At 38.3% G+C, this 144,179-nt stretch overlaps 3 protein-coding genes across 5 annotated transcripts; 2 read left to right on the top strand and 1 right to left on the bottom strand.

Annotated features, from left to right (window-relative positions):
- Positions 1-28,083: 28,083 nt before the first annotated feature.
- TOM1L1 (target of myb1 like 1 membrane trafficking protein) lies at positions 28,084-51,270 on the top strand. The gene is made up of 15 exons (XM_032199703.1): positions 28,084-28,141; positions 28,264-28,348; positions 30,535-30,613; positions 36,229-36,378; positions 36,826-36,945; positions 38,762-38,869; positions 39,473-39,589; positions 42,713-42,846; positions 46,046-46,106; positions 47,402-47,522; positions 48,382-48,478; positions 48,976-49,036; positions 49,852-49,939; positions 50,213-50,285; positions 51,077-51,270. The coding sequence occupies exons 1-15, from the start codon at positions 28,084-28,086 to the stop codon at positions 51,141-51,143; spliced, it is 1,419 nt and encodes a 472-aa protein (XP_032055594.1). The 3' UTR covers positions 51,144-51,270.
- A 1,890-nt stretch (positions 51,271-53,160) lies between these two features.
- On the bottom strand, positions 53,161-56,553 carry LOC116496679 (cytochrome c oxidase assembly protein COX11, mitochondrial). Its single transcript, XM_032199919.1, has 4 exons — positions 56,245-56,553; positions 55,998-56,153; positions 55,242-55,367; positions 53,161-54,791 (listed from the first exon to the last, which is right to left on the bottom strand). The coding sequence occupies exons 1-4, from the start codon at positions 56,551-56,553 to the stop codon at positions 54,609-54,611; spliced, it is 774 nt and encodes a 257-aa protein (XP_032055810.1). The 3' UTR covers positions 53,161-54,608.
- Positions 56,554-56,795: 242 nt separating this feature from the next.
- Positions 56,796-129,675, top strand: STXBP4 (syntaxin binding protein 4). Of its 3 annotated transcripts, none has more exons than XM_032199869.1 (23): positions 56,796-56,851; positions 58,031-58,143; positions 65,253-65,326; positions 65,515-65,610; positions 66,157-66,226; positions 67,098-67,172; positions 70,654-70,739; positions 71,417-71,546; positions 72,092-72,224; positions 74,908-75,014; positions 75,414-75,597; positions 76,043-76,121; positions 78,919-79,013; positions 79,508-79,604; positions 81,257-81,369; positions 82,058-82,144; positions 83,256-83,321; positions 89,487-89,663; positions 91,913-92,029; positions 93,164-93,213; positions 94,384-94,511; positions 113,090-113,147; positions 126,647-129,675. In XM_032199869.1, the coding sequence occupies exons 2-23, from the start codon at positions 58,106-58,108 to the stop codon at positions 126,756-126,758; spliced, it is 2,172 nt and encodes a 723-aa protein (XP_032055760.1). In that variant the 5' UTR covers positions 56,796-56,851; positions 58,031-58,105; the 3' UTR covers positions 126,759-129,675. The 3 variants fall into 3 exon arrangements, with proteins under 3 accessions (XP_032055760.1, XP_032055761.1, XP_032055759.1); XM_032199870.1 differs by lacking the exon at positions 56,796-56,851 and adding an exon at positions 62,074-62,122 and having other exon boundaries at positions 58,113-58,143; XM_032199868.1 differs by lacking the exons at positions 56,796-56,851; positions 58,031-58,143 and adding an exon at positions 62,055-62,122.
- The last annotated feature ends 14,504 nt before the right edge of the window (positions 129,676-144,179 follow it).

Here is a 144,179-nt window from a genome sequence, read left to right as displayed (position 1 = left end):
AGAGAAAAATTATACAGGCAGTGACTCTTATCATCATTATTTTTAAGTATTTTAACTAGGAGCAGTCCACACCCTGCCCTTTATCTGCTTATACAGCAAGTGTATTGGGGAGGTGAAGGAATTGCTCGGGTTGTGCAGTGAAACAGCCTGATGTGTACTCAGTGGCGGTGGCTGCAGGGAGCAGACTGCCTGCCCAGCTGGGTTGCAGGGAGATGGATAAACTCCCTTCTCTCTGAGCAAATAGCCAATTTGCTGTGTGTGTGTGCTGAGAAGCGTGCAAGTATAAAGCTGCTGTTGTCAGCTTTATGTCGCATCACATAAAGTTCTTTGTTCTTGAAATGTTACACTAAAAAGGCCAGGGTGTACATTTATGATGCCCAACAGCCACACCCTAGTTAGTTTTTATGGATACTTATTTCTTTGAATGAACAGAAGAATGAAACTACTTACCATAGCAACCTTGGCATCAGTGATAGCTTTCAGGTATGGAATGTTTCTTCAGGAAGAAACAGGCTTTAAAATAATTACTTTTATGTGCCCGTGGGTCAGCCCGAGTCCTACATGCAGACCTTTCAAGTCTGTGAGCATGAGACTTGTCTGTTGGCCTCCACCTCGTACTTTCAGGTGACAGAGCTGTGGGCATGCATTTCAGTCTGTCTCCCTTTTTAGCACCCTGTATAAATGAGGTGACCTTGTGCTGGAAATAAATTCCGGAATGGCTTCAGGAAAAGCTTTATATGTACAAGTAACCCAGATGATACCACATGTGGTTTCATAGGTGGAAAGCTCCAGGTTTAAGGAGTTTCAAAGTAAGGGACTCAGCTAATAATAACTGAGGAAGCACCAATGGGTATTTAGACTGGTATCCAGGACATCACTGTAGACTTTTCTTTGCTCTCCAAAAGTATTGAATTACTTCCTAGCATAATATATTCAGGTATGGTAATGAAGAAATACATCATCCAGACTTTTGCCCTTATTCCTTCTTACAGAGTTTTAAGCATTCTGTTCTTGCTGCTTCAAGGACGATATTAACATGCAGCTTATTTCACTACAGAGCTGTCTGCAAGTGTTTTCAGATGTGCACAGTTATAAAGAGCTTCAGCTCAAAACCACAGTTTTTGGGTCTCATTATTTGTTTGTTTTATTTTTTTGTTCTGTGTTGTTGTTGTTGTTTTTTTGTGTGTTTTTTTGTTTGTTTGTTTGTTTTTTTCTGAAATGAACTGAGAATGTTTCATGTTTGAATTTCTTCCATTCTTTTCTTTGAAGATATTAACTGGGGAAAAAAGGGGGCATGAATCCAAGACAGGTCCCTTATGACATAAGAATTCATTCCTCCTCCTGTTAGTCTTCCAGACAGCTGCTGTCTAAAATGCTCAAAGAAGTCTCTTCAAAATAGGTAACAAGAGCAGCCCGCTGTGGTGGGATGCCACCGGGGACATGCTGGGGAAAGGGAAAAGGAGGTAAAACTGGTGTTCTGCCATCCCCAGTGATGTTGGCATCAACGTCCTGCACACACATGGCACCAGCAAAAGCAATACCAGGAAATCCCTGACATTACAGAAATGGGAAGGGGCTGCTGGGAGCTTCCTGAGAGAGATGAAGTCGTAGAGACTGGGGGTTCTGGCGTCTGACTCCTCTTGGTCGTGCTCCTTCAACCTCTGTGCATCCCTGAGGATCCGCTGCATCCCTGCGCCTCCCTCAAGGGGCTAGTGGGGCCTGCTTCCCTCCTAAAGCCCTTTGGGATCTCCTTTTGAAGGAACTGAGTGTTACTAAGTTACTAAGTAACTTGTAACTAAGCTACAATTACTAAGGTTGGTTATGTTTCTAATTACTTGTCTGTGTCAGCTCCTGTCTCCTTCATCGACCACTCGGAGGCGAATGTGCCGAGCCGCGTGTACCTGGCAGAGCACAGCAGGGACCTGCACCCGTCTGCAGGGCGAGCACCCTGGTCTGAGCCCTGCGAGCACCCAGAGGCCAGAGCTCTTGTGCTGCTGGCATGGAAAGAGGAGGGTGGAGGCACCCAGGGCAGCTACTGGCAATGCTGGGGTCTTCTCTGCTGTGCTAGAAGGGGTGAGACTGAGCAGGAGCAACCTGGGCTGAAGCACGGACTGGCCCCGGGTGGCAGGAAGGCTCCCGCTTTCCTTAGGAGTGGCAAAGAAATAAGAAGGGAAGCATGGATGGCTTTTAATGCAGGAGGGAGTTAGGATTGTGGTGCCTTGACTCTTGCTGTGCCACCCTGGACAGAAATTGCCACAAAAAGTGTCAGCTCTTATTTCAGTATTCCTCCCTGCAGTGTGCAGCCTTCTTCCTTACTCCTAGGTGTTGCAAACCATGATTAATATTTATAAAAGTCTCTTTTGGTCTCTGAGGGAAAGACCAAATTCCAGTGCAACACTAACCCACCGCGGCCTTCCAGTTGTGCTTTCTGTAATTGGTGTTCCCCCGCTAATCCCCAGACCTCCCCGATGCCATGGCAACATTATTTAATTGCAGAGACAACCGGCCCACTCCTAGAGATAACTCCGGTGTGCTGTGGTTTGACTGCTGTGTTGATGCTGGTCTCAGTGCTCTCAGGGCTAATTTCATGTTTTATTCTAAATATGTAATAATTATAATTTCAGATTATCAAGCAGAAAGTACTGAAAAAGGAAAATAAGTATAATTAACTTCTCATCGGTGTCAGGGTTAAAAACCAGTCTTTCAAACAGTAAATACCATAAGTGGGTAGTAATTTGTGGTGCCTTAAGAGATGTCACAGAGGGACACGATTCTAAAGCAACATACAAACAAGAGGGTTGGGGACCCCATTAACTTAATGGAAAAGTCCCCGTTAGTTTCAACAGGGGAGAAGGAAAATGCTTGTGTGTCAGAATATTACTAAATTAAAATGAATTGGGGTTTGAACATCACCGGTGTGTGGTGCTGACACTGGCTGGAGGTAAGCAGTACTGCATAAGCAGCAGATAATTTTCTCAGTAGCAGCCACCTTTCACGTAGTGAGTTTTCTCCTTTTGGCAGGAGAGATGCCACGATGAATATTTTAATGTTATTTTTTACTTTCCGGGGCTATAAAGTTGTTGAAGCCATTATTTTAAGGGTTGCTTTTTCTTCCTCCAGAACAGAATCAGCCATCCCGGTCAGGTATAAACGTGCACACATGGAAACACAGCAGGCAAACTCAGGCTAAGACAGAGTCAGCAAGGGGCATTTCAGCCCAAATGGTTTATGGCTGGCAAAGTCATTAACAGCAACAAACAAGGTCTGGTAATGGAAAATGTTGGGCAGCCTCACTCATAGGTATTGCTACCTGAGCTGCCTGAAGTGGGAGTTTCACGTAACCAGGTAAGAAGATAGCCATTATTTTTCTTTTTACTCCCATTAATCAGCGTGCTGCTGCAGATCCGTAGTGCGAGTTGGCAGGAAGTTTTGTCCTCGCCCTGTTTCAAACCTTCTGAAATATCATTGACTCTGAAGGGGAGAAAAAGAGAAAGCTTTTCCCCCAGAATCTGTGGTACATTTAAAGGGCTATTTTCCTTTCTTCAGGCCTATCTCAGGACTCTTGTATTCAGACGCTGCCAGCTCTTCTGCCTCTTCAGCTCTGTGATTCTCCTGATCTTCTGCCCAGAACATGCTGTTATTTCAGACAGACTGGGAGCTCTCCTAATTAAAGTAGCTGTTTTATTGGAGCCCACATCCAATTGGATCCCAAATAATTTGGTCAGGGAAACCAGAGTTGCAGGAAAACACCCACTCTTCATTTTTGACTGCCCCTCCCTTCATTTCCGTAATGTTTTAATCTGACCCTAATTTGACCCGGTGTAATTCAGCAGGAACATATGCAGCACCTTGCTCTGCAGTTCCCCATATGGCACAGTGAGGGAAGGAAAGCCTGTGCCAATTGCAGATCCAATTACAGCCAAGCAAGGTTGCTCCATTATTGCATTTGAAGCCATAATTAAATTTGCTAACCGTGAAGAGGTGCCAAACCTGCCATTTCTTCGGAATATGGGACATCTGTTTAGTGCTAATGCTAACATGGGATTTGAGAGGAAACATCAAAACTTCCATCAGATTCCGCCATTTCATTTCTTCATTTAAAAAAAAAAAAAAAAATCTCCCAGTTAGTAGCTCTTTGGTTTCAGTTTTACATTTCTTAAGGCATTTCTAAATTGATGGTTGCAAGAGCTGTGGCTTCTATGCGAGCCAGATCCCTTCTGCAAATGTGCAAAGATGAATAAAGCAGTGCTGTTCCGGAGCTAATATACCCCATAGTGTTTTGTGTGAGCTGCTGGAGCTGAAGCAGCTAAATGCCTTCCATTCTGCCAACTCTGTGCACAGGAGCTCTGCCTGTACCCATCCTCCCGGGCCTTCCTAATTGGGGGTCCTTACCAGATTTTTAAAGAAATGCTTTTCTTCTAGGTAACTGCATCTTTAACTGTGACCAGAGTTTGTGTTCAGAGCAGCCTCGTGCTCCACAGCATCCATGGCCTTGCGTTCCTCTGTCTGCTTGCTTTCTGCCTGCTTCTGCCTGGAGCTGCCCGGTGCCTTTCCCTGAAGGCGAAGCCGTCCTCGCAGGCTGCTGGTTACAGCTACGTGCATGCTGCACGAACACCAGAGCTCCTTGCTCTCCTTGCTGCCTGATCCTAGAACCACCTCACTGAAGGTCAGCAGGGTACAGGGCTTCTGATGGGAATCAGAATGATAGAAATCCTTGCACTTTGTAGACCTGTCACACCTTTCGTTGCAGACGTGCACTCCACCAAACTGCTGTGCAAAATAAGAGAACTGTGTTTTTCGTGCATTTGGCAGCATGAGGCGAATGTTTTCTTCTGTGCATTAATATAGCCGAAGTGGTGATTTTGCTGCCATGTGACCTGTTGATTTCAGCGCAGTGCGAGGCAGATTTTGTGCCCACTGGCCCTTTGCAGCCTCGAGTCTGTGATGACCATGTAAATGGAGGGCTGGAAACCTCTGTATAGCTCAGCAAAGTGGAGGAGCCATGGCCCTGGCCTGCTCTGGGCAGAATAAGGAGGATGAGCAGCAGCAGGTGCAGGGCAAAGCCACCATGTGAAAGCTTTAAATTTATTTCAGTGAGTGGGAGAAACCTGAGCAGCAGGTACTGCTGTTACCACCCAGGCACAGCGATGGCTTACCCACTGCAAGAGCAACTCTTCGAGGGAAATGAAAAGCAGAGCTGTGCCAGGGTTCAGGCAGTGACAGGTACGTGCACAGGTGCCGGGAGCATTGCACCCCTGGCAGTGCCAGGGCTTTGTGCTGCTCCCCCTCGCTCTGGCAATGCGGTGGCTGCTCCTGCATGTTGTTGGATCGGGGGGAGCAAAGCAGCAGGTGCAAGTTGCCCCTCAGCATTTCAGCCTCCGGGTCTTTTGTGTGCAAGATAAAGCTCTGTGCTTTGACACTCGGTTCTGACATCATTTTAAACAGTTAGACTTGAATGTCTATTTTTACGTTTTTCTTCTTCACATGCCGTCTACTTCCCTGCAGTTGCTCGGAGCATGGGTACTCACTCTTAAAATGATAATACAATTTACTGAATGCAACGTCAGAATATGTGAGGGAGTTAGATATACTCTCTCCATCTGTTTTTCCACCAATGAGTTAACAGTTTTTATGAGCTAATGTCCTTATAGTTAATATGCAGCCTGGTAGTAGAAAATGAAAATACAGCAGTTCCATGTAGGAGCAGGAAAAAAGCAGCAAGGTTTAGGTAAAATGCCTCTAGAGATTCGGTTGTAGACAGGATGATGGATTCAGCCATATATAATGGCTGTGAGAACAGGCACTGAAAATATTGGAAATTAAAACATGGATTTCCATTATTGCCTTCAAATGGCAGTTGAGAAATGTGTGAGGTTTGGGGTTGAGAGTGCATACGTTACGAGCTGGCCTATGAGAATGCTATTTGCTGCCGACATGTCAAAACACAATGTAATTACGCTTCTAATCAGACATGCGTGTTTCATAATCATATAACGCTTTCAAATGCATTTTTCCTCAGAGTTTTGTAGAAAGCAATACAACTTAAGACCCAGAAGACTGCAGTATAGGTATATTTGTAAGGACTTCTAAGCGTGCATTTGGCTGGCAGCCTCAAATGTTGAAAACCAATGCGGTTTGCAGCATCTGCCTGAAAAGCAAGATTTTGTGATTCTCTTCTCCTCTTTTCACTGAACAACTGGGTCTACAAAGATGCCAGGTAATGCCTTGGCTCTTTTTCCTGGCCAGCCAGAAATTCTAGTTACCCACCAAAGCCTGAGTGGTTAAACAGCATCCTCCAAAATCACAGTCCGTGATGAATTTTGGCTCTGAATCACTCACAAACACATCTACTCTTTATTTTAATTGTGTTAGCCTTTATGTACACTTCTCTGAAAGCTGACTATAAATGGTATATAATATATATGATATAATTCTTCCCTTTACATTTTATTAGACATCTGCATACAAAGGGCCTTTGGAGCTGGATACATAATTCAGTTAAATTATCAGTGGGACAGTAGACCAATGTCAGTGCTTCCCTCTGTTCATTTCACAAATTTTGTTATTTTTAATTCACTTGCTAAAGCGTTAGAATAACACCATTAAGGAAAAAGACTTGTACAAGTACAGTTGGGAATGGGCTTTAGTACAAGGACATCTCCTATACTGGTGAAGTGCAAACTTGAACAGTATTTCCAACCAAAGAACATAAAGGTATGATACTGCTCCTCCTTCTTTGTGTTTTGCGATGTATTTTCCTTCTGTTTTTCTCTTCTCCATCTTCATATTAATTATTCTGGAAAAAAAAAAAAAGAGGTAAATTTGCAAAGTCACTGACTTGTTGGTACTTTCTGAAACGTTTTATGTACCAGATTCTTTCCTGATCCCAAATGGTTTTATAACCTCTCATTTCTTAAGATTCCTCGGGGCATTTTCCAGTTCAGTTATGCCCCTGTGGTGACCCAGGAGTTGATGAGCCTTGTGGGTCCCTTCCAACTTGGAATATTCTGGGGTTCTGTGATGCTGGGAATACAAACATGCTTCTCTTTGGCTCTTTGCATAGCCTTAAAGCAGTTTGATTTTGTACTGTCTAGCTCTTGCCTTTAGATATTCCATACCCACTCTGAGTGACATTATGGTTCTTCCATGTGGGTTAATAAGACACTAATCAACCACAGTAAAATGTCTACGGCCAATTCATTTACAGAATATCAAAGGAATAAAAATAATGGTTCAATAGTGCTATTTATATTATAAACCCTCACAACTCACTAACTTACAGTTATTTCTCCCAGCCTGCTGTGAGAATAGGAACTAATGTCGCCATCTGTTACTTTTAGGGAGCTCCTTTCGCTCCCATGTGCTTCAGATGACATGCACACAGCCCTGAGTGTCACTCTTGGACACTTGAAGCCACATTTTCAAGTTCACAATGCATTATACAACAGCAGGGAGGGCACTGGAGCTTGGATGAAAAAGGCTGCCAGGGATGTTTATTTTTTAAATGACCCTGCAGACAAGACAGTGCATGTGTACACTAATGTCTTGTCCATACGTACAAGCTTTGAGCTCATCAGGCATTTGTGATCTGAATATTTGTTGTGTGAATCCACACCAAGTCTGCACTGGTGGCATGGCACTAGCGCACTGTCAACGCTTTTCGGCTGTTTATGGCATAGATTTACAGCATAGATTAGCTTTTGAAGCTTTTCTTTAGCTCTGACAGCTTTTAGTTTATTATGGGATGGTCAGGGGTTTGTAACGCCAAGGGTACACAGCTGAAGTCAAGCTTCTGTGGATATTTCTGTTTTCAGTGCATTTTATGCTATTTCCTACGTTTGCAGGGAAGTGGCTCAGTGACCTAAAGGATCCTTTCCTGTCACCAAGATGAATGTTTCTGTATTGAATCTATAATGTTCCAATTTCATACAATGAATCACTGCGACTGGCTTGGCATAAAACAAAGTGAAAATCTGCAAGATGACAAAAATATAAAATGATAAACCAAATATCAGTTTTTCATATCCAATTTCTTTTATTTCCAGGACGTTTTAGGGTTTTTGTCATGTTTTTGTTTCAACCTATGTTCATACTTGTTTAGAATAGTTTACAAAACAAAAGTTCCAAGATTTGACAAGCTCTACGGAGTAAATAAAAGAGGTTTGAAACACGCATAACTTTTAATGGCAAGATACAACCCAAACACAATTTCGTGTGTGGCTCTAGCTAGAGAGATGAGCTATTTCATGTCTGATATTGTACCCCTCAGATCATTCATTCTAGCATATCTGTTCCTCTGATGTCAACTAAGTGAAAGCAGCAAATGATTATGCAACCTCTTAGCAGGTCTAAGCACCCTGTCACTAAGAATAAATCTGTTTTCTATTGGTGTTAACTTATGAAATATCCTGTATCACCTTTTCAAAGGATCTTTTGGAAAACCCATTCCTCTTGTAATTCGTCTGTAAGCTCAGGGCTGCTGTCATCCTTCAGCATTGCAAGTGATGGAGGTGCCATGTGCAAGTACTCGGGTCAGCCTTCATGTTTTAGCCATTGCTTCTTCTCTGAAGCTGCACAAGGTCAGTCCAGGCAGTAACACGTCTCATCGCAGGGAATTTATTACGTGGAAGGGGATGTTGCAAATATGCCAGCTTCTTGGACTCACTTGCTGATGGCATTAGTTTTTGAACGTCGTATGTAATGGATTTGCAGGGTGCTAAGGCATTAACCTGCAGAACTGATGGACATCTTGCTCCATCGAGGAGCTTGGGGAGCCCTTCACAGAGGAGCAGGGCAGTCACTGGAGCTGGGTTTACGCATGGCCACTGGGGGCGGAGGCCTATGGAGCATTGATGGCATTTGAGGTCCCAAATCAGTCTTCTAAAAATTGGTATGTGGGTCCATTCATATAGCAAATTTGAGCTGTGAGCAAGTGAACTTTAAGTGCTAAAATTTCCAGAAAATAGCTGCCTTCTCATCATCTTCTTGTTCTTTTTTTCTTCTTCTTACAAAGAGACTGGCCTTAAAGAAGTATCCAAGTCAGCAGATTAAAAGGGATTGCTCACAACAGAGTCTAGTGGGAGGAACTTCCCTGAAATAAGCTGTTCAGGGAGAAAGCCAAGTTAACAGCTTTTTATCAACGTTATAAGAAGGCGGCAGTGGTATCCTAATTGCCCATGGTTATCAAGCATCCAAACACTATACCAACGAGGACAACCATTCTGGGTCGTGTGGCCATTAAAGATGTGATTTTTTTATTTATTTATTTTTTTAAATAATTTTAGGGTTTCGGTCTTTGGGTTCTTGATGCCACTTGTTCCCTACTAAGATAGCCCTGCAATGCAGACACCACCTTACATCATTGCAGGGCCTAATCAAGAATCTGAAGGCACAAATTCCTGGAAGTTAAACTTCAGCATTTCAGCTATTCACAATATTAGGGATTTTTCCGTTATTAAAAAAAAAAAAAAAAAAAAAAAAAAAAAAAAACGGCCTAAATGGTGGACCAAGAAACATGATTTGATTAGATCTTAATCTGGTATGAAAAGATAGACTGTGTGTTGTTGAAAAAATCATATGAAGCTGCAACCAGAAAATTTTCAAGTAAGTACATAAGCATTAAAGAGTGGAAAACGATAATTATTTCCAAAATGCTAAACATATTTCTCCTAGGGAGAATCTTCAATTTACTGCTGACGTTATATTAGGTTTTTAGACAACTGCTGAGGGTGATGCCAATATTTGCTAATGAAGAAGCTTTCAGTGAAAGTAGTGAGAGGTCTGCAGAGCTCATCAGCTTCATTTCTGCATGCTTCAACTAGAGAGCCATATCTCTGGCATGTTGGTTCTTGAAGGGTGCGAGTGGATGTATGGCCACACTTCACCAGGGACAGCTGCATCACATTTTTTTTGTTTTCCCTTGGAAGGCAGGGAATAGAAATACATTGATTTAGTAGAGAGAGCTGCATGAGAAACAGAGAAATGTGGTTTTGTAAGCTTATATATTCTGGACTGTGATAGGTATTGGATAATATTATTGTTTCATCTATGAAACTTTGCAAAATGGATTATCCAAGCTTTTGCTCAATTGCCTGACTTTGGGGAAAAAAAAAGAAAAAAGTCCTGAGAACAAATAATATCTCATTATACCGGGTCAGATTACATTAGAATAAAATTGATGTGATGAATAAAATCAAGAATCAATTTCTATGTTTGAAATTAATTTTCTGAAAAGGGAACCACAGAATGTTGCAATAATTAGTGCATTTGTCATAAACTTATTAACGCATCTTTTTCAGGTCTGAATTTACCAGATAGTTACAGCTTCTGATAGTTAAGTGCTTGCCATCATCAGCCAGAATTTGAGGAGCACAGTTTGTAACGTTGGCACCAAGAATATGGCCAGTGCATTTCTAGGTCTAAGGAGCTCACTGTAGTTTTATTTTCAACTAGCCCTGCTTCATTAAACAAAAATGAGGTTATCTTTGGTTCATTTTCTGGGCTCATTGGTGTTCCCAGGACAGTAAACAGGTCTGAGGCTAATGGGAAATGGGAAAACCATACATTTTCTCATGCAAGTTTTCAGTGAGCAGTTCGGGATGGACCATTGATTGCCCATTCTGCCCCCATGCTGTCTTTGTCTACAGGAGAGTTAGCATTTGTGGTGTCACTCAAAGTGAACTTTTACTGCCCACAACAACCTATTTCTGTAGCAAAGGTCAGATTTGTTATTTATCAGGATGTAGCAGCACAGTGGAATAATGAGTTGCCTCAATGAACTGGCCTTTTTACCTTCTGAATGGGCTTCTAAATCAACCAGAGGGAACATTGACTGAAAATCATTGGGTCTGTCTACTTAAAAGGTCATAGCCTGAAATACTGCGAGATAATTTCACCCTGGTTTATACAGCGAAGCAGTCTCTAGTACAAAACCCACCACCTCCACCAGTTGTTCATTTCTCTAGCTTTCTTGGGATTTGAGGTGATGATTAGGAAAAAAAGATTACCCAGACCTGTCACAGACCTAAATTAGTCAATGAAAGATAGATAACAATAATGGCTTGGCATTTCCTTTTCTTTCTCTCTCCCTCTCTTTTTGGTATCACAAAAGTTACCATAGCTTGCTACAACTTTCCTTAGGAGGTACATAGCTTCCTTAAAGTCAACGTAGGGCTGTCTTGCTGACTTCCCTGGCCAACACTGGAGCATACTGCAGCTTGTGTGCAGGTTGTACATCTTTCCAGGCCTTGCTTTTTTTTATTTAGTCTTGCTCAATACTCAGTTAATTATACTCATTTCCTTCCATCCTTATTTCCCATTTCTAAGGCCCTTTGCTTTACAGCTGTTGGTCAAGATGTGGTGTTCCTTAAACTCAGGGTTACAATTTCCAGTGTAGCCAATGCAGTTGCAGCCTCTTCATTTAACGAGGATGCAATTCACACATTCTCTTGGCCTGTGACAGCAATCTTTGGCTTTTGATTGCAGTCAAACATTCGTCAGCTTTGTCAAGTGGCAGTGCTACATCCATAGGTGCATAAAAGCAATGCTCAGAATTAGGCAAGTCAAAAATGAACTTCGGAAAGTGGCAAATTAAGCTCTTAAGAAATAAAACTGCTGCTTGACCTGTTTTGGAAGGGTGCTCACATCTTGGCATGTGGATGAGCATCAGATACAGGGCAGAACTTTCTCTGTCTTACCTCGAACTCCCGTTTCTTTTACAGGCAAGCCAAACAAAGCTCATTGTCAATAACATTTGAAATAACAAACAGAATCCCACTATTTAAGCAAAGAATATCACTCTAGACAGGGTCCAGTTCTCTACATGAAACTAGTGTCATACTGCTGTGTTATTTAACTTCATGATGTTGGGTCTGTACACACAGCTTTTTCCAGCAAGCTTAAGGCTATCTAGTTTTACTGCTGCAAGACAAGATTATGACTTGCAGAATATCTTTAGCTCCTTGACCTGAGAATTTCACCTGAATGAATTTGTCTCATTGACACAAATCCTTCTCTGTTGCAGGGCAATTTTAACTCTTTGCTGCAGAAAGCAGAGTTTTTTTGACTACAGGTCTGAGGCTGTAAAACAAAGTACCACGTGTAAAATACCACATGTCACATAGCCCAGAGCTTTCCACCTTCCATGTGAAAACCCACCAGGCCTCTGTGACTTACTCTTTCCCTCACTGAATACAGAGCTGCGGGTAAAAAAAAGAAGAAACAAAACCATATGCACACTATGAAAATAAAACAGAACACTTCATGTCTCACACAGCTCTCTCTAGAGGAAGGATGAAAGAAAAAGGAATAAACTGTGTCTGACAGATTTTAATGAAATGCAGAGACTCGTTTTAATGAAGCACTGGAAAGCAGCCAGTCTATTGTAGTTAGGACATTGTAAACCAAACGGGAAAAGTAAAGGACAGAAAGAATTTCATCCCTTTTTAGAAAAGTATCCTTTCAGGATATTTGGGAGAATTTTGTATGGTTGTCACAGGGTATCTCTGTGGATGCATGAGCAGAAACCCCTAATTCCTGAGAGGCAAAAGGAATGCTCTGATGACAGTACAGTTCTTTGGCACCAGAACCGTTCCAGCCAGATCTGCTTGTTAAATCCTCCTGGAGATGCTTGGAGAACAGTTTCAAAAGGTCAGTAAGCGCCACAAATTCCAAATGACAGTTCATGAATTTGCTGCAAAAAAAAAGTGGCTGGATTTTTCTCCCTTCTCCCACTGCAGATGCTACTCAAGCAGTTCCTTAGTTAAAATGATGCTGCAGAACAGCTCTTGCTGAGGATACCCAAAAAAACCTCCTACCTTTCTCTGCAAATTTGTCAGCTGGTGACATTGGCTGCTGTTGCTTGCAGCAGTTCAAGACTCTGCCTGGCTGCTGTGAGCTGGGTTTTGTGCTGCATGCAGCCTGCTTTTGTTTTATCTCCCATCACCTGGGGTGATTATGATATTTAAATGTAATACACTTGAAACAATATTAGGAGGAATAATATATTAAACTAAATGTAGTAAAGAGATAAAGAAATGAGCACCAGTCAGAATGCTAACTTTAAATATTAAAAGAAGGAGTTGAGGGAACTTGTGGTCCACCAGTCTCAAGATTTATTCCACATTATTATATTAACTTCAGGATTTAAATTTGACTTTTGTTCCAGGTAGACTCCTTAAGGGGATGTGGCTAATTTTCAACATATTTAAGAGTGTACACTGAGCTCTCCCAAATGAGTAATTTCATTAATTGCTTGGTACTGCTGCTGCTTGGACTTATAATCCTTTTTTTTTTTTTTAATCACAAAGCATACTGAAGCCAAGATATCTTCCCTACTTGCAGTACCGTAAAAGATTACCCTGCCTGATTCTGCTGCTGTTGACACAGTGGTCCTCTGCAAATTTCATGTATTTCTGGAAAGGGATCTGTTTATAATAATATTAATGCGCACATGATTTCTACAAGCCTTTACTTTAATCTTGGCTAAATAGCCAGGTTATTAAGTAGTAATTGCTGGTGGTGGAAAAACATCATCGTCCCATGAGACAAAACAGGAACAGGAAATATTTAAGCCATGGGCATTGAAAAGCTAATTTAAGGAGGATTTACCACAATTAGAAAAAGAGATAATGAGGGATTTATGCAAATTGTCTGGCTAATAGCAATCCACATTCTACCCCACGCACACATGCTGAAGTGTAGGTGAGAAGGGCAAAGTCCTGCTCCATGTGCAAACGCTGCTGTGGCTGCCACAGTGCCAGCAAAGCACCTCCAGCATCACTTCTCAAAGAATCAGTGTGAGAGCAGCTGTGAGTAGTATTTAATAGACCAACAAGACTGAAATCTTATTGAACAGAATGAGAAAACGTCTATTTCTTAAAGCAAAATAATTAACCCTGCCTTCAACTTCGGCTTTTCTACAGGAGAAATACTTTGGATAACTTTCACACTTGTGGTTTCTGCCAAGTAGGGTTTGTTCGAGAGGGGAACGCTAGCTTAAGTCATCATGTTTAAGAATCTGTTTAACTAGAGAGGAGTATTGGTACCGAGTCAATGCCATCAGTACTCCACACATTAAAAAAAGGGCTAGCACTTGTGGTTCCTAGTCCCCTCCCAGTGGTTATATAGACATTATTCCTGTCCACTCCAAGACTGGGTTTTCCCTGTAAAGCTACAAGTGTGTGTGTGTGTGTGTATGTCAGTGTGTGTGTGTGAATGGATCAAAAGGGGAATGGAAGGAAGAAAGGAAAGCAAGCAAACAAGGCAGAAAGGCAAAATAGTAGGGTTTCTGAGCTCCTTCCAGAAGTGGCATTAGTAGACAGGGATGTGAGAATGGCAACTGGGCTTGGCAAGAGCTGAGCTAAAAGCGGATCATAGAAAAAAAAAAAAAAAAAAGAGGATTGAGCCATGGAAAGCAAGCCATCTGATGGATGTGAGAGAGGTGGATATTTGAGAAGGTTAATCCCAAATAGAGAAGACAACAAAACATACAAAAGAAGCCTAATGCGTGCCAGTTCCCATGAAAAAGCATTTCTAACAGCCGTTCTGCTACAGTGGCAAACTCTAAATAATGGGCGAGCACTGTCAAAACTATGACTGATCAGGTTTTCTCTGCAGCAATACAAAGCACCCTGCTTACAGAAAAGAATTTAGTAAAAGAATCTGATGTTCCCAATTTTAGTACTTCTGGCTAACTGCAGCTGACAGACCTTGCAGAAGAGCTCTGCAGGATTTGGGGATCCGAATACACTTACGATCCCAAATACATTGGCTCATCTATGTGAGGTGGTTTTAAGGTCTAATGAAAACCCCAGGAAGATTCCCTAAATAGGTGTAAAACCCATCAGTAGCATTGGTGTCAGTATGAGCAGATGCAGAGTTTTTTGTTGCAGTGTTGTTACATTTCACTGTTTGTTTTTCCTGGGAGAGGAAATACCAGGATCTTTGCAACACATTAGTCCAAATTTGGAGTGCTTACTTTATTCATTGCCTCCATGTGGCAAATTAAGTTACAGGGCAATCTGAATTAGATTTTGGAGCAAGTAAAAGGATCAGCCTGAGGGTTTTCAGCCCCATCAGTAATGGAGCTTGTGTTCTAATATAATATTAATTCAGCACATCCTGTTTTACGTGGATAATTTAACACAGCAGCTTTCAAATGCTCTGAGACTGAAGGCTGAAGTCTCAATAAGTCATTCAAAACATTTTCAAAAAATTGAGATGTAGTAATTTTTCAGCTTACCTGTCTCACCAGTAGCTTTTTTGCCAAACAGACTCTTTGCTCCTTTTTAAGCCTGCACTGTTTTGAGTCCCTACTGATTTAATTAAATAAAAAAAAAAAAAAGCATGCAACTATAAATCGTTTGTTGTGACTGATAAGCAGTTCAGCAAGAGACATGCTGTGTCTCTGTAGCTTCCAAGTGTGCTTACTACTATAAAAACAAGCCTGATGCAAACTTAAACCCAAGCTGTTGATGCAGCCTCCTAGCAGGAAAGCCCCTGGAGGAAGGGATGTGTGTGGAAGAAAAGTGGAGCTGATTGAAACAAGGAGGCCTGAAATGAAATGTGATGTTTCTGGTCTTTGTTACGAAATCAGGAGATGATTCCTTTACATCTTGAGTTCTCCAGATGTGTCTGGCGACCTTATTATTCTCCTGCTGGTCTACTTGGCTATATTTTGTTCCCTGAAATCATCTAGAATTTTTTCAGGAGGTTTTGGTAGTGTTTGTAGCTTATTTTAGGTAAGATTAATTTCCCTATGTGTTTCTAACATGCTTCAAATGTATTTAAAACTTAAAAGTTTGATCCTTTATTCCCTTTCTGTGTTAACTCTGTTTGCTGAAGTCTTACTGCTGCTCTAGGGGAGCTGAATTTGCCCTTTCTGTACTTCTGTAGAACTAAAACCAGGGGAAAAGCAATAGCGATATTAATCTTCTTATGCCAAGGGAAAAACAAATGTGTGCCCTTGTGGTCCGTCTCCAGGCTAGAATTGGAAGAGCTCCCACTTTGTTCAGTGCAATTTAAACGTGTCACTGCAAATGGATTTCAGCCAGCCTGGTCGCAGCCTGTCCCTGCTGCCCCTGCAACCTCCTGCAACTTCAGCTCCTGCTCTGGTCTGTTACGGATCCTCATGCTATTCTCCTCACCTTGGAAATTGTCAGTACTGCGTGCCTGACATCTCACAGGCATGGCTTGTTCCCTCAGTCAGGAGATGGCAGTCAGAAATAGATCACTCGCTGTGCTACGGGGGGAATGTGCTAACATAAATACAATCTTGGGCTCCTTTTAAGCTTGGACAGTTTTTCCCTCCTCCATCCTACAGGTCCCACAGCTCTTAAACTGGGTAGGGAATATTATGCAAAATAAGTAACCAGTACATTGCAAACGTTCACATAGAAACACACAGTTACTGAGGTCTGAAATAACATGGTCTTGACATAAAATGCCCACCAGGTGAGTAAATTTGACTGCCCTTAGCAAAGAAGGGTTAATACACTGCAAATCGTGCTTGGAGCAACAGTGACTACTATAACAAGACCAAAAACCATCTCCAATCCTACAAATGTTTTTGGCTCTTGGGCTGTTTCGGTTGTTTGTTCATCAGATTGGCTCTCTAGAGTCAAGATAGAGATGTAGATGTCTTGGGCATGTTTACGCGGTGCAGCAGAGATCTCTGACCTGCTGTTTTTAATGGACACAGGCGTGCACAGCTCTGCAGGAAGGTGCCAGCCCAGGCCCTTGAAAGCAAGACGTAAGCTACATCTGTGCACACCTTGGCAGATGCCTCAGGCTTACTTCTCAGCTCAGGCTGTAATTGCAGTGAGGCTCCCCACTTCCAAAGCCAGGCTGGCCCCGGACACGTACAGATCTCCGTGTTGTCTGATTTTTGTACTGCATGTTTTCCAACAGTCATTTTTGATTTCTGAATAGGAGAGTTTTCATGTCTCTTATGGAATAGGGCCAATTTGAAATTTTGATTCTAGTGTTTTTGTTTGCTTATAAATACATGGTTTTCCAAATGGAAAGAGCCTTGCCCGAGCCCTTCTGAGTGCTACGCTGGTGCTGCGCCGTGCTGCCTGGGGCAGGAGCTGTATGGGGCCATCAGAGCCTGACCTACAGGAAGGTGAGAAAAGGGACAGGGCAGCCAAAAGGTCTCGCTGTGAATCTGAGAAAGAGTAAGGCTGTCTTCACAGCTATCATGGTTCATGCAGCTAAATCACATGGAGTTGCTTGCTTTTCCCAAGTGTGTTTTAATCCAAAGAATTCAGCATGAAATATATTCTAAACATGCAAGAAATATCCATAATTTCTGTTGCTGCATGCTGGCCTGCTGTGCCCAGGAGGTAAATCTTCCACTAGGTCTGAGTTGTGGCAGGAGCCCATGGACAGACACATCCTTAGTGCGCTTGGTTCTGCAGAGCACATCTGGGCCTGCCTGGAGCAGGTCTGCTAGTCAGCAGCAGCGTCTGAGAGCATCAGAAAGTTCTGAGCAAATACAGGATTAAATCAATCTGTTCATCTTAGTAGTATTGTAGTACTTTTGCTGTTTCTATTTATGGGGCAGTTGTTCTTTTACCACATGTAGCTTGTGTAGAGAAACAGATAAAGAAGCAGAATAAATAAGTTCTTAATTTTTTTTTCATTTACGAATCTAAGTCATTTAAGCATACAGCTGCCTAAACTCACTGGCTTTAATAAGATTTAGCCACATGCTTAAGGTAAGTAGGTACTTAATACCTTTTGAAAAAAGCGATATTTAAGGAAAGCACCTAATGATATAACAGTACCTTTTTGTGTATGTAAGAGGCTTAAGTTCAATGCAGAAGCATGGTATTTAACTGCGAAGATCAAGCTAGTTCTCCTGCATGCTGCAGAGAGGGAAAGAGAGAGAGAAGGTGGTTGTGGTTATCAGTATTTTTATGACTTTTATAACAATAGTGATCCAAGCCTGATGGCCAACCCACCAGCTCCTGCAGCCAGGGCCATGTCTAGATAACCCTAACTCTTCCAGCTCCCCGCTGAGTTGCTTTGAAAGAGGGTTCTTCCCTCAGTGTACGATACCACAGTTATTTGGGTACTCACATTTCATGACTGGTAGTTACCTTCATGAACAAAATTTCTGCTTGCAGTGGCCTGGCCTCTCTTTGCCCAGCGAAGCGTGCTGGAACCTGGCTGGGCTCTGCGACACCGGGACACGTGCAGGACAGACGGATAATAATGAGCGAGGGAAACTGCTACTGCTTTCCCAGCAGAAGGTTTTCAGCTGTGACAGCGTTGGCTGATGTCCAGTGAACCTTACGCCGTATCCTAAGAGCACTTAGCACTTCACTCTCTTACCTGCCAGGGCAATTCATGAGCCGTTCATGAGGAAAAAACTGGAGAGCAGGGCTGAGGAGGACACGTGAGATTTTAGAGAGAAAAAAGTATGAGGCAATGCTTAACTCATCAAAATAGGCCATGAAATAGGCTATAGAAGAGATGAAACAATACGAGAGGCATCATAGTGGAAATAACTACAGCATCATCCACGTCAATCTGAGGCATACTTCTCACTGGCTCCCAAAACTGCCTGATTTGAAAACAATCTTTGACATTTGGGCTCCATTATAGTACTTCTTGCCAGGAGATCACTGAGTAGTTTCACAAATATTATTGAAGGCTCGCATAGTGCCTGTGAAGTAGATCAGTGAAGTTATCTCAGTTTTCCAGATGAGTAAATTACAGCTTAAGGTAGTGAGGATTTTGTTGTTCCTCAAGACCACAGTGCCAGCTTTAAAGCTAGAAGCAAGATCCCAAGGGTCCTGGCTCCTCCAGCCTGCTTTTGTAGCCCACACTGCGCCATCTCGGATTTAACAGTCTTGATAAGTAACATTAAATACTTCTGCTGATTTCTGAGTTGTGATTCAGCGATCAGCACTACGTTCTTAACCAAAAAGAAACCCCTAATAAGTTTATTTTTAAAAAGCAAAGGACAAAGCACTAATATTCCTGTCTAAAAGCATTTAATCAATCATTAGAAATAAAGAGAGAAATGAAATATAAAAAATATAGATGAATAAAGATTGATTGAAGTGGTAGCTAGATATTAAATATTAATGGTGTTCATAAGAATGAGGCCGATTACCAAGGGCTTGCCAAACTGAATTGTCCAAAATGACTGAATCCAAAGTTAAACACCCTCATGCAAAGCAAACTATGTGCAGCAAAGGTTGTTGCTGTTTCCCCGTAGGGTTTAGCTATTTCAGTTTGAAGTTGAGTTTGTGTTGGTGGGGTCTTTTGGTGGTTTGTTTTCTTTTTTTTCTTTTTTTTTTTTTTCCCAGAAATAGCTTTAGTATGCAGACTTAAAGTCTTGGTCTGTGCTAAGTAGATAGGCTTTGAAACCAATTCCCTCTGCCCACTATTAATAAATACTTCTACCCACTGTTAACCAATACTAACAGGTTATCAGGATGTTTCTTGTAGCAGCATTGCAATGTGGTACTGGATGTGAAGGCTACAGCAGCCACACGGTGGTTAAAGATCAGAGGTTTAATTACCTGCATTTTTCTGTGCCTGCCTTTAGGCCTCAGAAATGAAAAGATGGAAAGAAAAGTGAAAGAATGATACTTTTTGTCTTCTGTAGGAGCAGCCTCGGGAGTGCAGCCTGCCGGAGTGCTCTGCACTTCGTCTGGGCTGTTGCACCTATTACCAGTGTGTTACCCTTCCAGGATGAGGCAGTAGAATTAATTTCTTTTATTATATCTAAATTCCATTTGCATATAATTTATTAAAAAAAAATAAAACTGATGTGAAACAGTGAGAAAGTAGCGATCACTTCCCTGGTGTGTAAGTAAACATGCATCTGTATTCAGGAGCCTGCTGATGATATTGCACAATATTGCCTGTTTTCTGCAACAGATTGGAGCAACAGGGACAGCAAGAGTAACTGCAGCTCAAGCAGCCTGCTCACACAATGATGGCACACTGTTAACTGAATGAAAGCTAAGACTAAGCACTCCTTGAAACTTATTACCATTCAAGTGAGACCAGTTAAAAAGCAAGCACTAATTTAGAGCTGGCGACCTTGAGCTGTAAGTGTTGTTTTATTAGATGCAGATGAATATGGATTTGGCTCAGCTGAGTTAAATTAGGAGTAGGCATGAACTCCGTAAAGAAATTATAAGTAACCCACCACTGCACAAGAGGCTCTGTCTGCATTGCTTTCAGTCCTCATTCCCTGCAAAATCAGAAAATTGATGGTAAGTGCACAACATCTTATAGTCTATGGGTGGTTAGAGAGCTCCAGATTGAAAGAGGCTGAGGTTGTTCTTGCCTAGGTGGTGAAACGCTAACTATATTTCAGAACATTTGTGTATAGCAACGAATAACATAATTTATCTCGGATGTCAGGAATGACATTCCTTTTCATTAACCTTAAATAATGATGAGGCCTGGTTCTATTACTATGTAGGTAGGTATGTGTACGGTTGGTTTCTGTGCATATATGTAGATACAGAATTAAGATACCGTTGGAAATTTCCGAAAAACCTTGTTAGGGTTAAGAGCTTATAGCAGGTATTTATTTTATGTTTTAAAAATTCAATATACTCCAGTTAATCTACCCTCTGGTAATCCGTAGAATAGTGATTGAGACAGACACTTAGCTGGTGTAATGCAGTGAAACTCTTCTGAAAGCAACAGTTAGGCTGCTTCTCTAAGATATAAGAGGCTTAGGCTCAATTCCCTGATTTACCACAGATCTCTTGTGTAACCTTGGGCAAATTTCTTATTTCGAGATCCAATAAAAGGTTTACAGGCATCGAACAAAGTTCGAATCCTGCCAATGCTCAAGTTTCCTCCACAATGCATAAGGAGAATGAGGCCGATTAAATGGAACGCAAAGTTAAAAATGCAGCAGCCAGCCCCTAAGGAGGCACCCTCAGCATCCTCACATAATTTCTATATGGCTTCAGGCAGCCACTTTTATGATAGATAGGTATAATCCTGTGTATTTCCATTGAGAGCCCTCGCGTACTGCTTACACCCACAGAGCAGCACTCCTACTGCTTACTCTTACTGCTCTTCTCAATAGTGGGCCTAGCTACTTGTGTCAGTCGTGACAAAAACATTTGTGGACAGGCACAGAAGCCAAATTTTCCAGCCTTTAGTCAAGCCACAGCTGAGAGCATGTATCAAGCATCAGATGATGATGCTTGGTGCTAGCTGGATGATGCTAGCTGGAATGAGGCCTCGGAGGAGGGACGTTTGGGAAATTAATGACTAACTTTTAATCTCTCTATTGTTGCTTTATGACTTCAGTGTGGAAGTGGAAGGGAAATTAACTAAGGAGCATAGAGCACTCACATTCTATAGCGATGGGGACCACATAAGGAGCTAAAATTAATAGATGCTGTCATGCATAATTGCTGAGAGTTTGAGCACCAGAGTGCATTACAAGCGAGTACAGTGGGAAGGTTTGAGCTCTTGGAAGTTTCAAGTCTTGTCTCTGATCCGTGCAGGTGGAGCTAGGGGCGTTGTGTGGAGATGTGCCAGGCTATAAAGGTCTACCCTGCACACAAGACTGCAGAATTGGCACCTTCAGAGCAATGAAGAATGTTGTAGATGCTCCTCAAGCAAGTGGTCAAGTGAGCAGAGATGTCAGCACTCATTTTGAGGCTGTGTTTAAGTTAATGGTGGAAGAAATCTTTATTGTGAACACAGTTCTGGGAATAAGTGGATAGAAAACATTTTAGGGAACAATTTTGTCTTAAAGAATGGAGGAGTGGGCCTGGTAACACTTCTAATGGCCAAAAAAAAAAAAAAAAAAAAAAAATTAAGAAAAGAAAACGAGCAGCAGAAAACATTAAATCAAATAAGAAGTATATGGCAGTGTATGGCCTTCCACGAAAATAAAGGAATATTTTGGGGAGAATTGTGCAAAAATACCATGGGACACATAACTACGGAAGGTAAGGGTGTGAGTGAACGTGCATTCAGTACCTCATGTAACAAGTGTCATGCTTCTCACCTGTGGGACACTGTTTTGTCAAACGTTGTCTCATTATGAACTGAAAATTCCTTGCTCTGTGCTACTTGCTCCATAGCTGACATGTTTTCCTTATTCATTTTAAGTGCTGTTAAACTGCATGAAGTTCCTACCAAATCAGTGTGAACAGCATTCGTTGTCTCCATAGCAGGGACTTTTCAGGCAGGGAATTCCTGCCCAAACTGGTAGTCCAGAGCAGGCTTTTGCCTTCCTTTAAGAAAGAGTCCTTCCTTGGTGGCTTTTTAGGCCATGCCTGTCCTTCCTCTAATGCATGTTTGATTTGCACTAACGTTTTTATAAGCCTCTTTGTCAAGCTCTTCCAGTTATTATTAGAATTACAAAAAAGTTGTTGTCCCTTAAAAGAGATAAAAATTAGTCTTCTACTCCATGCTATATACATGTATATGCTCAGTTTGAGTAACAGTAACTGTAAACAGCTAGTTCCTTCACTTACCCTGGCATCCCACAAACTTTTTTCTAACTAACAATCTAAGAAAATAGTGGAATTTATTTGTAGAGAATAGGGGAGTACAATGAACCTAGCAAAAATTGTAAACCAAATTAAGAACACGTATTTATAAGCTTCTTTACATTTAAAAATGAGACAGAGCAAAATCTGTTGCTATTGTTATTATCTTGAGAAGTGACCTGCCCTACAATACACTGAAAGGTACTATGTACCCTGTTCACTGTAAAACAGCTAAACGTCCCTGAGTCATTTGTTTAATCATTTCTGAGTTTTTGTGCCAGGCACCTGCCTTTTAATTTGCTACGACCAACCTGAAACATCTGTCAATTTTTTCCCCATGAATTAATAACTCTGTAATTAAAATCCAGCAGAGAGCTCAGCTGAGACTCCTGGTTAATTAGGACAGCAGATAGCCATGTGAGCAGCTTGGCATTACATTAGCTGGAGATGGCTTGGATTTGAACCAGGGCTCTGGGGGTTGACACCAAGCTACCCGTTCATTGTTCAACTACCAAGCTTTTGGATATTTGTTCCAGTTGCCAGTACTTCTGCTGTGGGCAATCAGATCTTGCTGCAGTTATTTAAACCAGACTCAGTGCTGGAAAACTATTTGCTTTAAATGCGTATTTTTTCAAAGGATCTGGTTTTAGCTATTGCCATTCTCCAAATATTAAGAAAATGAGAGGACACAGTGCAGAACTAAGCTCTTGCCCAGAGCTGTTTTGCAAAGCGACAGCAGGAGTGTCACTAACAGCAACGTAACTTTCATGGTAAAGGTCATACCTTTTGCTAATGTGCAAAGGTATTTTAGTTAGAGGATTTTAGTTTCTTCCAGGATTGCTTTCTACACTGATAAGTACAGTGATGTCCAAATAATCGAGGTTGTTGCTGGTACTGAAAGTATCAGTTCGATTCAGGTTGATTCCTACAGGTTCTGAGAGGATTCTTATACCACATACTTGATACGTAAGGATCTGGGAGTTGTTTCATTGATTTTTATTCTGTTCTAAAACAGTAGACAAAAATATGTTATATCATGTTTCAGTACAGCTGTGGATGTAGTTGTCCTTCTGTCTGTGCACCTCATCTGTCAAATAATTTTTAATTTTTTAAGTGCACCAATTAATAACAGAATTTTTCAAGTTTTTTCATTGGAGGCAAAGAAATCTGTATTATAGCTGAGCGAGATGTGAACAACTTTTATTATGAACTTAAATAGCTTTGAAAACAAAACCAAACTAATGTTGCAGCACACAGCGATGTACACAATGCTCTGTAGCACAGAGACACAAATTATCATAACTCAGAAAATGTCCCTGTTCCAATTGGACAATTGTGTTTTATTACTGAGCGAATTCACAAAGGAATCCCTATGAAAGAAACCTCTTTAAGTAGCCTCTAATATAAATAAATGTGTGGTGAGTTCATACATTGCTTATCAACAGCTTAAAAGTGGACCAGTTATCTGCCATTTTCCTTTGCAGACAAGATGACAGAGAAGTTCCTCACTTCTCATATGCTAGTTTGCTGTGAAGCTGAATTACCAAGTTCATTTTATTCATTTCAAATTTATTTTCAAATTAGTTTGTGACTCTTACAACATGCTATTGAAGCAGGATGTTTTCCACTTGGACGTATCAGTATTGGGGGAGAATACAGATTTGCCCAACATTGCATCAAAGCTGCAGGACAGTGAGGGTGTGCTGAGGCTGCAGGGTCCAGGAAAAGCAGCCCTGAACTGAGAGTGAGAACCTGACTTGGGCAGTCCTGCGATACCACATCCCTTCCCTCTCTTACAGTCAGAGAGCTTTGCGTTGCATGCACAGGTGTTATTGTTTTGTTTGTTTGTTTATTTTTTCCAAATGACAAGACAGCTTTATAACATTAAAAAGCTGCATCCGACCCCCACTACGTGTGCAAGAAAACTCAATGTGACCGATGGGTATTGCCTTCCCCATGCACCAGCCCTCTCTGTGAGCAGCTGCAGCACAGCAGTGGGAGCTGGGTTGGACAAGCGTGCCCCTGCAGGCCACGGCCACCTCCCTGCAGCACTGCTTCCCCTTCCTCCACGGGCAAATTAAACATGCTAACGCATCTGAGGTTGGATTTCTCTTTTTTTTTTTTTTTTTTAATAAAATAGTAATTACTTCAACAGATATTTAGGGATGGTTCTGTATTCCTAGCGAGGCTGGGTCTCAAATAAGACAAGCATTAATTTAATTTGCCCAAATGGCTCTTGATTAGGTTTGCTGTTATCTGAAGGCAATAAGCTAATGGAGATTATGCAGAAGGGATTTGATCTAGCCCTCTAGCTGTTTGTTCAAGCTCGGCTACCAGCACAGGACATAACCAGCATCTGGTCTAATGAGCTACAGCGAGAATCCCGCTGATCGTATCTTTGTTGTATGAGATAACAAGGAAGAATCGGACTAAAGCAGACTTCTGGTGAATGCTGGGGGTGTAAATATAACTCTTGGGAGACAGAGGAAGGAAAATCGCTGCAGAAATAAGGATTTCTTTAAAATCTCTACAGTTTTTAAACTGTACCAAAAATCGTCACCATGGTTTATAATTTACAAACAGCAAATCACAGCAGTTACAAGTCAGTATCATAAATCAGTCTACAAATGTAACAGCTATTCAAGTGAAATACTTCATCTTTTGTGTATGTACATAAATCCTTGAGAATAAGACCGAAGACTAAATAAGGTAAAGGTGTGATTTTTCTTAAAACTAAATGATATATAAATTTTTTAAAAAAAAACATCAAAGCTAGATCAATTTTTTAAAAATAAATCTCTGCGTAGCTATGGCATTTAGGGATGTTATTTTTATTTGTAATTGACATGGCAATATCAACAAAATCTCTAGCACAAATAAAGTTACATTGACAAGCCTGCTTATGATGGTATAAAATGTTCAAGAGGCAGGCATAAACTCAAGAAGCAGACATAAACTATGTCACTAGGCACTTTTTTTCCAAAATATTTTCCAAAGATAAATTATTTAGCCTTACAAAAACCTTAAAGGTTAATCTCAGATTGCTAAGGATGGAGGAATTCAAGTGTACAGGTAAACTTTGTTATTGCCTGTGAGTTTACTGCAAGCATTACAAGAATTTCCAAAGCCTGTAGGTATCTGCTACCTCAGAACTGACCAGAGTAAGGCCTTTGAAACCTTAAGTGTCTTGTCAGTATTTTTAGTTGTTTTTTTGTTTTTTAATGACATTAAGTTTAGAACTGAAATCCCACTTTGGTTCTTAATTTCAAATGTGAGATATTTGATAAATCTGCTATAGTAGAACAGAGCCCGAGGAAACCTAAACTTCACAGGGACTTTGAAGAAGCTGAAAGCTATTTTTCTGTACGTTCTTGAAAAGACTGAATATTCTTGTGCATGTTTGAGATTCTTTCCTGTTTTTGTTTTAGGCTCTTCCTCCTTTCTTGCTCTTTTTTTTTTTTTTTTTTTTGTAATGCTGTTATATATTCTATGTGTGCTTACAAAAGACTGAAAATGTCCCTTAATAATAATAATTAAGTATAATACTTCAGGTACAGTAATAGTAAAATTGTAAGGATCACTGAGTGCTAAAAACCAAGGTCTCCAGTCCAGAGGAGGCTGAGGGGTCAGGCAGGCACCCTCTGTGCAGAACCATTCCTGAAGCTCTCTGGATGTTTATAGTTCTAGACCAGTAGCTGAGTAGCTTTAAGCAGTAAATTCCAAAGAAAAAGGCCTTCATTATTTTTTTTTCCTCTCAGCAGTGCAATAAAATATGCTCTCTGAAACAAGATCTGACTCAAATTGCAGGTTTAACAAGGGCTAGTTTAAATAGGCCCTTATTTCAGTTTAGGTATTAAAGAGTAAATTAAATAAACACTAACTTGCGAGGGTGTCTTTCTAAATTCTGCATCCAGGAATAAATCAAGTCTGTCTTTGATAGATGCCGTCTGGTTTGAAACCAAATGACAAGAATAACAAGCATAGAAAATAAAGACATGATCATTAGAAAAAGTCTCAAGCTATCTGATTAATGGCACCCATTTATTATATGAAGTGTGAGAAAAAGACTCAACTCCTAAATTCACTGTAAATGCAAGAACTTACAGGCAAGTTGATCAATAACTTGTGTTTGAGATGTTTGTAGGTACACAAAAAAGTATGTTCTTCTCCAGGCTTTATGTTGAAGCTGTCCAGTAGATGGGGCCATAGAGTTATGCAAAAGAAAGTGAAATGAGTTTATCTTAGGAAGAACTCTCACAATCAGTGTAAATACGGCTTTGTTAATTCATGAAATTCTAATACCAGGCAAATTACTTATTTGGTTATATCATGTTTTGATGTATGACTGATTAAGCTGTACTCAAATGCAGGTTAAAATGATTCCATGTTTGTTTGATACTGAAATAATTACAACTCTCAGTCAACAAAAACTACAGCAGAGTTTTTAATTTTCATTCACACCATATTCCTTCGCAGGTATTGTACAGGTCTGAGATAAAGCCAAACTCGTGATGAAGTGGCACAATGGAAAACGTTGGTTGTAATTGTAGCAAGAAAGTCCCACCTGTGGAAATGTGTATGCGGTGAGAGGAACGTGTTAGCGGTTCCTACACGAAGGGAGGCTTCAGGAGTGTAACTTGCATGCACTGCTTTTTTCCTGCTGCCTTGAGATCGGTGCATCAGCTCCTTTTCAGCCTGTGCTCTGGAAAGGGATAGCTGGGCTTGAGAATCGGCTGTGGGCAGCCCTGGTGATTTCATAGCAGCAGATGTAAGAGTTTGAAATGTGTGTGCGTGTAGTGTGCAGCACAGCATAGCCGAGCTCGTCGTTGTTACTGCTTCTGCTATTCCTTTCAACTAAATGAATTGCGTAATCAATTTAATCAGCAAATTGCATCAGGTAGCAGTGTAAGAGTGTGAATTCTGTTTTGCTGCACTTGCACAGCCTCCATTCCTGTTGTGCCTTACCTGAAGCGAAACTCTTACCACTTAGCACGTAAAGCTGAGCTTTAGATCAGCCCCGCTCTGAGAACAGTTCTCTAACACAGCTGAGGACACCCAGTAAGGGACACATTTTGTCCCACGGCACCGATGGCTGTCGGTGAGCGTTGCAAGGCAGGCTTTTCCCCCTCAAAAACTGAAGCCCCCACGTCCCGAGTGCCACGAGGCAGAGCCCCGGGGGCAGCTGCGAGCCGCCTCCCACCGTGACCCAGAGTTTGCGGCGTGCTCGGCGGCCGGTCCCGAGGCGAGGAGGGCTGAGGGAGCCCCCTGTGCCGCCACCGGGGGGCTCCTGGCGGTGGCTGAGGCGCCTTCCCGGGGGTGAGCCGCGCAGGCCGCGGCCGCCCGGCGCCGAGCTCACGTTTGTTTGCCCAGGCGGGGCGGGGAGCCCCTGCCCTGGGGGCGGTGCTGCCCTGTCCTACCCGGCCCGGCCCGGCCCGCTCCCGGCTTCTCACTGCTGGTACCTGCAGGCGGCTCCGCCCCGGCCCCACAAGGGAGCGCCCGGCGGGGGCAGGAGGCGAGCGGCCGGGGACGGGACTGGACGGGACGGGACGGGGCTGCGGCCGCCTCCCCGCGCAGCCAGCCGGCAGCGGCCATGGCCTTCGGGAAGGCTCCGAAGGATCCTTTCGGCACCGCCGTGGGCAGCCTGATCGGTGAGTAGCGGGGGAGCCGCGTCCCGCCCGGCCGTGAGGGGAGAGCCGGGGGGCGGCCGTGAGGGGGGAGCCGGAGGTTGCCGCTTCTCTCCCGCCTGAACCGGTCCCCCTCGGCCTTTCAGAGCGGGCGACGTTCGGAGCGCTGCAGACGGAGGAGTGGGGGCAGTTCCTGCACATCTGCGATGTGATCAACGCCACGGAGGAGGGGTGAGCCGCCAGGGTCGGGCCCTGGGGGGGGGTACGGGCGCGGTGGGGGCTCCCCAGGGGCTGTCGCCTCCCCTCTGTACTCCTGCGGGAGGCGCGGTGTGCGGCTTTCCACGTTATAGGGACAGTTCCTAGGTCGTGCTGTGCTGCTCGAGGGCAGGACAAAGTCAAGCAGGTGGCGTGTGGTGAGTGTGTGAAGTTGCCCAAAATGAAATAACAGCGGAGAGCAGGGATCTGTGCCTGTCCCGGTGGCCCTTGCTGATTGCCAAGACTCTGAGGGATTAGGTTTGGGGGCTCTGCCCTGTGCAAGCTGTTAGCGTAGGTTTCTCACCTGCGTCTGACGTGTTTCAGGTAACCCGTGCTGCTTGTCAGGCTGAACAGGTCCCCCCCGTGCTCTGCAAAGTCCCAACTGCGAAAAGACCTTGGGCATTTGTTCCCCTGCAACACAGTTTTAAATACTGTGGCCCTTTAACTTCAGCACTGTTCCCCATGGGGCAGTGTTGTGAAGTGGCTGGCGCCTGCCTGCTGAGCTCCCCAGGTTGCGGGGCGCAGGTGGCCCCTTGCACCCGACAGCCAGGTTCTGGTCTGCTTGGTCACTTCCTTGCTGTCACCTGTAAAAGGGGGAGAAGAAAATTAACTCCTGTGTAAGAGCTCCTGCTGCCCCGCATTGCAAGCACTCACTAGCAGGGGCATATTTTAACACTGACTGGAGAGTTTTCTCCAGGGGAAAAATGTATGCCTTGGTTTCTGCACAAGTATCTTCTTTTATACCAAATTTTCCTTCTTTTCATTTTTTTTCATGATTTCATGCTCTCACCTGGGACTCTTAGAACTTGGAGGGTCAGTAGTAACTCCTTTCCAGTCGCTGCCAAGAGCTACAGCACTCTTTGTCCCTCTTTGTTAGTTTTTATGTGGAGTTCCTATGCAACAGAGCTTTTTTTAATAAACTACTTCCTCTTGTGTACAGCTTATGCTTACAGAGGAGTTCCTTCTAGGCAACTACTACTAGTCCCAGTCTGTAACAGGATGTAAGGAACAGCAGAACTGCTGTGTGTAATTAGGCAAATGGTTATTTTAACATAATACCCAGCTCCTGACCAGAGCATTTCCAGATGCTTCAGAGAGGGAGCAAGAAGCAAGAGCGGTGTTGTAGTGTAGCTTTCTGCAAGGGGAAGCTTTCCTCTCCTGCTCCTATCCATCACATGCATTTTGACTTGATACCTGGTATGACAACTCTGTTGCCATAGGATAAAAAACATAAAGAAATCTTTTTTTCACATGAAGTACAACAGGTCTTTCAAACTGAAAAATGCAGTAGTACAAAGTACTCATTTACATTCGATGACTGAAATATTTTCAACAAAGATTTTTTTTTTCTTATTGAAATATTCAATTTATGCATATGGTTTCATCTTAGATTTTAGAGAGATCCTAAAGAGGTTTTAGGACATCTTGTTTTTGTTGATCATTGAGCTGGCCCTAATAGGTGTAATATCTGGGTACACTGTGCATAGCCCATATTAATCAGTCAAAATTATTTCCCACGTGGTAAGCTTGATACCATCTTCCACCCTCTTCCTCCTACATAGATGCTTAAAAGATATGGGGTGTATATATAGAAATGAAAATGACTAGGATGGAGATGCCACTATCTCTTGGGTGGAATGGGTTGTCCGTCTGTACATGGTAATTACTCAGATTAGTTAAAAGCATCCAGCAATTATAAGATTGGAAGTTAGCCAAGACACCCCTACTTCTTACAGCACTCTCAGGAAAATATTTTTGATCGCATCATATATGGAAAAATAGGTACCAGTCAACTCTTGATACGTTTAGCATTTCCTATTCCCTTTCATAACAATGAAAGTTAGGTAAGTAAATCTATTGTACAGCTGTGAAATAGTATAATTTTGGAGAAGACCCTGCAGAGAAGAATCTTTGCACAAGCGCAAGAGTAATGCACAGCCTGCAGTAACAAACCTGATTCAGTGCTTTTTTACTCTAGCTCAGTGCTGAAGTGATTTTGCTGGAATCATTGGGGCAGTTACTCTGTTTTTATGTGGGTGTAAATACAGGGATGAATTTGGTTCCATATCTCAGACCAGCATTTTTAGATCTTGGATGAAGTTATGAAGTAGAAAAAATGTCAATTTTACTGGTAACCTTTTCTATTTAATTTCTTGTCACAGACCTAAAGATGCAGTTAAAGCGTTAAAGAAAAAGCTCGCCAAAAACTGTAACCATAAGGAGATCAGGCTTACCCTGTCTGTAAGTACAGCTATATTAATATTAATTAAACACTAAGAAGGAAAACATTTTAAATGATAAGATGGCATGCAAATTAGCACTGACGTGACTCTACAGGACGTTTTCTGTCTTTGTTGTTTGTGTGTATAGCACTACCAGTGCAGGCCAGATGGTCCTCTAGTGTTCGTTTTTCCTGGATTTATCATTGCTCTTTTTTTTTTTTTTTTTTTTTTAAGTCTGCACTGAATAGGAATAGTTTGGTTTGTATTTACTCCTGTGACTGTCCGTGTGTGAGTGCTCCACCTGTTTGTGAAAGATACCAAACTTGGGATATTACATAAAAGCCACATTTGACTGTTCTATTACTCATCTTGTGGTACTGATCTTGGTTGAACTAAGTATGCTGTGTTGTGTGGTGGAATGTGTGATGCTCATTTTGTAAAAGCAAGTGTTGTTGCATACAGTAAGAAATTTGAATGAAGGGAAAACAATGGTGAGCTAAGAGAGGTAATAAGACACAGGATAAGCCCTGCAAGGTTCAGATGTTATGACTGAGGGTTAGAGTGACCGGCAATATCCTTGCTTGAAATAGATACCCTGGCCTTCAGAATATGACACTGTGTTTCAGCTTTCCCAGAGTTTGGGATTTTGGTCAATTTAAGATTTACTGGAGCACGCTAACACAGTTCTCTGTTCTCCACTGCACTGGTAATGGGGGCAGTAGCAAGAAGTTCCTAACAGTGTCCTAAGTCCAGAAGTCCCTACTTGAGTTGGTTGTGGCTGACAATAGTACAGTTGCGAGAAGAATCGTGCTGGTTTTGTTTTAAGCTACTGTGGATTTGTCTTTCATTGTTTTGTTTAGAAAAAAAAATACATATATATACACACACTATAGATATAGATACACAATTTCCTTTTTTAAAAAGTGTATGAGGGTATAGGAGGCTTGTCTGCATTAAACTGGGTACTATTATTCACAGGTTTGGTATTTGTTGTGCAAAATAGCTATCTGTATCAATACATGCTGAGAAGTAATTAAGGAAGATAAGTGATTGATAGTGTTGAATTTTAGGTCACTTAGCAATTGCCTAAGTGTCACTTGACCAGTTAGAGATGCAGATAAATGTGTTGCACATACCAATGTATACCTTCAGCTCATTCCACTTCCGCACTTATTCCCTGATTTCCTCCTCCCCTGTCTCATGAGTCACCTTTTTGCGTGTTCTATGTGTTTGCATAACAGAAACACTCGGTTTCCGCTGCAGTTGTAATCCCTGTATCAGATCTGCATGCTTTCTCCTACAGTCTTCGTGCACCTTAATCCTCTGAACATCTGATACGGTCAACTGCAGTTTTGATGGTCCAGTGCTTAAGATTTCAGAGTCTTTAGTTGGATATTTACTCAGCAGACATGCTCAAGGTGCTCTTCTCAGAGAAACAACAGAAGGATCATGTGCCAGGTGTATCCAAGGAAAAGCTTTGTTGTATTTACCTGGAAGCTTTTTGTATTTGCTTAGAGGTGGAGTGTGTACCGGGTTTCAGTTGTGCTTCTAGTTCAGCACTTTCTCACGGTCTCTGTACAGTTGCAGGCTCTTTCTCCGTGTCTGTTCTCACCCACTCCCATGTACACACATAGCCATGTCTGCCAGGCAATCACAGGTTTTTGGCCTAGCTTCTGTTCCTTCTCTGTGTGTTCCTTACCAATTTATTTATTTATTTTTAAATAAGTGCCAACCTTTCCTCTAACTCTTTCCCTGCTTTTGTTCTTCTGTAAGACCTTCTGTCCTTGCCTCCTTTCTTTTTTTTTTCTCTTTTTCTACCTGTAGTGCTATCAGTTTAGCACATGTAGAACCTTTCCTTTGATCTCATTGCTAGCTATGTATTACTTTAACTCCTTTGTTCCTAAATCAGTCCTTCTGTGTGCTATTTTTCTGTTCTGCTTTCTTGATTACATGAATTACATTGTTCCTGTTTCTCATTTTGAAATGCTTGGATTGGAACAATAAGTCATTGCAAGCGGAAAAAAACAATTAATTTTCAGTTTCTAAAAATAAAAAACTAAAAAACAACACACAAGACCCTCAACTATTACCTTATAAAAATCCTTCATTTTCTCTCAGATTTCTCCAAAAATGAGATCTCGTTTTTTAAGAGCTGTGCTTTAATTTAATAAAGCTTTGCTTTATTGCTTGTCTTTCCTGCAGTAAATGGTGTATTTCTGCTTTTGAGACTCTGCATCGGATTGTCTTTACTACCTACAGTAGATGGAACTATTAGAAGGAAACAGGTCTAGGAGCCACTTTTGCTTTGAAATGTTCCTTGCTACACATCTGTCTACTCAGCTGTAAAATTTTGGCATTTAGTCTTTCTAATGAAACTGCTTTCTAAAGGGTTTCCTTCCCAGAGAAGGTACATGGAGTGAAATGTGAAAGTCATTGTCTGAAGTAGCATGACTGCATGGGTTAGCCCTGATTCTGTCATCAAGACGTGTTAAATCTCAGCAGTGTCTGCCTCCTCGTGTATCTTAGATGAGTATTTATTTACTTGCAGGAAGAAGGGTGAGTGCCAGCTGTATAATGTGTTGGCTGTGCCTTAACTCCATGTACTCTGATCTAGGGAAGTTACCTGGTGCTTGTGAAGTCACGTGGATCGAGGTGTATGCATGTCAGGCTGTGAAGTTGCGTCGTGCTGTCAGTGATAAAGCCAAGTGATCAGGCTTGGCAGTGCTGATTTCACAATCTGGGAATGAAGAGGATTAGAACTTTTAGGCAGGAATCCAGCAAAATGTGTATGTGTTATCTGACTCCTTATGGTTAATAGGCTTTGGATATGTAAAATCTGTTTACGTAGTGAATGCTGAGACACCTGTTCAGATGTCTCTGTAGATCTCCCTTGATTTTTTTAAAACATTTACTGCAGTGCCCCAGTTCTGAATCTTCTAAGGTCTTAGGAACTGAACATCACATGGGGGAGTCGTTTATTAAATGTGTCCTTCTCTGCACCTGTGTTAACATACATACTTACATCTAAAGCTGTGAGCAGAAATGTAAGATTTTATTGCACTTTATGGTGCATATGGACAAAGAAGAAAATAAAAGATATTGAGTGGGAGCAAAAGTAATCTGTATTTCAATGCATGTTTTTTTTGTTTGCTTGTTTGTTTTAATTCAAGACATTCTGAAAAATCAGTGTTTTGAAATGCAAAAGTATCTTTTAGGAGTTGGCACCTAGAAATAGCGTCTGCTGTTCAAAACCTCTACTGGGTAGGGCATCACTACAAATTTAGTGGAGTATAATCCTGGAGAGGGATTGACAACTTACTGCTCAGAAATATTAAAAGGCAAACTGTTTGTTTGTGTTTCTTGCGTTCACATCAGGTTTAAGAGGTATTTGTTGCAGACTAAATCCATTCACTACAGCTTTTGGGCAACATCTGGCTGCTTCAGATGAGCAATTAGCCCTACTGGATTCTTAGTAAGGCCTGTATTGATAAGGAATATAGTTGACTTTTCTTTTGTTATCCTCCGTAACTTCTCCTATCATGTTTCTGCCATACAGTTTTTAACAGTTTGCCTTTTATTATCTCAGTTTTCTGTGAACCCCAGGGCTTTGCCTGTACAATTCTCCCTCCTTCCTGCTCAGTGCAGCTCTCTTAGCTGGATGTCTGATATCAGCTAGCCTGGAACATAGCAGCTCTGTCAGTTCCAGCAATCATCCAGGGGAAGGTTAATGAGTTGATTCAAGTTAATTTGCCATTTCTGTTATTAGAACATGTTTCTATTGAGATTCCGTTGCGCTATGTGAAGCACTGCTTGATTTGGCCCCCTTGGATCCATTTGTTCCAATGGAACTGCTCGGGAAGGTGCAGTCCTATTTGCAATGATAAATAACCATATTGAAATTCTAATGAAAGGTGTTATTAGTATGAAAGTGGCTTGTTCGTGAATGGTCCAGTTAAAAATAATTAAGTCAAATTCTTCTTTCTCTTACGCCAGCTTAGTTTCACTGTAAGTGGGCTGGACTGGCATAATTGAGTGGAGGATCTAGCCCATTAGCTTCAGTACTTTCATTCAGAGGGTAAATACTCGGTCCCTTATATAAAGAATTAATAATAGGGAGTAGCATGCCGAATTTCCCATGCACTGGGCTGAAAATGTTCTACACAAACCATCTTTGAAGTACTGCACAGGCAAATGACTTGGCTTATTAGCATGTGTTTCATGTACTCTTTCAAATGAAAAATAATGATTTGAGCCAAGATTTTTTGTTAATTATCTCTCAGTTATTTTGCACAGCAGTCTGCCAGTGTCTCTTTGTTCTACTCTCTTTTTATTTCAGCAATATATCTTCTTCTGGTCTTAAGCATCTTCTCCCATAAGTTCCTGATAACGCTGGGAGGAAATCCCGAAGTCCTGAGGCTGGAAAATGAGTTACTAAAATGACTTCAACGTAGCCAAATATAGTCCACCCTGAATAGGAAAGCGTATTTAACATACTTAATCATGATTACAGTAGCATTCTTAAAAATCTATGTATCCTTTTGCAAATACATCCTGTCTATTCTATTGCATGATTCAAGGGAAGTTTTATGACTAAAACCACAACATTTTACAAACTTCTGTGAATTCTGTCCTTTGCTTTCACTTTTCCATTCTCACTCTTAAAGTGGGAGAGAAAATAAAAATCAGGATGATGAGTTAAAAGCACAAGTGATTATTTTTCTTTACGTGAGGTGTCATAGTCCTCTGGTTGGCCTTCAGATTTAAGCCAGGCGAGGTGAGTTCTGTTCCTAATTCTGCACATGATCCTGTTGGCCTCAGTTTCAGAACAAATCTTGTATGGGGCTGATTTCAGGTGGCTGGGACATACTGAAAGCCTTTGATCGCTCTTCTGTAACATGGGAATTGCATCCAGCTACTTCCAGTGTACAAGGGAGAAGTCTTACATCACGGTGACATGCCACTGTACTTGGTAGGGCAGACATGCTGCTTGCAGGGATCCCATTATGAGCATTCCAGGCAGTTTTTAAAGTAGACTCCTTTTGTGAAGATGAAACTGACAATTGGAACAATTCACTTGTTCTGCTTCAAATCAATGTGACCTTTAAAACACATGGAGAAATTGTACTCTGAGTAGTTGAATTTGTTCTTTTCTGTTTTTTCATTAGTCTCTCACTTTAGAGGACAGATTAGAAGAGATGCATTTAGATTCTGAAGAGCTCTCTGGGAGAAGAAAACAAGCTTACTATTAGACTAGGGTACCTGTTTGCTAGGCATTGAATTAATTCTGTTACTGAATCTGTACAAGTCATTTTTTCAGGCCATGGACAGATTTCACACTATTTAAGTACTGCATGTTCAGTAACTGCTGTGACATGCTTCTCTGTTAAAATAGTCTAATTCTGAGTAACCCATTTTATTTCCTATATGCATAGGAATAGCAAGATATATGGTGAACTTAAGTTTCCTTCTAGTAACGTCCTCAGACAAGGTGGTAAGAGGGTTGGCAGTAGTCCGTTCATATCCATTAGTACTTTTTCTTCACAACACCTTGGAACAATTTAAACAAAAATAAACAAAAGCACTCAAGTTTTTCTGTTCATAGCATCTTTGTAACAGAAGTTTTTGTATGCGCAGCTGCTTGATATGTGTGTGCAGAACTGTGGTCCTAGATTCCAGTCTTTAGTTGTGAAGAAAGACTTTTGTAAGGACAAGCTGGTGAAACTACTGAATCCAAGATACAACCTGCCAATTGACATGCAGGAGAGAATCTTGACCTTCATCATGGTAAGTCTAAAGTAAACAGTGATTGTTTTGTCTCTGCTGTATGGTAAAGATTTAATGATACAGCCAACTTCTGTACTGCAGTGTATTCATGGGAACCTCTTCCTAAAGTGGACTTTATTCCTCTGCATCTGCTTCATGTAGGAGTAGCACAGTGTGAAAGACAAAAAGAGAGAACTAGAAAGAGTCCTGGGAAAATGTCAACCTCCACTTTTTATGTTCCCCTCACAGCCTGTGTATGCGTTTCCTCTGGGTGTAAGCAGGGTGACAGCGAACTTCAGAGCTTTGGTGGTGGTCCTCCTGTTTTGAGTGGAGTTAGTTGGATTGGGTGGAAGGAGAAAATGTTCAGTTCATGGAATCACTTGCCTTTAGGACTGTATGTTTTAGAAGGGCTTGTCTGACCCTACTGACCATCCATTTCTGTGACTGTTACTGTTATTTCAAAACCAGACATGGGCTCGAGGGTTCCAAGGAATGGTGGATGTGACCGAAGTAAAAGAAGTTTATCTAGAATTGCTGAAGAAAGGAGTGGAGTTTCCATCTGCTGACACCAGCACAGGGGGACCTAAGGTGGGGATACACAAGGATACTTCATTAAGTTATTGTAAATCAGAAACAGGATGTGTTAATTGTATGAGCTCTTTGGCACAGAAGGTGTGTTTGTTTTTGTTTTTCAAATGCTCCAGGGCAGAGTATGACCAAACTACTTGAACACGTGAGCAGAAATCAGTTTCAATTATAACAGCTAAGATAACAACAAAGAAACTTGGCCTATATACTAGTGTCATTTTATTTCAAGCCACAAATTAGCAAATATGTTCTCAAAACAGAAGTGTGTGTCTCTTAAGGCTTCCAAAGCATTTAAAGAACTGCAATGTTTTCAACTAGAATGATTAAGATTTTCATGAAAGCACATACCATTCAAAATTTGAGCATTGATACAATCATAGAATGATTTGGGTTGGGAAGAAACTTAATGTTCACATGGTTCCATCCCCTCTGCCACCAGTGGAGACACCTTCCACTAGATCATGTTGCCCAGGGTTTCATCCAGTCAGCCCTGAACACCTCCAGGGAAGGAGTGTCCACAGCCTCTCTGGGCAAGCTGGTCCAGTGCCTCACCACCCTCATAGTGAAGAATTTCTTCCTAATATCTAATCTAAATCTATTCTTTTTTTGAGTTTAAAGCCATTACACTTTGTCCTGTCACTACACACCCTGGTGAAGGGTCTCTCCCCCTCTTTCTTGTAGGCCCCCCTTTATTTATTGTAAAGCTGATATAAGGCCTCATTGGAACATTATCTGTGTTTAATTTTTAAACCGAGAGTGGTGTAAATCTGTAAGACATCTCTCCATTTGTTTGCACATCTTATACACAATAATATTTGACCTTGTGGCTAATCTTTACCTTTGTTATTTAAGCATATATCATAGATACCATTGTGTAGTGTCTAGGATAAATTAAATGTAAATATGTTCTGAGTGTTGAACAGTGGCTAAAAATACAGTACATGCTTTACAACAATTCTCTTCAGAATTTGTTTTCTAGTAGAAGAGTTTTCACAAGACTTGGGAAAGTGTGAAAGCATTCACCATTGGGTAGAACCTTGCACTTATAGAATTAGTTGTCTGTAATCAGTATAGACAGGAATGACTCAATTACCATGAGTTTGATTTGATGACTGAATAGTGAAGTGTGCAAAAGCTTGGGTATTTATGGCTGTTTGAACAAGCTGTGTTGTGAACATTTGAAAGAAAGTGCTTTCACTGGACAATAAATCTTTCCCCACTGACTGCAGTAGAGACAATTCTGTGTACCACATATATCTGTCCATTAAAGTCAGTCACAAACCTTCCGTTGATCTAGGCAGCAGCAGACCTGAATGCAATTTTTAGTTCAGTCTCTAAGAAATGAAGGATGTGACCTATGCAGTTTTGTGCAGGGTCTTTTTTACTGCAGTCAGTTCAACTGTAATACGAATGGAAACACCCCAACCTTGTCTCTGCTTCCAGGCGTGAATGTATTCTAAACTAGTCTTTGCTGTAAAATTGCAGTGGCACTTTAGGAAGGACTCTCCCTGTTCTCCCTGGCTTCAGAGGTCAAGGAGACAGCCTGTTCTTAGCCATTCCCATTTTATCTGTGATGGGATTTGCTAGCAAACCCATTTAAAAGATACTTGAATTCCAAGCCTGATTTCATTACAAAGTAGCTATTAGATTTATTCTTATAAATAGACCTTGCTCAACAAATTCCCTGGGAGCATTGATTATGCGAAAGCTAATGCCCAGTGTCTAGTCTGACAGAGACGTTTTGTAGCACTCTCATCTGGATGTCAGTTCCAATTCTCCTGTTAAACTCAAGCTCTGCTCTTTTGTCTTTTAACAGTCTTCATCTCAGCATCCTACAAAGTCATCACCATCTTCTGCTAATCCCACCAAACGGACCTTATTGCCTCTTCCCACGGGCCCAACGTTACTGTTGACTGCTGAGCAGGTACATTACTACAGGTTTGGAGGGGAGGGGGAGTTTCTGCTTAAAATGTGCTGGTGAAATTCTCCTGAAAATGCTTTACGTGGTGGTTTGCCAAAGCAAAGCACGCAGAAATCACTTGGATAAATGCCAGGTTGTACCCAGCCAAAAAGTGGAATCATTTGCTTGAGCATGAGAATTTCTCACGATCTCTTATGATGTTGTTATGCAAATCAATAAAAGTTACTTCTAAGATAAGAGAGAAAGCCAAACTTACTTTTGCATAAGACTAGTGTCTTATGCAAATAAGGGATTATTCTTAGAAAGAAAAGGACAGTTCATTTCTGTTCCTGCTTGGCCTGTAGCTAACTAAAAAGAGTAACAGTCTTCTCAATAGTGAGAGGCACTAAACGTGCAGAAAACAAGTAGTGTTATCAGATTTAGATCTTAGTGTGATTGGACATAGAAAAGCTGAGATAATTCATATTTTCAAGGGATGTCACTGGAGTAAAATAATGCTAATTAGCTATTTTATACCTAATGGGGAAGAAAGTACATATTAGAGGTAAGAATTATTCTGCTCACTCTGTTCACCTGCACAATATTCTGTCATGTTGAACTGAACAGATTGGGAAACTGTACAGTGAACTGGATATGGCAAAAATGAATGTGAGAGTCATGTCATCAATATTAAAAGAAAATGTTCCTGGCTCTGAAAATCCGGATGATATGAATCTTTTACAGGTATGCACTAACTCTGTCATAGGAACTCTTTGTTTGGTCAAAGCTGATTTTAGAATATGTTGTACCCTTTCTCATAACATCTGGATTCAAACTGCAAAATGGAGACCAAACTCAGGTTTCAATCTCTGATTTCGCTCAGCTTTCTCTCGTCTCCTTCACCTTCCTCTGACATCTAGATAGTCGTGACAGGACAAAACAGTTTGCAATATAAATTCAAGCTCTAGGGAATTCCAAGGGCAAAGGAATTTCATAATGGAGCGTTCTCTGTTAGGGCTGTTTGACAGAACATGCTTGAGAACATTCCAGGTGAACGCAGCTGCCTTCTGGGAAAACAGGTGATGACACAATCTCTCATCCATCCTGGAGTTTGCAGGGCTCTCTTTATTATTACCAGTACCTTAAAGGCAAACTGAAGGGCAGTGAAGAATACGAAGCCTTGGTTTTGTGTGCATGACCTCAAAGATTGGGAGCTTGCTGTGCAATAGGTGAAGCCACGTGCTGTTTAAGTGTAGCCTGAAGGAAGCGTATTGCAATAGTCATTTAGATTTGATAGCGAATATACATACGTTCTATTTGCTCAGGCTTTTTTCTGTTTTAGAGATTAAAAATGTAGTATTACTTTAGTATTTCAGTAGTGATTTGTCTTAAATGGACTTTTTGCTGTTTCATATTTTCTGCAAGAATTCAAAAAGCTTTTATCACACCTTTCTGTTTCTAAACTTACCCCCAAACTTCTGTGCAAAGGAAACATTTTTGGTAATTTGTCAACATCAAATGCATTGAAGAACTGATGTAATTTTTACAAGCCTTTGGTGTGGTTGTCATGCCCCGTGAAGAATTATTCCTTCACAAGGAACTTTTTATTGGGTACTATTGGTTTGCCTTCAGGGTTGTGCTGTTCAGCTGTGTCCTTTTATGGATGGGTTCTCACTGAGATACGGAGAGCAGTAGTTGACCCTGTGTCTCATCGTCAGTGACAGGCAGCACTGCTGGCCTGGGGGAACCAGATAGGAGACAATCCATCTCTCAGCTGTTTCTGCTCCCCTGGAAATTCCTGACATCACCACCACTGTCTCTTTTGCAGAGCTCTGTGGAGCTGCTGGTCCAAGGAGGTAGAGGTGAAACAGAAAAAGTGTTGTTTCCTGGCTCCTACAGCATGGCCCTTCTGTGTGTGGGTACGCGTATTAGGTTGCCCACAGCAAGGCAGTGGATTCTTATTGGCACTCCCAGTAATAAAATTGTTGGCAAAAGGTTGAGGACAGGGTGTGGAGTTCCCATTTGTGGGGGAGTGCCTAAAAACTCATTCCTTCTATGTTAGTTTCACTGTTCTTTTTCTCTATGCACTGAGTGGTACAGAACAGCAAGCATGGCTAGCCTGTTTCTTTAACTATGTTTAAAGTGCCCGTTTGTTTGTGGCTCTACCTGGATTGCTTGGATTAGGCTTTTGTTGTTGGAGAACAAAGTCCTTTATTACAAGAGCTGCTTGTTTAGGCTTTGAGTGAGTTGGAGATGAATATCAGTCCTACTGAGTATCCAGGGTTTCTTAATGAAAAGTTTAACAGGGGAAACTTTATCAGTGCAGCATACTTTCAGTTCTGTAGCTTTGTTAGTGACTAGCTCCTCCCTTTCTCCACCCTGTTCTACACAAGGCTTAAGATAGCAGATTTCTCTTAAAATACTGTGCTTACCAGTAAGAAAAGTTCAAGAGCAGCTGAAAGCCAGTATCAACCAAAAGAAGTAACAAACACTTGTACTGGATAGGGAATAGACATACTTGATGGACATGCAGGAATTTAGGTCCAGATCATCAGCTGGTAAGCATTAGCACAAATTTGTTGGAATCACTGATTTTATATCAGCTGGTAGTCCATTGTTGTAACACTCCAGTTTTCAGAACATTAGAGTACATGTTTCATGGTGAGTAGGAGCAAAGCCTAGCAAATTCATGCTTGAAATGAGCATCTCAATTTACTACTTATTGCATATTGATTTTTTTCAAAGGAACCTGTCTGCCTGTATAATAGATCCATAAGAAATACACATTTTGGAATGGGGTTAATGTAATAAGGTGTGGAGTTGAAGAGGTTTAAAATTTAATTACGTGCATTAAACTGAATACATTTTTGTGTGTTTTATCCTGGGCTGTGAAAATATAATACCAGGAGATATAGTACTGTGTAATCCTTACACAGATTTGGCTAAGGGGCATAAAATATCCGTTTACACAAGTTCCATGTAGATTTTTTTGTGTATATGTTTTCTGAGAAAAATCAGATCAGTTTGAAAATAATGGCAGAGCACTTTTTGAACAGCTGTGTGCAAACAGAGTAAGTCCTGTCCCCCCCCTTTTTTTATTTTTTCCTTAAGCAGAGCCAGGCAGCATTTGCAAAATCTGCTGTGGAAAAAAGATTTTGGATGAGATAAAGCTCTTGATGCTAAAGAATGTGTTCCTTTGAACATGCAAAATCTGCAGGGGGGAGGAATGTAAATAAACTAACTTCCATTTCAATTGGCGATAATGCAAAAATCTACTCAGTAAATCCTCATACATCTCCTGTCAGGTGATTCTGCTAGGTTTGTGTAGCTTTCTCAAAAAGTGCATGAATTAAGTGCATCCAAACCTCCCCACTCAGAGGAAGAGGCACAGACTTGTGTCACAGAGCACTTTTGTCCTGTACACTACTATTGTCTTTTCTTCAAGCAGATGTTGAACCAGGATCACGTTTGTTACAGCCATGTGAAGTGTCCTACTGTGTTTTATCAGCTTCAATCAGACTCAAATCAAACGTGCTCTGCATCACCCAGAGGGGTCTTCATTATTTTGCAATTTGAAATTTAGACTTCAGAGACAGATGGATCTTCAGAAATGAAGGTCGTGGGTAGGGGCTCCACAGGGGTAGGAGTGCTGGCAGTGATGGTAGGAGTTGTCAGCCTGGCTTTGCAGAGATCAAAGACATGAAAATTACGCTATTTGCAACTCTTGGTATGTGTGTGGTTTGTATAAATGAAGGGATGTTACCTGTGAGTCTGCAGTACTCGACTGTCTTATCATTCTTCTCTAGAACTGACAAATTAGGAGACCACAGTTGTGATTTATTTTTTTTCTTCCCCTCCCTCGGGCAGAAACTGTATAAGACCTGTCGGGTGATGCAGGAGAGAATCATGGAATTGTTGGTTACAGTGGAAAATGAAGATGTGATAGTTGAGTTAATACAAGTAAATGAAGATCTGAATAATGTTCTTCTGGGACACGAAAGGTAAGTACAGGGTCTCTCTTCTCACATTTGGTGTCCTAACTGGATAAGCACGCTTAATGGATACAGGTGATCTATGTGACTAATGCTGAACCTTTACAAGGAGACGTTTCTTTCCTTAAATCCAGAAAAGAAAGTTGACAACAAAAGGAGAAAATTGTTTATTTGCCTTCCCCTAAGCACTTCAGAAGCAGTTAATAAGCTAGTTAGAAAACTATTAGAATGTGGTGAAACAAGTTAACAGCATAGACAGGAAATTAGGTGGAGGCACACAAACAGAAATAATTTTAGAATTTGATGCTCCTTTCTGGTTGAGCACAGTGAATTTGCCATCAGTTTGCTACAAACCCTTTGGTCCTGGTGATGGTCCTTATTTTTGCTACATGTATACACTTCCAGGAAAGAATATTTGCTGTCCTTTCTGAATAACTTGGACAGCTTTACTGCAGAAATCAGCCATGGAACAGCATTCAGTTTTATTGCATGCTTAAGAGAGTCACTTGCTTTTCTCAACTGAATTGAAACAAGCTGTTCTACCTGCCTTACAGCAGAAAATGTTTTCTTTCACGCATGGAAGCACTGCAATACTTCTGTTGACATCCTTTGTATTTGCCTGTTATATCAGTGGTAGCATGAATAGATGCTAGCAAAAAAGAAATCAAATTTAAACTCAAAATTTCAGTATTATCCCCCAAAGTATCACAGTGAATATACTCGTGGAGTGCATTCTGGTTTAATAGGAACTAGCCTTCCATGTTAAGTAGTTTATGTCCTCCTTGGCTAGGAAATATTCTAGAAATACTTTTGTAACAAGGACAATGGTTCCAGGAACAAATTATAATTTGCTTTATGCATGTGAAAAACAGGATCTTCTAGGGAGACCTGAAGAGTTCACATACAGGGTTTGGGTGAATTTAAGTCCATTACATATTCCTCTATCCCTTACTTCTTATGTCAGTCAATAGATAGGCATTAAGGAGACAAATTTTTCAGGTAGCAGTCCTTGTACAGAATGCTATAAACTTCTGACAGGTGTTAGAGGTAAACTGATTTCCCTTTACTTTGTTCTAAAACCTGGACGTATGAGAGAAATGTGTTAGAGGGTATTCATATAGTGCAGGATAGAGGAAAGAAAGGGCATTCCTAACAGATACTTACCTTACCTGTAGTTTTTAAAGCAATGATTTTCTAAGACCCTTGTTTAAGTCACGCAACACAAAGCAAGAGTCAGGAGTTTAACATGCTTCGCTTCAAAAAGTGCTTCCAAGGTAACAACTAGCTACACTGCTGCCATTGAAATCCTTTCCCCTTCTGAGCAGACAGTGAAATTCCACATCTTTATTCTTGTTCTTCAGTGTAAATGAAGAATGCTGGGCTCAGTTGTGCTCCTAGTGTCATTCCACAGGGAGAAATTGCATGCTCTAAGATCTATTTTAATTGAAGTAAGCATTTTAAATATTGCAGTATGTGTTCAGAGTTGGGATGATTCCTTTGAGATGCATAGATGAGATACTATGAACAAAAAAAAATGTAGTAACTTTTTGGTATCAGGCTTCATCTTGAAGGTCAGAGGGCTGTCAGGAAAAAAAAAAAAAGCATTTTGTAAAAATGTTGGTGTGGCCACTTGACGGTTGTGGTTATGACTATGCTATAAGGAGCTGAGCTAATAATGTACACTTCGTAAGCCTATGACCCTTCTGCCAGCACAAGAAAGCCTGGACCTTCAGAGTATTATCACTACCTTTAGTATTCAATTTATTACTCATACATAACTTTTCTCTGGAAGACTGCTGACATTCAGATGTCTTAACGATTAAACACAATAGATGTGGAGAGCTTCATCAGCTTTCCTTTTTAAACCTCTTCTGACTGCTACACTGAAAACCTACTTATTCCTCTAAGTGTCGTGGCACAAACTTTGGGCCTAATCTTGACATCATTTAGTTTTCACTTATTCTTGTGTCTCCAGCAGTGTCATCACATCTTGCACTAACTCTTGAAAGAATTCTGTCTTCACTTCTTGCTTTACAAAGTGTTTAATTTTAGTAAAGCAAAAATAGAATTCTGTTGAGCATCTGTAAATCCATGTGAGTCAGGAGTGGGGTTATATTTTTAAGATTGAAGAATGCTAGAAATGCCAAGAACTTCTTGAATTATGAATAATTCAAAAAATTCCTTTTAGAAGACACCAGGTGATTGAAGGAGCAATTATAGGCCATTGTGAAACTGGACAGAACACTTCTGCATTTTAGTACTGTGATGTTAGGGGTTGTATGTAGCAAGTCTTTGTGAGTGCAGATGCATTTGCACTTTACAGTTGTTTACGCATTAAAATTTCATTAATGTTTGTTGTGAAAGATTTGTTTTTGGATCTCCCTCTGACCAATGAGATGTGTAAAGGACAATCTGATTTTAACTAGTTGCTTCTGTTTCATACTGTGTGCATTGTTTGAAGACAAGTCATGCTGCATTCTCTGTTTCTGATTGTTAGTGCAGAGTCCAAATTAAGTAAGGAGCAGTCACCATTGTGCAATAAACTGGCCTCATATATATGTAACAATAACTCCCTCTAGTGGCCTTAGCAACTTTTAATTACTTAGTGTATTTCAGATAAATAGTTGTTCTGCAGTTTGTTTGTTTTTTTCTTCTGTTCCTCCCTACATATATATTATCTTTGTGGGACTCACCAGTATGGTAACCCTGAATACCAGGCGCAGCTGTGCGGACAGACTTCATGTCCATGCCCCCCTAAGGATCCAAGACCCTTGCTTCTCTAGCAGATGGGCTGTACAGGTGCTGAGTATCACCTGACTGGGCCTCAGTCATCACCTTCTTGGGACACAGTTGGTCAGAGGGAGCTAGATTTGGCACAGTGCATGTTCACCATCAGTTGTCTGGTATGAACAGAGGCAAACTTTGTCAGCTGTGCCTTGGTTTGTTTTGGAAGAAACAGATGGCTGTCTCCAAAAGTGAGCCCAAGGACAAGCTAACTTGGTAGTGTAGATCATTAGAGGACCACAGCCCTGGAGTAAAATGAATCAGATTTTCAGCACAGCAGTGCCCCAGAGAAAAACACCTGTAGTGCTTGTCTGGAGTCTATCTGCAGTCCTTTGATAATCAGACTTTGGTTGCAACTGCCAGCTTCTTACGTAGCACATTTCTGTAATTTCAGAACAAACCTCTAGCTTTGTAATTTTAACAGGTTCTCTCGAAACAGAGTTCGTTTCTTGGAGAATCAGAGAATACAGCGTGAACGTGAAGAGGTGAGTAACAATAAGTGAAGTTGTGAGCTGCGGGACTATAAACTTTCCTATTTCTGTTCAGTGTGAAAAATCTTTCAAGTATAAGCAACATTTTATTCTCTAATTGAGAGGTATAGCCTGCTGTCTTCAGCAGGATGATACTGCTCTTACTGATTTTCAGAAGTCTCACTTGCAGAATTCCATGTAAATTTTGTAACTAAAGTAACAAACAATGTCAAATCTCAGATGGAAGCTTAATGGAGAAAAATGAGGCAAAGAGAAAGAGAGAGATATTCAAATTCCATTTTATTACCTTTATAGCTAAGCACAATTAGTTATCTGCCTTATATGAAGTGGGGAACTATGTTTTATTTCACTTTTTTGCTGTAAGTATTTACATACCAAAATACTACTAAACTATCAGAATTCACTGTTACTGATGTTTTTTTTCTCTCTGTGAAGTTGAAGCCTTTTGAGTTGTGAATAATGGCTCGTAGCAAATCTGACTGTCCTTTATCAATTGATCATTATGGTTGTTAATTATATTGCCCAAAGTAGTTTTGCATGTTTCAGCTTCTCGTAAGACATAATTGAACAGTCATCTAGGGCTCAGAAGGAAAATGACAGCATTGTAAATGCTGAAATACAGCTGATAATTATTAAAGAAAGGCAGAAGACAATCTTTTTTCCCTTGAAAAACTGCTGTTACTACATCCTGGTTATGTAGGTAGATGTTTTTACTTGATGAATGGACTGTTGGATTAGTTAGTAGTCCTAATGGTGCAGTCTGTGTATTTTAATATTAATTCAGGCATCTCCAAGTTTAAAATGCTTTTTTTTAACTGGTGTGACCAAACCCATATGATTCAAGCATGTGGTTTTTATTAAAATCTTTGGCTGTGCTTTTAATTCTCTCACATTCACATGAGAAACAAGGGAAACCTTTTTTCTGTGCTCTGGGAAATTCTGTGATTTCAAGCTCTTCCAATCTGAAACAGGACTGAAAAAAAAAAATCCATTTCTTAAGTATTTACCAAATCACAATAACACACATAAGTAATATGAATATAATTCTACAGGATTAAGTAGACTTACATCTGAACAACCTTATACTTTGGAACTGAGTCAGTCCCATATCCGACTACTGAATTTTCTTAAATTTTTGAAATGGCAACCTTGCTGAAGCTCATGTTTTCTAGAAAGTTTTTCTGTTTCATTAGTTATCACTTCCACACACACATAAAATTAAATTGCTTATTTAAAACTATACATGTTCCTTTAAAAAAATAATAATGTGTCCCTTTTTAAATGTTAAGCTGTACAGGAAACAGCCATCTGCTCCCTCAAGTGATCTACTTGACCTCTCTACAGATCTTCCATGTCCAGTGTCAACAGTGCTGGGAACTGACTCTGCAGCCTCTCAGTCTTCAGGCCTCAGTAAGTGATGAATGCATATTTCCCTTGCCCGCTGATTTCCTAAAGTAAACCAACACAAGCTTAGTGGAGGGATCAAGACTTTCCTTGTAAGAGAGTAAACTAAGATACTCCTTAATTTAAAGAAACATGAAGATTGATGTGCATATATATATTAAAAAAAATAGTGTAAGGTTCCTTGTAACTAGTTTACAGTGGAAGCAATAATCTTTCTCCCACATTTCTTAAATTTGAAAAAAAAAAAAAAAAAAAGTTTTCTGTACAATAAAGCTCTTGAAACAGTATGGTAGTTGCTTGTTCTGTAGTCTTGGAAGAAAGAAACGGAGATATGCTTTGCTTGTACTCCCTTGATTTCTTAATTTTTTTCAAGGAGGCACTTGATGTTAACAGCAGTTCACTTCAAGAAACATATTTACCTCATCTAACTTTAGGCTTCTTTCATAGTGAAAGGAGCGATTAAAGCTCCGAACTTTGGTACCCTGAATTACTGATTTCAAAAGTCTTTGTCTATCCACTCTTTAGGGGTATCCATACACCTAAGTTAAAGGTGTGAATATGTTCCAAAAAATAAATGCGTATAATTCTATTTTAGTTTTTAGAAATAGTGAAAGGAGTTTAAATTGGTATATACCATATATAGCACTACTGATGTTCTGACGATGAACAAGAAAATAAATATATTACAACTAATATATTATCAGAGTTGTTATAATTTTGTCTTTCATGCAGTAAACAGAATTCATTTCATATTCTTGATATACCTTCCAAACAAAACTTAATTCCTTCAATGATCATAGTGCAAGTAATGGAACACTTGATTAATAATGTTTAAACAGTCATTAAGTACTGCTTTGAATTTCAGATTGCATATCTGCACACCCTGAAGATGCAAGAAAACACCATCCGTCAATTTATCCACAGCTAGATTTAGCAACTACTACAAAAGCTCAGCAATTCCCGTGAGTAATCTCTTATCAAGAAATGGTAGCAGGTAAAAAATAATCGGAGCTATTAGCCCTCTGTAATTGATACAAAATTTTCATAGTAAGTTCTGAGAACAGAGCTATTTAATGTTTCTTCTACACGTTAGTCAAGTAAAACAAGTGAAAACTACCTGTATGCTAAATATACAACACCTGCAGCACTTTTTAAATACTGACAAACATAACCTAAATTCAACATATTTGGGATATATACAACTTTCTGCTTGAGTCTTACCAGTGCTGTGGTTAAAGGGAGAAATAGATGAATGGTGTGAGTCAAGAAGAATGGTTTAAGATAGGAAAAAGAATCTTTGTGGTTTCCCACCTATTAGGTAAATGGGACACTGGCCCACTTGCTCTTGCATAGTTGTGACATATGGTGAAGACAAACCAGCTAAAAATAATAATGCAGTTATTGTGATATGTAGTTTTAATACGTTGAAAGTAACTGAGGAACTATTGCTCTCTCCTAGATTTACAACTGAAGCACAAAACAATAGTGGAATCACCCCAGATGGACATATATACAGCAATGTGAGTAACGCTCATGTTTGGAATAATCTGTCCTTGCTGGCAACTGTCATAAGGAGAACTGTTTGGATTTACCCTGACTGCTGTCCAAATGCGATTTAAAGATCTGCTCTGCGGCGCTTCTCCAGACATCAGGGAATGCTCTGTATTTGCTGACCAGGCCAACTTTCCTGTGGTGATACCACAGGTGCCAATGTGGAAGCGTATTTTTTAGGTCTAGCAGAATCTCAATGGAGTTTGCAAAAAGTTGCTGTGTTGTTTGTGTTTAATCTGTTACTGTGTGAAGCAAGCTGCGATCTCTTCCTGTTGCCATTATATTACTGTGGTGCATTTCATATCTCAAATAAGCACCTCTAAAATAAATAAATTAAAATTCAAATACAGCATAGGACAAATGCATATGCTGCAGACAAAAAAGCCATGACAGAAGGAATACAAAGAATATGAACGGGTTTCAAGGTATTGTTTTGAATTTGTGGTAGGCAGTATGAAATAGAAAAGCAGCCCCACAAACACATACTCATACTCCTTATTTTAAACTGCAAGTAAAATGAGACAGCTGTACTGCCACCTGTGTGTAGTGTAACAAATTACACAGAAGTAAATTATACAAATGTGCTATATATAACCCTAAAAGATGTTTTGAACTTCATTGTGTGGGGAAGGGAGGTTAATTAGATTTATAACTCTTGACCTATTTTTGGAATTTACTTGATATAGTCTGAGAGTCTAAAGATCAGTCAGCACTTACGCAAGTTAAGTCAAACAGGTTCTCCTAGATCAATCTGTTTATGTACTGTTTTGCTCGATTTCCTCAGCTGGCAACTCTTTTAAGCCCAGTGCCTCTGAATCCAGTAAATCTGCAGACTGGACATACTACATCATTAAATGGATTGTCACCAGCAGGTAATAAATACTGCAGACTTCTTAATTTTCACAGAAATCTATTTATAATTTATTTTTGTTAGCACTTAAGTGCTTTATATAGTGCCTGTTAAAGACTAGGAACAGCAACAAACACTGACAAAAATCTTACATAGCTCGTGGCTTCTCTGCCCATTTAAAGCAACTAGATAAATGGGAGAAAATCTGCTAGTTTCAGAAAGATATAAAAAAAACATGCAATAAGTGTTCTTTCAGTTACATTTCAATCTGTATTTAACTGTCTTTACCCTTCAGCCACATCAAAGAACAAGTCACAGTCACCTCATTACTACGAGATAATGGAATTTGATCCTTTGGCTCCCACAGAGTAAGTAGCTTTTAAAATAGATAATTTTCAGTTCTTTTAGGTGCCAAACAAGAATTCTGAGATGTCTTTTTCTTCTGAGAGAAGACCACACTATTCAGAGCAAGTTTGCTGACCAACTGGATTGCTAATATAAATTGGAGATCTTTAAAGGTCACTTCCAATCCAAACCATATTATGATTCTATGAGCCAACCTAATTTCTGTTCAAGATGATCTTGTTTTGTTTTTTTTTAAAAAAATGTTCTGCTGAATCTCAAGGAAGTTCTCTATTTAAAATACAAGCTACCAATGGGAATGGATTTGAGGAATCTCCAAAGGACCAAATAGGCAGAAAACTAGTAAGAAACTTACATTGTCATTTTTAACAGTAAACAGAAAAAAAAAATGGAATCATCTGCATAAAACTTACTTTGAGAAACCATCAAATTCTGAGGTAGAAAAATCTCAGCAAGGCTTTTTTTTTTTTTTTTTTTTTTTTTTTTAAGTAGTGTAATAATTACATGTCTCACATGTCTCACGGCATGCAGGCCATTTGTATTTTGCAGTCACGTTTCCAAGTTCATTTAATCAAAACTGATGATGGCCAGAGATTCCTCCTTAAACGTATAGTCACAAACACACCATAGGACTAGTTCTTGCTTCTGTAGAAAGCCAGGCAACCTGCTACTCATGTTACTTTAGTAGGTAAACAACTTAAAACTCTTGGCAGTTCCTTATTGGGCAGGGTTTCATTGGTGCATTTTGTCTAAATAAAACTGTGATGTAGGAGTTGCCCTGTTCTTCTTCTTTCAGAGCTATTTATGAAGAAATTGATGTCACTGTGCTGAAGCCAGAAGTTAAAAAGGATACAGAATGCTGAAGAGGGAGGTGAAGTCTTTTACTGAGCACACAAGTTCACAAGTTACTCTCTGATGCTGGTCCTGGGCACTGCTTCCTATCATAAAATTGTATAATATCCTGAGTTGGAAGGGACCCACAAGGAACCACGGAACCTTTTTTTTTTTTTTTTTTTTTTTTTGGATTTTTACACACTGAACAATAGGTATTGGAACAGTAAGTTATGTGAAAGAGTTACTTGGATCTACATCTTGAGAATTTGTCTTAAATGTTTGTGTATTCTTCAAGGTAACTTACATTATTTATATTTTTATTTCTCTAAGTTTTGGAGCCTCTAAAATACATTTTTCAAAGTCACTTGCATATGAAGTAACTAACACTTGACATCTGGTAAAAGTAAACTAAATGGACTCACAGCTGTAGAAAAAAGCTTTTCTTCTGAGATAGCTGTTCCTTTGGACTGCTCATCCCTCCGTATGGAGGAAACAGAACGTCATATTTAAAGAAACTGCGTAATCCAATTTCTATTTTGGCCTATGTTAATCTCCCTAGAAATTTGTAAAGGTTTTTTGATATGTAGGACTGTTGGAAAATTGGGCCTCTTGACAGATAACTCAAGTACAGTGGTTACTTTCTTATATTCATATTCTGAATACAGGTTTTGTTTTCTTTGTAAAACCCTGATAAATAATAGGATTTTTGTTTAAATAAGAACCTGTGCTGGGATGTAAGGTGCTGTCATCCATGATTAGCAGAACAGAAAAAAAGCTGCTTGTTGCTACGTTGTTGTTACTTTTATTTACTTCGTAAATATTGGAAGGGGATCAGTCATTTCTTCCAACATTCCTGCCCTGCAGAGATTATTTTCTGGTGAAGGAAAAATAATCATCTACAATGCAGATGAGCATTAGTTATCCATTTATTTTAATCAAATTGTTTAAACCTGTTAATGACAGTTTTATCTTTCAATAAATGAAGTGCCTTGTCTATTTTAATGCTGAATGTTAAATCTGCACTTTAATAGATAGAGTTCTCTTAACTTATAATTGATACGAATCTTGAGAACTTGGTTCATGTTCACAGCTGATAAGCAAACTGGCTGCTTTTAAGTACTGTTTTAAATGTTCATTGTTAACTGTTAAGTGTAACAAGTTCTCAGTCTTGTACAATTTTCATAGTGTACAATTCCCAATAAAAGCAAATGCTTACTGAGTGCTTAGCCCCCAATACTTACGAGTTTTTACCAGCTGACACGCATATTCAAATGCGGACCATTTTAGAAGTATTTGAGAGTAAATCCATGGTGTTTCAATTATCCAGTTAGCAGTTTTGCAGCTAGCTGGACCAATAGAACACCATGAGGAAGTAAAGGTGGTTTTTTTGTAAGCAGAGGTGAAAAGGTAAGCCTCTTTACCATTATTTCTCATTCATTATTTGCAATGGTCTGGACAGCAGTCTGAGAAAACTAGAAAATAGGATTTGAGGTGGATTCGTTTTATTTCTACAGCTTAGTTATGTTGTTAAAACCTTAGCATGCCTAAGCATAACAGGTTTAAATAGGCTATATCAATATGGTAATCCATAATGAAATGATTACTAACTGAACTTTTCCATATTTAAAGATACAAAATTACAGATACGAAGGCTGTGTGAGGAAACAGGCTAAGTACTGAAGTTAGAGAGCTTGTTTTGTTGTTGGATTGTGCTCAGTATCCATGCAAACTTGGGCTTTCAAACTCAGGGGAAGACTCGCATCTTTATGAAACTCGTCAAGGGACTATTCTTTGTCTTCTAAAACACATGGCCAGAATAAAGCAATGTGTAGAAAACTTCCAGAATCAGTTCACCTTTCAAAAAGAAAATGGATTAAAGATAATCAAGGGGAGATTTATTTTCTCTCCTACATTCCAAGATTAGTTTTGATTGCATTTTTTTCTGAAGCACACCTGGAATTTTAGGTTGCTGATATATTCATACAGATGCTTTTCACTTGTGTGGGATCCACATTCTGCTGGATAAAATGCATAAGAGATATGAAAGCAATAATGAAAAAGTTTTAAAACTTTAATAAATACACAGTGAAGATAAGACACTGTCATCGAGAATCTTTTTAAACACAAAAGCTATTTGGTACAAAAATGCATTTTAAACATAGCTTCCACTTATTTTCAGAGAAGGGCACTTTTTTTTTAATTATTGTATGCAAACATAATTGAGTCTGAAGTTATTTCCATTAACTTTTTAAGAGTCTTAACAACCATTAGTCTAAACCTCATTAGATCTCATCCACTGAAAAGGGTAGAAAGAACTGGCCTATTAGATGAGATGCTATGTTGAGATTAATTCCTGTCTGAAAATGGGTATGTCACTTAAACCTGCTCTGCAACTCACTCCTTATTTGCAAGACTATGATAAATTATTATTATGCCTATCCCATAGATAATGGCAAAAAGTTACATAAATACAGGCTTACATGTTCCAGTTGTAAACACTGAGTAGTACCTAGGTGGTATGTTTCTGGACAGACCTTGTCAGACTGAATGGGGTTGACATTCTTTTGTTTTTCTGAGGAGACATCTCTTATTAATTTAGCCTGCAATTCAGAGCAGTTGATTATGTACCGCCTTTCCCTTCAAAGCATTTCTAGCTTCTCTCTGCGTCGGTGTGCCTAGTGTACAGCCTTCTCAGGAGTGACAGAAGAATCATTAACAGTTCTGATACTCTAAATGAAGTTTCTGCATAGAAACCAAGCAGGACATATGCAAAGACAACAATAAGATTATTTGCCTTTCAAATCACATGCTTCTGCAAGCAGTTCCCAGATTTGAAATGCTTACATTTAAATTACTGTTCCCCGTTCAAACATCAACAGTTTTAGAGCGGTCTGCTCTTACCAAATGAACTACTGATTCAGTAATAATTCAAGAGAGCATCATCTTCTGAATCATCCTATCCTCCTGTGCTATGGGAGGGTTACAAAGCAATAGTCTAACTTTGTTTAGTTTTGAGATTTCGTGAACTGATTAAGTTGCTCTATAAAAAAGTAAATATCTTTCACTGAATACAAGCTAGTTATTTTTCAGTCAGCAGTGCATTTTTAGATATTCAATAAGCTGATTTGTTTTTCTGTATTTAAAGATCTTAGTTAACACTTAAGTTTATTTTTTTTCCTCATAGAATTAATCTAACATATATCATCCAATAGAAAGACAGCTTTGAGACAACCCTCTCTATTCCATGAATGGAGTTCTCTTCTGCTCTCTGATAGAGAATATTCCTACTTATTCCTAAAAAGTAACATTCCAACTGCACAAATTTAAAAACATAAAATAAAAATACATGTTTTCGTAACACCAGCATATGTCCACAGTTGTTTAATAATATCATTTCATATTGCACAGTACTCCAGCAGTTTTTCCTTTAATGGAAAAATAGTTTCAAAACTGGTAGTCGGGCAGTAGAAGTCAAATTATGTAGAGATTTTCTGTTACTGATATCCAGGAAGTGGTAAGTGCTGTCCTTCTTTTGCTTCAAAAAATGTGTAGGAGAGGGTGATCAAATCAACTTTTGCCATTTTAGGGTCCTCTGCAAATTCTGGATCAATGTAGAAAAAGACAGGCATGTCTACTTCCTCTTGAGGATTCAGACGCTGTTCTTCAAAACAAAAGCACTGCAGGAGGGAGGAAAAAAATAATTAGAAAATATGGTGAACTTTTTCCCTGCCAAAGTAAGAGAAGATTTTATTTTTTAAATCAACTCCCCTTCCCTGTATGTCTCTAAAACCTAAGGAAGGATCATCCATACAAGCAAGAGGACAAAAATTCTGTTCCTCTTGTGTGACAGGAAAAAATTAGCTTTAATGAAATGTCTAAAAGCACAACTTGTCCAGGCTAGCTCCAATGATTACTGCCTGCCCACAAAGTAAGTTGTACTAAATATCATATACTTGGGAACCACTTTAGTTGGACACATAGTGAAGTTTTTTATGCAGATAAGTCTAAAAATGAGTAGATGCACTACCATGTGAAAATTCTAAGATATTTTCTTAAAATGTTGATACATACAGAGTAAAATCCAGAATTAAAATTAGGAAAAAAAATATCACTTGTCTCAGACTTACTTGTATTTTATTGAAGTACTGTCCTGCTTCAAAGGGCACTACATTGTAAGTAGAGATTCCAATTATTGGCTTGTCAGTAGGATTTTTCGCTTTATAAAAAGCCAGTGCAGTCTCTCCTGGTACCACCTGTATGAAGTAATTGCATGGTGATTATTAATACCCTGCAACCCTCCAGACCCGAGTCCTTTAGAGTTTAGGTAGATTGACTTCATCTTCTCTTTTGCCATTTCAAATTGATTACTCCACTATTTCACAAACATTTTGCTTATAGACAACTCACCCACATTATCAATTAAAACCATCAGCAACATTACATGTGTGCATTTTGAATCTCAGCCGTTTTGTCACTGAGGTGTTGTTACTCTCAGCAGTTTCTCAGCATGCAGAGCTATTTTAATATGTGGATTTATACACAGCAATCCCTTTTGGTAGCTTGATGGAAGGGTCAGGGGCAGGTACCATTTAACCAAGAGAAATCAAAAGTTTACAGAAACCCTTTGATTGCTCTGACAGGGGCCCTATTTCTGTGACAGGGGGCCCTGCCTTCCAGAGCAACGCTGGGGACGCAGCCTGCAGGGTAAGCTCTAGGGCCTGCCCCAGCTGTGTTTTCTTCCAGATCAGCGCCCAAACGCACAAGCCGAGGGCCCTGCAGGATCGGGATGTGAGGCGACCAAACCGCCTGAGGCAGAACCCGAAGCCTCCGAGCCGCCTTTGTGAGTATGTCAGAGGAGGGACAGAGGGGAGGAAACCACTCACGTAGATTTCGCTCTGCTGCGGCCTGAAGTTCCACTGGAGGCTGGAGTGCACGTCGGCGTTGAACGTGACCTTGACGACCCGCTCCTTCACCGCCTCCATCTCCTCGATCCGCGCCGCGCCGCGCCCCGTTCCCGTCGTTCCCCCCAGCCCGGTCGCCTGGGCAAAGGCAAAGGCCGCGCTCAGCCCCGCCGCTCGCTCCCCGCGGACCCCCGGGAGGAGAAAGCGGCGGTCGGGGCCCCCCCGGTACCTGGCAGTAGAGGCGGTAGAGCGGCACGGCCGCGTACGACATCCCCACCATGCCCACGGCGGCGGCGGCGATGTAGGTGAGCGCCGTCCGGTTCCGCCGCCGCCATTCCTCCTCCTGCCCGCGGGTGAAGGGGTTGGAGCCCCGCAGCCCGCGGGCTCCCCGAGGGGCCGCCGCGCCCCGCCGCGTGGCCGCCCACAGCCCGTACCGAGTCCCGGCCGCCAGCCTCGGCGGCGCCCACCCCAGCGCCGCGGCCCAGAGGCAGCGCGGCCCCAGGGCCAGCCGCAAGCGGCCACCGCCGCCCGGCCCCATCCCGCTGCCGGGCCCCTATCGCGAGATGGCGGCGGGGCCCGTGCCGCGCTCCGCCTCCTCCACGCCGCTCCTCTCCGCCCGCGGGGCGGCGCCGGGGCCGGCTCCGCGCCTCACGGAGCCGGGGAGGGGAGAAGCGGGGAGGCGGGGGCCGCCATCGCGCCGCTGAGGGGAGCGAGCGCCGCCGTCGGGGGGTCGCTGCCGCTCGCCCCGCTGAGGCGCTGGGGGGGAGGCTCCCGCAGGACCCCGCCGTTGTCTCTTCCCTTCCTTCCCCGGCCGGGCGGACCCCTCGGGCGTCGAGGTAACCGAGCCGAGCCCCGTGCCCGGGCTTTGTCTCCGAGGGCGGCCGCTGCCCTCCCCTCAGCGGGGGCTGGGGTCGCGCCTCAGGGCGCCGGGGCAGCCCCAAAGCCCTTGGAAGTCGCCTCCGTGCTCCCGTCCCCCTCACAGCCCCGCTGCCCTGCTCCCGGTGCCGCTCCGCTTTTTGTTTAGATGCTTTAAAAGTAAGGCAGCGGTGAAGCCCGAAGCGAAGCCGTGCTTCGTAGCATTTCTCCTGTGGTTTGTGGCGTTGTTTTTGCGCTTCCAGTGAGACATCTGAAAACTTTCACTGCTCTCTGCTGCAGGAAGACTTGGTGCCTTCCAAAACCGAATTTATCGCTTCATACAGGGATAAACTGCCTGCATGAAGCTGTGTTACTGCGGAGGCTGATTAGGGAATACGCATTGCTCGGGAAGCAGTGTTAGGGGAAACATTTGCCCCCTTTTACCCCTCGTACCGTGTCTCCAGAGCAGTGCTTTGTGTAGTCTTTGGCCATGTGAAGGTTTAGCCAGAGAGCTCATAAGGTCAGGAAATTTGCCAGCAATACAAACACGTATTTTTTGCATTGGGGCTTTTGCAGAAATTTTTCAAATGACCGTAAATCAGTACGTTTATGACCACATTTCTTAAAACCTGTTGTGTGAGCTAATAAAAATGCAGCGCGTTGGTCCATAACCCCATCGTGCATGCCTTGTGGTCCATGTCACATGCTCCAAGTCAGAATTCCAGGGGTGCTGAATATTGGATGGCGAGTGAAAAAATGTGAAAAAGACACATGGAACACCTCATCTTGTCTATGACAGTATTACACTCACCTAATCTTTGCTAGAAGAAAATCAGACATTATTTTTACCTTTCACAATTATTTTATCCTGGTATTTGAATCTAAATTATATGTATATATAAGTTTTTAATCACAGAGTGTTCAGTTTTACCTCTACGTCCTGACTCATGAACTAAAAGTCAATTAGGTTGTCAGATGTTTTGGTACAATATACAGCTAAGTCTGAATTATCTGCGTACTGTTTTCACTATTGAAGTGTGTCTAGTTTGTCATGAAAATTCTCCCACTGGATTTCTGCTAGTCAGTAATAAATAAGAATTAGTGCTTTAAAATAAACATAGCCAAATAAATTTCAAAAAGTGGTTTCTCCTTTTTTACAGCAATTATTGTCTTGGTTATGAGCCAGTGCTTCGTGTTTCAGAATTCTTCATTTTGAATTTTTAATAAAATTGAAGATGTCCAGTACAGATCCCCTAACAAACCTGAATAAAAAGTAAGTACTTTTTTTTTTTCCTCCGCACATACAGGAATGCAAAAGTACTGGCTTGTAATGTGAAAATTCTTGAAGTTTCCTTAGCAGGATCTTGTTTTGCTGGTGTCTTAAAGAAAAATAATTTTAGTATTGAAACAGTTTGTAGCAACTTCTTACAAAAGGTAACACCAATACCAGTGACTTCCTTGTGTCTATGGAATAACTATATCAACATAACACATTGAATGGAATTTATGAGTTATAATGCATTATTTTTAAAGAATAATAAGTATGTCTAAAGTGTTTTATTGCAGTGCTTTGGAAACACCTTTTTGGTGTTTGTTGTTTTTGTTTTAAAAACAGTGCCATGGGATATATAATGACAGTTATATTAATTCTGTAAACCATAATGTTATCTACTTAAAAGTTGGGTCAAATTCTAAAGGACAAAGTTGGATTTAATCATGATTGAAAATCATAAGTTCAGACTCCTCCCAGACTGCTAAATAATCATGCCAACACTGTCATCAAAAAACATAATTAAAAACGGGCACAGACAGCTTTTATTGAACTGTATAACATTTATTGTGTTTATGCAATAGATTCCAGCTAGTAGTACTCAAAGGCATTGTCAAACAATTTAGCATAGATTTTGAATTATACCACTTTGTGAATAACTTGATTTAAAAAAAAAAACGCAAAGCATTTATTAAAAAAACAAAAACAACAACAAACTAACAAAAAAAAAAAAACTTTTTCCTGGGATTTGAAGATGCAATTGCTCTGATTGTCATGGAAATACAGGGTGTATAATACAAAGGTATATCTCTAAAACAGCTATGTTATGCTAGGTTCGTATGCAAGGTATATTGTATAATTAGATCGCTAGATCCCTGTATTCCAAAAGCAGTTTATCAAATAAGAACTTAACGTGAAACTGGTGCACAAAACCATACTTGAGTTACATCGTGATGTGAGACTGATTTTCTATACTTTTTTTTCTCGTCTGGGAGCCAATATCAATGTACAATGCTTTAAGAATGTAGTTGATTAGATGTTAACTGAGGCTTACCTAAAGTTTAAATAATACATTTTTTCTCTATGCAAGGGGTTAGCCTCAAACCATTAATGTTTCTACTTAATTACAAGGTTGCTCAAGCTTTTTTTTTTTTTTCATGTTTAATAACTGCCACCTAATGATACATGTTTTCTTTTAATCTTTATGACCTAATCAGCAAAATACATTTTTGAATAATTAGTGTTTTGGGATAGATCAGAAGAAAGTGTTTGTTCATGCTGGCTGTTGGCTGTGTCATAACGAATTTTCACCTTTCAGGGTTTGTGAACCTGAAAGGTTATGGTTGCATAACTCACTTGTATTGGGTTTTTGTAAAAGACCTTTTTTACTTATGATAAATGATCTTATGAATCTTGCTACAAAAGATTGTGCAGATGTTTTTTACTGTCTACTAAATTATCCTGTAATTTGTCTCGGTTGCTAAAGCATTACAAAATTTCTTTTGGGAAAGGTGAGTCATAATTAATAATGTTGCCAAAGAGAATAGTTTACTCACTGTTTGAAAACAAATCTTGGTCTGCTTGCTGCACAAATAACAAATAATCTCTCTTGAAAAATTTAGTCTTGTTGGCAAGTACTAGATTTTATGGCATGTTGTTGTTGTTTTTGTTTGTTTGGTTTTGGTTTTGTTTTTTTTTTTAAGCGTTACTATGTTCCAAGCTCCTTCTAGGAGTAAAAAGTAATTTGAATTTGAATGTAATTTGAATGGGGAGGTTAATGCTACTTTATATATGCATATATTGTTGGGAAGTTTGTCATGTCTGGTTTAATAAAAATCAATTTTTATTTTTTAATAATGGGAACGCATAGCCTTGAGTCATATTTTTAAGCGTGTGTGTGTTTTTTGCAAAAAGCATGACACTGTGAGAAAGCTACATTGTTCTGAGTGATTTGTTTTGACAAATGCTCTATATACTGATACCACAAATTGAACTCCACTGGTGTTAAGAACAATTAAAATTTTGTGGTAGGGGAGCTGTTGGTATTTTACTGGCTGTCTTCTGTAACTTTGCCTGGAGCTAATCAAATTGATACGATGCTTAAAATATCAGTGACTTTTCCTTCTTTGGACTAACACCAGAGGCACTAGTAGAATTAAACTGATTTAGGAAAGACTACGAAGGCACACGTTTTCATCACTAAATGTATGTGAGCACTCCAAATGAGGTCAGTGGGAGTCCTTCACTTTGCGGGCATCGGGAAGGCTGCTTTTATGTTCCCATTTTCCCATTTCCATCACTGGACTTTGCCTCTGTCTCTTGTAGGTCACGTCACCTTTCTGCTTCTCATGGATTGCAGACACTAGGGACTGACCTCAAAATTCTTGAACACCACATAGCACATTGCTTATAAGCACAAATAGTGTTTTCTCAGAATGATTACATGCTAATAAAAACACAGTTACTACAACTTTAAAAAAAAAAAAAAAAAAAAAAAACCACAGTGCATTAGCTAAGCATATGCATTCCTTGCATAGCCAAGCTGTCCCACTGTGAGGCTCTAGACGCTGACAGATGCTGTCTCATCACAGGTTTACTCCCTGCTTTAGACAGGATTCATCTTTCTATTTAAAGGCCTTAGTGAGCACAGAATATTTGGTTTTCATTTTAAAATGCAATTTTTTAAGATCTTTTAGAAAACGGGGCAGCAATGGGAGTGTATACTGTGCTATAAATGTGAAAGAAAACTGTAGGTAATAAAACTGCTGTGAGAAGCTCAGAACTTCCAAAAACATGCATGTGTCTGCAAAGACCAAGCCTCATGTCAGAACAGTCTTACCTCTGGAAACAATTGTGTAGTTTTTATTTTTGGAACTATTCTCAATGCAATGACAGAAAATCATTCCTTCAGGTGTTTTTCTGATGTTCCATTGGGTTTGTTGAAATAAGAAGGCACTGCAAAGCTTTGTGGCTTTTTTGGTACCTCAAGGACAAAGGATTTCTGGAAGTAGGCAATGAAATGTAGGGGATTGTTTTTGAGGCTCATTTAGATTAAGAATGCCAATTCTGAGCATTCACTAGGAAGTTAAAATGTTTTATATTTAAAAGAATAAGCCTCAGAAACAAAGTTCACGGATAATTTCTAGGAAAATGGGACTTAGAGAATCATATCTACTGTTCACCTGCTCATGCTTTAAAAGTCATTAGGATATGTAACAAAATGCAGTCATTTTTTGTGCCAATTTCACCTGCTTTCACAAAAAACAAGCATGTCAGTGTCCATTTCTACTGAAAATACATAGCCCAAGTTCTGTGTAAACTTCTGACTGTTGGATACTGAAAGGCTAAAAACCAAGTTAAAGCATGCCACAAGTCAGTACTGTAACTGAGAATGCCAAGTAATAGCATAATGGCATTTGCTTAATGCTTTCAGTCTGTCTGCTTTGTGGGCTTTCCCTTTTGTGTGCGGATGTATATAACCCAGCCTGCTAGGCAGGTTGCTTTGGAAAGGTCATAAGTTATTTCTTGTGACCTTGTTTGTAGGGAGCATGTAAATAAATAACTGGAAGAACATGAATAAATAAGTTTCATTATTTCATCTGCTCGCTGTTAGCTATAGATTGCATAATCCCAGTTTTAATAAATGCAAGTAATTTTTCCCTCCTCTGCATTTATCAGTCTTTAAAGTTGCTACAAATTGCTATTTCAAACAGAAAAAGTAAACATTGCCTGGATAGCTGAATTAGCCTATGTGACGCAGAGGGTTTCAGAGAAGATTAAGTAGGCAGAGACACTCGTCTCGGGCTCTGTCTGTTTGACTTGTTTTTTTGGTTAGTAGCAGAAATTGTCCTGCTGGTAACCTTTATCCCGTTGAACTGGAAACCTCCAGTGTATTTTGGTTGCTGTACTGAAGAATGTCCTTGCTCTCACCAGGAGATGAAGACGAACCGGAGCGTTTCGATGGTCTTTCTCTCTTATACTGGTATGCTTAACCTTTGGGTTCTGATGGCATTTTTCTAGCCTGTAATTGGGAAGGGTACAACTGAGATCATTTAACAGCTGTAGCCATTTTCAGCTGCTTCTTTCTTTTATCGTTAAGATTTTGAATAAGTGCCAAGTAATATCTATTCTTGAGGGAAGGGTATTATTATTCCATTGATAAGTCTAGCTAAATATTTTGTTTGTGGACATAAATGACTAGTAATTTCTCAGGAATACAGAACAGAATAATTAACATCCAGAGCCACGTGTACTGATAAGTCTCTAGAAGGTATAAAACAGAAAGCTGTTGTATGTGCTGATAACTAAGTAATAGAAAAAAAGTGTCCAAGACTTCATTTTAATTGTCTTTACTAGAACATCTGCACAAAATGAGGTTCACTTAGTCTATTAGCATTCCAGGACTCCAGCTGAAGTGTTGTTTAATATTTTTTCATAATTTTAATGTAACAAAGTCATGGTCTAGCTTGTTGATTTGAGCTATTGCCTCACTTTTTTTTTTTTATTCTGTGAGTTAAAAGGTTGCTTGCAAGTATTTTTATATGACTTCTGTAGGAAACAGCAGTGACATTTAATTGATTATTTAATTCGTATCTTTTTCTACAAAGAACACAAATTATTTTTTGTTACTGCTGCCGATTGGTTTATATTCTCTGTATCCTCTTAGTCAGAATCAAGTTAATGTTAGATCTGTCTTGAAAGCATTGCCTGTTACTTATAGAAACGTAGATCCTTTCGTATCATGTGCTCTGTGCCCTGATTTGATAATGTCGTGATCTTTGTGTACGTATACTGTAATCTCTGTATTCTCTTGAAATATTGAAAACTTAAAATCTGAGATTTGATCTTCTAAAGCTTCACAGAAATAAACTGTGTAAAGCTGAAGCTCAACATTTGTTCTTGCTTTTTCTTTTTTCCCAAAGTTATGGTTAAACCAATAATAATATTCTACGCATGTGTTGAGATAGCTTGATTTGCTACTCCTCATAAGTACAATGCCACTTTTTTGCTACTCCTCAAAGTACAATATTCTTGATGGACTATTATGGCAGGGGTGTGTGCAGAGAAATTAATTAAGGAAAATGCAGTTAAGTTGAGATTTTTATTACTGGAAAGAATACATATTAAATAATAAATGACAGTCGTGTGTGGATCTCTGTAATATACAAGCCAATGACTAATACGGGAAAACTGCTGAGAGTATGGCAGCACAAGAAACAACATTAGTAAAAGGCAAAACAGGAAAGAAAATGGAAAGAATAATTGCATATTTTAAAAATCATGTATTCTCGTCTAAATTTTCAAAGATGGATACAAATCAGGACAGAGCTGTAAAGAAAGTGACTAGTATACTGTCTTTCAGCCTTAAAACAGCTTAAATTCATGGGATAATTGAGATGCCAGTACTCAGCAATAATGCAAAATGATCCACTGCTGTATTATAGAAGTAGTTTACCCAAAAAAGTTTTGTTAAAGAAAAAACAAGACTTTAGGGTTTATTTGTCCTTTCAAACTATGAAAAAATAGAAGTGATTTGTTTCACTTTTAGCCTTATGAAGTGGGTCTTATGCTTTCTCACACCATAGCAAGGTCATGTGCAGTCTGGGCAGTGGCAAAATACACTGACTATGCTTCATCAGACCTTTCTAGCCTAAAGATTAATTGTTGGGTGTATTCTTAATGGCTAGCCTTTCTGAAGCAAAGTATAATTTTGCAAATACTTGGGAATTTGAGATTGTGGAACAAATGTTTTTATTTATTTATTTTTAAGTGCTTACTCCTTGTTAAAGGACTCACCCAGTTTTCCTATGCAAAAATGAAAGATTTGGGATGTTCTTTGCAACCTGAATCTCTTGCCTTCTCCTGGAATTTAGGAACGTTTGGAGCTTCTGGGTTTCTGTCTTCCCTGGCAGGACACCCCTTAATGTCATGTACTCCAGATTTTGCAGAAATACCGAGTTTCAGGCTAGGAGTTGAAGCTGGGTGCTGGATTTGGTTGCGTGGGAGGATTTGGGTCACTGTGTCCTCCATTTTGATCCCCCCCCCCCCCCCCCCCCCCCCCCCCACTAATGAATTCTAGTTGTTCCATTTCACTTCAACATCATGCTCTAGAAAATACTACTTGTTATCTAATACAGAACAATATGTATGTAGGTCAAAGCAGAAAAACCTAAATTGTGCTTCTGCTTTTTTGGAGAAGGTATCTGGTGAATCTTCTCCAAAAATGGGGTAGTGGGAAGACAAAGGATCTATGACACAAATTTTTTTCTGTAGTAGTTCATCAAAATGAAAATTCACAAGTGGTAAAACGTGGCAAATTACTCTGGATTTAAAGGAATTCTTAATGTTTTACATTCTCACAGCAGTACACTGGAAATGTTTCTGATGGAGTTGTAAATATGGGTTTCGAGGCTCTAATTTTACTGTATATACTTATTTAATTCTTTCCCATTATCACGTGCATACAAAATGCTCATCTGCCTTCAGACAGCTGCAGGTGCCATCCTGGAATTCTGACCTGGGGTTGGAGGGTACACAGAGGAGCAGGCAATAACATTTGGAAAGAAGCCTTTATAAACAGAACAGTGTTGAATAAGAAATGAAAGACTGGAGGGAAAAGCTTACATTCGTGAATAACCACAAAGTTTTATGTTAGATATTTTAGCAAATGTTTTTGTATGCACTTTCTTAGCTGTGGTTCTGTCTTAGTATTCATTAACTGATCCGAGATGTTATGACGTGTTTTTCTTGCCTAAACATTAAGCTGGACCAGGTCATGGAATGTTGCTTCTATTTAATCTAAATCCTTTTACTGTAAGTGGGATTCAGAATTCTGCCTGAAGTTCTCTGGGGAGAATGGAAATAAACTTTGGGGAGAATGGAAAGAAACTAAGCATACTTTATTTTACCCTTATCTCATATTTATGATCGAGTTTTCACTGGAGGGAGGGGTAGCACAAAAGTATCAAATAATGTAAAGTTGACAGTCAAGAAGACTAGTTTTGGTTTGTATTAGAGGTAAAAACGTGGTCACTGTAATTTCTTCTGTATTAACATAGCTTTATATGCACGTATGGCATTAGAGATTTAATGATTTTTATTTTATTTCATAGGACAATTATGGGCCCTCATGGAATCAATCGAGCTGTTCACCGCATTTCTTTTTCTGATTGTCAGAATGGATTAGGTAATTAGATTGCACATTCTGTTGATTCAGAGTAAACCAGAACTAAAAGCACTTGGTGAGCTTTTCCAGTTCACACTGACATCAGTAGAAGTTTAATTTATCCAAATTTTATGGATTTGACTGTAAATCCATTTAGGGCAGTAGATGGAATAAAAAGTTCTTGCCTGTTTTTTTCGTTTGTTGTTTAGGAGTTAAAATTATTGGAGGTTACCGGGCACAAACTGCAGAAGATTATGGGATTTTCATAAAGAGAATTCTACCTGGAGGTGTTGCTGCTGTAGATAGTAAGTAATTTAAAATGTATTTTTGCAAACCTGTTGTAAATAAAAAGCTCTTTTGAGATGCCATCTTCTCTTATGCAGATTGATCATTTAAAATAATTACTTCAAAAGTGACAGTTCCTGCACTTGAGACTTGCAAAAGGTTAAAAGTAAAAATAGTTCTAAAAAAAATATTTTAGAGATGTCTTTATCAAATATAAAACATAAATGTATTCATACAAGGCAGCTTACATGCATGTTATCAGCAACATTCAGCCAAAAGTTCCTTCCAAAACTATGAATTCCAGTGCTGCAAATATTTGTGCTCTAATACAAATAATATTTATTTTCTTTAGCTGTTCTGTGATTAGTAACACTGACTGATTGTTATTAGTCTCACCACAGTAAGACTAGACTATCAGGCATAGATAAATCAGGATCAGAAGCTAAGCTGCTGAATGTCATAAGGTTGTTTATGCATTAGATCACATAAAATTGAAAGAAAACAAAAACTGTTTTTATTACCATGATATAATACGTTCACTGCTTTCCTGTTGATTTCATTACAAGGCCGTTTGCTCACGGGAGACCTCATTTTGGATGTCAATGGAGAAAACTTAATTGGAGTAACCAATGAAAGGTATGTTTGTACTGTTGACTAGATGTGCATTAGAGCTTGAAATGTATGTATTTATTTATTTGTGGCCATATCGACCACTGATAAATGAGCACAACTCCGCTAAGGTCACAGGAGTTGAACTGGCAATGAATTTATCCTATAAAACTAATTATGCAAAACTATCATAGAAAAGTGAAATGAGTTTAAATGCTTTTGTAATGGCAAAATAAGATAGTTTTGTAATGATGCGGATTATCGAATGTGTGTGAAAATACCTTTAAAGTATATTAAGCTGTTATGATATTTTATATTAACATGTTGGTTGAATACTGGTGAGAATAAATGGTGCAGCTAACAAGTATCATTGTAATGGGACGATTAAGGAGGCATTGCTTAGGAAAAAATGTAGAGTATGTTTTATGGTTCCTGTAGCTGGATCACCAGCGATCAATGTGAAGCCTAGTTTTTGAGTAAGATGTGGAATTAAAATTCAATGCAAAATTACCGTATATGTTTGTGAGTGAAATCCTGAGCTATGGAAGATATCTGAGCAGTATTCTTTATCTGGTGTAGGCTGTAAATCCTGAAGGAGGTCCATGGTCCAGTAGGATGGACCAAGAAGAGATGGGGACAAAAGGGAAGGGAAAGAAAGAACAATCTCAGTTTATTCCCATCGTCAGGCACAGACTCACCACAGTCTGTTTTTTGCTCAGTTCTCCAGTGTTTAATTTGGGTTATTCTGCTGACAAACTTTTTTCTCTGTATCTGGCAGTCAAGATTATTAACTACATTAAGAATTTGTTCATTTTCCCATCATTTTAACATTACCTACTGTGTACTTCTTGACAGAACCCTGGTATATTTACTTTATTATTTTTCTCCCTCCTTCTAGGGCCGTTGACATCTTGCGAACAGCTTCAGCATCTAATCACATGTCTCTGCTAGTTGCCAGAGATGAAGAAGCAAAGTAAGAGAAAAATAAAGTGTTGCGTTAACCTCAAATCTGACAAAATCTAATGCAGTAACTAAGTCTGAGAAGGCATACATATATATATATATATATGTATGCCTTCTCAGACTTAGTTACTGCATTTTCATACATATATATATATAATATATATGTATGCCTTCTACATATATATATGTATGTATGTATGCCTACATATATATATATATATGTATATATATACATATATATATATATTTTTTTTTTTTTTCAGATTAGGATTAATCACAAAATTGCAGCATATGTCACAGTTTTTAAATGTTATATTTGATAACAATTCATTTTGTTAGTGTCCTGGGCAGTGAGGAATGGAATACTTGTTTTAATGAGACTGCTCACATCAATTAAAGTGGTAAGCTCTGGCCAATTTCGGTTCAGTGAAGGGGATTGAAATGTTATGTTCCCAGCTAATACCCTTAGAATTATTTGCTATGATTACAGGATTTTTTAACACATCTCACATGTGAAAATAATAAAAAATGAGGGAATGCATTAGACCTACATTCCTAAAAAACTGTCATTTAAGCTGGTCTTGCCTTCTGAAAAGGCAAATTTGGTTATTGTTTCACCTCTGTAGTTTGATTTCAGTCTCTAATGAGCTCTGAATTAGTTTGGATAAGTAGGTTAAACTGATCGCTGCAGCAGGTAGCCCAAAATACCTCCAATATAAGGACATATCTGCTAAATATCGCTTTAATCTTATTGTCTAAAGTTAAGCATATAAACCAATATTGGCATAGAATCATCGGAAATATAAGGATCTAGGCTTGTATCCCCTTTTGACTTAAATCTCTGCAGGAAATTGCTGTTACACAACTATATTTGATAATCATGGTGAGAGTAGCTGCTGCTATTTGCCACTGCTAGTATGTTCCACTTAGAGTAGTCTCTCCATAAAGGAATTTTCTCCAAATTCCTTTAGTTTTTGCCTGACGTAAGGGTCCCGTTTCTACCTCTTTATTTTTGTATTTAACAAATTTAAATGCCTCTGTACTGTAGCCTCTGATCTCTCCTTTTTTCAGGCTGCCTAGATACATGAGGTCCACTCTTAATCTGCTTTTATCTAAAGCATACTGACCTAGTTCCTCTAAACTCCGTGAATAATTAAAATCCATCAGTCCTTCTACCATTCTGGTGGTATGCCCAGTGCCCTACACAGAATGTGCCACTCCATACAGACCCTTGCTCAGACAATTCTGAAGTAATTTTTTGTGACTGTGATAAAAGATTTGATTTACACTGAACTGTGTTAGGGTGTGTTCCCTGGATTTTACATTAGTTCAATAATTTTCTCTGTCTCTCTCTTTTTTTTCTTTTTTTTTTTTTTTAATAATACATCCGACAGACTTCAGTAACCCTCTGTGGTCATTGGAATTACGTGGGAATTAAACTTACTTCAATCAGTTAATTCATGTCCTCTCTGTCTAATTCTATAATATTAATTTGATGATGCTGCTGGCTTATACCATTCTAGATTTCATTTTATTTTTAAATCTTTTATTACTGAGATAGTCATAGCTCAGATTATTAAAAATATATTTTTTTATATTAGGCTGCATTTAATATTAGATTATTAAGATTATTATTACTTGTTGCTTTTTTAGCACATGTAATACAGGATCTTCATCTCTGCTGCTTTTTTGCCATTTGTTATTTCTGCAAAGAACTTCTATTTTTGATGATTATTTTCAACACTGCAACTGACCTTTTTTTCTTTCTGTCAAAAATGAGAGCAAACTATAACTTTATTGGTTAATTGATAAGTGCCTTCATCTGATTTGATTCATTTAAAAGCTTCAAATACATATTGGTCTTAAAAGAAATATAATTATTAATCAAATTTAGATTACTTGTTAAGAGCCTCTAGCTTGAGCTCAGTAGTTGAATTTTCTTCTTCCATCTCAAAACTGGAATGAATGAATGAATGAAAGGGAAAACTTGCAGTGTAGCATTGAATTTTACGAAAATACTTGAATGAATTGGCAATATTTCTAATGAAATCTGTTGTAATGAGATACAATAGATTTATATATTAATATATATATGTATATAAAATAAATCAAAAAGTTTAAAAAGCAGGGTCAGAATAAGGTTTACTTCTTAATCATTTCCAATTAGGATAAACTGCTCTGGTTAAAAAAAGCACAAAAATTATCACAGTTCATGTTTCAAAGTAGCTCTTCACAGAAGAAAAGAAGGGAGATCAGCTTGTTACTGTGGCTTCACTTGCTTTCCTGCTGCACAAAGTATAGCGAAAAGCAAGACAGGATAGCAAAGAAAGCAAGACTGCCTTTGGAGTGAAGATAACAGGCAACAGAGAATGTGCCTGCCTAAATCCTGTGGATCAAGTCTGAATTTATATTTTTGTGTAGGAAAGGAAAAAGATAAGTTCTAAAGCTTTACACAGAAAGATGAATCAGAACTTTCTTTTCACCATTCACCATGAGGTTGAAAGAACAACTACTTACAACTTCTCTTTTCGTAAAATGAGCATAGCTTTGTGCTTTAGTACAGCAAAAGCTCTTGCTTATGGTCTGTCTTCATCTGCATATGTTGTGATAGATTTTTCAAGGCATGTATAAGAAAATTATAGGTAGTAAGCAAATATGTATTTCAGATGGATAACATTTTTTTGCAAATGTCTTCCTGTTAGATTGTGACTGGTGTTACTCACAATCCTGGAAACTAGTACTGTAGAACAAGACATTACTGTGAATGAGAATTGATAGCTCAAATATTCATGCACAGCTGAAGAATTTGCCCTTTATTTTATCAGTTGGAGCTTTTTAAAAGATTTAATCGTGAAAAAGATAAGCAAAGCCCAAGCACATAAAATATTTAATATATAATGATATCTACCTCTGATGAAATGGACCACATACTTCTGAGAAAGCAAAGTGGAAGTTAAGAATTTGTATCTGTTTTACTTCTTCTTGTATAACTAATGAATATTTCTTTCTGTACTCTTTTTGACTAGGGCTAATGCCACAACCTTGATGGCCATTCTCTTCTGGGTTCTCATTCAAACTAATTGAAATAAAAGCATTCTTTAAAGATACAAATATGCTATGGGTATATTATCTGATTACATCTAATGTAAATAATTTGTTTTGGACCCAAGTAATACCACGTGTCTTATTATCTGTAGCTGACTTGAACTACAAGTTTTGAAAGTTTTGAAATCCAGGGTAAAGAGAGGTAATAATTAAGCTTTTCTACCAATAGTCTGTTGCTATTCCATCTTTATTCTTCTGGATTATATTACCTTTCTCTTGCTTCTTCTGAATGCTTTTGTATCTGACAGGGCTTTCCTCTTTCAGTTGAGGGTGAACTTTGCTTTCTGAGGAATTGTAACTGTTCAGCAGAGACACTAGCAGATTTCAAAGGGTGCATTTAGAACTAATGCGAAGTCCTGACAAAGAGGAACTTTTTATTTCCACAGGAAAGAGTTTCTTGACCTGATGGATAAGTATGGCTCTCACAGTGACACCAACTCTGCAAGAAGTTCTCCAACACAGCTATTAGCTGGTGAGAGATTTCTTCCCATCCTGACATAATCTTGTAGGACAATCTTCATGCTTCTGTGGACTAGGCTCCAGCACTGAAAACTCTACTTGGGGAAAGGGTGTACTGGAGCAAGAGAATGTCAGGCTAAGCACGTGTTTACTTACGACTTTTAACATTTACTTTGTAGTCTAAACATTTAACTTGACTTGTTTGTGTGTAGGTTTCCCCATCTCTAAGACAAATGTTCTGCCACCTACTTTCAGCAATTTTAATTAATGAGTAGTGTGAACTGTGTTTGGTATTTGTAGATGAAAGATACCATGAGATTACAAAGTAATAATAAAAAATTGAACTAGAATACCATAAATTCTAATGCTCCTGGAATTGTTGTCTAGTGAGAATGTCTTTATACAGCATGGTCAATTACTCTTTAGGAAAGACAGTTGTGATTTTTTTTCACCCAGTTTAAAAAAAAATCATCCCTTGCTATAATTTAAAAATTATTCCTGGAACCCCTGGCTCAATTCTTAGCTGCATAGACTTAAACTTTCTTTTGGTTGTCTGATTGCTTATAGTTTTCTGCTTTCTAACATGAAAATAGGCCCATGATTTGAAACTGTGCTTTTTCCCAAATGTGTGTTTTACATCTTTTTTTTTTTTTTTTTTTTTTTTTTTCCCTGTCCTTTCTATTCTTAAAGGAAAACCTGTAGACAGCCTTTCGTCTGGGTCATCCTCAAGGTCACAGAGTCCTCAATTGCATCCAAAGGATATTATTACCACCATTAGCAGAAATAATTCTGTCCCTGCGCCATCACCAAAGCTTCCAAAGTAATTCCCAAAGCTGATTGTAACTCTCTTGTGTGAGATGTAGAAAATGTATTTGGCAAATGAGGAAGATTTTGGGTTGAGCATTGAAGTGTTCAAAATTACTGTTTTTTAAATCCTGTAACATAATACCATTGATATTACAAAGTTTTGGGTTTTGCAAGTTATTTTTCTCATTTTATCTCATTTATTCATTGTTTATGTGGTAGATCAACCAGGTTGACTGTTGATCTCAGTATCTCATAACAAATTAATGCTTCTGGTTTACATTGTAGGTAGGTCATCCCTTGGGATATAGTAGTAAAGTTTAGTCTTGCAAAATAATACATTGTTTCCTCTTGTAATTGCCTGAAGTAACACCTGAAGTTGCTGATTTTGTAATATAGCAGGCAGGATAGTGCTTGAACATTAAGATTGTGTCCATTTTATCTGTTGGTTACTGTGGTACATATTAGTGAGATCAACAAGATAGACACTATCACTTGTGGGTCTCTAGTGAGTGTCTAAACCTGTGAAGTAACTCTACTTTTCCTTCTTTCTCTTCCTAGGGATAGTGCATTTCAGATTATCTCTGTTTGCAAGGGAACAAGCCTAGGTTTGAATATTGTTGGAGGAATTGACAGAAATGAAGGGCCTTTGGTATACATTCAAGAAATTATTCCTGGTGGTGACTGTCATAAGGTAGATAAAAACCTCTTCTTGCCACACTGTTCAGTCCCCTGTACTTTTGCCTTCGTTTTATACATACTTTAGTATTATATACATACATTTGTATCATAGATACTAATTTCATTTTTGTTTCTTTTGTGTTTCTCCTTGCTTTCTCCCTAGACAGAATTACCTTATTACACCACAGCATGGTTACGTGGTAATGAAAATTATTCATGAGTTTGTGTAAGGTACATGAGGATCTTATTTTCCCAATTTCCAAAGCAGAAAGTAAGAAAGCAATTTTTTAAGAGGTTACATGATACAAGCTAATCATCAAGGATGGGACAGACACACAGTTTGCATCTTTTTTTTCATAGATCATAAAATCATTTAGGTTGGAAAAGACCTCTAAGATCATCTTGTCCAACCTTTAACCTACCATTGCTAAATCCACCATTAAACCATACCACTAAACTATGTCACTACATCTACATGGCTTTTGTCACTTGGACATTCAAAAAATCACTTTTCCTTTGTATTTGGTTTAGCTGAATCCTTGCAGCTGAAAAGTATTGTATAGGGAAATACGAATAATAATTTAAAAAAAAATGATAGAGCAGACTAATAAAACATGAATCATTACTGATTACTATTTTCATTTATGACAACTGCAGTATGTAAAACAGGAGGTCTTGTAGGTTTTTAAAAAATGAATAAATAACAGCTGTCTGGTTCAAGTACACAGAACTGTTTATCCAAGTGTCTTCTTTTCATCCTGTGTTATTACGGTTATTCTGATGTGTAGATAAACCAATGTTTGCCATCTGCCAAACGAGAGTGTACAACTTAATTTCACAGCCAAAGAGTTTTGCCCTAAAAACAGTCTTAAACTGTTTGTAACTGAATATTTGTAGATTAAGATTAATCCCAAAAGGCAGAGATTGATAGAAAAAATGTAATTTTCTGCCAGACTTTTTAATGAATAAATAGTAATAATTCTTCTGTTTTCTGCTGTTTTGTTATAGCTTTTTAAAATGTTTCAAATTGTAAATATATATAATTTACAGTCTCTCATGCTTATAATTGATTGAGTGAGACCAAGCCATTAGTATGCAGTACATTTAGCAATATTAGAGTAATTTCCCCAGCTTGGTTAGGTGTTTGAGAAACCTAAATATTATGAGTTTTTTAAATCTCTGCCACAAGAGGGCAGCATTGAAATTGATATCTTACAGCAGGCTTTATGCAAGAGAGGTTCTAGACTAGAGCTTTTCTATGTGATGGAAAATGTAGTAAAGTGCTATCATAGGCTGAAATAACATAACTAAAATTTGATGTATGTGTCAATCAAATATGTAAAATTATACCGGTCTTAAAAAGACATTTCACTTACTTCCTACGAATCTTCCTCTGTGCATAGTTTGTTTCACACGGTCAGATTGCTTCTATGAAATATTTCTTAAAAACTGAAGAACACGGACATATTATGTATAGTTTTGTGTGTATTACATTACACAAATGTCATTACACTGTAACCATAGGTATGGACAACGTATAATATGTAGGTGAATGACAATCATTTTCAGTTAAATTGTTCAGGCTTCTTTAGAATGTGAGTTAAAAAAAAAGCTTTATATTAGTAAAGAATCTACCCAAGCATATTTAAAGTCTTGTCTTACAGTTTCTAAGGCAGAAATGTGATATGTTACTGTGTTTGGTAGAAAGTTTGCAATGAATAATTCAACAGAAGCACAAAGTTGACAGTATTATTTCTAAGGTATTTTTGAACGGTGAATTCCTAATAGAAAGAATCTGTTGTTCTCTTTGAGATGAATGTGGATAGTAAGTGCCTGAAAAGTCCTGTGTATAGCCAAGAATGTCTGTTTCTTGAAAAACAAATTAATTCTGCTCTCAGCTGAGTTAATTAGCAAAGAAATTTCCTGTAGTCAGATGGGTTGGTACTCCTTGCTGAAAAAAATTACTCTCTGTGGTTTCTTCTTTTTTAACAGAAGTATATCCCTGGGTCCAGATTTCTTGACACAATTTCACTGAAATCCATTCTGTCTGATGAAGCTTTTAAAATGATTGCTGTCATGCAGATTAAATGATTGCAGTAAATTTAGAGAATAGAACATCTGCTTTAGTTTCTCACTTTATACATACGTTAAAAAGAAAAGAAAAAGAGGATATGTTACGTGAGGCTTCAATCATGCTTTTTATTCAGGTGAAGCCCAGCTAACTATGTGGGAATGCAAGTTGATTGAAATGGAATTTTGTACCATCTTGGGAAGGTTCCTACCTTGAAAAAACTGAATTACATTCATAGATTTACTTAAGACAATTTAGTTTTAGTATTTATTAAATGAAAATCTATACAATAATTATTACTGAATGAAGTGGTTGTTTTCCACTGTTAATTAAAGGATACATAAGAAATCTGGTTTCGATGTGAGATAAACAGTATAAGCTGCTTTTAGGGTCCTTACATTTCCTATGTTGTTAAAATCAATGGTAAGTTGTGTCTTTTTATCTTCTTCCATCATTTGATCTGCTGTTTGTTTCTGGAAAATTGTTAGGCAAAATGTGTAGCCATTCTTGATGTCTCATGTCTTAACAGATGCAGAGTGCATGCTGTGATTGTACAGTTCCTCCTGCAGTGTTAGTTGTTAACACAAAATCTGTGGTTTTGGTTTTTTTGTTTGCTATGGGTTAGGATGGACGATTGCAGCCTGGAGATCAACTAGTATCCATAAACAAAGAGTCAATGATTGGCGTCTCCTATGAAGAAGCAAAAAGTATAATCAACAGAGCAAAGATGAGGTATCTGTTACTACCAAACTGCTAATTCCAAAATGGGTTACTATATAATATTAATTGTTGCATTAATGTGAAAAGTCTTGTCATGGATGCTTAGAGGAAACACAGGTTATATTCATGTTTCTGAAATAAACAGTTGAAATACTGTGCCATATAAAAAGACTCAAACCTTTTAGCACTTTAAAACTATGATATATTAATTCCTTTTTGAAATATATATATATATATTTTAAAGCACTGCTTGCTTGTTCTAATAATAGAGAATAGAACATCCTATTAGAAAAATGGAAAGGAATAATCATGCACAGTGTTTGGGAAAATACAGTTTCTGTTCTTGTTATACATACTCTTATAAACAGAACAGTATACAGTATGCTAAAAGTTTTTTAATTCTAATTTTAGGTTTGAAAGTTTTTGGGAGATAGCTTTTATAAGACAAAAAAATATTCCCAGTTATTCAGAGAATCTGCCACGTCCTTCCAGTCTCTTAACATCTTCTGGAACATATGGAGGACAACAAGCTGCAGTCCTTAGTCCTCTAGCGTCTCCTGATGGGAAGCTTGTTTCAACGGTCACTCCTAATGCTGTGAGTATTCTTATTACTCGTTAATATAAACTGAGGAAATATGTTGAATAAAATAAAATAAAATGTTCCTTGTCAGAGTCAAAACAGGGGATTCTCAATTCTTTTTATGTTCCTACCCAAAATTCTTGCCCACTTTCATTTCCTGTCAGAGCTATAAACATTGAAGCAGGCTGCCTAGGGGCTATGCTGTCTTCATCTGTCAAGTTATTCAACCCCATCTAAGCTTTTGATAAGGCCCCGATCTAAGTTTTGAGTGGCATACCTTCTCACCATCCCCACCCCCATGCCTTGCATTTTCTGCTAGAGTTGTTTGGATGTGTCCAGCCCTATTTTTCCCCCTAGACTTCCTTCCTTTCCCTCTCTTTTAGTTTAATGTGTATTTCAAGTCTGGCTTGTGACCTACTTCAGAAAATGGTATTTCATGACTTCTGATTTTCTTTCATAGATGGAAACTGGAGTCAAAATGGAAGAGCAATCTCCAATTACTTCTGCAGAGAGCAGTCCTACTGATGTGTCAGTTCCTGGTAAATGCTGATTTAATTCCCTGTCACACTTTTGTTCTTCAATAATTGTCTTAACAGAAAATAGTACAGACTCTATAGGCTTCTAAAAAAAAGTAATATTGCACCATTTTTGTAGTACTAAATAAAGGATAAAGATCAATGGATTGTACAGTAACTTCTGTCAGATATAACAACAAACAGCTGAAACCAAACAAAAATGAGTGATCACAACATTTGCTATATAGCAGTAATGATAATAGACTCAGTAGAAACCAGATAATGAAGACTCACATATAGACCAAGATTAGGTTACCATAGAAACTGTGCTTTCTTGATTTGATGAAACTCTGTGGATATATACTGCTTACACTTTTTTTTTTTTTTAAATCAAGGATTTGGAAGGATAGAAACAACATGCAGACCTCTTTAAGACTTTTTCAATTATTAACAAATAAAATGCATATGTGTATATTTATATATGAGAGCCATGGCATTCAAACTAAGACAATAGTCCCTTTGATTATATCTTTGAATATATCTTATGAAAACAACACTAAGAAAAAATAAAGAAAGGTTCTAGAATTTGGTCAGAACCAAATCTGAATTTAACTGTTATAATTCCTCTGGGAAACCAATATGCATTGTATTTATAAACAGTGAAAATACAGGCATAACAGTGAGATTCTCAAATAAAACAATAATATAACTGATCCTGTTTTGTATTTCTATATCAAGATTGGAGCTATATTCTTTTTCTTTGGGCAGCATTAAGTAAGAATAACCTGTGCTCCTACATGTCTGAGGGGAAGACTTATAAGGTAAAGTACAAACATAAAGAATCTGATTCATATTAGATATTGCTCCAGTGACTTTATTTAAATTGCACTTGGGCTTATTATGGTCCTAATTAGATATCCTAATTCTAAATGAAACAGTCTCCATACTGCAAACCTGCCCAGTTTGCTTCCTTCCGTGAAGGGTGAGCTGACTGAATGTGAACTTTTGAAACTGGAAAGGACGTATTATTGAATACAGATGGCATTTAATGACCACACAGTTTTGTCATACTGATGATTAAAAACACAGTGATTAAATCAAAGGCACAAGAAAAAGTCTTACTTCTGAATATATTCAGAATAGCCTTCAGAATATTAATCAAGGCTCTTGATTAATATAATGCAATATGCAGGAGTTTCATTCTTTGTTAAAGAGACCAAGAAGGCCATAGTTTCTTAGTCTATTGGAATAACATAGCTAATAGAGTAGAAAGCAGAAATTAAATTCTTGCAGCTCCAGTTTGAAGTTTCATATCACTTTTTGTTTTTGTTACAGCACATCCTTAGCCAAAGCTGCCACTTCTCTCACGCTGCCCCTTTTCAAGGATAACCTTGAAAAACTGAAGTAGCTCTTAGATTATTTCTAAATGCTCAGAGAAAAAATCAGCACAATTTTAAGAAGTTCTTGCAGAAACTCATACACAAAGCTTTTTCATTCTGAGTTGAAAGAAAGTATGCCAATTCATCTGAGGTTCTAGCCCAATCTCTTCAGAATTTAATATAGCATGTGAGAGGTGTTAGTGTCAGAGATTTTCAAGATGTTTTCATTTATGCTTTTGGCATATAAAGAGGATGTAAATTACTTTAAGCTTGGAAACAGATATACCGTGAAATTAAAAAAAAAAAAAATCTGTGTGATTCCTTCTGTTTCTTTTGAGAGGATCTGAATCTGCATGGTCTTGTAGCTTTCAAATGGTGTTTTTGCTTTGAGTACCTCTAGAGTCCATTAAGGAAATAATTAATTGAGATCTAAATTAAGTTTATAAATAATGAATAAAAGCAAGTATTTTATTTTATTCTGGGAAAAAAAAAAAAAAAAACAGGCATTGAATTTTTCCGTTTATATAATGTAATACACCTAAAAAAAAAAAAAAAAAAAAAAAGTTGTCTGTGTTCAAGGGCTTCCAAAGGCTGCTGTTTCTTGTGTTTCAAACATGACAAAGCTGTGATTGCATTTTTCAACTTCCATTAGAACAAAGAAAAAAAAAAGGAGCAGTGTTTTTGAAATCTTGCGCAGGGACTGCTGAGTACTGCTAGCTTCTTTTCTTCTCCTCAAACTAATCCCCTGTAAATACTGGAAATGAAATAGATTCACCATAATGCATTAATTAATGCAACTAGTTAACATTGCATAAAATAGTTGCATTTCTGATTTAAAGAATTAGACAGGAGGTGATGAACACTTTGGATACAGAGCTTAACGGATGGTAGGTAGTCCTTGGAAAAGAGCTCTTCCCCAGGAAAACATGCAGAGGAGCCTGTTTGAATGCAGTTTAAAGTAATTCCATGCAGCCCTTAGTTGGCAACAGGTCATTCCCTCTCTTTCACAGTATTTTCCAGATTGCTAGATAGGCTTTTAGGAACTGTTGATTATGCCAAGGGTGTGTCTTGAAGGTCTCTCTTGAAATTCACAAGTGTGTTTCCCCTTCTGTTTCCAGAGTTACAGAGAGAAAAGAAAATACCACAAGTATAAGCCATATGCTTGATGAATCTCTTGAAGTTATTCCTGGTTTCTATCTGCTAATTTGCTACTTGTCAGTTTTTGATGGACAATTTCAAATAAGTTTGTTATTGATACCTATATTTTTTGTTTCTTATTAGCATTATGCCTTTTTTTAAAGAAAAAGTCAATCTAAATATTAGTTTTTATTGTGGCAAGTGGGTATTTAGCTGGCATCCATTTGAAGAACAGCTACATAACAGATTTTTCAAAGGAAGCATTACAACGGAATCATTATTTCATTATTTTTTTTTTCTTCTAGTCATTGCACCCAGCCAGAATGACGATTATGAGCTGCAAGGAAGGAAGACTTTCTTGAACTCTACTATTCGTCTCAAAGCAGAAAAGCTGGAGAGGGTAAACACTTCACATCCTTTAAGTTTTCCTATCTCCCCCTTTATGATATATGTAAAACATCTGGAGAATATTTCAAGGTTCAAACTTTAAGGTATAAAATACATATGAAATTTCCTGTTTGGGTAGTTGTTTCAGGTTGTAGGCCAGTATTTCATTTTATATATTGGGCAAATTACTGTTTTTGTTAATCTAATTACTGATTAACTCTTCTGGGAATCTGAACATCCCTCAGGATTTTTAAGGAAGTTATTAAGGACAAAGGGTTTTTCTTATTGCACTCATCATTATTCAAGGTTAAATAATATCTGAACATCTCTCAATTAGAAGGAAAAGTCACAAAGAGTCTCTGGAATAAAAGTGTTGTCAGTGAGAGTATACTATGATACAAAAGCTCTTTGAAGTGCAGCTCTTTAATTACTCCCCCATGTCCCTGCAGTCATTATCCATAGCCTTTTTTTTTTTTTTTCTCCAAAATAAGTTTTTTTTCCTTCCAGGCATTGAATTATCTGGGGATTCAGCCCACAGTTGAACAGCAGCAAACCCTAAGGCAGCAACTTCAGAAAGATTCTAAAGGAACAGTGTCTTTCGGAGGTAATCATTTGTTAATTACCCAGAAAAATAATGAGATGTATGAATATAGAAATGATAGATAATAACTGTTAATACATTTTCTCTCAGTATTGGGTTGCTACGGCAAATAAAATAATACTTTGGGGCAAAAACCTTATTCTAGTTTATAAAAATAAGCTTGGCATTCTGAAACTAAGTAATTGTAAATGTAATTACAAATTTAATTAAGAGCAACCGTGAGAAAGTTTTGGGGTTTGTGCTCACTAATTTCTGAATTTTTGCCATGAAAGTAGAGTATTTGAATAATGTGAGTTTTTTCAACAGACGTACTTTCTCCTTAAGAAAAGATTTCATTAAAATAATAAAATGGTTTGCATTTTAAACAACTGAGCTGTTTATTTTTATGTTTTAAGAAGCAGTCAGATGATCCTCTGTTAATAGTGGCTTTCAGTTTAGGCATAAATAATTGTCGAAGATAACACTCTTGAAGTGTTCTTGAAGTGTTCTGTGTCCAAGTCAATATGTATGTACAGATAATCAAGACCCCTTAAAATGTGGAGGCCTCTACTTTTTAGGATGGATACTGTACTACTTTTTAGGATAGGTACTGTAATTGTTCCAAAAATTCTTTGGGATAGTATTGGTGATTAAAGTGACTTCTTGAAGCAACTAACCCAACTGACCATCTAACTCGTTTGGTTTGTGACAAGCAAGAACCTTTCAGTTATTGCATGTGAAGAGACATTTGCACGGAGACCATCACAGTCTTTTTTCTAGCTAAATCTAATTCTGATGGGAATGAGTTTTTTTTTCTGTTGGTTATGACAATTTTGGTAGGTGACACTAACAGTTTAAGAATATTTGTGTTAAACTGTGAGACATGGTAATTTCAATTTTCCTGAAGTTTATGAAAAACAGCATCAAGAACTGGTTTAAGAAAAACAATTTCTTGTACTAAACCATCTAAAAAGGCACTGGATTTTCAAGTATCTTATCACTAGATATGTTGGATCTTCCATCAGGTTTTATGTGGTATACACTAACCGATCTTTAAATTTCCAATTTTCTCTCATATCATAGCAGTATGTTTTCTTTTTTACGTTCTAAATTAATAGCTATATTGATTACAAATGCTGCAGTGTCTATATATAAAACTTTCTTGCTCAGCATCAATTTTACCAGGTCTCTCTATCAGGGGTTTAAAGGACTTACTTGCAAATGTAAAGATGAACTATGAACTAGCACAAAATTGCCCCTTTTTTGCTGCAGAGAGACTGTCTCCTCTGAGAAGATCCAATCCACTGAGAAGACAGGTGTAAAACAGATGTGCAGGTCTCTCTTAGTTTTTCACACAGGCCTGCCAAATGTACAACATCTCTAATCAGGTATTTTGAGGTTGAACTTTGTACCACCTTTTGTTTTCCTTCTCCTACACAACTGAAGAAGCATTTCATCCCAAGACGTGTTCTTAATTTTACCAGCTTTACCAATTTTTTCTATTCAGAGAAACATGCCTGACAAAAATGTAAAAGAATTACATTTTCCTTTAGGAAGGTTAGGGAGAACAGATACTGCATTTATAAAGAGTAGGCCTTACATTGTGGTGTTAGCAGTTGTGTTGCATCTAGTGATGCTGCTACTAAACTGAACCTGCAGGCTAAACTGTTTTTTAGATTTCGTTGAAGTTTCAAGGAATCTGTTCTCCATGCAACTGAATGCAACAGATGGTGGCCAAAATCCTGTAACATTTGGGATCAATGATATTGCCAGTTTATTAAATTCACAGGTAAAGTATGTGTTTGTACAGTGTTTAATTGTTGTGAGGAGATTATTGGAGAGCTTAGTATACGTGAGATTATTCCAAAGCTTGGGCAGGTTTTTAGAACAGCTCTGTATCATGCTGTGCTTTAAGATAACCTAGTTTCTGTGAAGCTTTTTAAAGCAACCTACTTTGCAGAAAGCAATTCATGTAATTATGTTGTGAGTCGTAAGTATGGACAGCAGTGATTTACCAAGGTTTCTTAAATGGAATATGTATTGCTACTACCTATGTGACTAATAAACAATTATGGGGCCCTTTGATGTGAACTACTCCTAGATGGAATATTGCTTTACTCTGGAGGTAACGTGTAAGAATGAATGCCCAAATAGTCTATTTGTAACATAGGAATACTTGAATAAAATTATGTACTATTTAAAACATTGAAGAAAACAGGGACAATTAATGTGTATTCTTGGTGGGTTTTGGTAATCTTTTTTAACAGGAAAAATAATTAATCCTTTGGAAGATAAGTTGGTCAGAATTCCCTTTAAAACTCTTAGTATTTTCAGTAATGTTTTCCAGAGCTTTGAATAATTTTAAAATTAAGATTATCTTCTCATTTTATTAGTGAGACCTTTTAAAATTGGATGTAAAAGATGCGGAAGATGTGGTTAACACTAGATTCTAACCAGGCCTATTTAATTATGCACAGTTTGTAACCTGTGGTTCTTTGGAGGATGACGTGGAAAAGTTTAAGAAAGAAAGGGATGAAGCTTTAAAAGAAATGAACAAATTAAGGGTAATGCTTAATTTCAACTTGTTTTATTTTAGAGACTAATTTTTTGAGTGTACATATTGTGTACTTTACTGTTTTTCTTTTGAATTCTATGTGCAATATTCGATGAATAAATAAAAAGGCAGAGCAAACAGCCTAATTATGTTTGAAGTTCATATGCTCACAATGTATTTCTGGAAAACATGAATTATATTTGTTATACTGAATACTAACACGCTTTTTAATCTGATTCGCAGGGAGATGAGATTAAACAGACATTTCACCAAAGTGAATTTGGAGAAGTGACTGATTTGCATAGCAATTTTATTTAGAAATGTGTGATCCTAGTAACCAGAGTGTCTGAGCATATGCTAATACTTTTGAAAGAAATTAACTGGAGGGTGAATTAATCTGTTTGCAAAATTATTACAGATTTTCACATACACTACAAAAGACATAAAACCAAAAGCACTTAATATGTTTATTTTTACTTAAAACTTGGGTTACAGCTGTTTTTAAACCAATGCTTACAACTATTGAACAACCACTTTAAAATAAAAAATAAAAAAAGAATCTTTAGAACTTTTAACCATCTGAAAATGGTGCAGCCTGCAGCAGTGTAGCCTTACTACAGGCTTCTGGTGGAAGCTAGCGAGGGAAAGTATGGTCAAACATACAAACAATATTGAACACCGTTGAACATTCCTGATGTGAATGTTAGGTTGTACAGCAATCTATTAAAGTCACAGAGAAGTCTTTTTTCTGCGCATTTACCAGGTGGCTAGGTAACAAGAGACTTAGAGTGTGTGTTTGATTTGTATTGCAGAAGTGTTCAGTGTATAATGCTAGCATGCTTAAGAAACCTAAACAGCATAATATCGATGAACTCTCTGAAAAAAATAGCTTTTACAGATTAAAAATTGATTTTGTCCCAGGTATAGTAAAATCTGTTTGATTATTTATTATTTCCACCAGAACTTTTCAGATAAGTGTGTTTGTGTTTATTCAACATTATTAGTGGAGTGTGGCATGACCTAGAAACATAGCAGTTGTAAGCAAGTTAATAATACAAACTCTCTCTTGCATAACTAGTTATTTTTTTTTTTTTTTTTTTTTTTTTTTTTTTTTTTTACAGGTAGAATTGTCTGAATCTGTGAATTTACAGAAACAGTTAACAGAGGAGCTACAAACAGTCAAGCAAGTATGTTGAGTTTCTTTAAAATAAAATCTCTTTTTCTCTGTCTTGGCAAGAAGGAGGGAGGACTTCTTGCTCTCTTGATGTTGGTATAGACTGTACCTTAACACCGATTTCAACTCAAAGTGTTTATTTTGCTACTACAAAGCTGTTGATTAGACCTGGAGACTATACTTTTTTATTGAACTGAGTTAGGAACCGTAGGAACCATAAGACAAACTGGATCAGGTTAGTTGGATATCAGTGTAGTACCTTTCTCATCTTAAGTGTTCTTTAAGTGACTTTGCTGTTCTTAGGTGACAGTATGCCTAATCTACAATCTTAACTTTTGCTATTTTATATGTCAACAAGAAATTTAGGTATGAAATAATAGATAGGCCTGATGATGCTACCTGGTGTTTACCAGGAAAAATAAATGGTATTAAGTGTTTTGTGAGAAATAAGTTCTTTCTGTCTCTATATCTGTCTGTAATTGTGAGAGAAGAAATCTGAATTTCTTATGAAATCTAACCTTCTTTTGTGTCTCTTAAAGCAAGCTTCCAATTATATTTAAGTCTTACTTTGTTTATAGCCCAGATTCAAAACCAAGTAAATTTCCTGTTTCCCTCTCCTACGAACATCCTCCTGTCAGCTCTTCTTCTGAGCCAGTCAGAGAGAATAAGTCTCTCTCATACTGCTGCACACATTCATTGCGGGTTCCTCAAGGCTATCTATTGCATCAGATGTTTTTGTAAAAATGCAAAATGTAGTTTAAAAATCTTAATGTTTACTATTATGTTAAAATTACTTTTACTTTATGGCTCATATATGCCTTTTCTTGTTTAGCACCATTGTCATCTTTTACTCCACATATATGAGAGAGCTGCTTGAAAGCTTTCTCTATTAATATTGTGGTGTTGCCCTCTACACTGTGAAACATCAATGAAAGAAGGTAGATTATTTTTTGGATAAAATTTAACTGGAAATGTGTTACAGTAGTGCACCTCATGTTTCCATTTGCTAATGAGCGTTCAGTCTATCAGTCTAAACCAAAACTAGTAGAAAGTTCTTAGTCTTGAAAATGCAAACAATTTGGACATCGGGTACTTCACATAAGGTGTTTCAATTCACACACCTGCTCTTACTGGCAAGGTAGAATTACACAGAAGCTATTTGTTTTAATTGGAAGCAATACCTGTTTTCTACCTCATGAGGTCCTCCTACTTTAATTTTTCTGTCAAGTACTGTCATAGGATTATGAAGGTCAGCTTTGCAGGGAACAATACAGACCTCCAGATTTTCTATTGAGTGTTTTAAGTAAATGCTGTTGAAAATGTTACAGACAGTGAACTAGAGAAACAATAAGTTATGTGTAGTTTCAGCAGTGCTTTAATCTGAGACCTATTTTAGGAGGTAAAAGTAGGCTTTTGATTGAAATTGTAGTTCTGTTTATACTTTACTTATTTTCTAGTATTTTATATATGTGTATCTGTAGTTCAGAACCAATATTGACACTGAGATTTATGGTAATACGAAGTTCAAAAAATAATAGGCTACTGAGTACTAATTGCCATGTAATTGCCAGGCTTCTTATCTGAAGCTCTTTTTGAATCCTCAGACATCTAGATATGGCTACAGCCAGTTACTCTGCATTGAAGGTGCTCAGGGTTTCAGAAGAGGTAGTTTTGTTTCCTACAGCAAACACCTGGATGTATCTTGAAAAGTACAATGTACAATTTAGATTTAAACTTGAGATACTTATCCACATGTAAGCATAAAGACAGAAAGACTGCGCATAACCTTCTGAAAGATTATGGGTGTGATGTCTGTAAGGTGGTTTTATTTCAGGAGAAATAACGTGAAAATTGGTTTTGTGAAAAGTCAAGGTGAAAAAAGTAGTTGTGACTTTTTTCTTGATGTACTAGCTAAATCAACCTCCCAGCCTTCTTGCTGCCAGTCTGGAAGAAGCCATAACCCAAATGCTGCCTTCTTCTTGCTTATCTATTAAAAATATATCTTCACTATTGGAGTTGGTAGTAGAGTGGAATTTTTCAGCACTGTAAGTCAGTTGAGTCAGCATTAAAGTTATGACTTTTTCTACGCACAGCTGTTTGGGGGCTATTTTACAAAAGATTCTGCAACTTTCTCAGCTGTGTAAGTAGCCATTTCAGGATTTCTTTTCTTCTATTCTCTAGTATGCTCTTAGCAAAGAGAGCTTAGTGTCAATTCAAAGAAGAAAGCATCTGTAAATTGAACAGAAAATCTCAAGAATGGATGAAATAGTATACTTTGAGGATTTCCTGCTTCAGCTCAAGTTAGTGAAATGAGTTAACAGGAACATTACTGAGAGTTAATGGCCCATGTCAAAGTAAACAAATACAATTTATGGGTTTAAGTTCTTCTGAAATCAGTACAATTTAAACTTTTAATTCTTTGCTTTCCTGAAAAAACAAGGTGTTAAATGAGGATGCAGGCTACCAGTCCTATACAGGAGTATCTTTTGTGGTATTTCCATTGTCTGCTATATGTGAATCCCAGAGATTGCAGCTTAATTAGGGCAGGCATACAAATATTCTGGTTAATGGATGTGCTTTGTCAGTACCCATTCATTAAGTGGTGCTTGAATGGGTAGCTAACAGGATAAATAGAAACTCTCATGATTAGAAATATAGCTAAAATATTTGAGATTGTGATATTGCTCTCCATACCTTTTGGGTCTTCCCTGAAATCTTAAGGAAGCTGAAATTGGCACAAAACATAGAGTGGTGCTTTTGAGTACCTGAAGTCTTGTCAGTGTTACAAATGTGAGATCTGTAATACTGAGATTTATTTTCCTGGAGGAGTCTGACTGTATTCTATAGTGCCTGGAAGTCCAAGGTCATACCAACCTGAATGATCTCTTCTTTACTATAGCTTTTGTATGCAAACATTATCAGCCAAAGCACCTTAGCTAAACACAGAAAATGTGAAAGATGATAAAAGTTAGGGTACTGCTTGTGGCATCCCATTCCACTGGACTTTTATTTCATAGGGGTAATATTTGCTATTCTGTGCTTCTGTTTTCTAAGAGGAAAAGTGGTGCTTTGAAGACTCAGACTTGAATGGCTGCTATTTTGGAAGCAGTATGTAATTTATTTCACCCTGCCTGAAAGAAGCATTTGGTTTATTTCTATTTCATTAACTTTCTAATTCTAATATATAATAAAGATAATAGAAGTTCTTTAAATGATGTTTTCAATATGTTATTTTTGTAAAATGAATGGATAAGCATAATTGAATTGTTGCTACACTTTTTCAGGTAGCTTAAAGAATGCCTTTCTTCCAGTGTTTGTGGTGGCTGGAATATTACTCAGATGAAACCTACTTTAAACACTTGAATTTATTCAAGGGAAAAATACCTGTCTTTGTAAGAAACCTGCACGCGAATACATTGGGTCTGTAAGGGTTCGGTTTCTCTGCTCTAGCCTGCACTTTTTAGCAACTGCAGATTCCATTCCTGTTGTGTCTTCCTTGATATCTGCAACTGAAAGGGACAAGAGAAAATGTTGCTGAAGCATGCTGTAATCTGTTCTCTGGTGGGTGCCCCTTACCTGTATGAGTTAGAGAACCCACCAAGCCTCTGCAGAGCCAAATTCGGTAACTGTAGAACTGGGAAAACTGATGTTATCATTCGCTTTGTGCCTCTCTGCTCAAGCAAAGAGCTCTGGTTTGTCAGAAAATTCTGCAAATCCAGTGATAATGTGGATAATTGTTTCCTTGTAATATAAGAACCTATTGTTCGTTAATTATTCCTTTAGGTCTTTCACTGTTGAAATCTGGTCATACTTAGTCTGCTATTACAGAGAAATTAATATTCAGCAGTTGGATTTCTGCACAAACAATGGACGAGTAAAGGCATTTCTGGGTTATAAGAGATGAAACCTTTAACTCAGGGAGGTCTTATTTCAAAACAAAGACCTTCCTTTTCATTATAGCAATTTTCCCATGACTTATTTGATGTCCGTTTATATAAATAATTCCCATTTGTGCGTTTTTACGATACTAGCCTTTGTCAAACATCTGTGTTCATTTATATTTGGCAAACTTATTACCGAAGTATTGTTTCACTTTTGTCTCCAAGAGTCTTTTCCCCACCTCTAGCCTATTACTGAACTGTACCTTCGCTGCTTAAGGGCATGAAAATATCCTTTATATCTGTAGGACCCACCCCTCTACAGAGGCAGTAAGTTTGATCTCTGTGGGTATAGATTCATAATGTCTTAGAAGTCCTTGTGTTCGCTGCATTATTTGGAGGAAAAGTGAGCCACTTGCAGGAGGGGTGCGTTGTTCTGGTGGCCTTCGTGAGCCACAGTCAGTCTTCTGGTGAGTGCTTTGGTACTGTCCCCTTGCACAGTTCTTAGTGCTGTGCAAACATGAGTGCTAAAAAAGCTAGGTGAATAACTGAAAGACACATAGCAGTAAGCTTTCAAATAGTCTGCTTCTCCAGGTATAGGTGGAGGTCATGTAGAATAGATGAATCTAATGTTTCTTGTGCTTCTAAAAGAAAAAAAAAAAAAAAAAAGCGTACTTGCTGTCAAAGTAAAGGTTACTTAAATATATCTGTTATCACTTATAATAGAAAGCTCTATATTATATAAACCCAGTGTCATCTGTATTCACTAATGGTGTTGCTGTTTGCTACATGTATGATTACTTCTTTTAATGCTTTATTTTCTAAGAGACCAGAATGTCCCTGGCAATTATCCAAATTGGTATTATGTTGCTAAACCATTGTAAATGTGAGGTAGATGATGTCCTATATATGTCATTCAGATTAGTTTACTTATGGCATGAAACAAATATATATTGTTTATAAAGGCTAACTGTTTACAGGTTAAAAATCATCTGAAACCGAGACTGGTAGATCTGGTGGTCATTTTACAGGAAAAACATTAAGACAAAGCGTAGGAAAATCTGGCTTAAAGAATATTGATTGCAAAGAAGAAATGCTTCTGAGTTAGGAAATAATTGAATTAAATCTTCATTTGTAAGTTTAACTGACCCCTCTAGACATTTATATTATAACACCTGTTAAATATTATATCACATTTCTTCCACAGAAAATTGGAGTTGTGGTCATTTAGATTTCTCTGGAAAAGTGGCTTCAAGTCCAGGCTACTTCCTACTGGTTATGGATTCTCAGTGTCTGTTTGTCCTGTTTCCCCTCTAGTCCCATTCCCAACCAGGATATAGCTATAATAATAAGATATAACAGGTAAACTAGGAATAGCCTATTTACTTCAATATCCTTAGCTGAGGAATTTGTGCAAAGAATTTCTAGTTCTGTGAATTTTTCGATTTAAAGGTTATAACTTTAAAGGTTCAGGAAAATCATATAAAGTATTTTCTCCAGATTAATAAAAAGGTAAGGGGAAAGATGGTTTACTGCTTTTGGTGCCACTGAGCCTGTATGTTGAGTAGTTCAGTCTTTTATAGTGTAAACTAAGCTGTTGTCCCGACCTTTTGTTTGACTTTTTTGAATTTACAAACCAAAGTTAATTTGAATTAATATTCAGTAGTAAAATAAAGTGAGCAATATCCTTCTCTGAATTGGATTTTACAGCATTTATCGTTTACTTCAGCTGAATTAAAAGTTAACAGCTTCTTTTTTCTAGTTTTCCTTTATTTACATATAAATTTTAAGTAACACTCTTCTGTGATAACATAGAATACAATATAAGAGCAGGAACTGGGCAGAAAAATTAAAAACAGCACTAGTTTTAAGAAAAGTTTAGACTGAATACTTGCATTAGAAGTCCATCTATATGATGTGGAAACTCTTAACTGGGTGTGAATTCAGGCAATAATAGTAAAATATCAAATAACATTTAATTAAAAGTAGTTTATCTTGTACAGAAATGATGGGACAAATTAATAGCATCAGATACATTTATATAAAACTTTTAATTCAATTAGATTTTCCGTAGTCATAGAAGTAATGATGTACTTCTCAGGAATATCTCACTCTGTAAAAACCTGTTTTTTCTTTGTGCATCGTTAATTGAAAAATCAGGAAATGAATTGGCTAACCACGAATCCTAATAGGTAGCCCTACTGCCAACTCCAGTACTTTTAAGCTAAATCTGCACTTTTTTTTAAACCTTTGTTGTTAGCAGGAGTTGTAACTTTTCAATTAAATTCTGTAATCTATAGGAAGCCAAGGCAGCTGTAGAGGAGACAAGAGCCTTGAGAAGTAGGATTCATCTTGCTGAAGCTGCACAAAGACAGGCTCGTGGTATGGAGATGGACTATGAAGAAGTAATTCGCCTGTTAGAAGCTGAAATCGTAGAGCTGAAGGCTCAGCTCACTGATCATTCTGGCCAAAATAAAGTAAGCAAAGCAGCCAGTCTCCTGTCGTAGTTACCATGGTTTCCTTGCTGTTGTCATGTATCTTGTTTTCATTTTCTTTTCATCTGCTTTCCTAAAGTAGGTCACTGTTTGTCTTGTATTATTCAATAACTGGAATGATGCAGAGCGAAGGGGGTAATGTGAAGCGTATGAGTCTTCCTTTATCCAGATATCTTGGGGCTGCAAAAACAGGAGCTAGAAGCATATGTGGGTCATAGGTCAATACGGAACATCTCAAGCATTAAAACAGGGAGTAGTTTCCGGACTGCAGATATATCCTCTGTAAAGGCTATACGTATATTTGTATGCTTTTGCATATATGTACAAGTGGTCTTAATATTTTTATATTTCTGTTAGACAAATAATAGTGATAATAAAGTCCACCACTGTTCTTAAGTAAATTTGGATTTAATCAAGATAATCACCTAAAAGCTACTAACAGTACTCTGCCAGAGAAATTTCTTTTTTTTAATTGAGCTTCATATTTTAAAACTACTTCATTTTCAGTGAGTCGTTTCAAAACATGTTAAGGAATAAACTATTTTAAGCATTTTTTAATTTTTCCCCATAATTGAGTATCCATTTTCTACACACAGTTTGAAAAACTGCAGACAGGTCGGGATTTGTGTGTTTACCTTCTTTTCTCATGAAAAATGGATGTGCATAGGAATTAATGGTGAAGGAAACCTGCTGAAATGGTCCCCGTTTCAGCATGAGAATTAGTTCAACATTAAAAGGCTTTAAAACGGTTAAACAGACCTCTATAGTGTACAAGCTTACAAAGAAGAAACATAGCAATGATCTGTAATTCCCAGGGAGGAATTCCTCTCACCTAATTGTGAGTGTGCATGATAAGATGTATCACACCATAGAAGCTGTTCTTTCTGAACATCTGGGTGAGATGCCCCAGCTTTTATGTATTTTTTTTTTTTTTTTAAGTCTTATTTGTTTTCTAGGACTTGAATAAATATAAAAATACTAAGAAATTCAGAGCATGTGGGTTGCTGTATTAAACATTTGTTTTTAAGATGCTAGCTTGAACTCCTGAAATTCTGATTGCGCACTTGAAAATCTGAAGTGAGATTTGGTTCTGTGTGTTTCTTATTCAAAAAAGCACTATCAGGTAACTATAGGTAGCTATATCAGGTAGCTATATCAGGTAACTGTACAGTTGATATAAAGTCTTTATATATTTTTATGTAGCTGATTTATATATATATATATTTTTTTAATATTAAAGAGTATGGTGTCTCGGAGGGCTGACCAGCTACTTCTCCAGCAGTGGACAGTGAGATTACAAAAAAAGATGTTTTAATTGAGAGGTTATTTGGCATTCTAAGTGATGGTGATTCTGCTGCTTTGTACATTGTGTACAAACAAATGGGTGCATTCATTTGTCTCAAGTAAAGATAATAAAAAGAGGCTCTTGGGAGTGTTTTTTTTTTTTTTTAACAACTTCTATAGTAGGTAGTGGGCTATCAGAAAAGATTACCTACAGGATATGAAAATTTGTTTTAATGATAGTGATATGTTCTTAGTTTTGGAGCATATTTTGTTCTAGATCTTCTATTCAGCAAATATCTTACCTAAACAAACGTGCCTGTGTACATGTGAAGACTTCACTCGTGGTCCTCACACTTGAACAGTAGTACCGGGGACTCAGGGCAGAGCCTGGATCCTCCAGAACTCGAGCTAATGAGTCAGACTCGGTAGCTGGGGCTCACATTCTCTGTAGCTGAAGTAGAAAAGGGATGCATAACACTGATCAATAGGTTATACAAGTGCATGTAGAGAAATCCTAGGGGGTAATTTTCTTCACGATATGCCGTAATTACTCTGTTGGCCAAAGGATGTACAGATGCAAACTAGTGGACTGAGCTCGTTCACACGCTGGCTATTTATGCCACCCTGCTGATAGGTACTGCCAGCATCAGTTCAGTATTTTTCATCCATTCATGAATCAGTTCAAACAATCTGAAGTTTCAGACCTATCACTGTTGTTACATGCCGATTTCAATTTACCTTGATATCATAATCCAAAATGTGTAGTTGTTCCTTACTAGTAATCAGGCAAACCTACCTCAGGAGCAGTTATGTTTTTCAGAAAGGTTGAAAAGATGATGTGTTAAACTTTTCAGACATTTTAATTCACACCTTGTACCTTCATGAGCCATGAAAGAAATGATTAAAATAAAAACCTTAAAACAGTGTGGACCAAATCTTTTTTCCAGGATAACATCCAAGACTTGAGAAAGAGAGTTACAGTACTTGACTGCCAGCTGCGGAAATCAGAATCGGCTAGGAAGACCTTTGAGGTGGCTACTGAAAAATTACTACAATTTATAGAGGTAACTTTGCCTATCATTTCTAGCAGCATTTTATTTGGAAAGTGCTGTACTGATGTTTCTGAGGAATAAACATAATAAGCTGACTATAAACTATAGTTTGTAGAAACCATTCCACAGCTTGATCCAACTTGCTAGATATGGTGTAAAAGTGTATAGGTCTGTGTAGGAATTTACTTAGTCTTTGTACCTTGCTGTACACAGAACAAATGAAACTAGACAGATATTTTAAACATAATTTTTCACAAACATATCAACTTCTGTGAAATTCCCCAAGAAGGGGGAAAAGCAGAAAATTAATATTTAATAATATTCTAAAATGCTATCACACAAACAAGTAACATTATGGTATTTATTTCATGCAAAGGGGTTATCTTTTGTTCATTTGGGTTTTTAGTTCTGCCTTTAAATTGACTTACAGAATAGTTGAGACTGAGAGGAACCTATGGAGGCCATCTAGTCCATCTCCCTCTCCTCAAAGCATTGGACATTGGCCTCTTGGGTTCTAAATGTCTTCAAAAATACAGACTCCTCAACCACTGTGGGCAACCTGTTCCAACGTGTACTGTCACTTAACGTATCCTATCACAATGTAAGATGAGAAGATAATTAGAATCAATTTCATTCATTATTTTAATAATATGAATAACTATAACTTAATATGACCGGCACATTTATCTTTTTCAAGATGAAAGGGTTGTTGTTGTTCTTGAAGTATAACGATTTGACAAGCTCAGGATATATCAAATTTTGACCAGATTCAGTGCCATGAATTTGCATTCTATGTGCATTAATATTTCCAATCATAGTCCTTTCTGGAAATACAGATTAAATTATACTTGCAAAAAAATAAAAGCAGAAATTATTTGGAAAAATGAAAATAGCCAGGATAATAACATTGTGTTCACTGCAGTAACCAATTCTGTATCATTATGTAACTTCTGATGATAGCTTTTGTAGCCAAGGGTCAAACTGAATAGGAAATAGTTTTAAACACCTGGATGGGAAAGACTAGACTGTAGTCTCTCGAGTTACAAATCAAATCCCATGTCCCCAAATAAAGCATCTAATTATAAAGTATCAAGTTCTTGAATGTGTTGATTTATAAAGTGTTAACTTCTTGACTATGGCCAACAGGTTGTGCATGAAATCCTTTCAGATAACTCTACTCCCTCAACAGTTCTAAGGTAGGCAGATCTGAGCTCTTTTGTGATGAAATGGCAGTTATTCATGTAATACTGAAAACCTCTACGATTGTTTCAAAGTCTCCAAATACTGTTTTGTAGCTATTTTTTCATATAGTTTTCTGCAGTATGTTACTGAATGCAATTATAATTGTGGGAAAGAATTAAAAACTAAGCTTTCAGGATGCTGCTTCATTAAAAAACAGAGTATTAAATTAAAAGAGTTAGTAATCGCATAGTTATGGCCGTCTGCATGTTGCAATAAAATAATTATCTTGTGCTAAGATTTACTTAAAATTGTAAGCAACCCTAACATTTCTTAATTTTTTATTTATCCTTTTTTTTTTTTTTTTACCTTTGCCCAAGTGAATTTGCATCATCACTAATCCAATTGCATATTAATAAATTGATGGCATGTATTTCCATTTAAGTTTCATTACTTTTCTTGTTTATAAAGGTACAGCTAGGAGCATTCAACAAGACTTGGGCCCTTTTGAATATCTGCCTGATTGTGCCTATTTATCCCAGATACTGTTATGCAAACATAGCACACTGAAGTTGTTTTGACTCTATCCTGCTGTCCTTTTTGGTAAAGCTCTCAAGTCTATTTAACTAAAGTTAGCTGGAACTTTATTTCAATAAGATCTGCAGGATCAAATAAACTATTTACTGTAGCTGTCTGTGTTCTCAGATGTTACTCCTGAACAATTAAATGCAATTCCCATTGGCACTACACAAGAATGATGTTGCATGTTTTATAAAGGTTGTAGACTTCATTTTAGTAAACAAATTGAAGTATAAAACTCAAAGCTAAGGTCACAAACTGACACCCTAAAAGAAAAGAAGATAAGAATTAGGTGCCCGAATGTAATGTCCGTTCTTAAATGTTAATATGAAAATTAATTTTAAGGAATTTACTTTTCTGACATCTGCTGAGGTTTTGATATTACTTTTTGGGGCACGAACTACATTGTTCTAACTGAACTATCCAACTTTCCTATTACATTTGCTATGTAGATAGAACTACTTCTGAGACAAATTTATGTTTGGTGATGTTAATCTTTTGGTTCATAGAATGAGAATAACACCTATCTAGAAACACAGCTTTACTTTATTAAAAATAAATCTTTATATTTCTAGTCTTACAAACAAACACTTTTTTTTTGCTATTAGTGACAGAAGAATAACCTTATCTTCTAAAGCACTTCGGTTGGGAAGGATTGGACCAACTGTCACCACAGCTCTTGCAGCAGAAGCCAGAGATCTTGCCAAGTCTGTCCGTGCCATTTTGGAAGTAGACTGTGAGTGTGTGTGTCTGTGTTTGTATATACACACATAAATACTTCATTTCTTCCATCAAATGTTGTAGCTTTAGCATCTTGTCTGCCAGTTGAAACTACTGTGGTTTTTTTGTTAGTTTTCAGTTGAAAGTTTCATCCATTTATACTAAGCCAAGGAAAGAAGTATTACTCTTTTTTTTTTGTTTTAATAAGAATACCTGTTTAATAAATCAAGAAATTACTTATTCTGAAGCTTAAAAAAGGAAGTAGGTAGACATTTCTGAAAATACCTAATAATACAGAAAGATACAAAATATTTCACTTCATTATGAAAGGGTCATCTTGGCAAGTGATGAGCATTATGCCAGCTGAAATTAATGACTTGTAATAGAGTGCACTAAAGCCAGTGGCTGGTAATAGAGATGTCAGTGATTTGCCACCACATAGCAGATCTCTTGGAGGTATAGTGATCCCTCACTGGATCCAGTTTCTCTTTATTTTTGTTCTTCAGTTTCCTTTGCCTTATGCACCGTCTTTTTACTTTTACATTTATCAACAAGCTTTTATCTAAAAAATAGCTTGTGAAAAGAAGAAATGGAAAAATATTAAACAATTATTTTAATTCTGTTCAATAGCATTCATCACTCTTCCAAAAAACATATACCAATGACTTTATGTGGTTTAAGATTGTCTTGCTCTAATCATTAGAAGGAAATAGTCAAAAATAAGCATCACATGGGATTCTAGAGGCCTGAGTTTCATTGTCTCAAGAGACACAATCTGAAACTCATTGGTGGGATATTTCTGTTGACATTTGTGGGCTTTGAATAAAAATCATATAGTGAATGCAGTCTGAACTGACAGTGTTTTGGAATATTAGCTTTAAGATCTCAGTATCTTAAACCACACAAACATAAACCCTCTTCTGAGATGCAAAAAATGCATCAGAATGAGTAGATTTCTCCAAATCTTTAGAAAATCTGAGCATTATTGTTAAGAATTTTTAAATGTGGAATTGTGAAGTTAGGAAATGTCTTTAAGTAAACAAATCCTCCAGGGCTTTTAAATCTGGTATCAATTCAGCAACAGAGTACATAGATGGTTTTTGTTTAAGATTGAGTGTGAACTGGTAGAATAAATCATTCATAGCACCAAAGGACAATGCAGATTCAGTGTCAGCTGAATATGCACCTTTATCAAACTATAATTAGAATATAAATTTATTCTAGAATACTTTTTCCTGGAAAAATTAAAGCAGAAATTTATTGTCAAAATGAGGAATATGAAAATCTCCAGAATCATGTAAAACCAGCAGAATTTCCTGACTATGATGTTCTATTTTCGTAAAAGAATGTTTACAAAATATTATTCTGTTGAATTTATGAGAACATTTATCAACTGGAGTCTTAATGAAGATTTTATTGCTTTAGGGAGTGAATGTAGCCTGCAGTTTCTATTGGAGATAAGTGTATTCCCTCAGTTAGGTCATTAACAGAATTCTGTTCCCATTGGTCAAAATTATGCTAGTTCATGACCAGTTACTGTAATAAACTGTATGCAGTTGGAAATTTAAGAAGCAACTGTGGCTTATTAAAGGATTCCCATGGTTGCATATTTTGATTGCATTTACCTCTAGATGGTCTGACGTGTCAGTGCTAATCCAGATTAGATGGATTGCTTTGCAAAAATAAAACAGAAATGGTCCAACACATCACAGAAGTTTTTGGAGAGCTGGAGAATTATGGTGACAATAACCATTGTATCAAATATTTTAATATCCTTTATACATTGTTGGAAATTAATTTAGAAGGGGGCTGAATAAGTATATTTGTCGAGGAAACATTTCAAAGTATGAAAAATATCTTACTTGCATCACATATCTATGCATCGTGTATAAAGGAGAACGAAGCACAATAAGAAGACAAAAACGAATTATCCAAAATATTAGAATTAGAATGACTGGAGGAGGTGAAAAGAAAAACAGTGGCCAGGATAGTGGGGAATTTGTTTTCCACCAGTGACAATGGAAGTATTCTGTCACATTAAGTTGTTTCTATCACACTACACAGGAAATCATGCAAGGAAAACTTTTAGTCCTAAATGCAATTGAATTCTAACATGTGGTTGTGTCAAAAATAATAGGTAGGATACATGTTAGAAAGCTCTAGAGCCATAGCAAAGATCTGTTTTATGAACCTGCGCGTTAAAAATAGCTCTGCAGAGAAGGATTTAAAGATTGAACGTCATCCTTCTGAGTTCATTCAGATTTGGAGAGTATTACAGATAGACTTGTTCTCTGACGAGCTTGTGTGTAAGATTAAAGCTTTAAAGTTCTCTCTCTCTCTCTCAAAAAAAAAAAAAAAAAAAGGAAGAAAAATAGTTAAAGCAGAGTAACTGTTTAATAGCATTCTGTCTGCAGTCCTCTATGCCAGATTCACACAATACATTCCCCATGTGATCTTCTGTTTTCTTGCAGATGGGCTGTCATAAAAGGGGGCTTTCATATATGTAACACTTCATAAATATCATACATTAAAGGAAAGAGTATAATAGGCACTACTTTGAAGACTGAAGGCTATGCCATTATTTCCAGAAAGGAGTCTTCAGCATGACAATTTGTTAATGAATTCTAGGAATGAGAGAATTGGAGTGAATATTTTTGAGACTGCTAAGTGGATAAAAATGTATTGTTGGGCAATTATCGTGATATATTTTATCTTCTGAATGGATCTCCTCTTTCTGGATTTGTTTCATTTTAATCTTCTCTTACTGTATTTGTTTCATTTTGAACAAGGAGAAGTAAAGGAGCCCTAACAAAAATAGTTTTTCAATTTATTTGCAATACATGTGAAACACATCTAGGTGTAAAGACAAGATTGTGGAGCATTCCTTCAAACCAAAACTGACTTTCCTGTTAAAAATCATCCTCGACATCCAGGACAAAATGGCATATGTATGAGTTAGCCACACTAACTGTCCTCTTCCCATGTAATAACATCACATTTTCCCTGAGGGAAGAGGTTTAAAAAACTTCAGTGTGTTCTTGAAAATCTCTGAGTACATATTGCTTTGTCTGTAATAATGCTGCAGATCAGTTTTCAGCTGTGTAGGTTGAATGACAGCTGCGTGACATCAGTTTGACAATTCTTTAAGTGAGGAATCTGTTTAAAAACAAAAACGTTTAAAACAAACAAGCTAGTTTTACAGTGATTACTACTAGAGGATCCTCAAGATCCAGAAATGCAAATCAAAGTAATAAACAGAATAATCAAGCTCATCCCTTGAAAGATTCGTTCTTCTTCATCTTGAAAAACTGCTAGCTATTTTTAGACACTAAGTCTTGGGAGGCCTTTCTCCTTTGCAGAATAGTAGCATCTCCTGAAGACATAAAGAAAATTACTTTCATCTTACAAAAGATAATAATGCCTCAGTGAAGAACTGTAGCATTTAAAAGTCGTTGCTGACTGCACTTAGTAGTCCATATGGTGAAGATCATGCTAAAAAGAACTGAGAAAGCATTTTCTTCTTTTCTATTACAAAATTAAAAAAGAAATATACTTGGTCCTGGTAATGGCAAAAATCTGATTAACCCTGGAACACACTTCTCTTCTTAAAATAGCAGGCAATAGGCATTTTGAAATGTGCAGTAGCATAATATAGCTTTCAAGTATTTTGACTGCTAATTTCCTCGCTTTGCTTCTGAAATTTCTATCCAAAAATACAATCTTGCTCTTGTTGATATAATCCCAGTCATCAGTATCTATTAAGTGCTAGGAAGCCTGCTACTCTAATCAGCAGGAGCTCAAGTAATGGATCTTGAACTATTTTTTCACCTCATTTTCCCTTAATCTGTTGTCAGCCTGAAGTCTGACACACGGCAATCATGCTTAAGTTCACTACAGTAAGCTCCAAATTAACATATTGTCCAAAAATCCTGTTTACCTTATTGATATGGATCTCATTAGATGCCATAGCCTATACTTAGGAAGATCCCACAGGCAGAAGTTTAGTTGCCTGGGCTGTGCCTTCATTTTCCATGTATCTTGACTGGCTGTAAAAAGAAGGCAATTGAAAGTGCTGGTGGTCAGTGCCTATTAGTGCTTATTCTCTTGATAGTTAAGTTGCTTTTACCTTTTGGACCATCAACTTACATCACAGGCATTAACAGCTGAAATACAGAGTCTATCCATCTATTTGGTTTATTTTTTTCAGCTATAATATGGGAAGTAGCCACCATAATCCCATATTCAACAATCTGTTATTTATCTTTTTGCATTCCATTGACAAGATTATAAGCTGGTAGCAGAAAGTTATGATATAAGGCAGGGTATCACGTCCTCTGGTATAACAATTTTGCTATTTTGAGGAGAGTTAATAGTGCTTACTATTCATATTCTTTTTATTTATAGATTGCAGCCTTGATATGTTTATTGTAATAGAATTAATGCCATATATGTTATTACTGTTTTGTTCTTAAAATTAGAGATACAGCAATGCTATAATTTTGTACAACTTTTTGGCTGTAGTTCATCAGGAAAGTTATGAAAATGTTGATGTGTAAGCACTGCCTGTTCCCCCTGCCTTTTTAGTTTGTGCATCCAAATCCAGCTGTAACATGGATAGGCATACACAGGCTAACTTCACTTTTATTAGTTGGGCTAGTCATATTAAAGATGCATTTTCAGAGACCAAATATCAAAAAACTAGTCCTTCATTGACCCCAGGAATATTATCTGATCACTGACATTTGCTGAAACTCATGCTGCTTGTCTTTTTATCTTTTCAGTATCAGGGAGAGAAAATTATTTCCTGCAGGATCATTTTTTTCTGGGGACAGTTCTGCATTGGGAGGATAGCATACCTATAATACACTTCCAGATAATAAACTAGAAATGTACCTTTTCATCCTGACTGAGAGGAAGCATATAACTAAAGACATAACTCTGTGTATTCATTGTTCTGGCAAGGCCATAAATATTTCAGTGAATTACTGAAATCAGAAATAGTAGAGAGCTATTAAATTTCAATGTACATCCTTAAAGTATCTGTACAGCTCCCATTTTTAATAGCTTTTGACTAGTAAATGAAATAAATCTTAAAATCAATGCTGTATACTTTAAAGATATAGATGTTATATTTGTTAATTAAATATTTTCTGGCACAATATTTCTGCTAGGAAATACTATTTTAGTGAAATGAAAATGTGTTATGTCTTTGAAACTTCTGAAAAACAGAAGAGGTGATTTTTACCGTAAAGGAATTTATCAATTCTTTTATCCAGTAGAAAATTTCAGTTTTACTAGTCCCTTAAGGTTGGAGAGTTGTTCCCCAAAACAAAAATATTTCATGGGAGGGTAATTTCATTTTTATAGACAACAATAACTTTAAGTTACTAAATGATTTCTTTTGTTGTTGAATCTTTTCTGAGTTGGCAATTAAATAACAGCAGCAGCAGATAAATCCGAGAATCACACTGGTAATTTTAGAATATGTCCACATCATAAGTATCCATCCACCTGCAGAATCATGCTTAATTTTGACCTCATGGGAATTGCTCTCTTTTGCCACAGACTACCAGTGCTGTATTTCTCAAGTAGCATGACAGTGTTATACCAAATGTTGTCATCTTCTCAAGAATGATGTTCTCAAATCCGGTTTTCCTTCTACGAGAGCAGGAGTAAGTGTGCCTATAGCATGTCCTCCTGGTCTTCACTGGGTTCTGAAGGTTCATAAAACCTCTTCCGTATGTAGCAGAAACATCTCCCAGTTTATCTTGAATTTGGAATTTAGTTCTTTTCTTGTTTGCTCAATATCATCGTGTAGTGACAATATAGGGCCAGACAAGACAGAGCAAGACAGAAGCTTCATGCTGTCGCTGAATGCATTGTTTTATTCAGTCTCCATGGGGCACTGGTTTAGTGGTTTCCAGCTCTGCTCAGTGGAAAACTTTATAGGAACTAGGAGCAGCTGTCTTGCAGTTCATCGTGTGCCCTGGCTTGTAGGTCCCTGCTACCAACCACACACTGTGGGTAAGTGACACTATGCAGAAACTGTGGGTGCTATGCAAACTGATAGTTTGTCCAAATATTAAACTTAAGATAGTGAGAAATTTTAATACTACTTGTGGTTCAATTGAGGAGGACCCATGTTTATTTACTGATCTGGATTCACTGCTAGTGCAATGAGGAAATATAGTTTGGGGATTAAAGTAAATTTTTCAATTTTTCTAATTTTCTATTTACATCTTCAGTGATGGAAATTGAGAATAACCTTGATTTAATTTTAATTGTTCCAGTACATAAAATCAAATATATATGAGATGACAAATGGAGGCCTTTTGCCCTGCAACATTGACAACATCATTGAATTTTTGCCTCATTCTGAAAATTGGAATGTTTCAGGGAAAAAAAAAAAAATTATCAACAACTCTTCAGGTACCCTGAAAATCAGATAGAAGAAACTCAAAGGTGAACAACTTCAGAAAAATTAAAATTCTAAGTTGTATAGCAGTCCAAATAACAACAAAACAAACAAACAAACAAAAACATATTTAATGTAATTTTACAAGGACAGAGTTTAGATTTTAAAAGCTTATTCTACATAACTGTTCGTACAGCAAGACATTGAATTTTCTGCAAATTGTTTAAACTTGCAATTTTGTCTGCATGATAAATAAGAATGAAGATTCGTAATTTTGCCAGTGTTTGTAGAAGTGTAATTCCAAAAAGAAAAACCTCTTCAGGAATATGAAAATGTTTCACTGCAACAGTAGAGAAGTGTTCCACTTCAGAAATGTAATCATGTACAATATTTAAAATATTTCCAATATAAATGAAAGTAAAATTAGTGTACGTGAATATAAAGTTTTAAATGGTACACTCCATTTTTAACTTCATTGGCATGCCTGTAAAAGTAAATAAGTAAGGCCAGTGAAGCCAAATCAGTGTTTTAATAGTTTTGGAAAGGTGGCAAACAGCAAAAAACTTTCACAGTTTTAACTTTTGTGGTTTTGGTTTGGTTTTTAGTGTGATTGATGGGGTGTTAGTTCAGGTGCTATCTGGCAAGCCTTAAAAAAAGGAACAAAAAAGTCTGCTTTTTTGGCCAGGATTGGTTTGATTTTACAATAAGTACTTGGAGAGAAGTGAAGAGTTGTTTGGTACATGATCAGATTTAAATGTATTACTTCTGTGAATACGAGATATAAATGCCTTGCGAATGGGAAGCAGAAGAAATGTCTACATGTAATGTAAATCACACACAAGTTTACAGAATAAGTACTCAGATAGTACTTTGCCTCCAAGGAATCCAAAAACATACGACTTGAAAGAGTCTCCAGCAGTTAGGTAGGTAGTGCATCTATCTGTCTGCCTCCAGCAAAATGAGTTACATCTGCATGGATCCAGCCAGGTATTTGTCTAACGTATTCCACAGCTTTTCTAGGCAAACTGTTCCCATGCTTAATTGTCTTTGCCATTAGAAACCTTTGGCCTAAATCCTCCTCATTGCAGTTTAAGTCTATTACCACTTTCCTTTATTGCAGTGGTTTTCGAAAACATCCTACTTTCCTCTTTGTGGCAGCTTTTAACATGTTTGAAGAACACACTGTGTCTCCATTCAGTTTTCTGTTCCCCAAAATAAGCCAGTAATACCAGCTCCTAACAGACTCTGTCTTCTGCCCATTTTATCACCCTTGTACTTCTCTGGATTCTCTCCAATTTGTGCATGTTGCATTATGCTATGTAGCTGAGACCTTCCGATGGGAGATGAAATGGACTAGTAGGTTGGTTTGTTTTAATATATAGCACACAAGCTCTTATGTCCCAAAATGATTTTCCTTTTCCCTGGTAGTTCCCTTTTACTGATACATATGAGGTCGGTGCTTTCCTACCCCTCCAAGAGCCTTTTTTCCTGAACCAAAGGCTAGTTAGATATACCCCACTTGCTTTTGTGCAGTTGGTTATTTGTACCTAGAGTAGTACTTTGCTTTTGTCCTTATTGAATTACACCCTATTTATTTCAAACATCTGATCCAGTTAGTTAAGGTCTTACCAAATTCTAATCCTGTTTTGCAATGACATTTCAAAGAAATGTCTGTTCACAAACGGGTTTCAGCCCTGAACTCTCCTGACACGGTCTAAAATCACGTTTTGGTGAATGTGAGGAATAACAGTGTTTTCACCTAACTGGCCCTACTTGTGGTATTGTTACAGGATCTAGAAATTAGAACCCATTCTTTAGTTACCTGTCACTCAGTAGTAGGTGACATGTATAAGGACAGAATAATTTTATAGCCTGATCGTATCTAAATGATTGAACACGTGTGTTATTCTTAACGTTTCACAGCAACAAAAAAGTCAGCTCAATGTCTAAAGCCTGTGTTTAAGAAAGTTCTTTTATGTGACCTAGATTTTAGAACTCTGTTGTTGCTGCTAGAAAAGCAATTTATTCCCTCTCCATTCACTTACCTTTAATGAGAAAAGATGAGTCAGCTTTTGAATAGGTACTGTCTGTACTGACTTTCAAATCAAAACATTTTAATAATGAAAAACAAGTAAGTGATATTATTATACCTTAAAATGCAGATGAGCTAACAAGATTAGGAGAGTCTTGTTAGGTTAATTTCCAGCATCTCTGATAGAAGACTTCATTAAAGAACAGACCTTTAAAAGTCTATGGACATGTTCAGTTCATACTGTGACCCTGCTATGAAAAAATTAATTGACTTTGTGCCTCTTCCCATACAAGTTGTACTTGCTCTTGGTAGCTATGGAGACTGAAGTCAAAACTCTCTAGAATCAACAATTTTACAGGATGGTAAGTACTTCCCAAATTCCCCCTATATGAATTTCAGATGACATAACACTCAGAATTTTGTTATATTAATATAATTATAGTATACTGTCTTTGACAAAAGAGGGAAAAAAAAAAAGAAAAAAGAAATACTGAATTTTGTAGTGTGGAAATGCAAATTGCTCACAGTCAGAGGAACTAGTTGAGACTGGAATTGAACCCTGAGGTTCTCAATCCCAGATCAATATCTCAAACTCAAGGCTACCATCCCTCTTTATGATTTGCAAGCACAGTTCAGACACAGTGTGCTGGTTATCAGGAGAGGTGGGTGGCAGATGTCTGTCTGTGGGTATGTGTGTCTGCACACCAGTCAGGGAGTGACTGTCTCATTAGTTCAGGTACCAAAAAATAAAGCAATCATTATAGCATGAAGCTCAGCCAAAGGAGTTGTACTTTTGTGCATTTAATGGTGAGTTAATTTTCCGTGGTTTTACAGCTATGAGCATCCTGAGAGAGCTGGATTAAAGCTGGTGAAGGAGGGGGTCAGCCCCTTGCTTAGAATGTCAATGAATGTGAAAACTATCAGTGCTCATCTTCTATAAGAGGGATGGCATGCTTTTCTGTCAGTTCCTTCAGTTGTCACATTTCTTCACTTCTTTTTCAGTAGGTAGGAGTGAGAAGCTGAGGGCTAGCAGAGTTACTTAGACATATATGGTGCACAAGTGTGATAATTTAAATGGAAAGAAGTACAGAGAAAGTTGATTGCCAAGAGTGGCATAGGAAGATTTCAAAAGTATATTTTAAGGAGAATTTGCAAGAGCAAAACATAATTGCTTGATGCTTATGAAGGAGACCTAAATGAGGTACAAAATGTGCCTAAGTCTCATACTAGATCTATCACCTCATCTCATGAAGTGTATAGAACATTAAGTGGAAGCTATGGAAGGTGATTTTGCCTTGCATTAGCGATTGGTACGACTATTATATTTGAAGCCTTTACAGTTAGGATAAAATAAAGTATGCTAATTTCAGCACATGGGATTTGTTTTTCTTCAAAATTATTAAGGAACAAAAAAAAAAGAAAAAAAGAAAAGGAAGGTACCTATTCTAGGCTCTCAGAAAGTTTGACAATTTTGTTTTAATATGCTGGTTCTGAAGTCATGCTTGTCTCTAAATTAAACCCTTCTTTCACTTAGGTGTACTTACAGCAGCTTTTGTAACAGACCGAAAGGATGTCTTCTGTTAATATATTTTCACAATTCTTGCAATATACTATTTTGTTAATATATTTTCACAATTCAAAACAAAAAAGTATTTGATTATTGCTTTGGTCTGTACTTACTGTGAAATGAGCTCAGCAGAAAGTAGTTGTGTGTCTCTTAAATTGTAGGTGGTTCGTGCCAGCCCCCTGCGCAGCTTAATTTCATCATCAGCGCATAAAAGTAAGATATTGCTTAGCAGTAAAGGTATATCATGTAATAGTATTGCTTTTTAAATCTCAGACAATTTCTGCTCAATTCTAATTTTAGATAGTCATTTTAATTTGTTACCAATGAATGCTTTCTAATTAAACTTATATTTAACAATCACATGCGTCAGTGAGCCCTGTGAGATGACAGTGATGGAAGTGGGTGGGTAGCACAATAGATGCTGACAAGAGAAGATGATCCAGTAAGGAACGGAGGAGACAGATGAATTCCAGAACAGAAAGAGTAACTGAGAGAAGGGAAGCTGGGGAAAAAATATGGTTTACAGTTGGTCCATGCAGTGAAGTATTCCAGGCTGTTCTTACTCATTCCTGGTGGTGAATGCCCTGTGTGCAGAGGCTTGTATTGCTGAATGAAGAATGTGCTGTTCCAGATTAGTTTAATTAGCTGGAAGTGGCTAGTACCAATTCAGAACAAGAGTGTTCTCAAGGGAGCTGTTTACTTCTATGAATTTAACGTTTTTAGCCTGTGGAGGAACTTAGGAACCAGTATTAAAATCTAGTATATATACACAGCCTTTGTGTAGATTTCCTTAGTTACAGACCATTTATCTTATTTTATAGTGCATATTGTGTTTCCTGCCTCCTCTTCAGCAGTTTAAAGAGAGTCATAGGTGTAAACAAAGTGAATTTCAAATGAATTTCAAATTAACTTAATAGTTCAGTAGTTCAATCAGTGATGAAAATAGTAGTGTGTTCTTCATCAATCACAGACACTGTCACGTTAACAGTGTAGAAATGTATACATGCAGACTATAGAAAAGACTCTGCAATTAACTGATAGAAAGGATTTATTTTTTTTTAAATGCTGCTCTATTAGTGCATAAGACTGACAAAAATGTCATGGGAAAGATGCTTACCATTTTTAAGACCTTACTGGGGAACACTATTAGCTATATGATCCTAGAGTATTGTATTTCTGTTACCGTGTCATTAATTGAGACTCTGTTATTGTAGTTTTTAACATTAAAAGCAAAATAAAACATCTTTAAGTTGGCAAAGTAAAGCAGATGGGAGCCACTGGAGAATAAGGAGCACTGATACAATTTTTTTTTTCTTCACAACCTTCTCTGTTAAAGTGGGAGACTTTATTCTGCAGTTTTCTGATTTTCTGTATTGCCTCTGCCTTATACTCAGATGCTTCAGTTGCAATGAACAAAAAAGGGTGGTCACTGCATTTTTACAGTACTGTCACTGGACAGGCAGTAGCATCTTAGTAAGAATCTATGTAGGTGAAAAACATTTTTAAAAGCAGATAATATCAGCTAGATAGGTTATGCAAAATTCAGTGTTTGGTCAGAGTGAGCTAGTCTCAAACTCCTCCCTGTTTTCATTATCCCTCACCTCTGAGGGCTTATGCTTTATTGACCTTATGATTACACAGACATTTTATATTCATGACCCAAATAGATATATGTTGAATTAAGTACTGCTTAATTATATCTTGGCCTCCTCACAACTGATTGTTGAACTCCTGACTATCCAACATGTGGAATGTGAAAAGGCACTGGAGGCCCAATGGGGTACATATTAGTTGTATTATAAGCAGATTGAAATAATGTTTTTAATATTATATTTTTCAATGTAAGTTGTTAAGTAATTCTTTTTTTTTTTTTTTTTTTTCTGAAAGGCAATTATTACATTACCAAAATAATAATCAGTGCTGTTTTGAGTTCCCTTTATGTCAGAATTTCAAGGAGTGCAGTCTCTCTTGGGTGTATGCATGCTTAGAGACATTCCCAGTTTCACATCAGTAGTTGGTGTAGACGCATAGATTCTGGCCAGTGACTAGCTGATGGCATGAATCATCTGTTTTTCCTCAGGGCTAAAATGAGGATTTATCCAAAGGTCAGTGTTTGTTTTTGTTTGGTTATTTGGGTTGGTTGGTGTTTGTTTTTATTCAGTTGCTAGTGGCTTATTTACCTTCCTTGTTCTCCCCAAAATATTTATCTTCTCCAGTGCACCTTGGAAGAACAGCTTCCATTTGGTGAAACAGACAGGCTCAGGGCTTAATTTGCTGCACTCTTTCTGCTCCCCTTGAAAGGCAGTCAGAATGTTTTATAGTAATGCTATAGTACTGCAAGCTCCATTGACTTCTGTTGTTTCTGTATAATTGGTTGTATACATTTGCTTGCCATCAGCTAGGCAGAAGAAAGCATTTTATTGCCCTTGTTAAGTGTGGTGTGCTTATCTTGTGCTTTCACTTCTGACCTCCTGCATGGATAAAGATGAGCCTCAGCTAGCCTGTTCACTGCTCATTTTAATAACAGTGTAAATAGCTTAGATCTTACAGAACCTGAAGCTTTATTTGAAAGGAGAATATTAGTAGTTAGTTGAAAAATATGTATTTTTGTTTTAAGTAGTATTTCCAGCATTCAGATTCTGAAAAGATACATTTTTAAAGTAATGTCTCAGGAAGATAATTCTTTCTCCATCTTGAAGACACATAGCAGCAACCACGTTGCTTGGATTACTGTAGCTCTCACTCCTTTCTGAAGAACTTCAGTGTGCATGCTAGGCAGTTTGTTCTAAATTTGGATTTCCTTATTTCTCAGCTAGGAAAAAAGTATGTCTATAATAATGTCTGATCCCATGTACTGAACAGAGGTCAGTCTTATTTCCATAAATATGTCATTTGACTGGCTGTCTTAAAAGTTCCATTGTTTCCATGCTGTTCCTGATTACCTATATCAAAACAGTTCGTAATTTCAAAATTACCATAAAGATTTTAAAGTTGGTCATATAAGCCAATGTTCTGATAAAAATAGGATCTTTCTAAGCTTTCACCATGAGAAGCAATTAATTTTTTTTTTCAACTCTCATACTTAACAGTCACTTAATGTGGTGTATTTGTCTCACTAAGAGATGAATGTGTTTGCTGACATACTGGGTCAATATCTTATGATTAATAGGAAATGGGAAAAGACAAGGTCATCTTTCACCATGCCCTGGATAGCCAAAGTAAGGAAAATATTTTTCTGAAGTGTGGTTTCTAGGAACACTACTGAATGGAGACAAGTCAATCTGCCAACCATACTCTAAATTAGCATAAATTTCAATTACTAGTATTTCCCAGATGTCTCCACTTGAAAACTACTTACTCCGTCTTTGTTTTATTAAATCAACAAAAGAAAAAGGAACAGTTTCTTTAGAACGGAATTTGATATGTGAAAGAAAGGAATGGAATGTCCCCTTAGCAGAGTATTATTCATAAAATGAAACGCATTTGTTTGTGGGAAGAGCGCTTGAAATGGTCTGAAAAATAAAGTGGCATACAAACAAAGCTAGAAGTCCATACTCTCTTCTGAAAGCTGTTTTTCTGAACCTGATTTTTTACAGTTAATTTGCAAATAAATACTAAAATAAATTATATATTACTGGCAGCCTCAAAAAAGAGTCATTTTATGCCTGAACTCCACTGAACACAGTTGACAAGCAAGATGGATATTCCTCCACAAATTTTTGTTTTATCTGTGCCAAATCACATAACTCACTCAGGAGTTCCTCTGCCAGTCTTGCATCATATGAGGTCTCTAGTCTCATATCTGGGATGTTCCCATGTTCCAGTAGTACTCAGGAGTCCAAGACCAGGCATCAGATAACCAACAAGTTGAATCTTTCGCTTTCCATCTTTTTTCCATCTTCTCCCATCTTTTTCCTTGCATTGCCTAGATAGCACAGAGAGCAGAGACAAAGGCCCTGGAGAGCTTCACTAATGAATTTTGCATTATGATTGAAGCCGCAGGAGGAAGGTTTGAGTGCTGATAGGCACATCTGACTGAACTGGCAGATGCTGAAGAGAGATCAGAGTTCTAAACCTCATTTACCAAAAGATGGAGAAAAGTGTTTATAACATCCTTTAGTGAATCTTTTTCTATCAGAAATACTTTTAACAAATAATTACTATTTCTTCAAAAACTTCATAATTTTGCAGAATTGTAATATTTAACATAAATAAATCAGTAGTTCTGAGGTAGATCGTGCCCTGTTACTTAAAAATGTATGTGTTATTGCAGAAACCAAGCTAGGCAAAATGATACGTAAACAGTGACATTCTTATTTGTTGGTGGTCAAAAAATGTGTTCATTGTGAAACTGAATAAATGCACCATGTGGTTTTTGACTTCCAGATAGATGTTACATCCTTTAAGCTTGATGCCTCATTAATTCCAGACGAGGTGGTTTAATGCTCCAGCCATGAAATTGTTTAGCCCTGACAAAAGATATAACTTGGTTTTTTAATCATCTGAATAGTCCCACTTTGACCAAATCTAGACAGAATCCAAGTGAATAGTAAATTTTTGATCAACTCCTACTAGAGTCTCTGAATCTCTCATTTCTTTGAGTAATTTTGTCAGAAATAAGAAAAATAAAACACAGCAGCATTTAGCTGTTAGGGAAATAACTGTCGCTTTTTTCACCTGAGCGTTTTTGCTGTGGTATCTGCTTTTATCAGTCTCATCTGCTGATCTCCACATTTCTTTTTCTACATGTATAATGGTATTTCTTAACTAGCTTATTGAAGAAAAAGAATAACATTATGCACTACTTACAGGTTTGAAAACTGCCCAGTAAAATGAGGTTCTTCCTTAATTTCTGTGCTTTCCCCCTTGTTCCTTTAGTGATGTACCTTGATTGATGATGCTGTGTGCAACTTTTATTCCAGGAGAGCTGGACTGAAGCACAGGGGAGCGTATATGCATTCTGTCTTAGAAAAAATGGGCAGGATCTTCCACTTCTGTCACTCTATACGAGTTTATAATTTGGCCTGGTGTTTATCTTTCTGTTTACTGCAACCAACCAAGTATCAGTGCTGATGCGTTTTCTCTGTCCTTTTGACCCAGGGAAGTGATAAAGGTCCCTGAGATCCACACCTTATGAAGTATCAGGAAAAATTTGCTGTCCCTAGGGTTTCACTCCCTCTCTGCCCCTTACGCAGTGCTAACCTTACAACTGTGGGTATCGCAGCAGGCGTCTTGCAGCTGAGAAGGCAAGCAGTCACCAGGGATACCGCCATGCCGCACTGGTGCCAGCTGCAGCAGTGCTGGCACATATGCACACGTACAACAGCAAGTGGTTTGTTGTTGTTCTTCTTCACAAAAAAATTATATACTTCTCCTTTGCATTAACCCTAATTAGATGCATATACTCTGAACAAAATAATGGTAGGTTATAATGTGTTTTGGCTGACGTGGTCCCCTGGGAGACTATTTGTTCTATTTGGGCAAAGGGTGCTTTGGACTGTATTCCATGTGGTTTGCATGCATAATTACTTTTGCATTATTATTTTCACCTTACCTTGCAAAAGATAAATAATCACAAATATTTGAATAGCGAAAAGCCTTGTATTTTCTGCTGTAAGGAAACTACTTTTAAATACAGTAAATCTGACATTTTTAAAAGATTATATATGCAGACAACTGCAGCCAAGATATATTATTTATGAAGTTTCATCAAAGAATGTAGCAATTCACAGAAGAAATTATAAATATGTAGGAAACCTAAAGATTGCCACAGTTTATATAGGCTAAATCCTGTATGTTTCAGACTACATTTCTGTTTGAGCTCCTTTACCTCACATTTACTCCAGGTGAGAACTTAGCAATGTTTCAAAGCAAATCCTAGGAAAGATAACAACTCTGACCCTGGGGGAGGGGGGGGGTGAAAAAATATGGCACTAGGAAGTAGATCAGTTTATGAATGATTCATGGAGAAAGTGAGCTTGAAGTAAGTGGAGATGATGTCTGGGGAAATACAGTGCAAAACATGAGAGCCTCCTGGCTACCATGGGAAATACCAAGAAATACAAGTACAAATCTAACAGTGAAGGAAGGGCATGAAGGGAACAGAAGTGAGACTAGTAGTGAAAGAGTGAAAATGTTGAAAATAAAGGCATTAAAAAACACGTGTAGGTGGAGCTTTGAAGCATTTGGAGACTGAGTTGGACATACAACCTAATGCATGTAAAGTCAGAAAGACAAATAAAGCTGTGGGGATATCTCCAGGGCATTATTTGCAGCTGACAGATTAATTCAGTATGTATGAGAAGTGTAGTTTTTAATGGTTAAGAAAAGAATACAGAGCATTGGTTATCATTGCTACCTACTTTCCATTCTTCATTTAGAAGAGAAAAAAAAAAAGGAAATAAGTTCAGTCAAATTACTAGTGAAAAAAGTGTAATTATCACTGTTGAATGAAACAGGTGATGTATGGGATCTGGGTGAGCACAGAGCAGCTGCTGAGGTTTTATTCATAACTGAGCGAGTGTGTAGCAATTTATTTTGGATATTCATGTTTCATGCAGGAATGAGGAAAGGCCAGGGAAAATGGAAGCAATTGAAGGATGAATCCTGCTCCCATTCAGATCATTAGAAAATATTCATGTTGACTAAATAGTAAGGAAGAACAAGTGATCAAGTCTAGTGTATTTATCACTTAGAACACCCTTTTCCTACCTTCCTTCATAGAAGTTAGAGCCTGAAAACCGTTAACACAGCAACTACCATGTATTTAAAGGGAAGTGGCTGTGGATTATTCTCTCTCAAAAGCACTAGGTGGCATCTTTTAAGGAGCAGATTGTATAGATTTATGCCAAACTGAAAATGGGAAGAAACCTGAGATTACCAAGTAATATGGGGTAAAAGTGACAGGGAGAAAGTTAATCAGTGTGCTTTTTGCTTTTCAAGCTGTACAAAACAGCGATGGCGCTGTTCTACAAGTACCAATTCTCAAGTTACCTTTCTGAATTCTGGAGTTTTGGTAGACATACTTATTATTGTTTGCTTGGTGCCTACCTACAGCTATAATTACCTCTTAGGTGGTATCTTCTTCATTGTGCCAGTAATGATTCAGTAGCTGTAATGAACTTTGTTTATCTTTGAGAACTGAAGTCATCCCTTTCCAGATTTTTGAGAAGGACCACACTAGAAACAAAGGTGTGACAATCTGAGAAAATAAGAAGAAAATAAGCCTTTTAAGAAAGAATTAAAAAAAAAAAAAAAAAAAAAAAAAAAAAAAAATTGCTCACTTAGAGCATGCCTCAGTATGAAGTTTTCAAACATCCTATGGTGCGTGCAGTCCAGCACGATCTCCAAATACAAATTTTAAATCTAAAGCAGGCTCACAGATGGTTCTAATGAGCTGGTATTTGAGATAGACTGTGGCTTGAACAAAAACTGTTTAACTCCTGAAACACTAACATTTCCAGACGACTTTTAAGCTAAAATACTTGCAGAACTATTTCCATGCATCTTTTAATTTCATAGATATTTCTAGTCTACAAAAAAAAGGACCTTGCACTTTTCCTTATCTACATTACAGTATAGTATCACAAAAGCATACATCGGGAGCACTTTTACACACTGACTTATGGTTCTTTCTCCAGCACTTTTTAAGTTCTACAGTTGATTTTGAACAAGTAGTAATAAAAAAAGTAAAGTTTTTTGTGTTTTTGTTTGTTTGTTTGTTTGTTTTTTTGTGATATAATATAATGCCCTATTAAGAGTATTACTCACCTTTCTCATGGAAGGGACATCTAAACTAAGAACAAAATTCAAGACTGCATTTTCAAGGTTAGTATGCTTGATAATTAAAAAAGGGAAAAGGGCAGCAGTTTCTTAATACATGTAAAAACACCATCCCTTCAAAATTCATTTTTAATTTTTGCTAAATGGTGCTGTGCTAAATATTTTAGCTCCAAGAATTGTTAGTGTAAATCACAAAAGTAAGCAATGCACTTAGAAAATTCACCTTTTTCAAAATCTGTAGACATTGAAAAGTACACGTATGTATATCTGTATGTATTTTCTCTGACTCTCTAAGTATCTTGGAGTTCGTCTAAATTTCCAGAGTTTTGTATAAACACAGGAGGTGGTGATAAACCAGACAGCAGAGGATTTGATTCAGCCCAGACTCCTGCCTCATATAGTCATTGGCATCTGTATGTAATAGCTGTAAAAACAAATTAAAACAGATCTCAGTAGACCACAGGCATGGTTGGTTTTTATTTTCTTTTGTTTTGCCTTTTTATTTATTTATTTATTTAATGGGTGTGAATTAAAATAAAAAGTTCAAAAGAGTTAACTGCACTGCAATTTGACCAAACTGTCAGCTTCTGGAAAAGAAGTACCAGAAGTATCGTTGAGTTGCATATAGCTTTGTAGCTCAGCAAATATTTATTAAATTGCATTGTTTATATTATTTCCTACTACAAAAAGAGTGAGAATTCATTTGTAATCATTCTGTGAGATGGCTTGAACTTACACCACTTCAAAACCTTGTGTCACCTAAGCTTCGAGACATCTTATTTCTTTATTTTGTCGTAGGTCTACCGTATGGATGGGAAGAAGCTTATACAGCAGATGGAATCAAATACTTCATCAAGTGAGTATTTCTGAGGGAAAATGGGTCAGAGCTGAAATAAAAGCCCATCAAACTAAATGCATTTTTAAACTTAGAATTAACGGGGAGGAAAAAAAAAAAAGGCAAGCTAACGAAAACATTCACGTGTTTTCTGTCCGTCTTTATTACCAACATCACTTGTTCTTTCCTGTGGTTTAGTACTGCACTGTCCAGAGGGTCCTAGAGGGCTTAGTCAGAAATCCAACTGAAATTCAGTGAGAACTGTGTGACTCAATTCTTCAGATGTCTTTGAAACCCCCAGTCCACAATACTGAGACTCACCTGGTTGAGTCTGACCCTCTAATGGACCTAGGAGATATGGAAAAAAATCTCATTCCCTAAAAACTTTACAAGTATATATATGCATTTTTAAATGTTCTTAATTTGGGGGAGATGGAAGAATTCTAAGAGACTGTCGTGGTTTAACCCGGCCAGCAGCTAAACACCACAGAGCCGTTCACTCACCCTCTCCCCTCCCTCTCTGGGACAGGGGAGAGAAATGGAAAGTGAAGCCCGTGAGTTGAGATAAAGACAGTTTAATAAGACAGGAAAATAATAATAACAACAATAATAATAGTACAATGATTATAATAGTACTACTAATAATAATGTGTACAAACAAGTGATGCACAATGCAATTGCTCACCACCCGCTGACCGATGCCCAGCCTAACCCCGAGCAGTCCGGCCCCCTCCCCCCGGCTAGCCACCCCTATATATTGTTTAGCATGACATCAGTTGGTATGGAATACCCCTTTGGCTAGTTTGGGTCACCTGTCCTGGGTCTGTCCCCTCCCAGCTCTTGCTGCACCCGCAGCCTTGCCCGTTGGCAGGACAGAGCAAGAAGCTGAGACGTCCTTGGCTTAGTATAAGCACTGCTCTGCAGCAATTAAAACATCAGGGTGTTATCAGTACTCTTCTCATTCTAACCCAAAACATAGCATTCTACCAGCTACTAGGAAGAAAATTAACTCTGTTCTAACTGAAACCAGGACAGAGACATATTTTTAGAAAATAACAGTCTCATTTAATCCATGGATTTCAGTTCCATTGTGGCTTTAAGAAGCACAAAGTCCAAGAGTCTTACCAAATTCATCAGTTGAACTAGTACCTGGAGTTTTGTGTCTGCTCCTCTGATTCTGCCAGCACACCTCATAGTGCATTATAACTAGAACGTTAGTAATTTTCATTTTATCTCCTGTCCTGAATGGGTGTCTTGAGGGGAACTGCTTTAACAGTTAGTTCTGCCTTGTCTCTGAACTATCTCTAGCCATTGATGGTTTTTTCTTGATGACATATCCTGCTTCATAAGTTCTTGTTTCATAAGTTCTGTTGCTGCTAGATGATGAATGAACAGGACTGAAATCATTTAGTTAAAATTATAAAAGAATCAAGAGATTTCCAAGTGCTGTACCGTTTAGAAGAAAAATCCTCATAATCTAGACTTTACACTTAAAATACTAAACAGCAGTTTACAAATTTGGTATCACAGATTATTGACATTTCACGTTGTCATAGGCTGCAGGTTAAGCAACTTTTATTCCATTGATAATGCCACTGAAGCTGTACCTCTTGCAAAAGTCTTCTTTTGTATTCTGCATATATACTGTTTTTGTTCTTGATTTCTACCCTATGAAAGTTATAAATTATACCTACAGTTGCAGTTTCCGTAGGCTTTGCTTTATACATTTTAAAGAGGGTGCCAAAGATTAAGCTAACTAATAATGTAGTAATTGTAATAGTGAGCGGTTGTTACCTCCCCCTCCTTTCCCCCAAAAGAAAAAAATACAGAAAAATATGTCTATCGAGAGATACCTGCATTTTTTTGGAAGCTATTGCAAACAAATTTTCAAACTCTCCAGAGATTAGAGGAAAAGTGATATTGATGTTACAATAACAGAGTATCTAAAGAATAAAGAAAACATCTACGAAAGCTTTAAATCAGTAATCATCAGAAGAGGTGATCATGTGAAAGAAAAGCACTAAGATTTAAACCTTATTTTTTGCTTTTTTGCTTTCCTTAATTATAAGATTTCTGTAATGATTTCTAAAAGACTAGAATAATTTAAAAAAAGATGTGTAAATTCATTATTTAGCAACTCAAAAGTATGGTTTATATCCTGCTAATGTCTTACAGGTAGAGAATTGGAAGCTTCTTTGGAAAGACCTACTTGATAAAAGCTATAGGGATTTGTGGTATACGTTAGGGAAGGTTCTTTTCCATTGTGTTCCCAGGTTCTGGAAGAAGAAGTGCATGAAAAAGAAGTAGCTCACTGTATCTTCCAGAAGCTTCTGGAAATGAATAGCACAGTGTGCCCTTCCCCCCTCCTCCCAATATACTGGTAACTAATTCATATAATAGTTTTCTTTATTATTCCTCCAACAGATTGAAACAATTGCTGAGAAAAAAAATCATCTCCATTCCATATATCTCATGAATCATTGTTTAATTAATAGTTAGATATTCTGGCTGCTGAAATTTACATATTCTTTAATTCTTAAAGTTATGATGAAGATGCTATTTTGCAGGTGGACTCACTTCTTAAAAGACAGGAAGGGCAGCAAATCTTTGCACTGAGATACAATTACTTTTATCCCAAACTCTTGCACAAGTCATGTTGAAGTTTATGTATTAGCTAGCCAAGAAAAGCAGGGACATTTTTTTTTTTCCTTTTTTCAAGCACACTGTTCTGTTGTCCTCAATTCACCCCATGGTGCCTTGAGCTAGTTGTATTAAAGCAGACGTGATTTTTTTTTTTGCAGAGGTTTCCACACACACCATATATGATAGCACATTCAAGCTCTAATCAAAACATGGCTTTCATTTTCAGATAGATGTAAATTCTGGGATTTATACAAAAAAAAAAAAAAAAAGAAGAAGAAGAAAAATAACTTTATGTAGAAAAATAAAGGAAGTTAAAATGAATCAATAGCCAATTTCATTGCAATGGAAATAAGTATGTTAAAATAGAGGACTGTTCCCTTGGTCTCCATCTGTTGATAAAGGGAGCCATTACAGCACAGTTGGAGGGTTAAGGTGAATGCTGGATTCTGTCCTAGATAAAACATTTGTAATACAGGTTTATGCCAGCATAATTGGAAAATGAGCTTGAAGATAGTATTATACAAATTATATAATAGCTAATACAATTTAGCAATAGAATAGAAGAATTCTCACATTCTTGAGACACTTTCCCTCTTTTTTTTCTGGTTTTGTTACTTGTGTTTTTCATACAAGTGCTTATCTGGATGACTCAGCAGAAGCTAAATTTGCTAAATGTGCTCAAGAAATTTCTTTTAAGATCTGCACTTGGATGCTGAACTGTTGCAGCTGTAACAATAAGGTGCTTATTAGTAACAGTAGAATCTCAGCTAGTCTAGGTGGTGGAATCCTAATTTCACAAAACTTCATGTTTCTCATGTTGTCTCTGCATGTTGAAACTACAGATTAGAACTGAGTAGATCACATGAGTATGCTTTTTCAGGAATTTTTGCATTTCTGACCTTTGATCAATAACGGATCATAAATGTTCTTCCCTCTTCTTAATGTGCTCCTGGCATTACAAGTGATAGGAGCTCACGTTTTTCATCGTTGTTACCTTCTGTAATCTGTCCTATGCAGTTCTTCATGACAGTCTTTATGCGGCAGGCAAGGAATATTTATCTGTTTTAATCACAGAGAAGGGAATGAAATCTCCGTCCGTGTTCTTTTGAATGGAACAACCACATTTGTTAAGAGGTCTTAATTGAGTTCATTAGAATGGAATTAACTGAACATTGGAATAAGACATCACAATAATTAATATTCCTTTTTACCTATTTCCTAGCATTGCTTACATGACTGGTGCCAAATGTTTGTACAGAGTGTAAACTAGGCTTTTCCTATGCTTGAAAATTCATACCTCTCACTACTCTTTGTAATGTGCATGAAGTCCATCTGGGAAGTTAACTATTTAGAGCAAGGACCAAGGGTTACAAAAGTCTCTTGTTTCTAACAGTTTGGTAGAGATTTCAAGATGAAAATTCTACCTAATGTTGAAAATATCTTTTTCTAGGAGGAACTTAGCTTGACTTCCATCTTTATCAGCTGATCCTTTTCAGTAGCAGTTAATCAAATCATTTAAATGAGGATTAGCAGAATAGTTGATACTTTACTGTCCTGGTACCGGTACTATAAACTTGTTCTCTTTAGCTGCGAATTTCAATCCTTTCGTTCTCTGCTGTTTAGAACAGCCAAATCTTTGAGGGCATTAAGAGTTACTTCAACACTAGCCCACTCCAGTGTATACAGATAGAAAAACGTGTTATAATTCTCTAAGTGTAGCCACAATTTAGCTGATCTTATGTGTGGATTGTGCCTTTTCCTATGCAGTTATGCTGTGACACAATACAGAAGCTGCGGTGGCTCTGTTCAAATCCACAGCAGTTTTACAATATGCTGAAGACAATCAAATATTATTTTAATTAGTAGTTGCCTTCAGTTCCAATGTGTTTTATTAGGCCATCAGCTAGTTGAGTCCATAAATCTATATGTTATAAATCTAATGCAGTAAACACCCCAGAATGGAATCTTAATAGCGCATAAGCTTGAGACAGCTTGCTGTGAAATTTCCATAAATATCTCTGAAGGGGGTGTAGCAATATGAAGTGCATGAGAAATCAGAGTTTAAAAGAAGCAAACCAGCTGGCTTGTGTTACACACTAAAGTGAAACCCACTTATGTGAATAACTGACATGAATAAAACATTTACATGGCTATATTCCTAAGACGCTGAATTGCTTTCCACCTATAAGAGAAAGCTGCTTCTTGTCCAATACTCACCTCAAGTCAATTTTTGAAATCACCTCTTCTACTCAGCAAATCATTTCAGTCTCTCAGTAAATTATAATCAATCAACCAGATTGCTAAGGATCAGTCAAAAAGTACTGGCAAGTGTGAGAAAATTAGCTTTTAGACAGCTAGTGTCATAAACTCACACGATTCGGTGCTAGGCATTAAGGTCATGTGTATAAATTTACCATGAAATATCAGACAGTAATGTAAGCCTCTCTGATTTACCATGAAGTATCAGACAGTAATGTAAGTCTCTCTGAGCTGCATCTCAGTATGCATTGGAGATAAAGAACTTCAAATGTCTAACAAATATAAATTGACAGTTATCAAGAGGACAAAAATTACACCAGTAGACTAAAAGGCAGTGATAAGCTTCATTGGTAGTATAGCTGTGCTTTCCTCCTGCTGGACAGTAAAAGTTTAATTTGGCCAGAGATACGTGTTGAAATAATGTTCTGAAATGGTGTGCTTTAAAATAAAGGAGAGGCAAGCACTATTTTAGTTTGCATGTAGCAATACCATCAGTCATTCACACATGGCCCCAGATTCATGGCCCGTCAGTTGATGTATAATAGAAATGTATTACTGGTGTCTGTTTCCTTCCCAATTTACACTTGGTATTTCTATTCTTGTTTATATCAGCAAATTCAATCCAGAAGAATTGAGATTCTGACCTCATTAACTCAAATGGGTTAGCCCAATGGGGTTTTCAGCAGTCCACTGCAATTCCAAAATCAGAGAAGAAAATCATAGAAAAGTCTAGATTGCAATAAATCTCTGGAGATCAGCTAGCAGCTAGTCAAACCTTCGGTTGAAGAATAAATTATAAACTAAGTCTTGAATATTTCCAGTGGTGGAGATTCCACCACCTATCCCAAATGCCCTATTCCAATATTTAATTATTCTCACAGTGAAGTGTTTTGTTTTTTTTTAATCTAGGTAGAATTTCTCCTGATGGAGATTATGTCCATTTCCTCCTGTCTGTCACCATATGTCCTTGTAAGAGTGCCTCCATTTGCTGTATAACTACCATTTAGGTACTAGAAGACTTCAATTCCACCCCCCCAAGCTTTCTCTTGTCTAGGCTGAACAAACCCAGTTCCTTCAACCATTCTTCGTGTGCCAAGTTTTCCAACCCTCTAGTCATCTTGGTGATTCTCCACTGAATCCTCTCCAATTTTTCTAATGTTTGTCTTGACCTTGGGGAACCAGTATATTGAAGAGATCCCACATAATAAGGTAAAGAAGTTGGATATTAATGAGTTTTACCTATTAGATGGTTAAGACTGTTCTTCTGTTGTGACAAATTCAGTTACTGATGTTCTGGTAGAAATTCCTGCCCTGAATAGAAATTTTAGCTATAAGGCCAGAAGCAGCAAAGGGCTAATGAGCCCTCATCTCACCTGCATTCAGATGTGTAGGCACTTAGCAATCGGCTGGGTGGCATTAGGATGGGAAAAGTTTTGTAAGAGAAAGTAAATCTTGTTCACTTTTAAAGCTAATTATGTGGTCATTTTTGCCCAAGTTTAGTTCACAAGTAGTGTTGAGTGAGTTTAGTAAGTGTTGTAACCACTGCTAGAACAAAATTTCACTTTTATTTTATGGTCTGGAATTAAAGTCCTGTGGAAATCACAGCACAGCACCAGTGCAAACAGAAAGACAGCATGTTCTGTCATTGAATGGATTTTGTGATTTTGTGACTTCTGAGTTTGATTTTTATAATAGGCAAAAGAGTCTATCCAGAATTTTGCTCCCCAAGCGGAGTGTCAAATATGCTAATTAATTAATATACACTGGTTCTTTAGAATCACACAGGAACAGTATAAAAAAGCATTGCTGGGACACTGATTTTTTTCGCCAGAAAAGCCATCAGAGTTAAGCTCTTCCATCCTCCCACTATATTCACCTTTAACATATGGCAGCTCTGTATCATGAGACTGGCACCTAAAATTAGGTAGGGCCTTGCTATTCTCCCTCCCACTCCCACCCACTCCTTGCATATGTATACAGTTTGTAAGGACCAGCTGTGAATTTTGCCCCTGTAAACACTGTTTTTCTAGCTTTTTAATAGGGCTAGATTCCACCTATTCCAAATTAACTGTTACTTTTCTCAAGAATGTTTATCTTAACTTAAATTTGCCTGAAAGACAAGTAGAAGTTCCCAAAGATGTTAATCTTTCAGGATGTTTTCCATTAGATAAGTTAGAGCCTGTGATGTTTTCTATCTTAGAGCAAAAAGGAAACAGTAATGTTTGATTTAGTATTATCTTTCAGTAATTTACCTAGAAATCAGAGGCTTCACATTGAAGCATTGCATACTTAAGTGTGACAAAAGAGGCACTGAAGGTGCTCTGACCATGTATCAGTATAACAGAATAGAATTTCGTTCACGTTCAGTAGCAACCTAAAGCCAAACAATACTTAAAATGCAGATTAATAAAAACACACATGATGCGTTCTGGTAGCTTTTGAAATGATATCTAACAAATCAAGCTTCCACTTTGAAAAATAACAAATGATACTTACTTTATCTTATTCTATTTTGTTTGGTTTTGCTTGGGAAAGAGCCATCATTAATTTTATTGAAAGCTGGGCATTCACAGAAACTGTTTATGATTTTATGACTGAACTAAGAATAGCAAAGCATGTGTGATAGATGAACTTCTGTAGTATAAACACTGATGTTTTACAGCACTAGAGCTAAAGGTATCATCATAAAAGGAAAATAAATCACAGTTGATTTTACATACTGTATGCTAAATTGAAAAAAACAAAGCTGTTCTTTTGATAAGTGTACTCTACATTTCTACTGCATTATAAAGAAAGAACCCCAAAAGCTAACATATTGATGTATGTTCAGCTTTTCCTCTACTATTCCATTACAGTATACATGTATGGTAGTGTATTACAATATACTAGTTAAGTGTAGAACCTAAGTAATGGTTGGAGTGGCCTTTCTTAGAAGAAATCAAGTTCAATAAAGTTCAAATTCTAGCAGAGGTGATCCAGGAGTAAACTTCTGTATGTCCCACTAACATTTATGTTTCAGTGACTTGAGAGTAGCAAGCTAAGAAAAACTGTGATCTGCTGTACTGAACGTGCAATTGAAATCCCCCTGGACTGAACCCAGGACCAGCTCTGCTTCTAACCCCCTCCATAGTGATAGGCAAGTTAGTTGCACCAAAATTGATATTTATCAAAATCATTATTGTGGGTGTTCCCATCTTATTAACTTTGATGGTTTGTGAGCAGGAATGGATATTTTGAGGCATGGAGTATTCTGTTTCCACTGAGTTCAAAGAATGATGCAGTTTTTTTACATCTGTGAAATTGGGCCTTTCCTTTTTTACACGTCACTCAGAAATAGAAGTTGCTTTGAAAATAATTCCTTTTACCTGTCATCCTCAAACCTTCCTATCTAAAAAGAGAGGAAAGAATAGTTCTATAGTCACAAAAATTTGCAAATATTTAAATAAAGCTGGCTCAGGCTAACCAAGTTCTAACTATTACTACTACTTTTAAAGCATAACATTCTAAAACTCTGTATACATCAACTCAACATCAGTTGAAACACTTTCAGATGTAACTGTAAGAATTTGGGTAATCCTGACATATTTCATTTTGATTTTTGGATGTCCAGCTTGTGACATCTCAGAGAACTTTTATTTTCACAAAGTCTTAATGTCTGGCATCTGAATACCTGCCCCTTTGCTGTGTCTCAAATTGGTCGCTAGGAATAAATACATACAGAAGTAATGTTCCTCTTCAAAAATTGTGCCCCCTGGTTGTTCTTTGTTCACTGTCATTGTTGAATGAAAACAAGACATTAAAAGAAACAGCAGTGATTTAGTGTAAGACATTTTGCTAACTAAAAAATCATGAGGGCTTAAGGATAGCTGGGATAAGATGAAAATTCAAAATAATTTCTAAGGTTTGGAAGTGTTTTTTTGCCAGATAATCAAGTTGCAGGGAATTCAGTTACTCTGATGTCCACTGAAACCCTGTTGCATGACTATAAGGAAAATGGCCTCAGATGTAAAAACTAGAAAACTTTGCATTGGATTTTATGATAACATGAGCTTGTAATACAAGAATGTTAAGACCTTAAGCTGCTTTTGGTTGGGTAATTTTTTTTCCTGAGTGGTTGTTTGTTTTTTAATTTCAAGAACCAAAATGGAGAAACATTCTTTCAGCTTCCACACACACTGCACACACTGTCCAGGTTCTGGTCTATCATATAAGACATCTGTTAACGTTTCCTCAGTGAGGAAATACTTGAAGCTGAAATTATTTTTTGCTCAAGACTTGTAAATACCACTGCAATCAGTGTGTTGATTTCTGTTACCTCTGCTGGGTAATTTTACTCTTAGACTGGTGTGATCAGAGGTCTTGTTTTCATCCATTCACTTGGATATTACTGCTACAAATAGAACTGGAAATTTGGAATTTGCACTCCTAGTAAGGTTTCCTGTGTTGGGGCAAGATTTGGCACTTATGGGCTAAGCCGTGTGTTCCTGAGGTCTTCCTGGGTTTTGAGAAAGCCATCAGAAGCAGAACAATGCACAGCAGGGTTCTTTTCTGTATGTGTTTCTTCTGAGGCACTCAGGCTTTAATGCATTTCAGTACACATGTAGTTTAAATAACCCTTGAGTGTGCTCTAGGCTGTAGTAGGAAAAAACTTATATCATCTTGGCCCAATTCTGCTTACCAAGGTATCAGGCCCACAGGACTGATGCAAACTGAGCGTCTTTGTACAAAAGGCCCCCTGTGTCCCATGCAGGATGGGTGTAGCAGGGGGGCAGGCTGATGGACCCCAGGGCACCCTGAGAAGAGGATGGGTTGTCCCTCCCTGTTGGAGCGGTGGTAGCAGGGCTGGATGCGCAAAGCTAACGCTGCTGGTCTGTGTGGTCTGCTGCTGCTGCAGAAATACTGCACTGGAGATTTTATGATGTTTACTTAACAGACACAGGATTGTGAGGTACTGTATATTTTTAAAGAGCACTTTTAGGGTAATAGCAGATGGCTAATACCAGGGTGAGGTAGATTTCAGGTCATGCTTTAAAACTGCAAGAAGATTGCATATCCTGTCGCTCAGACCTTTGGGTTTATTCAGCCTTTGCTCAGATCTACCATTAGTACTGTTTTCATTTTCAACTAGCCTATTAGTTTGTTGGGAATAATTTTTAATGATCTAGCACATTATTTAGATGAACAAATCATCCTAGTGGTAACTGCCTTCTGAAAGTGCCCATAGATTTTTCTTAGTAGACAATTGTTTTATCAAGGAATAAATGACAGAAGTTTCATCTGGAGTTTCACCTTATATCCCTCAATTTCTAATTACTGTACAAGCAAAATCTTCAGTCCCTGAAGGAAATACAAATAATTATAATAATAAAATTATGGCACCTTAGGACACAGTTCCAAGAAGTGACAAGTGCTCTCAATCTTATTACAGCCAATAAAAGGTAAGGTCACTGCCACCTTCCAGGGCCTAGCATCTCCCTGGGACTACTGTTATATGCTGTGTATGTTCCATGCATTGAAAGAGGGTCCAGCTTTAAACCAATTTTAACAAAAGAGGGAGAGGGGGGGAAAAATGTTTAATTTCAAATCATATGATTTTTCATAAATACAATACAAAAACCCTTCCCAAATTACCTGTAGGTTCCAAGTTTGGAAAATGTCTTTCCCAAATGCCCTTTGATTGATTTTACTTGCACAAACTTTACTTGGTTGTTTTATTTTATTCTAATCCTTTATTTACAAAATTATAATTCTTTAGTTATAGCTAAGAACTAGTTATTCCTTGCAGAGCCTCCCAGTATCTGTTCCTCAAAAGACAAATGGGTCTTGCACCAGATTGCTCCTTTTAAGTAATCCTGGTGGAAAAATTCAGCCAGGTGTTAATGGCTGTGGTCCCATGTCAAAAGAAAAACAAAGCTCCAAAGAATACTGCATGACTGCATTGTGGCTTAGCATCCTGCACAGTGACTTACAGCAGCTGTGTAGTCTGCAAGACTCTTCACAGTCCCCTGTTAGGATCCAGAGTTTAGCCCTAATTGGAGAATTTGCTTTAAGGTGAACGCAAAGTTTTGAGCATTTTGATTATGTTCAAAACCTAACAAAGACACAGACGTTTTACACAATTTTGTCTTAGAATTTTCTTTGAATTATGCTTTTCTTGAAGGACTGTCTTAAGTTCTCATTTTAAAAGAAATCATCTTCCTTGCAAAGAAGTAAGAGCCATAAGGAGGGTAATTATATTGGGATTTTAAATAATTCACTACCATTTCTTTGCCAGAAAAAAAAAAAAAAAAAATCTCATGTTTTGTTTTTCCAAGCTCTAAATTTTTTCCTGTAATTTGGTAATGTTAAGAAGATAAACTAAGCTACTGACATACTTCAAGATCAAATGTTTTTGGTTTCTAACAATAACTTTGGTTTCCCTCTGATGGCAATGACTTGTTTGAAAACCTGCAAGTCTTTAGATATTGTTAATTGCTCTGAAAATTTGAAATGAATCTTTTGAACAAGAACATTTGCAAACGGAACACATTTTACATTTAGAATGTGTAGTGCTGGCTTTCTATATCTTTTAATATTCAGAACAGTTTCTTCAATTAGGCAAAGCCTAGAGGTAGGTTTGAATTCCTTCTAGCTCATACTGATGGCCCTAACACACAAATCAGAGAGGATGTATTTCTAATACAGGAATGTTCTGCAAACCAGTAAATCTGGGATTATCTCCTTGGACTGATTATGTCAAAGCTCTTTAGCCACAGCACTTGTGGGGAGCTAAAAATAAATAGCCAGGGGTTTATATATTTATTCTTTACCTAAATAATCTGTGCATATTGTGTGTGTCTTTCTACAATGGGAGACATGTTATCTGGACTTAATGTTTATTTATAAGAGTTCTTTTCCTAGTAAGGATTTTAACAAAGGGTTTAAAACAAACTGTCCTACAAGAAGCATTCATGGGATAAATCTAGTGCTAGTTTAAAAGAACTGAAGAACTATCAGAAGCTTTTACAGTTAATTGACATTAGAGCAAAATTTGGCCTCGGATTTTGAAACTGGATGAAAAGCTTCTTGTTAGTTTTTTTTTTTTTGAGGATGAGAACTGAGGGTTGGTTTTTGTGTTTTTTTTATTCTTGCTTGGTCCTTACTAAGACACTGCCTCAGTTGAATTACTGGCTACATTCGTGGATTACCAGTTCAGAGATAGGTTAGCTAGTTAATGCAGCTCGAGGTGTGATTTATGCTAGCATCATATTTTCCTCTTGGGGAACATTATTGTCACGCTCATCACATTCAACTTAGTCTAAGCTCAGTGAATTCAAATGCAAGGTGTGAATGCAAGGTAAAATAACCCAGTCATGTTACTGGAAAAGCGACCCCCATACCATTAAGTCAGTGTAGTGGAACATTGTCTTGGAAATTCCTACTTTAATGGATTGATTTCCAGTCAGATATTTGAGAGAGCATTCTTGAAGACAGAAAGGGGAAGTATTTTCAATTGAAAAGGTAAATCTAGAGTAGTTCCATCATGGCACTTCATATTTAATTAAGCTGATGTACCTGAAAGATGAGTATAGGCATGGGCTTTAGGTACACGATATGTTAGAAGCTGTGAGACATACTGAGAGCAACTGTTTGTCTTTTATGGTGTATATTTTATGTGCCATATTTTTCAGCTACTTTTTGTAATGAACTTGTATTACAAAATTCATCTTTGCACTGACTTGACTATAAAAACGGTGAATTTATTAGCAAGATTTTTTTAAGTGAAAAGAAGCTATTTCCTTTACCAAGAACATATTATTCCAGAAGGGAGAAGAGGCTGTGTCTTGCCCACACACAGTATGGCTAGCATGGATACTACCAATCATAAGGTGTACAGTGTTCTCACCCTCAAACAGTAAGCCCATTCCATTTGTCTGTCCTTACTGAGCCTTGAGCAGGTTCTTTCCATTCATGTAGAAGCTTAACAAGAACTGTAAAGCAGCTTAGGCTGCATTTCAAGTATAGGGTTTAAGCCTTTAAAAAATAACACTCCCTTTTATTACTTACATGTGTAAAGGCTGTGGGAGCATCCCCAGAAATTGTTCTACAGGTTGTCTAAAGTGCATCCTTTTTAAGGTTTATTCATCAATATATATATTTTTTTTAATATTTTTTTTTCTGCAAGAAGATAAATACCTTAATGATGAGCATTTGGTCAACTTCCTCTTGTCGGCTGTGCCTTAGTGTCTACCTGGTCTGATGGCAATGTTAATACCCTGCTAGCTTCTCAGAGTTTTCTAAGACTGATAGTCTGGGCTGTACGTTGTTGCTGGGTTAATTGCCTGCAGTTCTATTAGATAACAGGAAATGTCACTAGGCTGTATCAGGAGTCTCTTACAGAAGCATTCTCTCATATTTATTTGGAATTGAGACCTTCAGTCCACGTTTTAGCACCCACAAGGCTCCTCATTTTGTTTCTAAAATCTCACAGTTAGCAAGACAAAAAGAATTCTGTATTTGAAAGTGTGGTAATGATCAAAACGAGGCCAGAAAATTGCAGATTCCATCTAGTATGTCTTGTTTCTGAGGTTGGTAAACCTCTTCTGGGTTCCTAATAGCATTTCTTGGTTCTTTTCTAGCCATGTGACCCAGACAACATCATGGATCCATCCTGTAACCAGTGCACTAAGCTTGCGTTGCTCTGAGGATGACGACGATAGAATAAGAGAGTCTCCTGTGTCCAAGACCTGAGGACGTTCTGCTGATAAAAAGTAGTTTGTCTAATTTCAGTACATTAGTGAGAGGATGCACACTTTTTAATCTAATTACCTTCTAGTCTGATGTAATAGTACCCCATGACACTTCTCCCCTTGAAGTCAGAGGGAGCACTGCTGTTTGTTTAGGTGGGTTTGTTCTTGGGTGCCTCAGAAGCTGCAGAAGTCTCTGTGCAGTCCTTAACCAGCCCCAGTTCAGTGTGCAGGGATCAGGCTTACACTGGGAGCTGATGCAGTCTTTTCATGACTTCTGTATTGGCATAACTCCATTGACCTGAGATCAAATTTTCACAGTTTTGACCAGCATTAGAGTTAGATTGGGCCATTGGATGTACTTCACCTGGTAAATTCCAGCTGATGCTTTGCTGAAAGGCGCAAAATGAGCTTTTTCTTTTTTTAACCAGTACTAGTGAGTGTAATGTAGATAGATGCCTTTTGTGCAACTACTGAAAAATCTGGTTTTTATAGAAGTTTTTGAAGGAGTTTTGCTGATAGAAATTTGACAATTTATTACAAGTATTGGAGTCCTGATGACTTTTAAAACAATTATTTTTAAACATTTAAGTATTTTAAAACAAATACTTATTTTTAAGATCGTTGGTTGGACTTTAGGAAAATGAATCTTTGATAAGTTGTCAAGTAAAAATAAACCGTTTGGTAGAGGACACCATGCTCTGTCAACAATACGAGGCCAGAAAGAAAATTATTCTACTTTTGTACTCTGCTAAACCGATACATACATGCATCAAATACTTCAGTGGAAGCTGTGAAGTTTCAAGTACAATGAAACCTGTGAAACCACCTCCAGGATCAGCAGAAATCAGTCACCTCCTCAAAGTTGATCTTTAAGTAGAACAAAATCATTTTGTAAACATTGGTGGTGATTTAAAGAGGATAAAGAAAATGACAGGGAGTGCTACTGCAATCTAATGAACAAGTTTCACTGTACTTCAAAAGCACAAGATATTTTAAATCTCATTATTCACAGCTCAACATATGATGCCAGCTTTGTCAAATATATGATTCTGTGCTGTTTTTTTTCTGGAGGCTCTTTGTGTGTGTGTGTATTATATATATTATATGGTAGGTGTTGACTAATGAATGAAAGAAGGATCTGAAACTTTGCAGAGGCACTGATGAATATCCCAAAGGAAAACCCTCTCTCTGATCTTCAGGCCAAGAAGGAAAACAGTATTTTAACAGTGTGAGAAAGGCACAGGCTACAATCTGCATTTTCCTAAGGTGCATGCTTCAGGACTTCAGAACATCCCTGAAAAGGCTGACGTACCCATCTTCACCTCACTCTTACTGCCTGATACAAAGAAATGAAGCTGTACAGCCACATTTTTTAGAGGTCTATATCCAGCAGGTTTGTCATTAGAGTTAAAAATTCATCTAGTCAGGGGAATGGATATAAAGACCAGACCATGCCCAGTCAGGCACACTGTTGCTGTTGATCTTTTTGAATCAAAAATGATGTACAGCTTTAACCCAAGTCAAGTCTCTTTGAATAGCAGTGCAGCAATCTACTGCATATGGCCTGTGAGCTGCAGAGCACATCACCAAATGTTCTTCCTGCAGGAGAACAAAGTGCAGCTCACAAAAGAGTTTTCTGCAGGCTTTGCTGGAAGATGTCAGGATATTTTGAATAAGCAAATAGGAAAAAATGTTTTGTACTTTTAACTAGGTCAGAACCAAATTATCCATGAATCTACACAGGTGGTGTGGATTAGGAGGAAGAGCTTGCTCAGCAGACCCACAGTAACATATATTTCTGAGAAAATTTCTCATAGCAATAACACTTGAATGCTTCATTTGTATTTCGCTCCAATGGTTCCTACGTGCTTCATAGCCTCCTTTGTGTTCCCCAAGAACAGTCTGAAGGCAAAAAGCGTGTGCTTCAGTTTCAGGGCCAGGCACTCTAGCTGCACCTTTATTTAAATCCCTTTTCTGAAAATGGCATAGGGCATGACCCACAAACTGCACGTAAGGTACTGAATTCCTTGCAATATTTACTGTAGCCTTAGTAGTAATTTGACTGATTAATGACAGGCACTTTTGGTTCATAATTCCATGATAGTATGCAGTTCCAGATCACATATAGACTCCAGTTTTCCATTTCTGTTTCAGAGAATTTTGAATCTCCACTTGACCCTCGCAGTCGATTTATTGTGTTAGTGGCTTTCTGACAGCTAGCTGGGTGTTTCAAATAGGCAAAGCTATTTAGGGACAGAGACTGTGGATCAGGCAGGCTTCATCAGCAGAGGCTTTATAGAGACCTAGCAGCAATTTAAAGCTGTCCTTCTGCTAGATCAGCTGGAGGAGGACAGCTATGCGCATACTGCTTGCCCTTCCCGAGGAGCTGGTAATGATCTCTTGCTCCGAGCATGCAATGCACAGCCTGCTGTGCACGAGAGGGGGAGAAATCAAGACAAAATGTTGGCATTCTGCCGGCTCTGCTTACTGCCTCCACCCCCAGATGAGAACATTTCAGAAACCTGGAGACTATTTCTCCCTCTCTCTTATAAATTTGCCTAGAAATTAAAGACATTAGAAACAGATCTCTGCATCTATCTAGCTTTTTCTCCAGTAAGCATTATCTCTTCAGATAATCCGCTAGATCAGATTCTCTGCTTTTGAGGCTACATTTTCATACCTAGAATCTCCGAATGTTCTCATCTATTTTTGTACGCTGGCATACTTGTTTCCTAGGTTATTTCTCTCTATCTCCCCTTGTCTCTTCCTTTCTGTGAAATATTTTGTGAAATTATTTTTATTAAGGGGAACCGCGTATATTGAGAAAATGGTTCTAGGATAATTTAAAAAGAGTTTGTAAAGAGCGGTTGTCAAAATATGCAACACTGTAAACAATAACTTTTCATTTTTATTGCAGAATAAAAAAAATATGTGGAAAAAAAAAAACAGAAGTGTACTTTGTAACATCTAAAATAATGAAATTACAGCTTTAGAAGGGAGTGGCAATTGGGCCATAAATAATTCCTGTACCTCCATTTATTTTTCATGTAAAGATGACACTGAAAAATACTGTTCTTGTACACGCTGGTATTAATCTTTACCTGAATACTTGCACCACACTGCCCTTCAAATACTGCAAATACTCCAGTAAACTTAAACTGGCACATTCACTGTCATCAAAGCAAGTAACTTAACACAAATGCCTACATAGACATATTAGATACTCAAACTCATAGATGCTAAATAATTTCCTTGGAACACTACTCAGTGTCTCACTAAATTCGATGATCCTTTCAACAGACAAACCGGATAAATACACGCACACATACATACATGAGCTGGCTATTCCATGGGCATTGCATACATTTTCAGGCATGTGTGCTGGCTGTTGCACAGCCACACTGCCTAACCTGTCCTAAGCCACTGGTGTTTTACAAGCAGGTTAGTGTAATGGCTGCACTGTAGTTTTCTACAGTAAAGTCTACAGAAAAGATACAGATATTATGTAAGCAAATACATGTAGCCTCTATAGATTTTTTTATGATCAATCAGAAAAACAAAAGCAGTTGCTGTTTGTGCACAGACATTTGATACAAGGTAAGGGCCATCACCTATGTTTATTTGGACACAACCTTACAGCACTAAATCTATTCTGACACTGATTTTATTTGGAGCCTTCGGGATTCACGTGGGTTTGCTGTGGTGCTAGACTGCACAGAGAATTTCAGTTTCAGTTCTCAAATAGTTTCTCTCAAAGGGTGATCCTACTCAGACTTTGTCTAGAAAGCCCCCTGCTTAATACCATACACTTTAAAACTATAAATGATGCAGATTACCTTTCCTCTTTGTATTTAAAAATATTTCTGCTGGTGGAAATCTCTTGTGTATTTCAAAGTAAAGATTTCAGCGATAGAAAGTACTTGCTTCCTATGTGGCTAAGCAGTACCAGTCACTTCATCACCTACTATTCAGGCTATGCAAGCTATTGAATCTGCTCTTGTGTATTTTCTGGAACTGTTGTAGGCATGTAATGGGACAGAACCACGAGTCAGTAAAGGACAGAGAGGACAAATCCCACTTTTTCTGCTTTAACATAAATTTTCTCATATTTTTAAGAACAATTTTTAAAGGAAGCTGGAAAAGCAGATCTAGCTTGCTACAATTTCTGTGCAGGTCTCTGTGGAGCCCCACATAGTTTACTTACACTCTACCTGGTTGTAGTTTAAGGAACAGAAGCCAGTAGTACCAGATCTGGAAATCCATCAGCATCTTTGGCCTCCATTGTAAATGAAGGAATAAGAAATTACACTAAAATGAGAAACAATATAACAGGGGCAATTCCTGTTTCCCTAATAAAACTTCCTATCTGCTACTGATCCTTGCAATTAGCTTGTTTATTTCAGCACGTATTTGCTTCGTGGACACTCCCTGTAGCGTGGCCTCATTGGCACCTCCCATGACTAAGGGCTAGGGTGTCTGCAGGCATAACCTGAAGGCATGGGAAATCCTTTTAAGAAAAACATTTGTGGTTGTGGGAATAGGCGAGGTGGTGAAGGACTGACTGGATGGAAAGGCTTTCCTGTACCTGCACGTTCTGTTGTGGCATAGCCTGTGGAAGTGGCTTTTCTGGGAACTGATGGGGTTCTTAATGCTCTGCTCAAGAAACTCCCCGAGAGCTACCCAGCAACCTTACTGCTAGTTCCAAACGTAACACTGAACTTCCATGCCCTTTTTGCAAATACTAGTCAAAGTGACTTTTGCAGAGTTCTAGCTTAAGTCCGTAGCAAACCTTCAAGTCAGCTCAGCAGCCTTCTGTGCTCCCGGTCCTCGTTTGGTGTCTGCAGCACTCTGCTCCAAGAGACATCTGCTGGGGCTGCAGCAGCCGTGAGCAAGCACAGCCCCATTAGTCTAAACAGAGGCACCTGGCTGCTCCAGCTCTGGGGCCAGCTTTGCAAAGATGTCAGCAGCTTAAAGATGTTGATGGAGTTAATAGGAATTAGGCACCTAACCTACTTAGATGCTGCTATAAATGCTGTTAGTCATGTTTAGGTACCTAAATACCTTAGTAAATCTTTCCCCTTACTGCCTGCAATGATAGTGCACCAAAAATCAAATACTAATGAAGAAAGCCTGCCCTTTGTCCTCTGTAACCAGCTTTGCCTTTCCCTGGGGATTGTTTTCATGTAATACTAAAAATCCTAGCTGTCTCGCAGGCTGTGCTATCCAGATCCTTTTCACATTTTTGGTGGCTTGATTATTTGTTGCTTATTCCAGGCAGTAGCTGATTTTCCCACAGATCTAATAGTTTGATACTCTTGCAACATTCTTTTGAGATAAATTATTTTACTATGAGGTAGAAGTGTTGAACTCTCTTCCCAGAAAGATGCAAGGTGTGTATTACTCCGTATTAAGTCATATGGTTGAAAAAATATGGAATGGGCCTGTCGTTACCTGGAAAATGCAGCTGTACAGAACAGGAAATACTGTTGTCTTTGAAAGGAAAGGTTTGAATCAGAGTTGTAAGGAGTGTTTTCTTCTACCAGTATCCAAGCTTTTGTTCATTTTCCTGCCCAGAGTTTGCAGGGTCAGAGTACTGCAGGAGCTGGTGGTCTCTGTAACTGCTGCAGACCCACAGAGCCTCCAGCCAGCCTGTTCCAGGAGCATCACAGCTGAGACAAGAAACACCTTTGGGCAGGTAAGCTGCAATTAATATGATGTCTCTGATTTAAGAGACCTCTTTTCAAGAGACATGTCCCTTTTACATTGCGTCAATAACAGATGAGGTGAACTAATGCAAAATTGGTAGCTGATACCATTATGGGGAATGTCAGTTTGATAGCTAGACCTCTTGGGTAAACGTAAACCATAAAAAATCATCAGTTTTGCCACAGTTTGGGTAAGTCATGATTTCACCCTGACCTCCAGAAGTCACAAACCGATCAGAAATGCCTTAATCTCTTTTAAAGTACTCCACTCTTTAGCTATTAAGCAGTCAATATTTCCCTGTGGCCCAATTATTATTATCATTAAGAACATTCCTTGTTCTTGTATCAGAAGAGAACTCATTAAAACATGATTAAAATGGAAAAAGAAATAAAATTATGTTTGTGGCCTAAAATAAAAATACAACAATAATAGCACTGATATGAGAAAGAGAAAGGATCTCTGGAAAGGCAAAGCACTGTGGTTCCTTCTAATGCTTTCATTTTTATTCCAAAGAGTCTGGTAATGTGTCACCGTTCCTTTCCAACCCCAATAGCCTCAGAAAACCCAGAGCCCTGAGCTCTCCAGGGACAGTGAAGTTTTTGGTCCCCGAGCAGTAGGCTGAACTGCATTTATTAATCTCTAGTGTGTGTCACCAGGGACCCTAACGTTAGGTACTGTAATTAGTCACCGTGGGGGTTACAAATTCCAAGTCAAAGACAAGTGTACATAATTGATGTCATGGCATGAAGAGGAGCTGACGAGCCCATTAAGAAAGCTGCCTGTCACTCTTGGAACATACTGTTCCTTCACATTAACTACAGGAGTGTTGTAAATGATAAAGATGCGGAGAAACAGGAAATAGGACACCTGCTGTGTTAAAGAATGACTGTCGTGTTGTTGGCTATTTGGAAGATGCAGCTAAAAGGAATCATCTTGTTAAAGGCAAATGTGTAGATGCAATTAATCTCATCTTGTTCATGTGTAGTCACTTCAAGCTAAGTTCTCAAAAATATGTTTGCGCTTAACTAGTTTTGATTTTATATGCTGAAGCAGTACAAAAGTAGCATAGTAATATGGGCTACCTTGTTCCAATAACCATTTAGGTCCCTGCAGTAAATGATATAAAAAACAAAAATCAGCAGTAAATGCACACCAAGTGGGAAGTCCCGTGGCTGGCTGAAGATAACCGAAAAGCCTGTTTCACTGCTGTGCTCAGAGATTTTGCTACAAAGCTCTGGCGTTTATTTCAGTCAAGGTTTGTTATCATTGCTTGTCCTGACTGTCACCTATACACAAATTAACCTACTTACAAGTGAATACAGTGTCAGGGAAGTAAGGGAAAAGGCCTCTAACTTCAGCATGTTCAGAAAATATAGTTTCCCTCTTAAAAGAAAACTGCTTAGCCTGCAGGAATGAAGTTTTGCCACAGCACAGGAGGGTTCTACAAGAGGACTCCCCCAGGCGAGGGACAATACTTTGCACAGAGGTGAGCAGCACAGCAGGGTAATTAGCTGTGTGGTTTCTGCTGTGGCTGGGAGAAATTGCTGCTCTCCAAGTAAGGAGAAATTGTGGCTGCTACAGCCAAATTGGAATGGCAAGTCGGGGCACTGGGTGCAGCTGGGAGTGCAGACTGTGGGATGCAGCCCCGCCGTAAGGGCATCTCATCCTTGAACCCACAGCACGTGAGGTCTGGTTCCTGGAGAGGAACATTACCAGGTACGCTCCTCCTTGCTCTAACACCTTTCAGTTTATCGTAGTGGAGAGTTCTCATTCCAAAAAAAAGCATAGGTAGTGACAGGTTCTGATTCTGGGTGGGACCATTAAATGAGTAGAGGTGAGCAGAGATACCACAGAAATGCTTCTAATTCCTTATTAACACCGAGAACACTGCCCAGCCTCCTGGACACTTTCAGTACTGACTGCCTTTAGTAGTTACTCACGGTACTGATACCAATGCAACATCTATCTGCAGGTCTCAATTTTCCCTGTCACCTACCATGTTTCCAAGGGAAAAACTGCATCTCTGGCACCTCCTGAACAGGAAAATTGAGTGTGCAGTAATCCCAAGTACCTGTGATAAGAAGCTCGGCTCTGCCATGGAGGCCGAAGGTTTTGAGAGCAGGGAAGGACAGCAAGTCAGCTGGATGTACGTGCATTATGCCATGTCCCTGCCAGGGCTGGAGCCTAATTGGATTGCACAAATGCGACTTCTGTGTCTCTTGATCACAAAACCAAATTAAACCTCAAGAACTTTCAAACAAATCCCTACCTGAAAGTTTGCCTTGAAAAGAAAGTGCTGATAGCTGGTATCATTTCAGCTTTTCCTCTCCCCCAGAATGAGAGTAAAATGAAAACTCCAAACTAAAACTATTGCTTTAAGGCAAATTAGAAGAGAAGAGAAGAGAAGCAAAGCAAAGCACGAGCAGCAAATCTACAGAACTCCTGGGTGCACTGAACAAAATCAGCCATGTGATAATGATGGGATTTTCTAGAAGACCTTTTAGGCATGCAACTTCTGTATTAATCTATTCAGAATTCCCTAGAACATCTGTTTCTTCTCTAAAATGAGAATAACAGCCACTTTTTACAGTGCAATGACAGCTACAGATGAAAGCATGGTAATTACCACTAGTGACTGCTCCCTAACAGATTTTCTTGCAAGTTTCTCTGTCAAGATTTTTTTTTTTTAATCTACATGCGGATTCTGGATAAGAACCTCAGCCATGATAGCCCCAGTTCATGCAATTTTGGGAGGGAGGGGGGATTAACAGTGAAGCCTCTTGAATCCAGGTCACAAGTAGGCTCCCTGTCCGGATGTTTGTATGTGATTCAGGGTGCAGAGAAGATGATGGCTGCTGGCAGGCTGCCCCTGGGGCCACCCCGGCAGTGGCTCAGGGTCTCCAGGGCAGCCTCTGCTGCATTCACAGCAAGGCCAGGACTCGTGAGGACACCCCAGTTCCTCTGCAGTGTGAGGCAAGCAAATGTTGCCCTCACTGTGCAAACAGCAAGGCATATGAAGTTACTAAACCTGATTAGTTTGGTATGATCCCAGCGTTCAGGCAAAAGCTTGCCTCTTGAACAACCATGTGAGCACACCACTGCGGGTTCACTTGGCACCAGGCTGTTCTGATCTTTATGCAGCCACATGAGCAGCTGTAAGACAGGGACCAAAAAGCCAAGGGACAGGGAAACATGGAAAACTTTCATGCAGAGCAAAATCCTGCTGTAGGAAACCTGGCTGACATCTCTGTGTGCAGCAGGGAATGGCAGCTATTGGAGCAGAAAGAAACCCCACGCCTGAATGAAAGTGAAGAGACCTTGGGGAGGCCCCAGCTCTGGGTGTGCGGGGCCAACAGGGCTGGGCTGTTGGGGGACACGTGGAGTTCGGTGCCACGTTCTCCTGCCAGGGCACAACAGCTCCTGCCCTGCAGCACCCGCCGCCTGGAGACGAGAGAAATCAGACAGCGTTTTGTAATTTTGAGAGGAACTCCTCCAAATATTGGGAAAAAAATCACACCTCCTGTTACCTAGCATAAAAATGGAAAGCTTAAAATTATCTTTTTTTTCAGCAGTTGATTTGTAGATTCTCATTGGTGCTGTCTGTGCTGATTCCCAGTCATAAAGCTGTCTCTGAGTGCTGAAATATGTGCTCTCTGAATGAACCAAAAGTGCAAAGTTTTGCATTTGTAACTGCAACGTGTGTTAGAGCTACAAAATCCTAGCCCAGAAACTCATGCGTACTTTACTTCCTATTAAAATTTACAAGCAACTTTAGAGGACAGGAAAGTTCACATTTACAATAAAGCCAGCATTACCTTTTCAGAAAAGACCGATCCTTTTCTGACATGTATGGCAGAAACACAGTGTTTTCACAGATGTCTTTGATTTTAAAAACCAGTCTGCGTGGCAGTGAGGTGCGGTACCAGAGAAACTTCAACAGCCCAGTGAGAGTGAACTGTTTCAGCAGAGATTACTTATGAGCTACTAATCTTACCATAATCTTGCTTTTGACTGGCTTCCAAGGGACCTTGGTGCAACTCACAAGTAAACTGTGCTTACCTACCAGTAACCCCAAGCAATCAGTGCTTTCTTACGGGCAGCATCCTGCACAGATTTCCTGTTCAAGCCATCTGACACGCAGCCTAGGGAGTGCTTCCACCTCCCTCTGATGGGCTGAGGATGGCTCAGCCCTGGAGAAGTGTTCCATGCCCGGCAGGATTGAACCCTCTTGCCCTGGCAGAGCTCTTGGATCAGGTTTCCTGCAAGGAGCAGTTATCAGACAATTTGTCTATGCTAGAAAAGTGCAGCAACCTGTAGCATCCAAGATCAATACCAGCTCAGGTGCTAAGCAGCTGCCACCTCCCAGCCTCTGAACCACGCATTAACAGGGCTTGAGAGAGCAACAAGAGGGTGCTTGTGTGAGGTGCAGGCAAATATAATGTACTGCTGCAGAGCTCGTTGCTAGAAACATGTACCCAGCTGATGTGTCCAGCTTGCAATCTGTCAGTGTCACAACAGAGCTCGTTACCTTATTTATAAATGAAATTACATAGCTAACTCCTGTAAGTATTCACCTGGGCTACACATTACTCTCGAGATCTTCCTGCACCTTTCAGAGCTGTGGCATGCTTCTACCCACCCCGTTAGGATCTCCTTCTTGAGGGGCCCTGTTAGCTCTAGGGAAAGCCATAGCAGGTGTTACTGCTCTGCATCCCCCTCCATAAGTGCCTAGTACCTCCTAAATGCACTTGTGCCAGTTCCCACACAAGCTTTCTGGATCTAGTGTCCTTTCAAAATTATAATCTGCATTCCTCAGTGGCAGCCTAATTCCTGCAGGTCAAGATCCATTCTTCCTTGACTGTAATTCGATGCTCTGGCCTTGTCACCTGATATGAAAAATCTGGGCTTTGCTTCCATTCTGGTTTCCAAAAGTCTTTCTCACTTACAGACAGTTTTGTTTCCTAGTCTCTAAGGTTGAAACCCCAGTGTAATGGATTATAAGCAGACCAAGGATGACCCCATTTCTTAAACCTATGACCAGGGCACAGGATGCAGATAGCAGTGAGAGCCCATGGATGCCCAGGTCTAAAGCCTGCTGCTCAAGTAAATTTCAAATAATGAGACAATATGGCACTGCTTACAGAAGGGACAGCTTTTCCAAGGAAGAACTCACATAATACAACAGTTGGCAAGTCAGTCAGATAATGACCAAGAAAAAAATAATGGTGTTGGATGTCTGAGCAAAATACAGAAATATTCTAAAAAGCTTGCCTAGAAGCTTGCACCAGTGGGATTTTTGCTGCTGTTACATGGAGGCTTTGTGGCCATGGAGACATCTCAAGTGTCCTTTGGCTTTGGTTCTGGCCAGGACAAGGGAAGAAGAGTCTGAAGAAGCAGAACAGGCAACACCGGGTCCTACAGGTGCCAGCACAAAGTGTTGTGTCAAGCTGAGTGTACGGAGTGTACCTAACGGAGTTACCAGGTGAAACCCTGTATCCATGGTATCTACGGAGGTGACTCATGTCACCGCTACAAATTCTAACTTGCTTGCAGAGAATACGTCCTAGTAAAATCTGCATTTGTACTGCACTTGCACAGCAGGCTTGTGCTGAGATTCCATTTGTTCCAAATGCTAATGCACACAGCGATGGCTCAGAGGAGGCCCAGGTGTAAAACAGCTTCGGACCAACAAAAGCTGTGCTGGGCGTGCTCTGCCTCTCCTGTTCTCTGCTGGAAGCACTTGGGGCTGAGCACCGGGCACCGTACCCCTGGCAGCACGCAGCCCTCCCTGGGCTGGGCATTATCAGGTGTTGCTGGCTGTGCATCAGATCAATACAGGAGCCTCTCCGTGTACATCTTCAAGAGCTTAATGCAGTAACTGCAATTCAAAGCATTTTCTCCACACAGAACTGAGTAACTGAATCCTCTCTGACATCGTTAATGCTTTCAGCTGTTAGGAATATAGTGATGCCACCTGGAAAGAAACATAGCTGCAAATGGGATAGGCATTAAATAGCTGCATGCCAGCAAGAATGTTGTAGCAGAGAAGCTGAAAGTTCCTAGAAGAAACAACAGCCGACGTAAGGTAAAGGCATCAGGCACAACTCCACTGACAATCTGGAATTCGCATCAGTGAATAGCTTTGGATGCTATTTGTCTGGCCTCCACAGGAGGGGGAAGAAGGAAAAAAAAAAAAAAAAAAAAAAGGGGGGGGGTGGAAAAAAAGGCAAAATGGGAGAAATGCTGTTCGCTTCTGAGCTCAGTGCCACTGAAGCAAATGCAGAGATGTCAGTTGGTTTCAGATCATGTTGCCTACCAACCTAGCTTAATGAGCAGGGACACAGCCTCCCTGTCCTTCTCTGACAAAGTGCTGAGGGATGTGAGTAACTCCAGTGGGGAAGAGAGGGCTATACTTGTGTCTGTTCTGTAGTCAGAGGTCTTCAGGTAATATGAATAGGAGTTTTAATAATATGCTGAATTATTAATGATTTGAAAGACAACTAGACAATTCTTTGGAAGAAATAAATAATTTCCTCATTACGAGAATCTGCCTCTCTCTCCTTAAGAAACATTTCCTAGCTCAGTGAGGGTGGAAAAAAGTCAGGAAGATGTGTTCGTTCAACACTACAAAGGTTTGAAAAAATATAAAATTGATAGACAAGCACTTCTCTTCCATCCCCACTCACAAACCAGATAAAATCTAATAGATCTATTAATTTTCTGTATACATCATTGTATGCCCTGTGATTCTAATAAAATGGAAAAATAATTGTTTTGGATTCCATCAGCACCTCCCTTACTATGTACCTTTCCTAAGATTAGTAACTTCACAGTGTATTAGATTTCAGGTTACCCTAACCTTGGTTAGTTTAAATGTGTAACACCATTTGATTCAACAGCGAAGGATGGGTAGACAGTATTCCAACATTGCTCTGAACATCTGTTCTGAGTTACCAGAATTCCAGCTGAAAAACAAATATTTCCACTATAAATCAACCAAAACATTATCCTGAGTGTTGTAACAGATGCAAAATGATTCTGGCTCGCTCTGTCCTGTGGTTTGGCTCCTTCCTTAAAATTGCTGTGAATATATTTATTTACACACTTCAAGAAATACATGTTTGAAACGGCTATTTAAGCTTACTTAGAATGTGTCTGATGTTAGTTCAAAGACAATGGGCACTTGACAGACTATCCTTATTAACTACAGATACTGCCAACTACCATAAGCTCTACCTGTGGCTTTCCAGACAGACCTGGTCCAGAACAGCCCTTGAAGTGTTCTTCTGCTAAAGTGCTCTGAGCACTTCAGCCCAATACCGCTTGAGTTGGTGACTTGGAGTTTGAGTAAGGGAGACTGCTTGGTTTTTTTTAATTCTATTCCACTGTGCTCTAATGTGTTTGTGGTGGTGGTGTTTTTGTTTGTGTTTTTATGGTTTGTTGTTTTTTTTACCCCCATTGTTACTGCTGCTAATCATCTTTAGTTTCACAAGCCAAATGAATCAGAAGTGATATGGACTTAACAGGGATAAAGAAATGAGATTTGTTTACTAAACATGAAATTTGGAAAAAGGCTTTGCAAGAGACTTCCTGGTTAATGGTCTCAGTTTGTGAATAAAATGCTCTGTTTAAGCAGATGTTGTAATTCCATACTTTTAGGTGTTTAATTGCATTAAGCAGCATATGAGCAACTCTAATTAAAGACGCTTCCCTTTTTAAAAATGTTTTGTATGTTTCAGATAAGTCAGCCCAGGAGGGAACCGTAAGTACCAAGAAAATCTTGCAAGGGGGAAAGAGAAATGTCATTTTGGTTTATTCCTCTTTCTTTGCGCAATATATACTTTGCCGGGGAAGAAACAATGCTGTGTTTTGAGGATGATGTTTTGTAGTTAATCATTTTCTGTCCTAAATGCTCGGAGGAAAACTGTGTGTAGCCTAAATATAACTGTGCCTTTTGTGATGGTTGGGAAATGGGAGCTGCAGGCTAGTTATCCACCCCACAAACAATAGGAACACATGGTCTATCCAAAGATGTGATGATGGCAAATGGAGTACTTAAGGGAAGTAAAAGGGAACAGCTTACCCTGTCATTGTGACTGCAGCATGTGTTGGACAGCAGCTTTCAGGAGTCTGTCAAAGTCAAAGTGAGTGGCAATCAGAGACGGCTTCAGCCATAAGCACTCGCGTTACCCCCCTTCAGAGATTTCAAAGTTGTTATGAAAGTATAGGGCCTTATTTTCTAAAGGCAATTTGTTAATTAGTGCATAACAGTAAAGAAAAACCTGCATACATTTAAGCAGCATGAAAATGTGTATTTTGCTAAACAATTCTATTTGTGAAGAGGTTGAAACACATCCTATATAAGAGACAGCAGGCTGCATCCCCTTTATGGCATTGTATATTTGCTTTATATACCGTTAATTAGACCTAATTTAGGACTCAAAAAGAAAAAAATCTCATTAAAATTCTGATTAGTGATGCTGGCAAGCAGCCATCTAAAAAGCCTCTATTTCTTCCTTTGATAAGTTTGAAACAACTATAACAAACAGTAAAAATAAGATCACAGCCTTCTTTCTTATGCCAATCAAAATAATGTATTCTCCAGGTCATAAGCCATTTAAGGGAAAACACAGGAGGACATCTTTATTTCCTTGCATGCGTGCTGTCAGATGGCTGTAAGTATGCTTTTGCCTTTTGGCATTAAAAAAAAATAAACAAACACCACCACCTATGAAAATGCTAATTGTGAACCTTCAAGAATAACTTACTCTGCAAGGCAATTAATTAGTTTAAAGATTCTTTTTTAAAGGCTTAAAAAGTGAATGGGAAAAAATTAATAGAGAACTGCTTTAATATGACACTAGTTATGTCTGATGGATATGTCAGGATAGGTTTCTGCCTGAGGCTTTCAGTATAGCTTATAGTCTAAGTGCCTGACCAGGAAAACATACAAGCAAGAACATCTTTAGTCCAAATATAGTCAATTATGCATCTACATTTCTGCAGATCAGGGCAGATAATTTTAAAAGAAAACACAAGTCTTTTTATTAAAAAAAAAAAAAAAGGCAGAATAAAGAAACAAGCAAGCAATCTTTCTACGGCTTCTTGTGTCTGTATGGGTATTTAGGGTTTATATGATGCAGCTGTCAGCTACCCTTGCTTTTATTTAACTTACACATTTCACTAAAATGCATGGAAACAATTTACCAAAGCTGAACATGTTTGAAATGGCAACTACTATGCATCTCTTTTACTGTACATCTTTTCCATACACATCTGCCCTTAAGGGAGATGCGAGTAATTCATCCACTCTTCTAAAAGAATGTATGAGCAGCAGGACTTCTGCAGGGGGCTGCTGACTGCAGCTGAAGGGAGAGGTAGAAGGACTCGTGGTGCCCGGCATCTGCTCCTTGCACTCAGCACAATTCCTGGTGTGCTGCTGCTCCATCCTGCGTCACAGCAAGCAGCAGCCCTGGATGCTGCTGAGGCAGAGCCAACAACTGATTATGGGAAAATACCTCCTCTTCTTTTGATAAACACTGAAGCATATGACTGAAACACAGAGATTGGATGCTCAACGAGTATTAGTAAAGCTGATTCTATGTTTGGAAATACATTTAAAAAATCCAAGTTACTAATACTTTCTTTTTTTTTTTTTTTTTTTCCCAAGCCCTTTTAAACTGTAATCTTTAGCGATCTAATCAGAATTTCTCTGTCAAATAAAGTATGGTGATACATGCACAGGATCCAGGGTACATTTTCATCTTAAAATGGTGTTCATTGTTCATCTCTGCATTATGGCATTTGCAAAGTAGGTTTCCAAAAATACAGGAACCTGCTATGCTGCTATTAAACATATTTGATGTGTATATTCTGATACTGAGATAACAACTAGTTTCCAACTGAAATCCCCAGTAAGGGATTTAAAAAATAAGATGGTTCATAAGAAGAGACATGAGGATAAATTTTAAGGAAGGGTGCTGCAGCCTGACATTGATATTGAGAACCTTTTCCATTGCTGCATGTAACTGAAAGTGGGAGCATGTTAAAAAAAAAAAAAAAATCATCTTTCCTAATGAGACATATCATGACTTAATGCTTTTGTTTACAAGCTTGATTGTTGCGAGTTGGAAAACTGGGAAAAGTCCTGCAGATCAGGCTTCCCTGCCAAAGAAACAAGGTTTACTGTATTTCTGGGGTCTTAATAATACCATGGGATTAAAACTGGTTTGGGTTCTCTGCAATTTTTTTTTTTTTTTTTTTTTGAAAAGGGGAAACCCAGGAGTGAACTGAGTGCACAAGTACAGGACAAACAGGAATCTCAGGCTTACGGCAGGGGCCTTGTAGGACTGGACCCCAGGGGGTACTGGTCTGGTACAGGGTGTTTGGTATCAAGGTTTACAGATCCAGATCCGATAAGCCTATGCATGCAGAATACTTCTGGCTAAATTCTGCCTGACCTTCCCCAGCACCATGCCTCTGGCAAGCTCACTGAAAACAGCCATTTGAAGTCAGAGAAATCTGGGTCACTGGCTTCAATAGAAACTGTGAATAAGGAGGGAGATGCTCAGCTCCTGTACCTTTCACTCCTTCCTCCTTTTCCAGCTCTGCCTGTTTTATTCTCTGCTCGTGGGTGCTCTTCCATCTCCAGTAAAACCAGCGCCAACTTCCAAAATCAAACAGCCTGAGCATGTAAGAACAGCTATTTCTAACTGTCTTCCTGCTGCATGCAAGCCAAAAGTGAGAAAGGAATAGGAATGGAGCGCAGAGGAATAAATGGAAGGATCGAGTTGTTTCTCCCATTGGCACCAGCTGGGAGTTGTCCTTATTCAGAGAAATGTCCAACTGCAAAACTGGCCAGCTACTTCCTTATCGCTTGTCTTTGTCCAGCTCTGTCATCTCATTTAACCGGTTGGTTACACCTACCGGGTCTAAATAATCCCCCAAGGCAGCAGGCACTTGAAACAGGCTTGAGAGGCTGGTTAATGCTTTACAAGGTTACGGTTGCTTTAAAAAGCATAACAAAGTATTTGTTCCAAAAATGCAGTCATCATTAAGAGTAGCGTTTGCTGGGTTCAAACCAGGTCAGCTGCCCAGACACGTACATGTATTTGATCTACTGTCATGGTAAGGGCTGACTGTAAATGTTGGCAGAGAAAATTATTAATCTTTCAACTCACAGCACATAAGCAGCAACTAGTAATTCTTATTTTTCTGAGAACTGGAATGTCTTTTGGAACCACCTCAGATTACTTAAGAGAAGTTCCTCTGCCATCACCCAAAAGCAGTTCCAAACCTGTCTCTCCTACATTCAATTCAGTCTTCAAAAAAAAAAAAAATCTGAAAAAGGTGGGGGCAGATCACGGTTCTTCCTTGTGCGAGGTGGCCCTGGGGCTTGCTCTGCTGCACGCCAGGTGGGCAGCAAATGTCAGTGGAAGCATTGAAGGACTGGGGGCTGTAGGGACTGGGGAGGGCCTTGGCTGGGGCAGCCAAGCAGGGGCCCCTTCCAGAGCCCTGGAGCTGCTGCCGGGAGCTGCTCCCTGCGGAGGCCGCTGGTTTTTCAGCCCTGGTGGCGGTGAGGGCAGCCAGACGCGGGGCTTTTTGTGAACCTGAGCAACGCACCAGCCGCTCACGGGGCTGTTTCGCTGGTTTACGGCACATCAGAGCTCAAGGAGGCTGAATATTGAGGCTTTCCCACTCCTCCGTGCACCTCCGC

This window comes from Aythya fuligula, chromosome 18 (genome assembly GCF_009819795.1).
Source record: "Aythya fuligula isolate bAytFul2 chromosome 18, bAytFul2.pri, whole genome shotgun sequence".
Taxonomy (NCBI): Eukaryota; Metazoa; Chordata; class Aves; order Anseriformes; family Anatidae; genus Aythya; species Aythya fuligula.
This window is presented reverse-complemented; position numbering and strand designations above follow the sequence as displayed.

Excerpts from the sequence above, each read along its gene's own strand:
- LOC116496679 (XM_032199919.1), bottom strand. The coding sequence starts at position 56,553 with ATGGGGCCGGGCGGCGGTGGCCGCTTGCGGCTGGCCCTGGGGCCGCGC. Across the intron at positions 56,154-56,244 it reads TCTACCGCCTCTACTGCCAG|GCGACCGGGCTGGGGGGAAC; the intron begins GTACCGGGGGGG and ends GCCTTTGCCCAG. Across the intron at positions 54,792-55,241 it reads AGTACTTCAATAAAATACAA|TGCTTTTGTTTTGAAGAACA; the intron begins GTAAGTCTGAGA and ends TCCCTCCTGCAG.
- TOM1L1 (XM_032199703.1), top strand. The coding sequence starts at position 28,084 with ATGGCCTTCGGGAAGGCTCCGAAGGATCCTTTCGGCACCGCCGTGGGC. Across the intron at positions 30,614-36,228 it reads AGATCAGGCTTACCCTGTCT|CTGCTTGATATGTGTGTGCA; the intron begins GTAAGTACAGCT and ends TTGTATGCGCAG. Across the intron at positions 39,590-42,712 it reads ATGATATGAATCTTTTACAG|AAACTGTATAAGACCTGTCG; the intron begins GTATGCACTAAC and ends TCCCTCGGGCAG.
- STXBP4 (XM_032199868.1), top strand. The coding sequence starts at position 62,055 with ATGTCCTTGCTCTCACCAGGAGATGAAGACGAACCGGAGCGTTTCGAT. Across the intron at positions 75,015-75,413 it reads ATCAACAGAGCAAAGATGAG|GTTTGAAAGTTTTTGGGAGA; the intron begins GTATCTGTTACT and ends TTCTAATTTTAG. Across the intron at positions 76,122-78,918 it reads TACTGATGTGTCAGTTCCTG|TCATTGCACCCAGCCAGAAT; the intron begins GTAAATGCTGAT and ends TTTTTCTTCTAG.